The sequence below is a fragment of the Acomys russatus genome, chromosome 31, assembly GCF_903995435.1.
Source record: "Acomys russatus chromosome 31, mAcoRus1.1, whole genome shotgun sequence".
Classification (NCBI taxonomy): Eukaryota; Metazoa; Chordata; class Mammalia; order Rodentia; family Muridae; genus Acomys; species Acomys russatus.
Genome location: NC_067167.1, coordinates 7,132,952 through 7,275,953, shown reverse-complemented (window position 1 = coordinate 7,275,953; position 143,002 = coordinate 7,132,952). Strand labels below are relative to the sequence as shown.

Sequence of the window (143,002 nt, the reverse complement as noted above, 5' to 3'; positions counted from 1 at the left end):
CTTTCCTTATGAGAGGAGTCATTTATATGGCCGCAGAAGACAGATGCCCACCGTGATAGGTCTTACATAGTGTGTATAATGACCTCTCAGCGTTCATTTATTTTATTTTATTTTTTTGGCTAGGGCTGCATTTTATTAAAACCCGCCACCCTATCCATCCTCATCAAGTTAGCGAGGCGGCAGGCTGATTCATTAGTCTTACTGATCCAGTGCAGACGGAAGAGAAATGAGCCACAAAACCCCACGAGCTACAAGAGAAAGGAGAACAAGAAGCAGCCTCGTCACTGAAATATGGGACTTCTTTTTATATAGGGAAAAAAAAATGGATTCCAATCATCAATCAAGCCAGGGAAGAACCTCTTTCTTCCTTCCTTTTTATAATTAGAGTAGTCTATCATTCCATTTTTCACTTACTACTTTAATTAACATACAGAGTAACTGGCTTCATTATGGCATTTCCATACATATTTTTAGTCAATCCCCTCTCCCCTCCTTGTGCCCTTCCACCCCTCTACACTTTCACGTCTCTTTATTCTGTCACCCTCTTCCGAGATGCTTTCTTGCTCTCACACCCCCTCTCTAGTTTTGCGACCCTAACTCACTCCCGCATAAATATACATGTTCCATCTTTATGTCCCTCATGAATCAATCTCTTACTATCAACTCAAAGGTTGAGATCCTCTGTCTAGGGGTCATGTGGTCCAGGATGTCCTCCAAGTCAATATATAGCTGAAGATAACCTTGAATTCCTGATCCTCCTGCCTCTGCCTTCTGGGTTGTGGGATTATAGGTATGTTCCATGCTTGGGAGGGCTATTTTTAAGATTAGTTCATAATACAAGTGTGTGACTGGCACACAGAAACTCTGTTCTGCATTTCTTATGATTAAAAATAATAATAATATAGGGTCTCGTGAATGTCAAGCTAGCCTGGAATTGACCATGTTCCTGAGGGTAACCTTGAACTTCAGAACCTCCTGCCTCCACTTCCCAAGTGCTGCAATTAAAACTGTGCACCACTACATCTAGCTTATATGATGCTGGGTATCAGGCCCAAAGCTCTGTGCATTAAATCACTCTGTAATCTGATTTACATCCCCCGGCCCCTCTTATGTGCTTCTTGAACTAAGGTTCCACAGAAAAACAAACAAGCAACCAAAAAAAACATGAGTTTGTCCCAAGTGTCTAAACGAGTCCCCTCATCAGCGACAGTCTTCCTGCTCGTAGAATGGAGTGCCACTGCGTTAAGACAGTGGGTGACTCAGGCTTTCTTGAAGCACCAGTCAGGGGTGGCAGGTATCTCTCTCTCTCTCTCTCTCTCTCTCTCTCTCTCTCTCTCTCTCTCTCTCTCTCCCCTCTCTCTCTCTCTCTCTCTCCCTCTCTCTCTCTCTCTCTCTCTCTCTCTCCCTCTCTCTCTCAGTTCGGAATGCTATGTTCACGGAAGCTATGCAAGAGGAAAGGCGAGCATCGCTCAGGCCCTGGGCCTGGCAGCCCCTAGTCTGAGCACTAATTACTTCAACCCACTTCCCCAGCAGGTTGGCTCCCCAAAGACCAGCACTGGTTTTCTAAGGCCTCTAGTGAGGACCCCCCCCCCATACACCCGATCCACACACACACACACCAGCACGCTACACTGTGGAGTGTGGGAAGGCATCTGCTCAGCTTGGGGTTGATTGGTGGCACTCCTGACAGCTGCAGTCCCCGGAGCTCAGGAGAATCTTCTGTTTGGAGCTATTACTAAGGGAAGGGAATCTCACTGTGTGAGTGGCAGCCAGGTGTCACACTTCATCTCAGAGGCCACTGGAGCGCAGCCTGCATCCCACGCCTCTGTCAGCTCTGTCAGAGACTCTTCCGTCACTAACACCTCATGGACTGCAGTTTTCATTGTGTGAGGGCCGGGATGTTATCCTCGACTCATTTTTCATGCCCCTATTTGTACGCAGTATCTCAGTCCTGGTGGTAAATTCTGCATTTTCTTTTTTAATTAGTTAATTAATTATATGTATATGTATATGAATGCTCTATCTGCATGTGCACCTACACGCCAGAAGAGAGCATCCGATCTCATTATAGATGGTTGTGAGCCACCATGTGGTTGCTGGGAATTGAACTCAGGACCTCTGGAAGAGCAGCCCCGTGCTCTTAACCTCTGAGCCATCTCTCCAGCCCAAGAATTTTCATTCCCACATCATAGATAGGAAAACAAAGCCAAAAGTAAGTGGTAGACCTGAGTTACAGATGGGAGCTGGCCTGACTGCTCATGCCCTCTTCTCAACCCTGTCCCTTCATTTGGAATGGCTCCTCTGTTATTTTTTCCTTTTCTGTTGGTTTTGTTTTCAAATCTATTATTTGAGAACATCATACACGTATGTAACAAAATATGATACTACCTACCCTCTATGTCTCTCCTTCAACTCCCACCAAGTCTCAGCCCTTTGATCCGTTACGAATTTTCACTGAGTGCTTCCCACTGAAGAAAGTCACTTCTGTGACAGAGACTGAGCAAGGCTGGGCCTATGGGCTTAAACGTAAGTAGTGAGAAGTTTGACAACAGGGACCATTTAGCAAAATAATGAAAATAGATTCTGTTAGCAGAAGCCATGTCGTTTTGTAAACTCCTCCGTTTTTATTAAATTATGATATTTTTAATAAGTATAGTAATTTGGTTTCCAGAAATAAGTTAACTTGGCTTTCTCTCTCTCTCTCTCTCTCTCTCTCTCTCTCTCTCTCTCTCTCTCTCTCTCTCTCTCTCTCTCTCCCCCTCCCTCCCTCCCTCCCCCCCTCTTTCTCTCTCTCTTCCTTGAACTCACAGATCCACCTGCTTTTCTGCCTGCTCAGTGCTGAGACCCAGTTTCTCTATATTTTTGACTCCCCTGCCCTGTGAAGCCCAGCTAATGTCCAGCTAGGAAAGATGTTTATCAACCATCCAGCATTCTTGAACTGACTGCTCCTCAGTGGTTACTCTGATCAATGACCAATCACAGACCAAAAATAAAAATAATAAAGGAACATTCCAACCTCCCTTCCCACCTGCCCCTTTCTGTCCTACTATAACTAGTTGTGCTGGATAGTTTTATGTCAACTTGACACAAAGTTGACACCAGAGAGAAGGGGGCCTCAGCTAAGAAAATGCCTCTGTAAGATTGGAAGCCTCTAAGACCTTTTCCTAATTAGTGATTGATGTGGGAGGGCCCAGCCCCTTGTGGGTGTTGCCATCCCTGGCCTTATGGTCCTGGGTTCTTTAAGAAAGCAGACTGAGCAAGCCATGAAGAGCAAGCTGGTGAGCAAGCCGGTAAGCAGCACCCCTCCACGGCCTCTGTATGAGCTCCTGCCTTTAGGTTCCTGCCCTGCTTGAGTTCCTGTCCTGACTTCCTTTGATGATGAACAGTGTGGAAGTGTGAGCAGGATAGACACTTTACTCCCCAAGCTGCTTTGGTCCTGCTGTTTCATCACAGCAATAGGAACCCTAACTAAGGCGTAGTTTCTAGGTTCTGCTCCTTACAGAGGCCCTTGCTATAGGTTTATTTTACCTCCTCCCTTAAAAAAAAAAAACTGCGTGCTGTGGAGTTTCTCCTTCCCTCATCCTTCCTTTTTTCTCATTCTCCTCTCAGGTTCCATGCTAGGGCCTGTGACTCCCCAGCTGTGGGCTTTTGACTCAGTTTACATGGAGCAAGGCCCAAATCTAATCAGAGCATAGTTGGTTACCCCATGACAGTCATGCCATGATTGCACCAGGGAGCACATCTCGCCTGGCAGGTCAGTGTTGCAGCATGCAGAGTCCAGACATGGAGGACAACCCAGACTTGGAGTGTAGCTTTTAGTCTGTTATTGGGATGAAGGAAGCCACCAAATGCTGACCTACTCCTGGAGCTTTTAGAATTAAATGAACCCACGAAGGGAGGTGGCCTTTCTTCTATTTCTCTGAGGATGGGAATACCATGGCTGTTCCTGTTTGTCAATTTGATGACATCTGGAATTAGCTACAACCAAGGAACTGGGTATGCCTGTGAGGGATTTCTTTTCTTCCTTGCTTCCTTTCTTTCGTTCTTCTTAAGATTTACTTAAAAACAAAATGTATACAGTACTCTATCTGCATGTCCACCTGCAGGCCAGAAGAAGGTATCAGATCACATTATAGATGGTGGTGAGCCACCATGTGGTTGCTGGGAATTGAACTCAGGACCTCTGGAAAAGCACATAGTGCTCTTAACAGCTGAGCCATCTCTCCAGCCCTGGGGTTTCTTTTTTCTTAATTAAATCATTTGTGGGAAAACCCATTTCTAATCTGGATATTTGGGGTGGGAAGATCCGCCTTTACTCTGGGCCACACATTTGACTGGCAGCCTATAGAAAGGACACGGAAGAAGGAAGTGCTCGCTCTTTGCCTGCTCACTCTTGCTCTCGCTGGCAAGCCCATTCCTTCACAGCCGTTATAGACTAGTTCTCCAGGATTCCTGCACATGCTGAAGACCAGCTGAGACCTCCAGCCTCGTGGACTGAACAAATACTGGATTCTTGAACCTTCTGTTGGTAAAGAGCCATTGTTATACCAGCTGGACCACAGCCTGTAAGCCATTCTAATAAACCCCCTAGATAGAAAGATAGATAGATAGATAGATAGATAGATAGATAGATAGATAGATAATGGATAGACAGACAGACAGACAGATTCTCTCAGTTCTGTTCCCCTGGAGAAGCCTAATACAGGAACATGCACAGTGGTGGTTCTTGCAAGCTGACTTCTTCCACAAGAACACAACCAGTTCCTTTGGTTGCCCTTGCCGAGACTACATTAAAAACAAGCTTGAGGACTTGGCAGCTCGCGTGCTTGGAAGGGCTGCACCAGCACAAGGACCTTAGACCCCACATGACAAAGCTGAGTGTAGCAGTGTGCACTTGTAATCCTCACACTGGGGAGACAGCGACAGGAGGGTCCCTGGGACTTGCAGGGCTCCAGCCCAGCCTACTTCCTGAGCTCTAGGCTAATGAGAGACCCTAGCTCAGACCCAAGGTGAGCAGCACCTGAGGAGAGACACCTGAAGTCGTTCTCTGCCACCAGCAGCCTAAGGTCTGGGAACTGCTGAGCATATTGATGGCTGAGACGCGCTGTTGTCTTCCCAGGGGCCCGTGAGCTGTTCCTGTCACTCTGAGGACACCTCAAATGATGCCTGCAAAGACAGCCTCTTTGTATGGCCAGGACTGGGGGAAGGGATGGGAGTGGGAAATGGGAGAAGTGGCCTAAAGTGATTTATGTGTTCATCTGGAATAAGGCGGCGTCTGAAAAGATCCGTGTTCTCTGAGGCAGTTTCCCACAGCTCTGTGGACATTCTTCTACCTGTGACTCTCCCAGGCTGCGGCCATGCGGTGCTTTTCAAGCCCTTGGTGAGTGTTTGTTAAATTAACTTTCCCACCGGATGGATGGCTTTTTTTCCCTGCTGTCTCTCCTGGTGGAGATGTTGTAGAAAAGCTTTAGCATACGACACAGGCACTCAGCCTTTCCAGCCACCTATTTGGACAATGGCATTGTGAATTAGCAAGCATTAAGTTGTAACCACTCCACCTGTGGGCAAGAAGACACAGAGAGTGAAGGGCTTTTTATGAAACCACAAAGATGCGGGGGAAGTGTGCCCACACCATCATGCTCCCAAAGCGGAAACGACGGCTACTAAAGTGTTAAGTGAAAATGAAGATGTGCCTAGGTGACACCAGCTGCTTTTTCCATGCCTGTCAGAGACTGCAAAAATGGACCCCAGGGAGCCTCATGCTGGGGCTGGAGCCAAGGCTGAAGCCTTGATGCCAGTCAGGGGAGGAGGTGGCGGGGGGGGGGGGGGGGGAGCTTGTCTCTCCAAAAAATGTCACACAGAACTGACAGCCTGTCAGAGTACCTTGCGGGAGAGATCATGATGGGCCAGTGATGGGTGAAGACTCCTCAGCTACTGTGGTGCTTAAGTAAGAATTGTCCCTCTTGGGCTCAGGTATTTGAACAGTGGTGCCCAGGTGGAGCTGTTGGCAGGAGGTGTGGAACCTTCAGAAGGTGGGTCCCTGCTGGAAGAAGTCCACCCTGGGCTGGGTTGCTCACAGTCTCCTCCCTCTTCCGCTTCCTCTGCCCTTTGTGTTTGAAGATGAGATGAGCGTTCTCAGCTTCCTGCTCCTGCTGCCACCGCGTTTTCCCTTCATAATGGTCTAGTCCCCTGAAACCATCATAAAAAAAACAAAAACAAACAAACAAACAAAAAACCAAAAACCATAAACAAAAACAAAAACAAAACAACAACAAAAAAAACCTTTCTTCTATAAGTCTTTTTAAAAAGTTTTTTAATTTTTATTTGTTTGTTTGTTTTTGGTCAGGGTATTTTATCCCAGAAACAGAAGGAAAAAAAAATACAGTTATGCATACTTCTTGTCTTGGCGTTAAGGGAGGGACCTCATTATTTCTCCTTCTTCCCAATGTGACCACATTGGGAAAGCCTTTCTCTGCTTTGCACTAGTATTAATTACCTCTTTAACTGACACTAACCACAAGCTTTGCCAGCCAGGGTTGCCAGGGCCTCTGTTCTGATCCTAATAACGCCTATAAACAGGCACACGGCAAAGAGATTTCTGAAAGGCTTGTTCTACAGACTGAATTCCATGTGTGTGCGCCACCTTCTGATCCTGCTGCACTGGAACCAGAAAGTATGCCCTTTGGGGTGTGACCGGCTCTAGAGCTGTGAACCCAGGTGAGCTTAGAGGGCGCCTGTACCCTTCCTGCCCTGTCTGTGAGGGGTGAAGACATGCGTCTAAGAGGCAGAGCTAGGATCCTCACTGGACAGTGAGTCGGCCGCTACCTTGATCTAGAATTTCTTGACTTCTAGAGGACAAATGTTTGTTGCAGCCACATATATGCAGTGGAGTATTTGTTAGAGCAGTTCAGACTAAGACATCTTTAAATTAAAAAGTGTGTGTGTGTGTGTGTGTGTGTGTGTGTGTGTGTGTGTGTGTGTGTGACTCGTGATATGTATGACACCCTAAGGAGTCCAGAAGAAAGAAATGGTCCCCCGGGCCAGGAGTTAACACGTGGTTGTGTGCAGTCCAACATGGGTGCTGGGAACTGAATTCAGGTCTTATGGGAAGGCAGCTAGTGACTCCAGCTGCTGAGCCCACTTTTCCTTCCGATATTAAGATACCTTGAAGGCGAATTGTCAAAGGAACATTGAGCAACAAAAATTGCAGTCAGCAACATCTCCCGCAGGGATGTCCTTTGAAAGTATAAAATAACAAGAAACCATTTTTGTCTCTCTGTGTAGCCTTGTCTATCCTGGATTCACTTTGTAGATGAGGCTGGCCTTGAACTCACAGCGATCCTCCTGCCTCTGCCTCTGCCTCTGCCTCCTGAGTGCTGGGATTAAAAGTGTGTGCCACCACTCCTTTTTTATAGAAATTCCTTTTTATAGAATGTCCTAAATCGCTGATATTTCAGCTCTTAGGTTCTGCCCCAGAGTCCTCATCAAGAACTGTTAGGCACTACACAAACAAGTTCAGCAGAATAGGAAAGAAGTCCCATCCCAAAGAAGCCATGGTCCTGCTGACAATGCAGCATGTCAATTCTCCAGAAACTCTGGGCCGTACCCACCCCTTTACCACTGTACACAACCCATCATCAGGCGTGGCCTTTCCCAGAAAGAGCTCACTGTTATTTGTGCTGCCTCAGCAAGCCGCCTGCCTGTGGTGCGGCTACCTGCATTTGCTCTGGAACACTGGTTCTCTAGATGGGGTTCCCCTCTGTCCATGGGAGCATCTGGCATATGTACCACACAGGGCAGAGGATTAACTGGCCCCCCAACAGTCAGCAGCACCCTCAAAATTCCAGTCTGGGAGGTGGATGTGAGCTCAAATCACTGCAAAGCAGGCTGAGTTGAAGGATGGAAGAGATGGGCTCAGCCCTTTCTCCCCTGCAGTAAAGTGTGTGTGTGTGTGTGTGTGTGTGTGTGAGAGAGAGAGAGAGAGAGAGAGAGAGAGAGAGAGAGAGAGAGAGAGAGAGAGAGGGAGAGCGCTAGGTGTTGCTACACTCCAGAGCCAAGACTAGGTATACTAAGCCACCATGGGACATCTCATGGTGGACGAGGCTGCTTGTTCACCTGTCACACCTGTCCTAGGCTTGCTTTTTTTTTTTTTTTTTTTTTTTTTTTAAACAAGCTCTTACTACATAACTCTGGCTGTCCTGGAACTCATTATGAAGACCAAGCTGTCCTTGAACTCAAAGATCTACCTGCCTCTGCTGCAGCCTCAGCCTCAGCCTCAGCCTCTGCCTCTGCCTCTACCTCTGCCTCTGCCTTTTTGAGTGCTAGGACTAAAGACCTAAGCCACCTTGCCTGACACTTAGTTATACTTCTGTTGATGTGATAAAAACACAAGGACCAGAGTGTGATGGCATACTCTTTTAATCCTAGCACTGGGGAGGCAGAGGCAGGTAAATCTCTGTGAGTTCGAGGCCAGCCTTCCAGGACAGCCAGGACTACAGGAAGACCCTGTCAATAAATAAAAACAAAGAAACACACACAAATAAACAATTAAACTGAGGAGGAAAGGGCTTCTTTTGCCTTATAGCTGGCTGTCCTTTATGAAACAAAATCAGGATATGAACTCAAGGCAGGAACCTAAGGCAAGAACTATAGCAGGGACACCGAGAAACTCTGCTCCACATGGCTTGTCTCAGTTTGCTTTGTTGTTGTTGTTTGTTTGTTTTTGTTTTTTGTTTTGTTTTTGAGACAGGGTCTCTCTGTGTTAGCCTTGGCTGTCCTGGACTCGCTTTGTAGATCAGGCTGTCCTCGAACTCACAGCGATCCACCTGCCTCTGCCTCCCAAGTGCTGGGATTAAAGGCGCGCCCCACCACGCCCGGCTTCAGTTGGCTTTTTTAACATAACGCAGGCTACCTGCCTAGAGGTGGCACTGTCCACACTGACCTGCTTTTCCACATCAATTACCCATCAAAAAATGCTCCATAAGCTTGCCTACAAGTCAATCTGATGGGGGCATTTTTCTCAGTTGATTTTCTCTCAGAGAAAATCTAGTTTGTGTCAAGTTTTAAAAAAACAAAAAACAAAAAACCCTTAATCAACACCCTTTCTCAAGGGAGTTCCGGGATTGGGTCCTCGGAAGGACCTCCGGGAATCCCCGGAGGTTAAGAGAAACCCACATATGTATGGGTGAAGTCTGGGATGTCCAGATAACATTCTAAGTGATGTGGGTGTGGGTGTGCAGAAAATGTTCGACCAGCACTTTGCTATGCTGGTTTGCAGGGAGAAAAACTGGAACTCAGAGAGTTGGCCAAGATCATACACTGCCAGGTGGGTCTACGGGTAGACCTGTGATCCACTCGGAGAGAGCAAAGCTCCAGCGGCCGTACTTTGGACCATTTTGAGGTAGTCTTTAAAATGTGGCACAGTGTAATGCCAACAGCGGAGCCTATCAAAGTCAAGCGGATCAGAGCTCAGACCTTGGACCTGACCGTTATTAGCGCTGAAGCCCTGGGTTTCCTAATTTGATCTAAAACCAGTGTCCTCTGCTGTAACAAAAACATGGGAGGCCCCGCAGAATGTGGAAAGTGGCCTTAGAGACGTGATACGGATCTCATCTCGGACCCAGCTTCCTCCAAATAAGGCAGCGGCAGCGTGTCACCAGCAGCTCTAAGGCAAGTCATCCTAGCTTTTCAACTCTGTTCTCCAACAGTATCTTCTCTCCAATTGCTTATGTTGGCTCTCCAAGTCCCCTGTAGGGCCGTGCTGCCATCCTCAGTGCGTGTGTGAAGCATGAACACGCAGGCGAAGCCCCAGAATTAAACAAGTGTTTTGGGGTCAGGGGAATGTTCAAGGTTCAGGCATAACTCTGAAATGCCCACTAGGTGGCGCCATACCCCTGCATCCAGTAGGAAGAACACGAAACTTGAGAACTTTCTTTTGCTCCTTCGTCTACCCAGTCAGTCACTAAATCTTTGCTAAGTGTGAAAATACATCTGACGGGCATGGAAGCTACAACTGTGTAGACCATACATAAGACCACTTTAAGCTCCGTCACAGGAGCTGGACCAGCCAGAAAACCGTCTTCCAATATAAGCTTACGGCCTCGCCCATTTCGCGCAAATTCCCCGCCCCTTTCCCTGTGGCGCCTGCGAATGACGTCAGGCGGGCGCCCGCGCCTGCGCGTTGCTCCCCCTCGCGGTGCATCCTCTGCCGGCGACCGGCTCTCCAGCTGGAGGCGCGTTCAAGCCCAGGACCATGAACCGCAGCCGCCAAGTGACTTGCGTGGCTTGGGTCAGCCGCGGCGTGGCCAAAGAGACGCCAGACAAGGTGAGGCCTGTTCGTGGAGGAGCTGCCTCCGGGCGCCCACAGAGTCAGCCCCGCCTTGGGGACGCACGCGCCCGGCTGGAGCCGCGCGACGGGACCTGCCTACGTCGGCCGGACTGTAGCCACTCGGGGTGTGGCTCGGTTGCCTGGAGTGAGCAGAGACCGCGTCCTTTCCCTGCTGGGAGCCGGGAGCCGGGAGCCGGGAGCCGGGTCCCACCCCCAGATTCGCGAGCACGTGGACTTTGTGCACTGGAAGGGGGCGGGGTGCTTGCCGTAGGAATTTCTTAGGGTGATCCAGGTAAAACGTCTTGGGGCAGGAAGGACGAAATATCAGTGTGGCACATGAAAAAAATCGTACAAAGGCTAGAGGAGACGGTGGTGAAGGGGGCGGTTACTCAGGTGGTTTCTGCAAACCAGGCGGAGTTCAGAGTCATGGGATATGTTTGAGCGAAAACAGAGCAAAACCCTCCCTTTTTTTTCACTTGACTTTCAGCATGTCATTAAAAGAAGGAAAGTGTTGCTGTGGGTGTAATTGTCTGGGTCAGTGACAGCTCCGTATCTTAATAGATATGGGAGTGCTCTGGACCTGAATTTACACGGCGAGGGATGGAAATACTCCCTATAGGTGTAAATTCCACCAGAGCACAGATAATATTTAGTCATTATTTTCCTTGGTGTTTAACCTATAGCAGGCAGCCAATGTATATTTATAGAATAGGGACAACAAATTGCCTCATTAAAATTTATCCAAAACAAAATGGGTTTCATTTTAAAGGGACATATACAGCTTTTGATGTCTTTAAAAATACCTAGTTCCCATGCCCCAACCCCAAGCAATACAAATACCTTTGTGAGTGAGTGTGTGTGTGTGTGTGTGTGTGTGTGTATATGCATATGCTCATATTTGTGTGTTTGTATACATGTTCGATGTCTGACTGAGCCCAGAGCTAGCCAATTGAGATAGACTGCCTGGCTAATAAGCACCAGAAATCCTGTCTCTGTAATCCCCAGTGCTGAGACTACAAGTGTGCTTGCTACTGTGCCTCACTCTTAGGTGGGTTCTGGGATGAGCTTGGGTCCGTGTAAGCTTGCTTGACAAACACTTTACTGCTGAGCTTCCCGCTTCCCCGGTGTTCTCTAACCTTTAAATTTTTTGGTTTTGTTTTAGAAACCAGGTCTCACTCTGTAGCCCACTGTGCCCTCAGACTTATGGCAATCCTCCTGCTTCAGGCTCCTAAACACTAGAGCTATAGGTATGAGCCACTGAAGAGCTGGAGGTTCTTTAGTAGAAACTGATCAGTTGAGTCACCTTCAATCATACAGCATTGCCGGGCTTAAGTATATAATACCAAACTGCTGTTGGCCTTTACAGGCTTAATCTAGTACTGTTAGGTGGGTTTTGTTGTTTTGTTTGTTTTTTGTTGATTTTTGGGTTTTTTTCTTCTTTCCCTCCCCCTCCCCCCCTCTCTGTGTGTGTGTGTGTGTGTGTGTGTGTGTGTGTGTGTGTAGAGACAGGGTTTCTCTGTGTAGCTCTGGCTGTTCTGAAATTCACTCTGTAGACCAGGCTGGCCTTGAACTCACAGAGATTCACCTGCCTCTGCCTCCCAGGTGCCGAGGTTAAAGGTGTGCGCCACCACTGCCTGGCTGTTAGCTGTCTTATAGACACTGACTCATCATTTAGGTGAGGGATTGCCATTTGTGAAAACAGTGGCCTCAGTTTTGAACTCTTGTTAGACTAAAAGATGGCCAGGTAGGAAATCTTATTGGACGCTGGGAAAATAGAACTAGAATTCAAGATTAGAAAGCGGTGGGAGAGTAGGGGTAGCCAGTTCCCAGAAAGAGTCAGTGTGTGTTTGACAATAATGATACGGGGGAAAAGCAGAGGGCCAATATTATGCGGCTTGTTACTGGATGACCACTGACAAGAGAGGGAGGTGCCCTTGGAGTCTGAGGTAAGCTAGAAGGAAAGTGGTTACCACAGATTCATTTTACAAACCCTAACCTGTTTGGATATTGAGGAAAGTGGAGCGGGGTGAGCATGACTTCTGAACAGTAGTAGGTGGGAGGGGTCTTAAGCATAAGGACCTATACAAGCTCCACTTGGTTAAACATAGAGCCTTGATCAGCGTGCAGGATTTCTTGATGGCACGTGAAGCTGTAGTTTATATTTGCTTGAAGATAGTTCTAAGGCTTCTAATGATTTCCATAAATATGCTCTATTGAAACATTTGCTCCCTTGTAGGTAGAGCTGAGCAAAGAGGAAGTAAAGCGTCTCATCGCTGAAGCAAAAGGAAAATTACAGTAAGTTTTGAAGTGTCGCTGACTGTGGTCATATCCAGGTAAAGTGTGTCACGTGCCTGTTGCTGGGGGGTGACATCCTTTCCCTTTCTGTTTTCACTCAGAGAAGACGGTGGCAGTGAGGAGGAGGGGGAGGAGGAGGCAGGCAGTCCTTCAGAAGATGGCATGCGGGGTGCCCATGCCCAGGCTCGGCCTCGGGAGCCCCTGGAGGATGGTGACCCGCAGGATGACCGTACCCTAGATGACGACGAGCTAGCTGAGTACGACTTGGATAATTATGACGAAGAGGACAACCCAGGTTAGAAGTGGCTCACCTCCACTGTGTCCTGCCCACAGTGCTCGCAGTGCTGCTGTGTTACCCCAAAGCTTTAGTCTGGGGTCAAGTCAGGTAATTTAGCTCCAGTTCTGGACTGGTTTCCTAAACCAGTATAGAAGGAAGCTCTAACCTACTGGTCTAAGGTGTAATGAGATCTAGAGGGACGGTCTGTTTTGTTGCGCGTATCGGGTGTGACTGTGAGTAACTGGCCTGCCAGTTCTCTGCAGCTACAGCACTGTTTTTGGGGGTAATGAAGAGAGGGAGCCTGGGGGAAGTACAGTAGCTGAGAACACTGGGAAAGCTCCTTTCGCAAAGGAAGTACAACAATAAATGTAAAGAACTGGCAGAAGCTCTGTGAGCTTGCTTCGTGGCTTCTGGTGTGGTCCCTGGGTGACATTAACCTGGGGTGTGTGTGTGGGTGTGTTTGTTTTAAGACAGGGTTTCTCTTGTATAGCACTATCTTGAAACTTTGCAGACCAGGCTGGCCTTGAACTCAGAGATCCGCCTGCCTCTGCCTCCCGAGTGCTGGGATTAAAGGCGTGCGCCACCACGCCCAGCTAACTTGTAATCTTAAAGTGAGAAATAGGTGGCAACTTCATCACTCTGAGTAGTTGATAAGCTCTGTAACATGTAAATCCCAGCTACTTCGCTTCTCTGGGACCTAGTGGAATTCTTAGAATCAGCAATTCCCAGTTTACAAAATCAGAAAAACTAATGAGCTGACACATAAAACACTAGCTCAGTATGAAAGTGGTCTGCAGCAAAGTTAAACTCACTGCCACCACCCTGTTCTCAGGCTTTCAGTGGTGGTCTATTCATTTGAGTGATGGTCTATTCATTATGTAAAGGAAAATACATAACCACCAAGGGTGGTGGCTCTTATTCATTTAATGAGTCCTTATTTTGATATCTTTGTACTTTATGGTTGCTGCTGCTCCTGTCCACTTTCCTCATGAGGTCTTAGCCTTGCTCAGCCTTACTGCTCACCACGTGATAGAAGGGAACACAGTGCAGCTCTGCTAGGGAACGCTGTGCAGTAGGGTGCTGTTTCTTTTCGTAAGAGCTTGGATTTACTTTGCCTTCCATTTTGGCCCTCCCACCTGCCCCTCCCACCAGCTGGAAATACTGCTGTCCTGTTATAAACCTATTGGTTAGGTCAGAACTCAGAGGATTGTATCCCTTCCTAGAAGCTTGTCATCTGGCAGCCCATCCCTGACACAAGAGCCTTCAAGGGGTATGTCAGGTCTAAACTGTAACAGTCTCTCTAGGTCAGCTCAGTGCTGCCCCTGCAGAGGTGCTATAATGATTCCACTTCCAGACTTGTGAAGCACATGAGTGTGTAAACCTGAGAGCACTGCCTGCAGAGCAGCCTGGCCAACTGTGAAGCCGGCCATCTTAGTTTTTAACCTAACAACCTTTGTCTGGTTTGTTGATGTCAGTGTTTTAGCACCTTGAATTTTAATTGTATTGAGCAAGCTAGAGAATCTGAACAGAGCTGTAATGTATTCTAAAAGGGTTAAAATCTTGATTTAATTCTTTCATTCAAAGATTATGACTTCTAAGACTTAGGAATACATTCCAGATGTCAAATAGAAAGGACTTTGAAATTTGTACAACTAGTGATAAAATAGACCCAGGCACAAAACTAGACATCTTGGAGAAAAGGGTTTGTCAAGATGATTTTTATTTTTCTATTTTGATAGATGAATTCTTTTTTCTTTCCTTCTTTCTTCTTTTTTTTTTTTTTTTTTCGTGAATTCTAACTACAGACGCTGAGACTGTTGGTGAATCTCTGTTGGGTCTCACAGTCTATGGCAGTAATGATCAAGATCCATATGTCACCCTGAAAGACACGGTAAATGTTTAGCCACATCCGTTTCCAGGTTGCTCCCAAGTGTTGAAAAACCTTATTGAATCTCTGCCTCCAGCCAGTGACTGTTTCCTTCCCTCCAGGAACAATACGAACATGAAGATTTCTTGATCAAGCCTACTGACAACCTCATCGTCTGTGGCCGTGCTGAACAAGAACAATGCAATTTAGAGGTGCATGGTGAGTACAGGAAATGCCCCCATAAAACGCTTCCCACTTGATGTTAAAATACTGCAGTGGCCACTGCCGTGCAACGTTAGAGGCTAGGTCTGCTGCAGCTCATTGAGTTGGTGACACGGATCTGTTCACACCACACCTCCTGTGCTGCTTATCTGTGCTTTAGAAATACGTCCCTTGGGGAAGGAGTTTTTGTTTTTATTTCCTTACTGATTTGTGTATGAGTGTTTTGCCTGAAAGTGACTATGTGTGCCATTCCATGCTTGGTGCCCAAGAAAATCAGAACAGAGTGTTAGTTTGTGAGCTATTACAGACAGGTGGGCGTGGTGGTGGTGCAGGCCTATAATCCAGCATTTGAGAGACTAAGACAAAATAAAATTTTTTTTTTTTTTTTGGATTTTTTGAGACAGTGTTTCTCTGTGTAGCCTTGGCTGTCGTGGACTCACTTTGTAGACCAGACTGGCCTCGAACTCACAGTGATCCGCCTGCCTCTGCCTCCCGAGTTCTGGGATTAAAGGCATGCGCCACCATGCCTGGCTGACAAAAGAAATTTTACTAGTCTTTTTGAGATTGATTTTTGAACATGCACATGTGAGATCATTCTACCATCACCAGTTTAATTTATAATGTATGTTGCAAATTGGTGGTAGCTAACGTTTTGTGGGACCGTACCTTCTCAGGAGAAGCTAATGTGATAGAACTTGACATGAAATTGCCCAATTCCCAGAGTCTGTCCCATAAAATAAGCTAAAGATTTTTTTTTTTTAATTCTCAGATCTCTGATTATGGGACGGACTCTGGGAATTGGACAATTTCCTGTGATTTTGATCCTTAAATCTATGTGAATGTTAAAGCTACTTCTGTGATTTGCTATACTTTGTGTGTTTTGTTTTGTTTTTCGAGACAGAGTTTCTCTGTGTACCCTTAGCTGTCCTGGAACTGAGTTCTGTGGACCGGACTGGCCTCGAACTAACAGAGATTTGCTTACCTCTGCCTCCCTAGTGCTGGGATTAAAGGTGTGTGCCACCACCGCCTGACAAGTTGCCGTATTTGAAAGTATGTCCTTCAAAAGTTTGGACTACATTGTTAGTCTTCATAAAATATTGAAATATTGAAATAATTTTGGTAGGCATTTAAATTTCTAAATACAGTTGTTGTTCTCCAGTGTTATTTTTGTTTGTTCTGACCTTTAGTAGATACTGTTAGTCCTCCTGTAGACTGTGTTTTGTAATGAAGTGACAGAACCATTTATCTGTCGGGCGTGTTCATGGGAAATGCCAGCAGATGAGAATATATTAGATTGGACACACAGACTTTGTCTGGCAGTAGTCCTTTCAATGTCATCAGCTGTCTTGTTTAACAGGAGAGTGTTCTGAGGTATGTGTCATTTCTGAAATCTCTTACTGAAGTCTCTCTTCCCAATCTTTTTAGTCTACAATCAAGAGGAGGAGTCTTTCTATGTACACCATGACATACTGTTGTCTGCATATCCTCTGAGTGTGGAATGGCTGAATTTTGATCCTAGCCCAGATGCGTCTGCTGGTAAGGGAAACTTGTTTGTTCTTCATAGGTCATAACTGTTGCTGATAATTGATGAAATAGTTCCTAGTCTAATGTCACTTAATTGAGGTCTCTGTCCTCCAGACTATAGATACGCTGCCATAGTGTGTGCTGAATGATACTATCTGAAAGCTTTTTTGACTGTGGAACTATCGAGCTCATGAAAGCCCAGTGTAAAGTGGCATCATGTTACCAGCAGGCATTTAGGAACATAACCTGTCTCAGAAAACACTCAGTGAGACAGGTATGGTATATTATCATTTGGAAGCTGGGGCAGAAGAGTCTTGAGTTCCAGGCCAGCCTGGACTACATAGTGAGACCTTGTCTCAAAACATGAAAAAACAGATAAAAGCAAAACACAGACCTTTGTCCCAGGGAACTGTGCTTTTCAGCCACATCTGCACACTCTTGGTTGCCTAACCAGTGTTGCTCGGTAACAGTCAACACTATAATACGACTTCATGGTGTTTGCCAGGCTTATTTGTGCTCACAGTCCCAACTTGATTCCTCATCCTTGCAGTGGTCCATGGAAGGAAGGGCAAGAGTTGTTGCTTACCTGCAGTAAATTCTGTAACTGAGACCAAAGGACTGATCCTTTCCTACTAGAACTACGACTCCCCAGCCAGTAGCTCAGCAGTGGCATGGGAGCTGTCAGAGCTGCAGGGTTCCAGGGCACTGCAGTGGGTTTGAGAAGTGATGCTCAAGCCACTCCACGGTGTGTGTGCTAGGCTGCCATATTTGAAGTCACTCCACGGTGTGTGTGCTAGGCCGCCATATTTGAAGTCACTCCACGGTGTGTGTGCTAGGCCGCCATATTTTAAGCCACTCCACGGTGTGTGTGCTAGGCCGCCATATTTTAAGCCACTCCACGGTGTGTGTGCTAGGCTGCCATATTTGAAGTCACTCCACGGTGTGTGTGCTAGGCCACCATATTTGAAGTCACTCCACGGTGTGTGTGCTAGGCCGCCATATTTGAAGTCACTCCACGGTGTGTGTGCTAGGCCGCCATATTTGAAGCCACTCCACGGTGTGTGTGCTAGGCCGCCATATTTTAAGCCACTCCACGGTGTGTGTGCTAGGCTGCCATATTTGAAGTCACGTCAGTTTTATAATGGAAAGGGCATTGTTTCTTTCCATAGGAAATTACATTGCTGTGGGAAACATGACCCCTGTCATCGAAGTGTGGGACCTGGATATAGTGGACTCTCTAGAGCCAGTCTTCACACTGGGAAGTAAGCTTTCAAAGAAGAAGAAGAAGAAAGGGAAGAAGGTAAAGAGGAGTAATACTTTTCCAATCAGATAGTCTTGGTAGAACAGGACAGGAGTTACAAAGTTAACTTTACTTTTGGTTTTTCCAGGCAGGGTTTCTCTGTGTAGCTCTGGCTGTCCTAAAACTCTTTATAGACCAGGTTGGCCTGGAGCTCAGATCCACATGTCTCCGTGTCCCAAGTGCTGGGATTAAAGGTGTGCACCACCACCACCCAGCTAGTTACCGTGACTTCTAATTTCAGAAAGCCATGTGTCTTCTGGTCTCATGGAACTTGTTGGTATATAATCATCACATGGAACAGGTGATGAGCCTTCGTGTAGAGTATTTAGTATTCTACTAAATGCTAATTTTGAACTTTTAAGTTTCCTGTTGAGCTGCTTATGTGATGAATTCTAAATATATTTTTCTTGTAGTTTTAAAAGTAGGCTTGGGGAGAAGTGAAGGGCAGTGTTAATAGGTCATGAATTTTTGTAATTTCCTTCTGAAAAGAATATTTATGATGATAAAATTACCTAGATAATAAGAAGACAGTTGTGATGGGTGACTTTTAATACAAGCAAATTAAAATATGTTACAGAGTTCCTCAGAAGGGCATACTGATGCTGTCCTTGACCTTTCCTGGAATAAGACAATCAGGTAAGAAGGCGGCGTCGATGATGCGGTGCCTGCCCTGTCCCTCCTGTGCTCCGGCCTTCGCAGCTGTTGTTTCCTTCTTTCCTGTGTATGTGCCACTCGAGGGCAGCAGCTGTGCTACTCAGTTGCATCCCCACCCCCTCTAGCCGGTTTTGCCATAGGTGCCCTTTACAAACCTGGACCCAGGCATCCTCCTCTCCATCACTGGGAACTGTACTGCAGTGCTAGTGATGCCACGAGATACTGTTGCTTCCCAACAACAAACATTATTCTCACTTCATTTAAAATAATTTTCACATATCACCCATTTTCTCTCCTTAAATTATAGTCAGATATTTGCAGTATCAAGTCACCACTTTGACTCCTTTTTTAAGGTCAGCAATTCAGAGCATTGGCGTGTACCTGCCGCCACCACCCATCTTCAGATCTTTTCTGTCTTCCCAGACTGAACCATGTGCAAAAACCCTGTCTCCTCCCCTTCCTCCCAGCCCTGGCAGCCACCATTGCACTTCCTACCAAAATATATTTAGAATGTGGGTTTTGTTTGTTTTACAAAACATGGTCTCACAATGTAGTTCTCACTGTCCTGGAACTCTTTATGTAGACCAGGCTGCTCTAGAACTCAGAGAAATCCGCCTGCCTCTGCCTCCCAAGTGTTGGGATTAAAGGCGTGCACCACCACGCCCGGCGGTTTTTGGTTTTTTTGTGTGTTTGTTTTTTGGGCAGGGTGAGGGGGAGGATGTAGTCTCACTGTGTTGCTCAAGTTGTCTCAAGCTCTGCGCTCAAGCAGCATTCCTGCCTCAGCTCCCAGTGAGCTGGGACTGTATGTGCGTTTCTCAGTGGTTGGTGATGCTGAGCATCAGAGTGCTCACTGACTATTACGTATACCTTCTTTGTGGCAACTGTCTTTTCAAACGTTTCCAAATACTTCTATCATGCTGTAGGTTGTTGTTTCATTTTCTTTTTAAAATCATTTTCATGTTGATGATGTCCCGTTTATTTTTGTTGATGTGTTTGCTGTTACATCCAAGAAACATTCCCTAACCCAGGGCCATCAAGATTTATATTCATGTGTTTTTCTGGGATTTTGAAGTGTTACCTTCCGTACTTTAGTGTGCCGTCCATTTTGAGGTGTGTGAATGCTGAAGTGGGGGCCAAACTTTTTCACAAGCACCGTCCATTGTCCTTGAATCATTGGTTGAAAATGTCATCCCTGCCGTCCCCCCAACTTGTAAAAATAAAAAAATACCAATAACTGAGAAATGCAGACTAAAACAAAGCCACAACCCAGTGGGGCAGCAGACATACAGTTCCAGCTCACTGAGAGCTGAGGCGGAAATACTGCTTGAACACAGGGTTTGAGACAACCTGGGCAGCATGGTGAGACTACATTCTGAACAGAGCAGAACAGGTAGAGGAATGGGGCTAAGAGCACTCAGTGCTCTTGCAGAGGACGGAGTGTGGTTCCCCGCACCCACATGTAGTGGCTCACAACAAAATGTATTTTCTGAGATTTACTTCTGTTTGGTCAGTCTATAGGTCTGTCTATTTCACTGCGATATTCTTTTCTATTAATTTTAAATGGGATCTGTGTGTTTCCCAGTTTTATTCATGGGTTCTGTATAAACATAGAAATCTAAGAAGCAGCTTGCCACTTTCTGCTGAAGTTACGCAAGCTTCTGAGCAGAGAGGGCTGAATCTGTATCAGCCTGTAGGTGCCGCTTCCGTGTCAATATCCTACATCTCCAGTACAAGTAAAGAGGGGTCTCTCATGCCAACATCCATTCATGTACTTTGATAATTTTTGGTAGTTTTTAGGATTGAAGTCTTAAAGTTTGTTTTTTAAATGCCTAATACTTTACTGCTTCGATGTTATAAGTGAACTCTTCATAGTTAATGCTTTTAGTTTTTAAAACAATATCTGTATTTTGTTTCTTCCCTTTCTCAGAAATGTGCTGGCAAGTGCATCAGCAGATAGCACTGTACTTCTGTGGGATATGTCTGTGGGGAAGCAAGCAGCCAGGCTTACTGCACACACAGACAAGGTACGGTGTGGGTAAAGGGCTTCTAAAGAATCTGGCAGATTACTGGCTAAAATAATTCAGACATTTGTATAAGGCTTTCTGTGATTTACAAAGTGCTTTTGGCAGTCATCCCACTGAGGTTCACAGAGCCCTGTGTGATAGATATAATCCTCTGATTTATTAATGCCCTGTGACAAATTCATGGAGGTTCTTAGAGGTGGGGGTCGGGGTTGTCAGTCACAACAGTAGTAAAGAAAGACTGTAGCAGATGTGTAACTGAAGAACACTGCTCAGGTGGCTGAATGCGAACAGTTGGACTTGGAGGCCTGTTCCCTTCTCTTCTGAGGGATCTAAGTGTTCCACCACAGAGTCTGAGGAGTGCTGTGTTAATTCCTGTAAGTGCCTGTAAGTGCTAGCCTTTATTTGAGACAATGGTTTCCCTTTTTGAGTATTTGATAACTTTTCTTGGCTAAGCTTGTGGCACATGCCTTTAATACCTCTGCTCAGGAGGCAGAGGACGTTCAAGGCCATTTGGCCAGCCTGGTCTAAACAAGCAAATTTCAGACACTCTCCAAAAGTCAAACAAACCCTGCAAATAACACACTATTGCAATTTCAAAGAAACATGGAAACACTGCCAGTTGTCTCACCACACCGTAGCCATATTACTGAGAGTGGATAACAATAGATGCCTTCTATTTTTCCTCCCTTTAGGTCCAGACTCTGCAGTTTCATCCATTTGAAGCACAGACTCTGATTTCTGGATCATATGATAAGTAAGAAAGCACTTCTCTTACTGCTATTGCATTATTCTCGACCTAAATGAAAAGTACCTGGCTGTGGATATAGTGCAGAAGCACTATTACCCAGAACGCACAAGACCTTGAATTCTGTCTGCAGCAACACTAAGAGTAGACAGGGTACCATCCGATGCTTGGACAGGCTGTGCTACTGGGGTGCTATGTGTTTAAATTGTTAATGCTAGTTTTCAACCTTCATCCTCATTCTCTCAAAAAATAATGTGGGTTTGTCGTAGTAATCTAACTATAGAAACTAGTAACTTCTCTGGTTTTTAAAAGGTGTATGAATTAACCATTTTTGTGAGATAAGCAATCCCAAAGTCCTACCTGGGGAAAGGAAGTAAGAATTGCCCTGCACTTTTGGAATAGGATTTGTCTCTAAGTCAAGATTTTGACCTGCAGAAGAATTAGGCCCCAGTTAAGAGCCACGGTTCCTTCTAGTGTCAAAACAGAATCCACCTGTAAGTTCAACTGGGCTGGAGAGATGGCTCAGCAGTCAAGAACACATTTTGCTTTTTTCAAAGGATCTTGTTTCAGTTCCCAGCACCCACAACAATCTCTAACTCCAGCTCAGGGGAATCTGATGCCCTCTTTGGCCTATATGGGCAGTGCATACACACATAATGTGCATATATTTATGCAGGCAAAACACTCATAAATAAATCCAAGACAGAAAATGAAGAGTTTAGCAGGCTAGAGAGATGGCTCAGTTGTAAGAGAACTTACTCCTCTTGCAAAGAACCTCAGCTCGTTCTCGGCATCCTCACCAGATGGTTCACAGCCACCTGTAATTCCAACTTTGAACCATATAGGCCCTTGCACATACAACATTAATGGATCTTCCTTTTTTTCCCTTGAAGTTTAGAACCTTAAAACAAGCTTTAAATAACTGAATTGTGAATTCACAATGCTGCTTTTATTTTACTAGAATAAACTTAACCCTAATGTGGCATGTATTGTGTGCAGGTCAGTGGCTTTGTATGACTGCCGAAATCCAAACCAGAACCACCGCCTGTGGAGATTCAGTGGGCAGATTGAGAGAGTGACTTGGAACCACTTCTCACCTTGTCATTTTTTGGTAAGACTATTCACACTATTTTTTCAGGTTTTAAAGAAATTACTTTTTTCTAATTCCTGAATAGTGAGATTATCAGACAAGCATTTTCTCTGCCAGTGTGCCATTCTTCCTGAGTTCCTTACTGCCTCCCGACATGCACCTTTTTTGCTCCTCTGCCTTATTCTGTGCGTTCTTCAGCTCATACCTGCGGCAGCCACACTCACCAACGCTATGGCGCTAGCCCACTGCCCTTCAGTTACCCTCTGCCCCACCCCAAGGTGTTCCCTTCCTGCCTTTGTGCAGACACTGCAACCCTGCTCTCTCCTGCTTTATAATTCATGCTCTATGTCTATTTTACTTTTTAGTAAATTCCAGAGATAAAAAGATTTTAACTGTAATTTATATACTTCTCCATTGCCAAATTTCATTGTCATGTAACATGACCTTGCCTGTCTTTTACTCTGCAGGCTAGTACAGATGATGGCTTTGTATATAATCTGGATGCACGTTCAGATAAGCCAGTTTTTACACTTAATGCCCACAATGATGAAATCTCTGGTGAGCAAGAATGATGTTTCTTTCAAATGTACTAAGTATTAAGTAAATGTACATCTCAGGGAGAAGCTTCTGAGCTAATCTTACCTTCCAGGTCTTGATCTGAGCAGTCAGATCAAAGGCTGCCTTGTGACTGCTTCAGCAGACAAGTATGTGAAGATCTGGGACATCCTAGGAGACAGGCCAAGCCTCATTCATTCTAGAGACATGAAAATGGTGAGCCTCTGCCTGGTGTTTGTGTTGTGCTTCTGACCTCTGTGCTTGTCTTCTCCTGGGGAGCACTGCGTCAGGGCTGTGCTCAGGCTGATTCCGAGCTAGTCGAGTTGGACGGGAGCGTGTAACTTAGGAGAGCTGTAAAGAGATCATTCCCATCTGAACTCCTCTGCAGCTCACACGCTTACTAGTCACGTGATAGGATCAAGAGGAATGGGGAAAGGACATGGGGAAGTGGCCACAGCTAACGTTAACCGACGGCTGCCTCGGGAAATGTTGGGACTTCGTGCAGTAGAGCTTCTGGGGCTCTCCGTTAACTTCTCGTAACTAGCTCTTTACACTGAAGTTGATAATATATGTGTGAGCAAAATATTTAGAATATCTGCGCATGGTGGCACACACCTGTAAATCCCAGTATTTGTGGATCGCTGTGAGTTTGAAGCCAGTCTGGTCTACAGAGTGAGTCCAGGACAACCAAGGCTTCAGAAAAACCCTATCTCGGAAAAAAACAAACAAAAAAATCTATTTAGAATAAGTAGCATTTTAAACAAGTAGCAAGTGCTTACTGTATTGGGTAGTGAGTTACACAAGTAACATTAGCAGCACAGTATAATATCACAGCTGTTAAAACTGTGTGTATTGACTTAGCTTATTGAAAGGCAGGCCATAAAGTTTCTTAGCTCCATCCCAAGCTTATATATAAATTAGTACTTGGTTCAGTACTTAGCCCAGAATAACAAGTTATCTTACTGAGGGATTTTTATATTTTTCTCATTCATACCTTCTTGTAATGTTTATTTCTAGTATTAGGAGTAAAAATGAAAACATTAAAAGTTTACTAGAAATTAAGGGTGCCTAGAGAAATGTCACTTACTGCTAAGCCTGATGACCATGTTGTAAAAGGAGAGAGCCAACCCCTGCAGGTTGTCTTCTGCCTACACACACGCCCATCCCAACACCTAAGAAACATGTAATGTTTGGCAGTGGTTTGAGGGCTGAGGATAGCACTCAGGGGTGGAGCACCTGCCTAGAAATCCCAATCTCCAACCTGTATACATGCAAAGGGACACTTAAGAAAAGACAAATCAAGTTTCTGGCTATATACAGGAAACTAGGTAGGAGATCCCTAGTCAAAGAATGAGACTTGCATAGTGAAACCATGGCCAGCCTCATAGTGCAGCTATAATGCTGGCTTACCTAGCTTTGAGTAATAGACCAACCTGCTCTTAGAGAATAGGGGTAGAGGCCTAGAGGTTAGAACTTTTTGGAAGGATAGAAGTCACTGACTTTCAGTTCTTTTCTCCGTAGGGCGTTCTCTTTTGTTCTTCTTGTTGTCCTGATTTGCCATTTGTTTATGCCTTTGGAGGACAGAAAGAAGGACTTCGGGTTTGGGACATAAGCACTGTCTCTTCAGGTAAGAGCCTCGAAGCTCCTGTTCTCTCTCATAGTGTAAGGACTAAGCACAGCGGGAATGTGTTAAATAGTAACTGTGACTTCCTGTCCTCAGGTTACCTGCTGTCTAGTGCTGTCCTAAGGACAGTATGTCCCCACTAAATTCTCCAATGATGAGGAAGGAGCCTAAGATTTGTCAGAGTTGCTATGATTTGAGTTTATAAATAGGACCTATGTATAGATTACATATGTATGTGTGGTCATGATACAGACAGAAAACATCTGAAGCAGAGCCCTAGTCCAAGCTGGGTTAGAGAACTCTAGGAAAAGTCCAAGAGAAATACAAAAAGATGATTAAAAAAGGATTCATGGGCCTAGAGAAATGGCTCAGTGGTTAAGAGCACTGTCTGCTCTTCCAGAGGTCCTGAATTCAATTCCCAGCAACCACATGGTGGCTCACAACCATCTATAATGAGATCTGATGCCCTCTCTTCTGGCCTGCAGGTGAACATGCAAACACAACATTCATATACATTAAATAAATAAATCTTTAAAGATTCATTCATTCAGCCGGGCGTGGTGGAGCACGCCTTTAATCCTAGCACTCGGGAGGCAGAGGCAAGTGGATCGCTGTGAGTTCGAGGCCAGCCTGGTCTACAAAGTGAGTCCAGGATGGCCAAGGCTACACAGAGAAACCCTGTCTCAAAAAAAAAAAAAAGATTCACTCACTCAGTACATTAATTGGTCACTTCTTCATTTGGTGTTAAATACATTTTTCCTAAGGAGTTACCTCACCACAGACTGTAGTATAGATTCTTACCTCCTTATCTTATGGTTCCTTTTAGTAAACGAAGCATTTGGAAGACGGGAGAGACTGGTTATTGGCAGCACAAAAGGTTTGTCTGTTAGTGGCCCTTGTGGGAGCAGGAGCCCACAGACACCAATGGAGACCTGATGAAGAGCAGTTTCCCAATTTTCTCACCGTAACTCGGGGTTTCAAAAAGCTGGCCTAGTGTACCTATCGACATAATGACGGAAACAGATTGAGCTCACTTCCTGTTGTCATTCCCTTCTGCAGCTTTGATGGCGGTTCACAGCCTGTGTGTCTGCCTTCAGCTGGCCATTGTACAGAGTTCTTGCATTTCTTGAAAATAAAAGGTTTTTAAAAAATAATTCCTTAAACATGCTGTTTGACCTAGAAACTGTAGGCTTACAAAATACTTAGTTATAGATTCTGAGACGGGCCTTGCTGTATTAGGCTGGTGTGACGGTTCATGCTTGTAGTCCTAGCACTAGGGAGGAGGAAGACAGGACTTACTGGCCGGCCAGCCTGGCCTGCTCAGGGATCCACCTGCTCCATCTTCCCAGGCTAGGGTCACCAATATGCATTGTGGACTTTACAACTGAATTCAGAGTTCAAATCCTTTTCTTTTGTGGGAGGAAGGTTCTTGAGACAGTGTCTCTGTGTAGCCTTGGCTGTCCTGGCCTCACTTTGTAGACCAGGCTGACATCGATCTCAGAGATCGGCCTACCTATTCCTCCCTGAATGCTTGGATTTCAGCTGTGTGCCACCATGCTCAGCAATTTAAAATGTGGTTCCTAAAGGTATTTTCACTTTTACATATTAATTATATTTTTGACAAAGCTACTCACCTTTTGGTTATGAACTTACATGTTTTTCAGGAATGTTTTCTTTGTCCCAATATTTTTTTTAATGGGGAGGGGTTAATTCATACAAATTTTCTATGATCAAAGTATTTTACTAAAAGGACAAAAAACAGTCATACAACCTTTTAAGTTTTGGTTCCAGAAGATTCCAGTAAATTCTCCCTCTAGTTACTTCACAATCTCTTCATATCTTTTCAAATGAACTTGAACTTGTCAAGCTCTTAAAGCACTCTGGACTTAGAAGGATAAATTTAAGACTCTTACACTGTTCCACACAGGACAATTGTCCATTTATTTCTTCCGTTAACATCCATTCTTCTTTCAGACTTCGCCAATTGCTAAGCTGATGTTAATACTTAAGTCTACAGGATATTCTTATTTTGAGTACAGTAATGTAGTCTAGTTGTCATTAAAATTCACCTCACATGTGCTTCATTCAGTATTTTCAGAATGCCTTTCTCAAGTCTCATCAGAATTTATTACATGGTCATTATAGAGTTCCAAAATGGGACTAGAACCACCCAAGGTAAATGTGCTCCCCACACAATGACTGCCATGTAGCAACGGGGGAAACACAGTATCTGACTGAAGCCCAATCCTGCACTTAAAAACTACCCTCACCTTTTAAGCTTTTATTGTAAAATAAAATTAACATGTAGTAGGGGCTTAACATCATTTCTTTCTTGGTAATTGCTTTGAGCTTCAAATTAAATTTCCTAGTTTGAGATGCTGACCTGTATTTTACACATAGGACTTGGTTTTCCAGGCCTGGTCTGTTCATTCTCAAAGTCCCCGTCTTGACTGAGCTTATTGTGCACTTCACTCCTTCTCTTCTCAGATAGGACTCCTCACTCCTGTTCCTAGACTGTAACACGTTGTGCATACAGCAACACACTGTCATTGACGGTGGCCCCACAGATTACCATGGGGTTGGAATGAACAAGTTTAACATTCTCTCTAGCACAAAGCACTGCTCATGTGTTTGTGGAATGCTGGTTTTAAACCCACTGCACTGTCCCTGATGTAAAAGTACAGCGCATACAATATTGTGATACCTGGCAACTTGTTACTGTAAACTGCCCAGCCATGTTACACTACAGCCTCCCACGTCAAGTGCTTGCTTGCTTTTTACTACCCTGAGGCCAAGTGAATGATGGTCTGTGCTAGCTGGGTTTACGTAAATACAGCCTGTGCTGTTGCAGAGCAATTAATGCCCGCTGACATGGCCAACAGACCTTGTCCCACTATAAGCAGCACGATCATGACTCACAGACATCGGCACTGCGTTTGCAGGGCTCCTACATACAGCTGCCGCCTGCTTCCGCATCACTGTTGTGGGGAGCCTAACAGGCTGGCGGGCACTGGGGGCTTCATAGTCTTCAGACAATCTAAATGTGAAGCCAGATTTTAGAGGTCCTGAAAAATACCATGTATGAACAAGTTATAGCATACTGCTAATTATTTTCTCATTCTCCCTACAATGTCTCAAAATGCTGGCTCTTTATATGGTTTCTTCTTTGTTTTTGGTATTTTCTTTTTCTCAGGGTAATATTTTTCTGGTAGCAACAGAAGCCACTATATTAGCTGCCTTTCACATTGCTCATGGCTGCTGGCTATTCTGAAAGCTATTTTTCCCACACTCCTTGGAGATATGGATAGACAGTTGCTAGGACACCGGCAGTGTTGTCTAGGGACTAAGTGAAGGAACTTCTTGCCTTACAGGCACCCATCATGTCCCTTCTGTATGAGTCCTTACCTGAACTTAGCTATTCTTAAAAGGGTACCACTGTATAGGGGCCCAACTTGAGGGCCTCATTTTAACTTTGATTAAATGTCCAAATGTGTGCTGGGCAGTCACGGTGGACACCTTTATTCCTAGCACTCAGGAGGCAGAGGCAGGCCGATCTCGGAGTTTGGGGCCAAGCCTGGTCTAGAAAGAGTTCTAGGCCACATTGAGAAACCCCGTCTTAAAAAACAAAAAGAAAAAAACAAAACAAAAAGTCCATACAGACACTGATTGTGTATACGAATAGAGGTCATTCTTCGGTGTTCTTCTAGGAGGCAATTGATGGGGTAATTCAAGTTCATGTAATTGATGGATTGAAAGCAGCTGACATATTTATGCTTCTCTCAAAGCCAGTAAAAGACCACTTACTGCACATTTGTACACAGGTCTAAAACAGTTGGTAGAGACCCAGGCTATGGCATTCTGCTGCCTCTACATCACTCTGAACCTCAGCTCAGCACATATGCAAGATATGAGCAACTCACCTTTTAAGGAACCACCACATAATCAAGGCATTATGGATGTTTCTAGGCTTTAGCCCAGAAATTATTCCAAATTTCCAACCATTAGGACTTCCTGGGTCATCATGTATCCAGTTTATCTCAGGATCTATACTAATGTGAAAAGAAAATTTAAGCAAGTATAAAACACAGTATTATTGGCAATTAAGAGGTACTAAATCGGTTGTGTAATTTGGCTAAGGTTACAAGTATTATCCCAGAGTACTCAGATGAGAACTTGGAGCTGGATTCAGAGCCCACATCTACCATATCCTGCCTGTCAGGACAGCCGCAGACCCGACAGTTAACAGTGGACAGAACCGCCTGTAACTAAGCAGAGATGTTTAAATTCTGCCAAAGGGTAGTTGCTAGTTTCTCCTAATAATTTAAAACGTGCTACTTAAACCCAAGAGGTTAGTCAGGCATGGTGGTGCACGCCTTTAATCCCAGCACTCAGGAGGCAGAGGCAGGCAGATCGCTGTGAGTTCAAGGCCAGCCTGGTCTACAAAGTGAGTCTAGGACAGCCAAGGCTACACAGAGACCCTGTCTCGAAAAATAAAAACAAAACAAACCCAAGTAGAACCAACAATGTAAACGGTAATACCTGCCTTATCCTCATAGCAAGAATTTTTCTGCCCTTACTCCTGCTTTTGTCATTTAGCTTAACCAATTTGAGGAGCATCTCTGCAGGACAATAAAGGAGTTTAGCCCAGTGCGTGTTCCTGAGAAAAGGGAGGCATTACTTTGAGCACTAACGGTGACGAGTGACGCTGCCTTGGTGTTAGCAGCCACCCACAGCACCAGCCTTAACAGTAGACCTGCTAATTTCCAAGAAGACAGTAAAGGCCCGGCCTTAGGAAGAGGGAGGAAGGAGAGGCTATAAATCCAGCAGCATAGTCTAAGCACCATTACATAGAAACAATCAGGATATGATCTCAGAGCTAAAACTGAGAAATGTTTGCTTCTCTTTTAACCTTCCAGTCCTTTCTCCACAAAAGATTGAGAAATCCGTATTTTCATTAGAAAACAATTTTAATTCTTCCTAGAGGAATACAGATTTGAATGAAATACATTCATTCCATAAACACATTAGCAGCAAAACCTTCCCAGCGGCAGAGTCCTCTACTCAAGCTAAGGCTGTGCCTTTGAGCAGGAAGGCATGTTCCATCAACCTTGTCAACTTCAGCATTTGTCTACTTCTTGCCCTGTGTCTGCTCACAGGGACCGTATGGCGACTAGTAAGCCTTCTCTATCTTCCAACTCCTTTGGTATCCTCTGCACCTAGCTGGTAAGGACCTTCAGCAAGGAAGACAACTGGGAAGGCCTAACTGAAATCCACCAATGCACTTGGAACTACTTGTTGCTTGCAGCTAGCAACATTTTAACGGTTTTCATAAAGTAAACCTACATAAAAAGCTCGTTCCCCTCTTTCCTCCTGTAGGCTGAAGTGCCAATCTTGTCAGGTGAGGCCATGCGCACTTGCTGGCAGGCATTATAAAACACTGTTAATTCCAGGTCCTCTCTGAATGACTGAAGGCTTTCTTACAGATAGACATTGCTAGACCACAGAGACATGCATGCACACATAACCAGGTGGTTTCCATCAAAGGTTGTTTTCTGGACCTGTCACTGTCCTCTGAACCTTGACTGCTACTTTACCTCTCGACCCCTGCTGAGACTGGGCAGCAGGATCTAAACTCCAAGTGGCTACAAGTTAGGCAGGTGTTACTTAAATTACAGTCAGCCTAACACTTGCACTGCTGTGACATTTCTCTCTGTGGAATGCATACCTTACAATAATGTGTGATATGTGGTCAGCAGTGGGGATGGATGGGGGGTGGGGACAGGACACAATGTAAGAAAATCTGATTTGTTTGGACAAATGGCCTCTTTGACTCAGAATCTCCCTAATAAAGAACACGTTAAGTAAAGAACAGGTATCAAAAGCTGGCCCTCTCCATGCCACCTATTATTACTTAAAAGTCTCCTAGTCCATCTTGAAGAATCCATTTGACATTCTTCTATAAGTGCTTTAGTTATTCCCACTCAGCCCACTTTCGACTGGGTTGGAAGGATCAGAAAGCATTTCATATCAAAAACCACTGCAGGACAACACACTGACAGGCACTTAGTACTCACCAAGAACACTCAGTGGCATATAACAGGAAGTTGGCAATAGCTCACAAAGCCAGGATACCTCCTCCAGACACTGCACTCAATGCTGCCTTAACCAACCTGTGTGCCCCTGAGATGATCAACTCCAAAACTCTTGGAGGAACTGTGTCACTCCCCATTTGTTGCCTACTTGTAGTTTTAGTGGAACTATATGCAACAAAAACTGTTTTTTACCACGTGTGTGAAGAGGCAGAGAACAAAATTCAGATGGGAATTATATGCCTTGGGCCAACGAGGCCAGAGAAACACCAGCCCTGATGAACACTACATTCAGGGTAGCACTTGGGCTTCTCTACCATTCCATTTGGAAACCTCAACAAGCAGCAACTCAGCAGATCACAAAGCACTTGAATGTAATACACGTTACTTTTCCAAGGGTCAACCCCACCAACCATAGAGCTTGATGCCCAAAACCTTAAGGTAGCTGCAATGTGGCTCATGACACACAACTTAGATACCAAGTTTCTTGCAGCAGTCTTTGAGATGGAGCAGCAGATGACACTGCAAAGGCAAACTGGACAATTGCATCTGGTATCTGCATACGCTGAGATGACATCCAACTTAACAAAACTGTGCGTCACCGATGAAGGCTTCTCTGATGGCTCACTTCTACCAGGAGTTGGCGTAGAGATCCAGGCATTTATACATACCAAGGCTGACCTGAAGGACCCACATGGGGAAAACAAGTTTCTGTATACCAAGGCATTAAAGCTTGTAAGGTCACGAGTGCCTTGGTCCAGCAAACTTTCTGAACTTGTGCAAAGTTGCCAACTCACGCAAGAGGAAACAGACGGCACATTCAAGAACTACGCATCAACCAAGGATGGTCTATCAAGGCTGACAGACTATGAAGTTGAAAGAGAGGAAGGGCAATCAGCGGAGTAACAGATGAAGACATTAATGCTTCAAGGAGCCAGCTTCAAAGTGCATTCTCAGGGAGAGGAGAACAAATTTGTATCGACTCGTTGATTAACATTAATTTGGAATCATAAATAAATTAAAAAAGAAAAACAAAACACTGCAATGGGTTGGTTTTGTGTTTTCCCAATGTATGTTCCATCCAAAGCAGTTGCTCTTTCCTTTTATTTATGTGTGGACAGAGACTCATCTGTTGAGTAAATAGCACTGCTCATCCTACAGTCGTCCGTCCTTAAGGAGTCTGTGAGATCTTCTTCCTCAGAGTCGTCATCTTCTTCCTCCTCCTGGGCCGAGGAACTGGAGGTGGGCCCTTTGCAGGTCTTCAGGTGGCGAGTGAGATGGTACTTGGTCAGATAAGCTTTTGTACATTTTTCACAGACATAATCTCGCTTTCCTTCGTGAGAATTGAGATGCTTCTTCAAGTGGTTTGTTCTCAAGAACAGTTTATCACACTTCGGACACTTGATCTGGCGTTCTCTAAAAGGAACACAAGAACAGTATCTGTCTGCTTTGGGGGTCCAAGCAACAATCAGGCCACACATGCTCCCTAATCTCAGGCCTTTCTAGGAGTTTTTAGAACCAGGCTGCTTTTCCCTTCCCAGAGTACTCTGCAAACAGGACCATCCAGTGTAGGTTTCTTTGAGTATGAAGCCTGGGAAATTCAAGTTGCACCAAGTACCTGTAGTTTGTTCCCTTCCGTTAATATGAAGTATTTATAGTCTAAAAATGGCTTTTTTTGTTCTAAGTGTATGTTCTGGTGGGGGCTTTCAGTTTTATATTTTCACAAGCAAGACTCCATATATTTGAATGTTTTTCTGATTACATATATATATGGGGGGAAGGGAGGATATATACAGGAGAAATATACACTTAGATCAAAAGATTCACCCAATTTCAAGGTCAGAAAATAAGAGCTCTGTTGTTTTCTGCATACTAAGCAAGCAGCCCACCACAGAACTATATCTCTAACTCCTAAACAAACCATAAAATACTGTGTTCACCTCTGGGGGACCAAACTTGAAACTAACCAATAGGACAAGCTTCAAAAACGATAAAAAAAAAGCTCCAAGGAAACATGACAGTAACCACAAGTTACATGAAAAGCTGTTAGTTACAGAACTGTTAGGGCCTGGGATATAACTTAGTGGTGGAGTACTTGCCTAGCATGTGGGAGACCCTGGATTTGATTCATACCACAAACCTTCACCCCTACCAAAAAAGAGAAGTATCAAACCTATGTTTAAACCTTTGCAAAAGACAGGTGTCAGAATGAAAGGACAGACGCTAATAGAGGCTCAACTGGAACAAAACTTCCCCCCAAATTACATTGACTATGTGCTATTCAGAAAGAAATGACATCCCTACCTGCCAGAGACATCTTGAGAATTAGTACATCCCGTGACTGGATCTTTTTATAAACAGCAAGACCTCCAGGGCTCAGGAGTCTGGAGTGTGTACTGCTCTTGCAGAGGGCCTCACTTCAGTTCCCAGTCCCCACCTTGAGCAGCTCTAGGAAATCTGAGGCCCTCCCTCTTCTGACCTCAACATCTGCACTCACATGTACAGACACAAAAACACATAATTTAAAATATAGCTTAAAGAATAACGAGTGTAAATTTAGCCGTGGCGGTGCACTTCTATAACCCCACTTCAAGGCAGTGGGGGAAGAAAAACGTAAGGCTGGGCCTCTAGTCCTGGCCAGTTTCATTAGGATCCTGACATCAGTTGTTCTTAACATTCCCCATGAGTTTATACCAGGCAGTGTTATGGAGTGAGTCTCACCCTACCACCCCTCACGGCCCCAAACTTCTATGCTGAATTCCAAGCCTCCAGGGGAGGTGGGGCTTTCTGGAACTCATAGGTGTAGTAGAGAATATGGAGCCTGGAAATGTCTTAAAATAAGAGAAAAAAACCTGAGCTCTTGTTCTTGTTTACATCCCCCACATTACCTACCTTCCAACGGAAAGACTGGGGGCTTAACAGGGTTATTTCCTCACAGCTAGGCCAGGGAGCTGGCTCACTGCCAAGTACCCAACTTCCAGCTAGGGTGTAACTGCTTCCTCCCACCAGGATGCCGCTGTTTAGTGTTATGAGCATCTGCACTGATTGCAGTACTTAGACGACCCCGGAGATCTTTTGCGCTTTCTAGTTGATAATCAGGGTCAAATTTCTCAAAATTTCACACTATTAATGAAACTAATGAAGACTTTGTTGTAAAAGATCCTTTATAGGCCAACAAGAAGGCTCATCAAGCAAGGCATTTGCCTGAAGCCTAACAACTTGAGTTAAATTCCCAAGACCCACATGCAGAAAGGGGAAACTCCATAAGTTGGCCTCTGACCTCTACATGAGTACCATGGCACACAAGCATCACACAAACAAGCACATACAAATAACCACGTTTTTAAAAGATTCCTTGTGGTGGTACAGCAAATATAGTGGTGCCTACCTGTGACCCCAGCTAATCAGGAGGTTGAGATCAATCTGAGCTAAGTAAGACTCTCTCACCAAAATAAGCACACAAACAAATAAAGTTCTCTTGAGAGTTATATTATAGACCCTGGCTCCTCAGCTGTGACATGTTTCTGGTTATACTGTGATTAGAAAGCAGACAAAAGAGCTGAAACCAAAGGGACTCTTTAGATTATACAGTTTACAGTCAACTCCCCATCTTGCAGCAGCTGCCTACAACCACTACAACCAAAAGCCAGAGAGACCATTCATTTTTCATGCTCAGATCCAGTGAAGCATTCCTAAGCACGCTCCTGCCTGGCCGTCTCCCTCACCTCCATGCCCCTTGGATTACCGTCTGTCCATCTGACACAGTATAGTCTTCACAGAAGTATGTCACCAAATAAGAGAGCCTTTTCCTTAAAGGCCCTCAGCTTACACAACTACATATAGACAACTCATATTGATGAATTGAACTCTTTAATAATGCTAAATTGTTTCTCTATTAACGATAATTTCAACACACATACACCCTCAGCACAGAACTGCCCAAGCAGGCAGTGGGTAGGGGAGCCAGACCTGTTCACAGCTCACCATTATTCTGAGAATGAAATTTAATTTCCTTGTTAGACCATCAACAATGCTGTAGCTCAGTGGAGTGCCTGTCTAGCATCCAGAGCCTGTGCTGGATCCCCAGCCATGCATACATGGTGCATGCCTGTGATCACAGCACCAGTATTATCTTATTAGGTCATCAATAACTACTAGTGAGTTCAAGGCCAGTCAGGGATACATTAGATCTTATCTCAAAAAAAGAGATTGTTTATGGTATAAGATCTGCCTCTCACCACGCTCTCCAAAGTACTCCATTTTCTAACAAAAAGAAACACGTTCCATGTTCTTTACTTTTATGTTTCTGCCTATGATATTTTCATACCCTTGCTGCCATCTAAACTATCCTTCTAATTCCTTACCCTTCCTGATTTTCTTAATTCTAACTGATCTTAGAACCAAGCTCAAACTACTTAGGGAGTATAGTCAGATCCCAGGCTGGCTTATGCGCCCTCTTTAGTAGGGCAGACAGCTGCCCTATTATTTAGCTGTATTGCCAACCCTTTATTTTGCTTTTAAGAATTGTTGTTGTTGTTGTTTGTTTTTCAAGACGGAATTTCTTTGTGTAGTGTAGGCTTGGCTGTCCTAGATCTAGTTCTGTGGACCAGGCTGGCCTTGTACTTACAGAGATCCGCTTGCCTCTGCCTTCTGAGTGTTGGGATTAAAGGTGTGCACCACTGCCACCTGGCGTTTAACATCTGTTGTTATTTTATGTGTGCGGATGTTTTGCCTGCATCTACGTTTGTGCACCACTTGCCAGCCTGGTGCCCAAAGAGGCCAGAAGAGCATGCTGGATGCCCTGGAGTTCTAGACTGCTGAGAACCTTCACATGGGTGCTAAGAATCCAATACAAGGTTTTTGCAAAAGCACTCATCCTCTTAACCACTGGGATACCTCTCCAGAACCCCTTTATTTTTGTTTCGACTGACCTCTTACAATCTGCCTGCCTCAGTCTCCTGAGTGGAAGCAGTCACAGGAGTATATTGCTACGTCAGGCTAAAGTGCTGCTTTTGTATCGTCTTCAGAACCCATGCAACACATCATGCTGTTTACTTACCTGCCACACTTCCCAGACCCAGAGCTCTTTGAAGATGAGGATAGTGTCTTTCACCTCTTTATCTCTATCCTCCAGCACAATGCTGAACATCAAAGAGGTCATTTTAAAAACTTATTGGTACATGAAATGTTTTAAAAACATGGATAAAAATACAAAAATGTATGAAAATAAGAACAGAAAGAGGAAAGTGCTTCCACAATAAAGCTCTGGCACTGCTTGGTTTCTCTGGACACCAGCCTGTACAAAGGGGCAAGCAACGATGCTCACTCAGCACCTCAGCTGCAGGGAGGTGCACACGAAGGCTCACTGCCAGCAGGCACACCGTCGGCACAGGTTACTTACTGTGTGTGGATGAGTACATGCTGCTTGAGGTCCTGTCGCCGCATGAACAGCTTGTCACAGTAATCACACTTGAGATTCTTCTCGCCCGTGTGGATGACCATGTGCGACTCTAGGTGAGCTTTCTGGGTGAAAGACTTGTCACACAAAGTACACCTGTAATTCTTCTGACCTGCAAATTAACACAAGACAGCACACTGAGAATAAGATAACCATATTCTCAGACAAGCAGGCATGTTTAGAGAAGTAGCCCAAACAAGAGCCACGCAGAATGGACGCACGCCTGGCACTTCTCTAAGCCATTCCACTGAAAACCTAAACTAAAGCAAGCAAGGCCAGCAAGTCTGACCTTACTTAAAGTACACGTATGTCTGTAGCTGGCACATGATACAAGCTTTGAAAGGAAAAAAAAAAAAAAAGAATGTTATCAGTACCTACCTAATTTAAAAGAGCTTGGTGTTAGCAATGTAATAGCTGATTGAGTGCTTGCCTAGCATACCTAAAGTCCTAGATTCAATTTCCAGCACCGTATTAGCCAAGTATGGTGGTACTTCAGAACCCAACATTGGGGAAGTGGATACAAGGGGGTCAGAAGTTCAAGGTCATCCTCAACAAGCATGAGGCTAGCCTAAGCTAACGAAACTCACTTCAAAAAAGAAAATAACAACAACTCACAAACTGTAGCACCTAACTACAGGTATATATGCCAGTATTTCCACTGAATAATTTGTATTTTTTCTTTTTTTAAAACACAATATGATCTCACAAAGCAGAAATGAAATCAAATCCTTTCCAAGTGTGTTTTAAGAAAAACTCCAGGTCAAAGGCTAGCAAATTTTGTAAAAATAAAAACAACAAAGGAAGGGGGGGGGGGGTAGAAAAACTTACAGTGGATGTTTAGCTTCTGCAGGACAAATGGTCTCTGCTCCAACTACCCAGTCTTAATAAAATGGGCTGAAGAAGCTTCCTTTTCATGATTTGTAGAACAAATGATTCAACCAGGAAAGTTAAAACTTCACTGGTTATTTTGCAGTGTGTATAGGGATGGGAGGAGAGCTGAGGGGCTGGAGATGGTGATTAAAAGCACTGGCTCACTAGAGGACCTGGGCTTAGTTCTCTGCGCCCTATGGCAGCTCCCAACCATCTGTAACTCGAATTCCAGGGATGGATGCCCTCTTCTGTCCTCCACAGGCACTGCATGCTAATGGTATGCACATAGACAAAATATTCATACACGGAAAATACAAAAAAAGAATTTTTTTTAGAGCTGGCTCACAGAGTGTTTAGAACCTGGAAGTTCAAATATTGAAACTGGGCTCCTTCATACTGCACAGTAGGATTCCTTAAAAGTGAAATGCCTTTTTAAGTGGAGGTGACATCCTTGGGGGCCTTAGGTATCCACCTCACAAAGCTTACCACCCAATGTCATCCCATAGCTATCTGGATACGTTCTATGACGCATTACAACTCTACCTCCATAATTTCTTTCTGTCAAGTCTATGGCTGCAATTTCTAACTACTATAAAAACTCCATGCCAATGGTTCAATACAGCTTACCTGTATGTATTTTGAGGTGTGTCCGTAGGTTGCTTGGATCACTAAAAGCCTTGCTACAAAAATCACACTTGTGAGGCTTCATACCCATATGACCCATAAAGTGAACGTGGAGTTTGGAAGGAGAGATAAAAGCCTGAGGGCACATTGAACACTTCCACTTCCTTTCTTTGCTGTGGCTTGGCCCATGGGTGCTGCTGTGGCCCTGGCTAGGGAGATGGTTATGGATATGGCTGGTCAGATGAGCTTTGAACTCTGAATAGGAATTGCACTCCTTGCCACAGTTACAGAGGTGCACATCTGGGTGTTCAGGAACACCTTTAAAAAATTAAATCAATATCTCCTGTTACTTTAATTTCAAGATTATTCTTGACATTAATAACTGACGATTACAATTTCCACTTCTACCAAAATGTCTATCTTGCTCACTACCAGTCAAATTAAAATGCCTTGTTCAGTGCCATATTCCTATCATTTAAAATAGTGCACCAGGGCACACAAAAATCACTTGGTAAACATAGAGCTGATACCGACTTTTTTCCTGGAGAAGTCATTTACATTTTGTAGTGCACAAAAACTCTTAAACAGACCTGCCAAAGTGACACAGTAGAAAGAGAAAAAAACAAAAACAAAGAAAAAAACAAAAACAAAAACCACACACATTAAATCAAACCCAGGGGACTTTGCTAACTTTTAAGAAGTTCAAAAAGAAGTTTATGGGATTTACAAGTCCCGATTTAAAGTCCTACAACAAAAGAAACATCTGTAGCATCAACCTAGTGAAGAACTACAGAGTTCTGTGGCCTCGCACACAGAGCTAGCAGCTTGCTTTCATAAAGCTGCCCCTGTAAAATCATTAGCAGACTCTCTTCCTGGTCACTGATGGCACTGCACTTGATTCATGATAAAAAGTTTCACAGACTTACCAATCTGTTGAGCATAATCCCGGCTATAATAGAAAAGCAGCTCATTTTCAGGAGGGATGTCTTGTGAGGTACAGAAGTAGATTTTTCCATCATGGGGATAGGCCACCAAATTCTGTTCTTCACGGCTCCTACGCAGTCATATTTAATAGATCGAGTGAGAGAGAAAGGGCCTTATTATGTTGCTCAGGCCGGCTGCAAACTTCTGGCCTCAATTAATTTTCCTCGTTCAGCATCCCAAATAGCTAGGGCTCCAGGTAGGTACACACCTCCACACTTGCTAAGAACACTTTTTACTCAGCACTGTGGATCCAACTAAAGCTTTCCATATACTAGCCCAGCAATCCTATTAATAAGCTGCATCTCCTGCCCCTTGAGTACAGTAATTTTCAGATACATATTTACCATGTCATAACCTCTACAGACACATACTTATCATGTCATAACTTCTACAGCAGAGTCCAGTCTAAAAGCTTAGGCAGAACTGTTTTCTCTATCATTTCTGTAACTCTAGCCTCCCTATCAGGGATCGTGAAGAAACACTTCTTGCTTTAGTACAAAGGTGGCTGGCTATCCCTTCTAGTCAGAAACATCAGTCTGTTACTAGATGTAAAATGAGTAAGTAAGTGCCAAGGCATGGGCAACACACACATGTAAGCCCAGCACCTGAGAGACAGAGACAGGACTGATTACAGGAGGATTGTTCCAAGTTTCAGGCCAGCATGAAGATGAAATCCTACCTCAAAACAAACAAAAGACAAATAAAACAAAGTGTGCCTGTTTATTTTGAGACAGGGTCCCAATCTGTATTCAGACCTAGAACTTGCTATGTAGCCCAGAGCAGCCTAGAATTTGCAGAGATGCTCCTGCCTCATGCTCCCAAGTACTGGGTGCTGAGTATTTTAGGCCTGACAAATATATGAATATAGAATGCTAACAAAAATTAACCCCAATAATAGTCTGAAAAAGACTATCAGTAATGTGATGAGGCATTTACTTGCAAACTCATGGGTGACTATAACATTCCTCACTGGCCAGAAGCCAAATAAAATGTTTATTTAAAAAAGACACTCTGCTTTACAGTCACCACCAGTCAGCTACTACTAGAATGAAAATGCCAAAAAGGCTTGGGCTTTAAGGACGTCGAGGTGCTAGTGGTAACTTGTATTCTTCAGCTCTCTCTTATTTTATGCAGTTTCCTATCTGAATGATTATGGTCCCATTACCTAAAGTACCCTTACCTGGCCTTGCGCACAAACATCATCCAATTACACTCATTTTCATCAGTTGTGATGATGTAGAATTCTAGAACACCATTGTGGTATATCTGCCAACAGAAGGCAAGCATACATGTTAAATAAACTGAAATTGTTTTTCAAATACCACCATTATTTCACCACTCTTCATATTCCCAGAAATACAAAAAGAGCATGAGAGGTCTTTAGGTGCTGCTCAGTGTACAGAACGGCTTCACTCTTAAGTCCTTTTGGCTAAAAAGATAAAATCAGTTTACTTATCTATCCCTCTTTATCACTACCAAGCAGGTACAGTGGGAACGATGTCTCCTATGGACAGAGGACCAACCTACCCATTTTTCCAGTCAGACAAAAAAACTGAAGTCCCCTATGACACACTGCCTCACCATTTCAATCCTGCACCCATTATTCTTTAAGAGTCTATATAAATGTGTTTCTATTATAGCTACTGATGTCAAAACCTTATATTCCCACTAGGACACTAGAGAAATAATTGTTAACTAGTTCTAAACTGTTTCCTAAGCCAAATATTTGCAGAATGTTTAGTTAACTAAAAATAACTTTTAATTCGTAAACAAAGTTCACAGCCTCAGCAGCCGTAAGAAATCAAAATGCATAAAGTGATTCAAATTGGCTGTAGACAGCCTGGTGGTTAAGAGCAGCAGCTACTCTCACAGAGAATTTAGTTCCTAACTCCCACATGGAGGCCCACAACCCTCTATAATGCCAGTTCCAGGGGCTCTGACACCCTCTTCTGGCCTCCATAGGTACTACACACAAGTGGTACACAAACACGTGGGCAAAACACCCAAACATAAAATAAAGATAAATCCAGGAGGCGAAAGAGGAGGACTCAGAGTGTGAAGATAGCTTGGGCTACAGAGAAACAGCAGCAACCGTCTAAAGCCAGAGAAATTTCTTCAACACTCACCTTCCAGACATGGCTAACGGCCTTGTCTGTCCACTCTGCTACTTCCATGGAGTGGCTCTGCTGACCAATTAGAGGCCCAAAGCAAGTCCGCACAGGAATGGTTTCTGCAGTCCATACACCTATCAATGGAAGGACACCAACTACACAATGACTTACATGACTAGTAAGGGTATTGAGACAGAAGCTTAGCCCACACAATCACTTGCTCACTAAAGCTGACATTTTTCCTGTGCCAACAATCCTGAGACAGTTAAGACATGTACAGCCTAGCCTACAGTAACAGACAAGGGTAGTAAAAGCGCTTGTCATGAAACCCTGATGACCTGAGTTCCACCCACAGAATTCCATTCCCAAAGTTGGCATGGCATCTAGGCACCTGTACTCACACATGTGTGTGCTATTACACACACAATAATAAAATTAAATTGAAATGCAGAAGCAAAATCAAATTCCTGCTGTGTACACATAAAACGTATGTCCTTCCAAACATATTTTAGAATAAGCAAAAAAAAAAGAGAGCAAAAAACATTTTATTAAAAAATAGCAATTTCTATAAAATAAGTCAAGCTTCTGAAATCTCATGTGCTTAGTGTACTGCGTGATTATTGTCTAAGCTGTTTAGTGCTTTCAATATTCATGCCCAAGCTGCGGTTCACTAATAAACCAATCTCGTACTTCCAAAAGACTGGCACAGTAAGTCAGCAGCTGTACTAAACTCAGATGTGGGTAAGTGTGCCTGATAACCTTGATTCCTTCCTGAAGAGTGCTACACAGGCACAGTTTCAAAAATCCTGCTTATTGTCATTTTATCTGAGGTAAATTTCCCATGTTTTAGTAGAAAACAAAAACAAGTTTCGAGGAGAATGGTGGTTTGGGAGTTGTGAGTGGATGTGACAGCCAAGAACAGAGGTCGGCAGAGACTCAAGCCAGGATTTGTGCTTCTATTCAGTTCTGACTTTCAGGAGAAACTTCCCACCTAAGTTTTCATGGGCTTTGCTGTTCTCATCATCAGAGAAGTCAACTTTTTCCTAACATTTACAATTTTATTCCCAAATTTTACAATTTTAAGCCACTGAATTTTAGAACAACTAATCACTAAGTACACACATACTTTTACAATTCTGCCCCATATAGGAGACTTGAGGGATTTTGTGGTTTCTTCCAGTATTCTTACCAACTTCTGTTCCCACAATGGACTGGCGGAGGACAAGCTGCTTCGGGAGGGATAGTCTTGCTCTGCTCTCTATTGGTGTGTCAGGAACAAAAGTCACTGGTCCATGTTCAGGGCAGTCTGAGGGGTAGGCTCTGTCACACAGAGTGCACCCTGTACGCAGCACATGTGAAAGACACACATGGGTATAGTTCACATAAGCTAAATTACCACTTGGTACCAAATGCTAATTACTAAACGCAACCAGCCAAAAGGGTCTTAATTATACTTATTATAAATTTGAGACTTTTGGGTGTGTGTATGTTTCAAGACACGGTTTCTCTGGGTAGCCTTGGCTGTCTTAGACTCACTATGTAGACCAGGCTGGCCTCGAATTCACCTGCCTCTGCCACCACACCCAGCTAATGAGACTTTCAAGATTAATACTGAGAGGCTCCTCACTAACCGGACCTTCTTGTTGATTATATTCAGAAGCTAGCCTGTCCCCTGACCAGGTTTCGTCCACTGCTATGGCATGATTCTTGCCTTTGTGCAAGCCCTCCCAAGCTCCACCAGGGCTCTCTACTGAGCACCTCGCATACTGAATCAGTGTCTCAAATGAATTCATCAGTCCCTTCTCCTTTTCAGCATAATGTTTACGTCATCTCTCACGCGAGCTTTCTCCTTAGCACCACCCTTTATCCCACCTTACAAGCACTGTCTGTTCCACAGGTGTTCTGCTTTCTTCATCTTAGTTACTGCTACTATGAGAAATTGTTGGGGGTTGGTCTGGTGCTCTGTATTCGGATGCTAATTACCAGCCTGCAAGATCTAATGGCTGCCCACCTGTCCTTGGTGTGTAAAACTTGCTCTACCAATTAAAGTTGATTGGTTAATAAAAAATGCTGAAGCCTGGGATTTGGCAGAGGAGAGGGAGAGAGGAGACTGACAGGAGGAGGAAGAAAGAAAGAGGTTGTGATGGGCTAGTGTGGAGAGAAGCACACAGCTGGATCAGAATGGATGGAGGGAAGCAGCCCACATGAAGAACATTAGCAAGTATTTTAGGGTTATGGATAGGAAGTAAGCCAGATAGGAATGACCTGGTGGCCTGGGATGGGGGCTGGGAAATGATAGGCATAGTTTAGAGGGTTAATATCTGCCCAGTCCCAGGTAAAATGGGGCTATTCTAAAACACAACTGGTATCTGTGTCTTTATTGATTATGGTAGTGGGCTAGATAATACCACCATAATAATTATAGGCAATTTTTATAATTAACATCATTAGATATTTTTCTTTGTTCTACAACAGGAAATAATGACCTTTCACTTAATTTTCTTCCTACAATAACTGCCTCTAACAAATCTAACAGCTCACAATGCAGCAGAATCCCATACCAAACCTTATTCTTAGCCCCATTTCCCACCACAGCCATCTAAACCACTTACGACTTTGTTCATTCTAGACACTTACAGACGCCAACGGCTGGCTTCCGATCAATTGCCTACCATTTTTCCTGTCCTCAGGCCTAAGCTAGCACCTATGCTGCCCTCTGCGGCTAGTGAGTAGTTCTAGCTCCTTAGGCACTATGAGCTGAACTGCATTATCCGATTTTTACTGTTATTCTGAAGGGCAGCAGCCCACGTTTGGACAGCGCTTCCTCCGTCTGTACTGCCTGGGTAGGCTGCCCTCTCCCTGCATCTGGGCAGAGCACAGCAGACACTGAGCACATGGAAGTTTCTTGCATGGATTAAGCACACAGTGAAACCAACAAATCAACCATTTTTATAGTTTTTTGTTGCTATCCAATAAAAAAAAAAAGCCTTCTACATGCTCAACTGCAGTAATTTATATACTCTTAAGACAAACCACTGAATATCAACCTACATTTTCCCATAGTTATAAGAGTGATCCAGCAATGTTTTCTTCTGGCATATGCTGAAAAAACACAATGAATATCACCAAGATTATCTGTGTTAAGTCTTACTCCTGTAATGTTCTGGTTGGGTTAATACCTTGAATATTCTAGAGCTAAATTTATCGGTAAAACAGAGACATGAGTACAATGCCTGTTTACTCCAGGAGTCACTATAAGAACTAGTAAGCTGTGAATATATTATTTGATGTGAAGACATGACACCAGATAATGTAAGGACAAATGAGGGCAAAGAAAAATTCCAAAGTGAAATTCCTTTCTATATTCCCTTAACCAGCCACAGACTATAACAAACACTAGCCAGGACAACGGCATTTTAAAACCACTATGTGGGATCTGAAGAGATGACTGCAATTAAGAGCACTTGCTACTCTTGCAGAGGATGCACAGTAGATCCCCAGAACCCACCGGATGGTTCACATCACGTGTAACTCCAGTTCCACAAAACCTAATATTGCCCTAGCTTCTGCAAGCACTAGGCACACATGTGGTATATGTACATGCACGCAGGCAAAACCCCCAAATACATACAATTTAAGAAAATGAAAACGACTACTTCCAGAAGAGAACAGTGAAGCACACTTACAAATTGTAAACAAGGTTGCCATGTTTTCCTTGTTTGAATTGGAGTCTTCCATGTGCAGTGAAGGTGGTACAAAAGTCAAGCTATCGGAGGGTACATCTACATGACCTGTCCCCATAGCAACCTCTTGCGTGATGGAAGAGACAGCCACAGGCTCTAGGCTAAGGCCAACTTCATGGAGGGAAACAGATTCTAGGGAGGCAAGGTTGTGTGAGGTAGAGAGTGCCACGCTTACAGAGTTGGTGCTCATGGCCACAGTGTGGATGGAATCACTGAGGGCACTGTCTGACATCCCATTGACCCGATTTGCAATGTGGTCTGTCTCCATGACCACAGGAAGCTCCAGACCATTCCCATGAATGGGTATCACACCACCGTGACCTACAGTGTCTGCTGTAAGATTGTTGCTCACAGAATCCACAGAGAGAGGTTCATGACTTCTGGAGCCATTTGGGATTTGGGAATGTTCTCCTGCAACACCGTCCATGGTAAGCTCTTCTGCCATTCCATCTGTGGAGATTGGGCTGGTGACCCTAGAAACATTCTCCATAGTGATTGTTGTGTCCAATGCCACTTCATGGCCATCATTAGGATGAAGACTTTGGGCACCATGTGCGTTCACAGAGCGAGAGTCTATTGAAACAACGCCTAGTTCTAATCCAACATTTCCATTGGCCTGATAGGGATCTAGTGATGAAGAAGGGTTGTTGGTGATGGATAACGCTGTATTCCCATCAACATTTATAGAGTTGGGGTGGATATACTGAGGAGGCGGTCTGTCAGCTAAGTAAGATAAAATGCCTGAGAAAAGAAGAGATATCAGAGATATTTAGAACATTGTTAAATATAAGAAATTCCAAGTACTAGGAACCATTTTCCTTACAAATATACCTAAGTTAAATGACCTGCTACTTCTTTAATTAATACAAGTAGCACACATGTCATTCTGAGTACCTCTATGAAATTCAAATCCTAAGCACATGAAGCTGAACTGAAGCCAACTAGAAACAACTTAAATAAGACCAACCTCTAACAGTTATGTGGTTGCAATTCATTGGTTCTAAGATGCTAAAAGTCGCTCTACTAAAAAGTATATAAATAAATAATAAATAAGGGTGGGGATCAGATGTGGGGAGAGCAGGGGGAGGCCAGAGGGCTTAAAGAGAAAAGGAAAACTGAGGGAAGAGGAATCTCTGAGACAAGCTGGAGACCTGTGACAGGACAGGCTCCTGAGAAGATATGGGGGTGACTCTAGCTGAGACTCCTAGTAGTGAAGGTCATGGAGACTGAAGAGGCCACCTTCTAGCCAGACAGGACTTCTAGTGGAGGGAGGGGAACATGAACCCACCCACAACACTTTACTCTGCTTACAAGATATGCAGGGATAAAGATAGAGCAGAGACTGAGAGAATGTCCAGCCAATGCCAGGCCCAACCTGAGAGGCACCCATGGAAGAGAGCCAACCCCTGACACTCCGCTGTGCTTATAGATGGGAACCTAGCCTAGCTGTCCTCTAAGAGGCCCCACTGAATAGCGGATCAAAACAAATGCTGAGACTCACAACCAAACATTAGGCAGAGCGCAGGGAACCTAGAGTTAAAGGAAGGATAGAAGGACCTGGAGGGGACAAGAACACCACAGGAAGACCAAAAGATTTAACGAACCTGGGCCCAAGCAAAGATCATGCATGGACTGGATCTAGACCCTCTACAATATGTAGCCGATGGACAGCTTAAGTCTTCATGTGGGTCCCCTAGTAGCACAGGGGCTGTCTCTGACATGGACCCTGCTGCCTGCTTTTCTATCACTTTCTCCTGGCCGGGTTGCCTTCCCAGACTCAGTGGAAGAGGATGCACTCAGTCCTGATTTGACTAGATGTGTGCGGGGTGGGTTGATGGGGGGGTGGGGCTCCCCTTTTCTGAAAACAAGAGGGGGATGTCTTGCATAAAATATTTCTTTTACAACCTTCCCTAAATGCTTAAGTGTATTTTGTAAATATACACAAAGATACCCCTAAGAACATCAGCTACAGTGACAATAAAATCTGGAAAAACCAAGCTGCCCCACAAATATAGGCTCATGTGAACAGCCTTCCAAACGATGAAGCACAGGGGTATGCGATTTTAAAAGACCATTATGGGTGTCAGGCTTGGTGGCACACCTCTTTTAATCCCAGCATTTGGCAGAGGCAGGCAAACTCTGTGAGTTCAAAGCCAGCATGGCCTACATAGTAGTAAGTCCTTAAGGCAAGCCAGGGCAACATAGCCTATTTCAAAAAAGGACAAGAAGGGGGATTAAAAAATCATCCAGTAGGAGAAGAAAATACTAAGTGAAAAAACCACACAACTGAGGAGAGTCTCAATCATGAAAAATTTTAACAACCAATACTCCAAAACAGAAGATAGATGTGGCTTCCCCTTTTCCCTGATAGCTAAATTTTCTGAAAAGAGTATATATAATATTTAAAACAGAATAAAAAGTCAATAAACTTTAAACAGGGCAGATCACTGGTAAACTACAAAAATTAGAGTTCTGAACCACTATTAGTGATCATAATTCACTTTATAAAAAGACTGATCATAGGGAACTAGAAGATGGCTCAGCAGGAAAAGCACTGCTATGTAAGCATAAGGACCTGAGGTTGGATCCACAAAGCCCACACATAAATTTCAGGAATACATGGTGGCCCACTATAATCCCACAGATTACTGAAGCAAGCTAGTTAGATACACTAGTTTATGAATCAGCAAGTCCTGAGTTCAGTGAGAGAGCCTGCTTTGGTATGTAAGGCGGAAAACAACTGAGACATTAACTTCCAGCCTCCATATGAACGCGCATCAACACATACCTGCGCACTCATACGCATGCATGCACACTACACACATTTACAGATACACAAACAAACACAAACAAACAAACAAACAAACTAACGTGAACCAGACATAGTGGAGCTCATCTGTAATCCCAATACTGAGGAAACAGAGGCAAAGAAAACAAATCTAAGTGTGAGGCCCGCCTTGTCTTCATAGCAGGTTCCAGGGCTACAAGCAAGACCCTGTCTCAAACCAGTAACAAAAAAAGCCTCATGGCTGGAACCTAATACTCTGAAGGTGGAAGGCAAGAAGATCAGGAGCAAAGATTTTCTGCTATATAGACAGTCAGTTGCCCAGTCTCAAAATAAAACGGGCTTCAGAGGTAGCTCAGTAGTAAAGTTCCTTAATAGCATGCATGGAACCCTAGATTCAATCCCACCACTTCAAAAAATTAAAACAATTAAAAAAAAAAATCACCTTAATCAAACTGTTTCCTTAATATTGAACTGTATGCATGTTCTAAGCAAAGCACAGAAATAGCAACAAACCCAGAGCTTGCTATCCCCTAACAACAGAGAAAAGTATGCTGATTCTCCTCTCCAGAAGCTCAGGTCTTAAGCTGGTTCCACCCCCATCCCCCCACCTTCCCCCACCACATGTAACTATGAAACTTACCAGGTAGAATGGTTCTGAAGTAACTGCTCTCTAGGTGAGGGTAAGGTGGTGGAGGTAGGGTGTAGTTTCTTTCAGGTAACCCACACATCACTCCTCGGTCTCCAATGCCCATAGGGAGCATCAGAGACAAAGCCGAAGGCAGAGAGCTCAGGGAGGGACCCAGGTTTGGAATGGCCACTGGGAGACCTTAAAAAAGGAATATTTTTCTTAATTATGATTATGTAAAAAACACTGAGAAAATTCTTAGAATTTAGAAAAATAAATCTCTCCCTGGGAGCCTCTGTAACCCAAGACATTACTGGGCAACATCTGAAATATAACCAAGCAGTCCTAGTTCCCAAATTACTTCTGGAAAAAAAAGGTCTATTTGGCCCAGGCTGACCTATGATCCTCCAGAATACTGGGATTACAGCTGTGCATGACCAAACTTGGCCCTTAAATTAGTGTGTAATATGTGCACATCAAGGTTTGTTTGTTTTTGTTTTTTGTTTTTTTTTTTTTGGTTTGTTTGTTTGGGTTTTGGGTTTCGGTTTTTCGAGACAGGGTTTCTCTGTGTAGCCCTGGCTGTCCTGGACTCGCTTTGTAGACCAGGCTGGCTTCGAACTCACAGAGATCCGCCTGCCTCTGCCTCCCGAGTGCTGGGATTAAAGGTGTGCAACACCACACCTGGCCCATCAGGTTATTTTTAAAGTGCTAAACTCATCCTCCAGTTGTGTTTCTCCTAAGTACAAAACAACTAACAATCTAGTTTAAATATCAGATAAGAGAATGAATTATATTAAAAACAAAACCAACAAAACAAGGGTCTGGAAAGATGGCTCAGCAGCTAAGAGCATTTGCTACGCTTACAAGGACCCAGACTCAGCGTCTGAGCACCCACATGGTAGCTCACAACCATCACAAATTCAGTTCCAGGGAGTCCCTATTGTGTCTTCTGTGGGTACCAGGCACACATGTGGTACACAAAAGTGATCCCAACTCTGCTTCATATCATCATAAAGAAGCACCATGTTTTCAACAAGAATCAAACAAAACACACAAACACACATAATAAAGATTAATTTTTAAAAATTTCTTTTGCTGACACTTTAAGGAAAGAGATACTAATTTCAGTTAATCTGATTTAGCGGCTGCATTTTACTAGTTCAGGATATAGTTTTCTACAAAGAACTATTTAAACATCTTTTCTATATTATTTAAAATACTAAACAAAGTCCGATACATTACAATGCTACATATCCTTAAGAATCAATAGCTTACTCATGTCTTATTTCAATAGGAAAAGAAAACAAAACTGGACAGTAAGAGCCAGGCGTGGTGGTGCACACTTTTAATCCCAGCACTCGGGAGCAGAGGCAGGCGGATCATTGTGAGTTCGAGGCCAGCCTGGTCTACAAAGCGAGTCCAGGACAGCCAAAGCTAACACAGAGAGACCCTGTCTTAAAAAACAAAACAAAAAACTGGACAGTAAAAGGGTTTTCAGAACAGGTGTGGTGGCACAGACCTGTAATCCCAGCACATGAGAAGTAGAGCCAGCAGGATCAGGAGGGCAAAGCCATCCAGATTATATTAAGATTGGGGCCAACCCAGGCCACATAAGACGTTCTCAAACAAAAAATTTCCCCACAACATAAAAGAAAGTGTATTAAGGCATGGCATAGGGAAGACCAAGTTTCCCCTCCTGTGTTTGAGGATGCGCATGCTCACAGGGAAGTCCCCATAGGGGCTCCACCTCTGGCACTACCTTCCCCCTTGTGTATTTCTATAGATGTTCAAATGCTTTAGAAACTTATTGAGGAAATCTAACTACTCATCATCTATTAATTAAGGACATGATGTCAAAGTGTCAACCAGATGAGTGTGAGAAGCCCCAGATAAAAAGACAAGTCAATTTCGGCTCTGGATGAAAGAGACTAACCCAGAAGAGACTATCGGGAAAATCCTGCTGCTCTCCACCTACTAGGACGCTGCAACTATACAGCATATTTTGCAACAGGCACTCACTAGTTTCTCTGTACTACCCTCAAACTTATTCAGAACTGAACACAACATTGAAATGCAGTGGTCTCCCTCCCACTCACCTGGGGCAGGGATGGCACTGTGAGAGGGAGAGGCAGCCAAACCCAGGTGACTTCCTGAAACTGGCAGGGCATTGCTCACAGAGGATGAAGACAGCTGCTCCATCCCCACTGGGCTCAAGTTCATGTCATTCATTCTAGGAAAAAGCACACACAACCACTGTAGCCACATGTTAAAAGAGCCAAGAATCCAGGGATGGGGAAATGGGACCTGACCAACTGCCCTTTATGCATATGAATCTGAAACCTCAAGCAACTGTGATTCAAAGTTAACGAATACATGTCAATATTGTACACCGTACACAGGTCTTGAGTTCAGTCTGTCTTGTTCCGAAGCCTACACACAGCATCCAAACACACATGCACATTCGGCAGCACAAGTTGCTGTGGCTTATTTCGTTCTGTTACATAACCCTTTCTTCTCATGGAAGTTTCTGTCTCCATTTGGCTTTCAGCTCAAACCAGCTGTTTTTAGCCATCACCCTTTAATATACTTGAACAGTTGCCCTACCCCTTTTATAGTAAGTGAAAAGTTACGCTGGGGTCTGACTCAGATAGCATAAAGAAGCACCATGTTCTCCCTAAGAATCAGTATTTTCTTAAAAATCTGTATCCATAATTCATTAAACAATAATCTCAATGCCCTCACAGATTGAGGTTCACACAGCTTTGCTAGAACTCTACTAAAAACAATTCTGGATTTCCACACTAATCTTGCAAATTAAGGTAGATGAGGAATTAAGAGTCAAAGACATATGTCTCAAATCACAACGTAGTTGTCAGAGGTGTTCCAACACATCGGCCTCTGGCAGTACACAGACCATTTCAGAAGGCTGAAGAATCAAGCAGTCAGCTTTTCTGTACAGTCCATCCTGCACTGTCACTAATAGACTCTTAGAAGAGCAATATTGATGTGAAAGGGCCATTATCGGCAGCTGTTACTCAAAGGCATTAGTTTTAGCGAGGTGTAGGGGTACAGAAGAGGCAAGAGGACTACCAGAACTTACAAGACTCCCATGGATGGCACAGCAAACTCTACACTACAAAGTCTACACTACACAGAAAGATTTTGCCTCAAAAGTATATAGAGCTGGAGAGATGGCTCACGGGTGAAGAACCCCTGCTGCTCTTCCAGGGGACCTGAGTCCCCAGAATCTGTGTTCAGTTCCCAGCATTCACGTCAGACTACTTCATAAACCTCCTATACTGCAGTCCACACCTCCTATGGCCCCAGAGGGCACTGGCATATACTGCACAGGCACACACACACATAACTAAAAATAAATTTTTCTTTCGTTTTTTTGTTTTGTTTGGTTTTTTGGTTTTTTGGGGGGTTTTGGTTTGGTTTTGGTGTTTTCGAGACCAGGTTTCTCTGTGTAGCCTTGGCTATCCTGGACTCGCTTTGTTTTTTGCGTTTGTTTGTTTGTGACAGGGTTAGGGTTCTCTTATAGTTCTGGCTGTCCACGACATGCTTTGTAGACTCTGGAACTCACAGAGATCCACCTGCCTCTGCCTCCTTGAGTACCGGGATTAAAGGCACGCACCACCACACCTGGTTCAAAAATAAATATTTTTAAATATATACACCTGTGATAGTTTCTAATCAGAATTCAGAGAGCATCCTATTATCATTTACAGAAGCTAGACAGCAGGTTATTCAGAGGAGCTCTCCAATGACCGCTCATCCTCACTGTGCAGTCACTGCAGCATATTCTTCCCGTGAGCCTCGGATATAAGAAACACCGGGAAAGTGATTCACTCCTGCCTCTCCTACACCTCATACTTTGAAGCTGTTAAGACAGTAAATCTTCACTGTCAACCTCAGTGGGCTTAAAATCACATGGGGACACACCTGTGAGCGTGCCTATGAGGGCGTTTCCAGGGAGGTTTTCTTGAAAAGATGTGTACACACTGAGTGTGGTCGGGACACCCACATTCAATGGGGTAGGATCCTGTACAAAATAAAAATGAGAAAACAGGCCTATCACCAGCATTTCCCTTTGCTTCCAGATTACAGGCTGCAATGGGACTAACCTCCTCCATCCCAGTGGATTGTGTCCTCTTAAACTAGAAGTCAAATAAACCATCTTCTCTTAACATGCTTGTCATGTATTTTGTCATGGCAACCAGAGTGATAGCTAACCCAGTCTGTTATGTTTTTTAAAAATTAACATGCATGTACCTGTGTGAAGGGGGCTGAGGATGTGTATGGCGGTCAGGAGGTAGTTTTCAACTTCCAGGCTGTTGAGGCAGGGAGTCTCTGGTTGCTGTGCTACCTTCAGACTAACTGATCTGCCAGCTCCTGGGTGATCTCCTGTGTGCCTCCCATGCCTCCTAGGAGTGCTAGAATTACAGATGTACGGCTTTTTACTTGGATTCCCAGGACCTAACTGGATGTGTCAGCCTCCCTACACAGCTAGTGCTTTTACTCGCTGGGCCATTTCCCCAACCCTGGATCTCAATCCCATTTTAATGATAAGAAAGACTAGATTTTGAGGTTTAAAAACAACCTAAAATCATGTAACTAGTTACAGCTCAGTTTTGAACTCAGACCTTCCTTAAGATTCCCAATCTCTTAGCCCAGTTAACAACCTACAGACAAAACTGTCTTTGATTTTACAGAGTCCTATATGTACATTAGGACCTGGCTGAACTGTGGGGTATAAAGTCCTACACAGACCTGTTTGGATGACACTATAGTATCCATAGGGTAATCACAAAACTATCTTTTGGGCATCAGCTAAGTAAGAAAGACCTTGAAGCAGTGCCCACTCATCACCCTGTCCGCAAAGACCGCTAGACCCACATGACAAATGAAGCATACTCTCTGAAGGACCATACAGCAACAAAAGGACGTCATTTCTCACAGAAGAGTAGAAACTCCTTGTAGCCTAAAGAAGCCACTGGTACCTTAACTCACAAAGTTCCTGGGCCCCAGCTAGTTCAAAGCAGACTTCTCTAGATTCTCCCAACTTCGGCAATATGTAAAACAGCCATCACTGGAACCGCGGAGCTTACAATACAACACACTGATTATGGCAAATTATTAGAGCAGAACCAGTGTGTGGCTTCACCTCCCGTTCTGAAAGCTCCTGAGGGTTAAACTATATAATGGCAGGAAAAAAAAAAAAGGGTATGAAATCCCAGACCCTTTCAAACAAGTTCAAATCAGAATTAATGCCAGAGGCTTAGCAGATTTGTGCTTTGCTGTGAGATCCCAAAATGTGATGACCTCAACAACCATAAACCGAAGGTAAAAAGTACTCAAGAGACAGACAACATGAGGAAGGAAGGCAAACGGTGGTTCTCAAAGGGCAATCCCATTCTACCTAGCTGTCTCACATCATATCCTAAGAAGGCCTAAAGTCAGGATACAGAGTCGTTTTCCTCACTGCTGTCTTTGGCAAATCACTCCTAACCGTTTTTATGTTTCTAGCCGACCTACGGTAAATCATGTGTTAGTTGCGGACCTCGTACTGTTTTCTGGGAATAACATGGCAAGAAACTTAACAGAAACACGGCCACTTTGCAAAGCTGTCATCGACCAGCTCCCATAACTTTGGTCAGTATGTTTTCTCGTCCCTAAACAGCCTTTTAAAAGACTCTGAAAAAGCCGGGCGTGGTGGCACACGCCTTTAATCCCAGACACTCCGGAGGCAGAGGCAGGTGAATTGCTGTGAGTTCGAGGCCAGAGTGGTCTACAAAGTGAGTGCAGGACAGCCAAGGCTACACAGAGAAACCCTGTCTCGAACCACCACCACCACCCCACAAAAACAAAAACACAGCAGCTAAATATAACTCTGTCTTTGGTTTGTTTCTGTGCCGTGCTGGCACCATACCTTCTAATTCGTGAGGCTTGGACAATTAATACATCCCCGGCTACAGTGACCGCAAACTCAAAGGTGAAGGGTGGTGCTACTCCAATAACGGACAGCCCAGATTAAAATAGTAAAAGCTACAATAACTCAGGGAAAAGGTGCCAAGCAGCTACCAATGTGTGGCTACTCGGGCACAATCACTCACACCTGGGCACAACTAGTATTATGGACTTTTTTTTTCTTTTGGTGGGGGAGCGGGGGATTGGGTTCAGGTGTTCAAATCCGTTTACACGCCACAAGTGTATCCCCTGGAAGGCACCCAAACAAAGACCCTGTCCCCCCCCCCCAGGTGTCCGCGCGGCTCTCCCGCCCTCCTCACCTGCGCGTTCAGGGCAGGGGACCGGCGTCCAGTCAAGGAGCGCGCCGAGGCCGGTGTCACGTGCTACCACATCCCGCCGGTGCCCGCGCCTCCCCGGACCGCCCGACGTCTCCGAGGGCCGGCGGCTGCACTCCGCGCCGGGTGCCCGGCATGCTGGGCGGCGCCCGGGGCTGTTTTTCCGGAAGCGCTGGCAGCCGGACGGGACGGCCTGGATAAGGAAGAAAAGCGATCAGTCGTGGCCTTTCCCTGCCCCGGCCGCTCTAGCCCGCCCGGCCGCGTCGCCCACCTGAGGCCTCCTCTGAGGAGCACCGTCCCAGCAGCCTGGTTCTTCATCGGGCCAGAAGCCCGCCCGGGCGCCCTTGCCCTCCCGGGACCCCGAGCCCCGTTTACAGCTCCCTTAACGTTTTCCCGCCCGGCCTCGCCCAGTCAGGCCCACCGCCTTCCTCAAGAGCCTCACCCTCGGGAGAGCGTTTCCGGCTTCTCAGCCACTCGGGACGTGTTTCCGGCTTCTCAGCCACTCGGCGGACGTGCAACCTGTCCACTTGCCTGCGCCCTGACCCTCCCTTCCGTTCCTGCGCACCGACACCTCACCCCCACCCCCCCAACCCCGGGCCCCGCTCTGCGCGTGCGCAGCGCAGAGCTCCGGGAATGGGCAAGCTTCGAGTCGCTTCGCGGAAAGTGTTGCCCCTGGGTTCCTATCCAACCCGGCGACCCGCCGTTGCTAAGAGACCAAAACACGCGCTAGAGGTGTTTTCTGAACTCCAGTGTTCTCCAGACTCTGCTTTTCGGTCCTGATGGCATGTCCTCGAGTAGGGAAGCATGGATCTATAGCACAATAGTATAAAACACAGGACTAGCCCAGACCATGGTCGTGACCTTGAAACTCTCATACCCTATGTGAAGTTTTCCGTGTCATAAAGGATGGTGTCGGGATTTGTGCAGTTTTCCTTCTCCTCCTCTCCATGCCTTTCCGTCCCCTACTGCACAGGCAGGCGCAGTGCTGAGAATTGAAACCACATCACCTGCTCGGTAGCCAACGTTTTACATACACGTGGATGGGTAGCACAAATGTGCATGTGGACGGTAGCGAACAGCTGACAGGCATCTGTTCCTTCCTTCCCACCTGTGGGTCCCAGGGATCAAAGGGCCTTCCTTACCCACTGAGCAACGCTGTCAGTCTATATGTGGCAGCTTCTTAGTTCATTAAGTGGCAGTTCATTAATCCACACTTTAAGTACTTATCCAACACAATATATGTGCGTATATACACATATATACATATGTGTATGTATATATGTACAAAGATTTAAGCACAAATGTCCCTTGCAACTTTGTTAATAATGATCTTTAACTACCCCAATGTGCATCAACCAGTGAATAGTTAAGCCGAATCGCTGTAGTGAACCGCTAGGTAGCAATATAAAAGAACAGGCTATTTGCATGCAGGTGGACCTCCAGCCACTCCTTACACTAAATGAAGAACATCAGACCCAAAAGACTACAAGTCTGTATAAAATTTTAGGAAAAGCCAGACTACACTTACAGCTCTGATGAGTGAAGGGATGAAATTGCCCATAGAGAGAAAGACATGAGGGACTATTTAGGGTAGTGTTTGCATATCTGTATATGTTTATTAAAATTAATCAAATACTAAAGTTAAGACAGGTGAGTTTGCTGTGGTGGTGCATGCCTTTAATCCCAGCACTCAGGAGGCAGAGGCAGCAAGATCTCCTAGTTTGAGGCCAGACTGTTTTACAAAATGAGTTCCAGGACAGCAAGGGTTACATACAAAAACCCTGTCTCAGAATAGAAAGAAAGACAGAGGAAGGAAAGAAAGAAAGATGAGAAAGAAAGAATAATAGCACACACCTTTAACCCCAACTTTTGGGAGGCAGAGGCAGGCAGATCTCTGTGAGTTTCAAGCCAGCCTGTTCTACAGAGCTAGTTCAAGGACAGCCAAGTCTACACAAAGAAACCCTGTCTCAAAAATAAAACAAAAACCAAACAAACAATAAGTGATTGATGAAAGCAACAAAAAAGGACTAGTGAGTTTTGTTATATGTAAAAATACCTTAAAAAGTCAAAAGTTGGGCATAGTGGTGTGCACCAGTAATACCAACACTAAGGGATGCTGAGGGAGAAGGGTCAGAAGTTCAGGGTCATTCTAGTGTTACATAGTAAGTTCTAGGCAAGCCTGGGCTACAAAGGAGTCTGGAACTATGTGGCGCAGCTTGTGAAGATACTTTCTATATAAGCCTAATAACCTGAGTTTGACCCCTAGAGCCCACTCACAGGTGAGAGAAGAGAATCAGCAAAGTTGTCCTTTAACTTCCACATGCCTGCCGTGTGCCCACACAACACATCATGTGATGGCTCAGCAAGCAATGATGCTTGCTTCCAAGCCTGATAACATAACTTCATTTCCCAGAACTCTCATGGTAGATGGAGAGCACCAACTCCTAAGTTGTCCTCGGATCTCCAAATACGTGGCCTGACAAATGTGCATGTACAGGCGTGTGTGCTCATGTACACGCGTGCGCACACACACACACACACACACATGCACACACGCACACACGCACGCATACAAACAGACTAACAGGGGCTGGCAAGATTGCTCAGCGGTTAAGAGAATATAATGCTAGTGCAGAGGACCCAAGCTAGAGTCCTGTAAAATGCAAGGGTTTTTTTTTTTTCCCCTATGCCTGCCCTAGCATGCAAATAATAACACAGAGACCTGCTATTTTTATTATTAGTTTTGGCACTATAGCTGGGCAGACACTGAGCTATTCTAACCCAACTATGCTGGCCTAGCCTGCTTCCTAGCCATGGATTATTACCTGTGATCTTAATCTCACTCTGGCGCCTCCTTGTTCATCTGTGTTCTCATGGTGACTCCTGGGTCCCCACCTGAGACGCTTTCTGTCTCTCTGGCTCTAGAAGTCCTGTTTTAACTCTCCTGCCCAGCTATTGGCTGTTAACTCTTTATTAACCAATCTGGAGGTGATAGAGAACAATTTTTTTAAAGATTTATTTATTATTTATATAGTATGCTGCCCGCATGTACACCTGCATGCCAGAAAAGGGCACCAGATCTCATTATAGATGATTGTGAGCCACCTTGTGGTTGCTGGGAATTGAACTCAGGACCTTTGGAAGAACAGATAGTGCTCTTAACCTCTGAGCCATCTCTCCAGCCTGAGAGAGAGTATTTTTTTTTACACAACATTGAAACAGGAGATGCTTCATAAAAATTACTGTGGCAAAATCTGGACTGCAACCAGATCTCTGGGTATAGAAATCAGCATTTGAATATACAATATACAAAACCATCTTCCAACAGCTAGCTCCCAGTTTTAGTCCAATGAGTCCAAAGAGCCTTTATTCCAAAAGGTGCTTTCTCTTACATTAATAAAGAATAAGGACAATTATGAAAACTATCAGGTAAGAATTACATTCACAATGTCCAGTCTATTTGTATTTGGCAACCCTGGAGAAAGTACTTTACTGTCTATGCTATCTTGGTGAGTTCAAAGTTTTGTACTTAAATCCTTTTCTATCATACCTTGCATTTATCAACCTATAGATATCTTCTTAGACCTTAAAGCATTTTCTTCTTAAATCCTAAACAGCTTAAGCTTAATTGTAAGGATATAGCTATATCGGCCCCGACTTCATCGGAGGCCTGAGAATGATAAATATTACCTGAATAGACAGGAAATGCAGAACAAACAGATTCCAAAACTACAGAAATGGCAGAGACAGATGTCTGCCTGGACCCGTGCTTCCTCTATCACATTGGAGCATCATCTTCAGCCTTTTGAGCCAAAATATCTGACAGATTGTGTGTGTGTGTGTGTGTGTGTGTGTGTGTGTGTGTGTGTGTGTGTGTGTGTGTGTGTGTGTTGCAGGAATTATGAAGTATTTGCTTACCTTGTCCTTACAAAATCTGGCAACTTCTTCTGCATCTAGGCTGTCCAGTTTGGACCACATACTGTCAGCAGCTGAAGCAAGGGCTGTAGACTCAATTTTATTAACAACTTATTGACCGAGCCTACATCAATTATAACCCGATTAACCAAAACAGTAGGAAATGAAGATTAATTGACACAACAACAAAACCTTAAGGATATCAGTCCCGAGGAACGATTCTCCGGTCAGGAGCCGTAGGATTTCTTCCACTGGAACCAGGGGGCAACAGACCCCAGAGCCTTAGCAGGAGTGGTTCTCTCTAGGAGCATCTTGAAGGGCAGCGATGAACAACCAAATCTATCCCAAGTCTCCAATCAGCCCCGCCGCCAGTTCTGGGCTCATTTATATATCTCCTCCCAGAGTCTGTTCACGGGATCTTTTTCATCTGGTAGCAATTAAGCTCCTGCACGAGGTGGTTGCTCTTCTAGTGAATTAACATCACCTGTTCTCTCACTAGAGCATTCCGATCCCACGCTTGGGATCCTAAAGAACAGGTTTCTCTCCTTCAAAGGGCAGCTTCTTGCACAGTGACTAGCTTGTCACATAAGAAGCGAAGTCCATAAAGAGGTTCTTCGATGCCCATCATCTTCTTTGAAGCAGAATAGGGGTGCTGCTAGGAGTTGACACATCTCGTTTTAAAAGGCCTTTTAGTAATAAGACATCTTTAAATGCTATATTCTGTAGATCTCTGAGGTTTATGAAGACCATCTATCTATCTGCAGTATATTTGAATAGGCAATCATTGCTTGTTTCTAGTTATTCATTATCTGTTTAACTTTGAAAAACGTTCAGAGGCAGGCAGATCTCTGTGAGTTCGAGGACAGCCTGGTCTACAAAGTGAGTCCAGGACAGCCAGGACTAGACAGAGAAACCTTGTCTTGAAAAACCAAAAGAAAAAAAAAGAAGAAAAAAGAAAAAGAAAATGTCCACAGGAGGCTAAATAAAGCTTATTTCTGTGATTAAACTAGTACCTAATATGACTATAAGTTTGATTGACTATTAACTTGCATTTCTTAATTATCATAACCATTATGCAGTGGTAGCTTTCAAAAGGACTAGAACTTCACATTGCATTTTTGTTGTTGTTGTTGTTTAGAGACAGGGTTTCTCTTGCCTTTCCTGCACTCACTTTGTTAACCAGGCTGGCCTGGAACTCACAGAGGCCTTCTTGCCTCTGCCTCCCCAAGTGCTGGAATCACAGGCGTGTGCCACTGTGCTCGGCTTCACACGCATTTTTAAATGAACTGCCTAGGTACAATGTCTTGAACAAGAGTCGAAATCGATATATGTTGTAGCCAATTATAATCTTAAATTTGTATCAAAATATAAAAATTCATACCGATGTAAAATATTTCATTTGTTAATGCTCTTCAGTTTAAAAGTAGATTTAATAATCTACCCTTTTATGCTACCATTCCTATATTTCCTTTTTTTTTTTCTTTTGATCTGTTCTCTCCCCTCTTTTCTTTAACACTAGATAGGATAGAAAGACAGATAGAGGAAACAAAAAAAAAAAAAAGAGAGAGAGAGAAAGAGGTCCCTGAATCTAACCTCTTATACTTTGTTTCTGCCCTGAACAAAACCGTTAACAACTTGTGACTGAACCCCCTTTAACAACAACAAATATCCATCATCCACGAATGACCAAAAACCACCTACCCCACTTTTTGGGAATGGGGTGCGGTTCTCTTAAAATTGCTTCGTGCTGTCTGGGGGTGACATTCTTTTTTGAGGACCCTAAGAATATTGGGATAATGGTCAAGCCCTAAGAAAGAAAGCTGCAACATGTGCTGCCTAGTCTCTGTGCGACAGAAAAGTTCAGAGCTTACCTGAAGTCCTGGCTGCAACAGTCTGTGAGGCTGAGTGATCTAGCTGGCTATTTAGAGTTGTTTTGGACTGTAGGATTTTGAAGAAACAGCTATTGATAAAGTCTGTGAGATTGGATCTTCTTTGCTGTTTTGTCTTTTTGCTCTATAAAAAAAACTTTTAAAGGTAATATACATTTCTGCATTAACACATGTATAGAACATGCAGTGTGCACAAATCAACTAAAGACAATTCTCTGTTTTATGTTCAAGCAGGAAAGATATTTGTCTTTCTTTGTAAATCAATTTGGACTGTAAAACCAAACTTTTTTGTTTTTTGTTTTTTTTTGAGACAGGGTTTCTCTGTGTAGCCCTCACTGTCCTGGACTTGCTTTGTAGGCCAGGCTGGCCTCGAACTCACAGAGATCTGCCTGCCTCTGCCTCCCGAGTGCTGGGATTAAAGGCGTGCACCACCACAGCTGGCTGTAAAACCAAACTTAATATAAATTTTTATCCGTGTCTTGTGAAAGGATGGCATAAGTCCAAGAAAACCATCAGCTGAGGCTGAGAGAGAATTTGCTGTGGGAGAAAAAAAGGTACAAGATGCATGTGTAGGATCTCTTAGATCTAAAGCTCAACTGCATTTAGTCATTTCGCCTTCTAGGAAGTCTTTAATTTCTTTCTTTCTTTCTTCCCTGACTCAGTGGTCATTGGGTAGGGAGTTGTTCAGTTTCCTTGAGTTTTAGCCTTCCTGTTTTTGAAGTCCAACTTTAATCCACGGTGGTCTGATAAGATACAAGGAGCTGTTACAATTTTTTTTTGTATCTGTTGAGGCTTGCTTTGTGATCGAGTATATGGCAAATTTTGGAGAAGGTTTCATGAGATGCTGTGAAGAAGGCATATTTTGTGTTTGGGTGAAATGTTCTGTATAGCCATTTAATTCTGTTAGGTCCATTTGATTCATAACATTGGTTAGTTTCATTGTTTCTCTGTTTAGTTTCTGTCTTGATGACCTATCTATTGGTGAGAGTGGGGTATTGAAATCTCCTGCTGTTAATGTGTGGGGTTCAGTGTGTGATTTAGGCTTTAGCAATGTTTCTTTTATGACTGTGGGTGCCTTTGCATTTAGGGCATAGATGTTCAAAATTGAGACATTATCTTGGTGAATTTTTCCTTTGATGAGTATGAAGTGTCCTTTACCATCTTTTTTTTTTTTTTTTTTTTTTTTTTTTTTTTTTTTTTTTTTACTTTTGGTTGAAAGCCTATTTACTAAATGTTTAAGAATGGCTACTCCAGCTTGCTTCTTGGGTCCATTTGCTTGGAAAACTTTTTTCCAGCCCTTTACTCTGAGGTAATGTCTATCTTTGTTGCTGAGGTGTGTTTCTTGTATGCAGCAATATGATGGATCCTGTTTTCACATCCATTCTGTTTGTCTGTGTCTTTTTTATTGGGGAATTGAGTCCATTGATGTTGATAGATATTAACGAGCAATGATTATTAATTCCTGTTATTTTGGTATTGTTGTTGTTGTTGTTGGTGGTGGTGGTGGTGGTGGTGGAGAGAAAGAGAGGTGAGAGAAAAAGAGAGGGGGCGGAGAATTTCCTTCTTTTGTGTTTGCTGGTGTGGAATTATTTATTTCCTGTTTTCCTGTCTTTAGTTAACCTCCTTGGGTTGGAGTTTTCCTTCTAGTATCTTTTGTAGGACTGGATCTGGATTCATGGGTAGATATTATCTCAATTTGTGGTTTATTGTGTAATATCTTTTTTTTTTTCCATCTTGGTGATTAAAAAGTTTTGCTGGGTGTAGTAGTCTAGGCTGACATCTGTGGTCTCTTAGAGTCTGCATCCCAGGCTCTTCGGCCTTTTAGAGTCTCTGTTGAGAAGTTGGGTATATTTTCTGGGCCTTGGAGCTGGGATTCTTCTCCTTCTTCTATTCCTATTATTCTTTGATTCGGTCTTTTCATAGTGTCCGAGATTTCTTAACTTGAGCATGAGAGACCTCAATGCCAGCCCTCACAATGACACACTTCCTTCAACAAGGCCCTGCCTTCTAATATTGCCACTCCCTATGGGCCAAGCATTCAAATACATGAGTCTATGGGGGCCATGCCTACTCAAACCACTACGGTTATCCTTTGTAGAGATGCAGCACAAAGAGATAGATACTTAACTCTTAAGTTGTCTAGAGGAGGGATAATTGAATACACCCGTGTTAGATAATCAATTTGAGGCTGAGTTAATTCTACCTAGGAGAATTCTAGCACGAGATCATAATATATGGATCCTCGTTACCTCTTATGATGCATGATGCAAATTCCAGGCCCGGGGCCAGAAGCACATGTATACCTCTATGCCACAGCCCCAGGAAACCAAAATCTATAATGAGACATGAAATATTTTGCAAGAAAAGCCAACCCAAATCCTCTTCCCCTCTCTTGTTTCAAGCAGGTAGGAGAGAGAGCTGTTGGTGTAGAAATTTTCCTCTTCTCCAGGAATACCTTGAGTCTAATGGGTTTGACCTTGAATGAGTTCCCTTCCCCCTTTGATAAACAGATCCAATTGGGATGACACGACTCCAGTTCCGAGTGTTCTTGGTGCTGTAGCAAATGTGAATCTCCAATTAGCTGGACTTGTGTGAGACTTCTTAGGTTGGAGAGAAACTTTAGGTCAAACAGATGGTACTATTAACATCTGGCTGTGTTTGCTACAGTTTTATATACTGTGTACGCATTGGCCCCTACTTTGTGACTTTCCTGACAAGACCTATGAGAAACATCTACTCACCTCAAATAGAGAAGGAGTGAACAGACAACAGAATGACTCCATGAAACCCAAATTAGAAAAGTTTATTAGTGTTATTTACAGGAGCATGGGCAGCTTGAGTGTCTGTACAACAGAAACATCTTACCACCATCCTTAGACATTTTTTAAGCCTATTTTCTTTGATAGAGGATCCTTTGTAGCCCAGGCTAGCCTTAAAGTTGCTATGGAGCCAAGGTTGGCTTTGAACTCCTGATCCTCCTCTCTCTCCCTAGTGCTGTGCTAACACGTACGTGCTATCATGCCTACCTACCTTTTAACAGCAGCAATGGAATCTAAACAGAGAGTTTTGTGACTCTGCCTCTCCCAGAAGGTGATGTATATTCTTCCCATGACCAAGGCTTCCTGTGGTTACTTCAACCTCCTTGCTTCTTGATGGTGCTGCTCATCTCAAGAGTGCAGGAAACACTCATACCACAGTCCTTAGAAAACGAATTTTAAAGAAAACTCGGTCCAATAACCTTTAATGCTAAAAAAGAAACCTATAGGTCTGGCTCCAGTCAGTGTATCGTTTAAGTGTTGTGTTCATTTCCTCTTATTGTTTTAAACCTCCTTAGATTGAAAACACAAAGCATGTGCTGTTTGTAACAAGTGAACTGGGGAGCGAAGGACGATGTCCACTCTTCCATATACATTGGCATACTTTCTGGGCAGCCAATGACATAAAATTTGTTACGCATCTTCCCACTTTTCTCCTTCTCTACACAAACACATAAAGATATGCATGTCGCCTGTCACAGTGGCACACCTTGGCTATCCCAGCACTCAAGAAGCTGAGGTAGGAGGAGCTTGAACTTGAGGCCAGCCCAGCAAACAAAACAAAACAAAATGTGTAAATCATGTAAAATTGCTTTATGTTTCTATTACAAACCTTAGTTTGAAATTTTCTTCCTTTTTTTTTCCTTAACACCTTTTCCCCCCCTATTTCTGTAAGTACTTACATATATCTTGTTCATGGTTTTTAATAATAACATTAAACTCTGTAAGCCTTTGTCTTTTCCTTATGGAGAAGTATCCAGACTGTCCTGTTTCATCCTCACCCCCAACTCCCTTGGGATAGAACCTAAGGATGGATAACCCTAGACTCCTCTTTACTTTTCCTTTTGAGACACAATCTCACAAGATACCGATTGACTTTGGATTCACTCTGCAGCCCAGGAAGACCATGACCTTTCTTTTCTTTTTAAGATTTATTTTTTTAGATTGTAACTATTTCTTTAGTTTTTAACGTTATAATTATACCGTTTTCTCCTCCCTTTCCCTCCCCGCCAAGCCCTCTCATATACCCCTCCTAGCTCTCTTTCAAATTCATGGCTTCTTTTTTTTTTTCATTGATTGCTGTTACATACATATATGTATATTATAAACATATATTCCGAAATACATAAATAGGTGTCACTAACACAACTGTCTAAACATGAGCTGAACAAGGACAAATGGCAACAGACATGGTCATGTGGACTGGGGAAAGCCCAAGAAGCCTCAGCCATGTGCTGGCAACTAAGGATGCTGATAGCGGGAGAAATAATCTTGCCCAGGGAAAAGCATACCAATTGGCTATCCAATACCACATGGTATTCCTGAAAGCATGCCTTCAAGTAGCATCATGCTGCCAAGCCCCCAAAAGGAGCTGGGATTACAGATATGCAGCCACAGGCACAGTCCTGTTCTCTCTGTTAATTCATCACAAATGCTGTGATCCGTATTGATCTGTGGTTACATATAAACCTGTAGTGATGCATTTATTTCTGTGGGACAAAACTGTCAACATTTCTGGATCAAAGGCAGTGGGATAATAAATACTGTTGATTATAACCAACACTTCAGCTTCCATTCCTCCCCCAAGTCCAGCATATCGCCAGTTGTTAGTCGACCTTTACATGTTTTTATTTTATTTATCTTATTTTTCTTTTAAGACAAGGTCTCACCGCACAGCCTTGGCTGGCTTGGAACTTGTTATGGAAAGCGGGCTCACCTGGAAGCCAGACAGGCCTGCCTGCCTCTGTCTCCCCAGCGCTGGGATAAAAGGTGTGCATCACACACCTTGCTTGCAGTCTTTTTATTTGTTGTCAGTCTGAGAAATAAAAACAGACCTGTGTCACGTTCCTGCTTTCAGTGATCTCATTTTCTCTGATCACTCTTAGCAAGAAGGTCAAAATCTTTGCCCTGGCCCAAAGCAGCTCTTGGTTTCTGAGCTTGCATGCCCTGCAGGAGGCTTATCTGCTAATAATAAGTATAGGCTCTCTCAATTCATGAAAAAGTGATGACATGAGAATTCACAACGCCATATTAAGTTGTTTGTCAGTATAAGTCTATAGGGAACTGGGCCTTTTAAAATGTGACTAACGTATGCCTAAAAGGACTAATTATTTCTATTTTATTTGCCTTGATGCAAATGTTTTTACAGTTGCTTCAGGCTGATCAGGTAGACCCTAAACGTTAGTAAATATGGAAGCAGAGGGCTCCTTTAAAATAAAACATGTTAGGGCAACACCCCAGCTCCCCAAAAAAGGCGGGTCTGGTTGTAAACTTAGGGGGTTTTGCTTCTCTTGTTTTTAAGTTGGACTTTTCAAGTAGAAGATGCCTTTAATGTGTTGGTTTGTAGAACAGGAAGTCTGATTTTTCCATGTGATAACAGTCTTTGACATTAACCAGTATAGTTGGATTTTTAATGACACTTTCATCTTCAAAGCCCTTTACCAGCACAGATGGATTAATTATTCAATTGTGCGTGTGTGTGTGTGTGTGTGTGTGTGTGTGTGTGTGTGTGTGTTGAGTGTTGAGGGGAGTTAGTGTTAAAAAGACAAGTCTTCAAAGTCGTATCCTTTGCCCTTGGAATTGGGGATTTCTGCTTTTCAAATATTGTTTTCCAGTCCTCAAGGGAGGAAATAAAATTAAAGATGAATACAATGGGAAAATACTTTGTGCTACGGGAAGATATCGGTATATCCTGAGTGGGATTAGAAGAGGTTGGGAGACAGGACTAAAGCTGTGTTTACAGTAAGCACCCTGAGAAATAACTGGCTAAAAGTGTTTGTTACTGTTCAGGCTTTTGATGTGTGTGTGTGTGTGTGTGTGTGTGTGTGTGTGTGTGTGTGTGTGTTTTACAGAGCAGCAGAAACGTAAAGGGCCCCGCTTTACACAATATACAGATCCTTATATTTGATGCTAAAGTACATAGATTTTGTTCTTGTTACCTTCAAAAAAGTGTCTAATTTGGTTTTTAAAAGATTTGACTTCGCAGGGAAAAAAAAAAAAAAAAAAAAAAACCAAAAAACCGCGGGCTTCCCCGGAGGTCCAAGGAGGACTTGAAGCATCTTCTAACCACAAGAGAGCAGTCTTCCCTTTGATGAGCGCTTCTTCTTCTCCACCTCCCCAGAAATGAAAGAGCAGGGGTATGTTTGCAAACACCCTGAAAGCTCTTTCCATCAGACCTGTACGCCGGAAACCACACCGGGCAGTCAAGTTTGGATTTTCAAGGAGAAAGCCCGAGTAAACTTTCGCTCTGCCGGCCAGCCCATCTGCACGTGCCCAGGAGGGGTTCTGCTCAATTTCTGAACAGGATCAGGCTCCCCCAGAGCCACACTTGCTGACCGAGGAGTGAATTACAGCAATTGGGCGGCTTTGAAAGATTAATTTGTTTAGGGTGCGATACTCTATTCAGGCTGGGGACCCTTTGTTTAACTCTTGGACTAATATTGGAGGGGACACACACACAGGTACAAGCGTGGATGAGGCACGTCCTGGGTCTTTGCCTCTTCTGCTCTGAAGTTTTATAAAGACCGGAGGCAGGGGTGGGGGCGGCAGTGCAACGAACTCCGGAAATCATGCAAAGTTCCCTCCAAGTGTGTTCAGGTACCTAGCTTCTGGACCTATAAACTTCTCCAAAGACAGACCGGGAAGTCTGGATGGACCAGCATCTCCGGCCACGAAAGCTTCGAGTCTCGTCTTCCTGCTGAGAGAGTCATCTCTGGGGTGATCTGAGCGCTTTTCAGCGGAAGATGGAAAAACGCAAAGCCGCGGGCATGCTGGCCCTACGTCCCGCGCCGCCGCCGCTAGATGCGCTGCCCCGGCGGGAGCCCTGCAGGGTCTCCGCGCTTCAGGACGTCCGGGACTGCGCACGGAGTCGGCCGTGCCCGTCCCTGCCGCTGGGGGGCGTCGGCGAGCCCGCCTTTCTGCGCCAACGCAACGAGCGCGAGCGGCAGCGCGTGCGCTGCGTGAACGAGGGCTACGCGCGCCTCCGCCAGCACCTGCCTCGCGAGCTGGCCGGCCAGCGCCTCAGCAAAGTGGAGACCCTACGTGCCGCCATCAGGTACATCAAGCACCTGCAGGAGCTGCTGGAGCGCCACAGGCCGGACTGCAACAGCGATGGCGAGTCCAAAGCATCCTCCGGGGCCTCGCCCTGCAGCGAGCCAGAGGAGCGTGGCTAGCAGCGCCCTTGCCCACCAGGCTTTCATGGTAACTGTTTTTTGATTTTTGTTTTTAAACTCTGGGCTCAAAAGAAGAATTTAAGTGCTTCTGGATGGGGGAAAGAAAGGTGTTGTAAAGTTTGGAGGTTTTGGGGTTTTGGTATTTACCCCCCACCTCCACCTTCACTGGTTCTGACCTTGCAACATACAAATGCTTAAAGCAACCCGTTTCTTGTGCACACAAGGACCGTCTTAAATCTATGCGGTGATTTTAAAAACACAAAGGACTGTGACAAACCGTAGCCAAAGAAGAAAGCCACACTTACGGACACACACACACACACACACACACACACACACACACACACACAGTCCTTCAAGCGAGAGGGACATTCTCACTCCTTCCTTCCCTTTTGGGAAATGGACTGGAAATCTCATCAACACTGCGCTGTGAGTGGAGGTGGCCGAGCAGACATTCTATTTACACATCTGTGGAGCATCTGCTGGACCCGAACACAGGCCTGAATCGCCACGCTAAAAGGACAATGCTGCACGCATACTGCTTTGTCGGCAAGAGGTCTCTCGGAAACTTTAGCAGGTAATAAATAATTGGTCTTTAGCGATGTCAGTGATCTCTTTGTAAGAGAGCTGGACGTCTACCGTCCCTCCCAGTTTCTGCCTGCTGTTTCGAGTGTCCTTTTTCTTATATGTACCTCATGTACATTTCTCACCCCGTCTAACTTTTGGTTGGGAAAAAAAAAAAAAAAAGAAGAAGAAGAAGAAGAAGGAAGCAAATATACTTGGTACCTTTTGGTGGTTGACACTGACTTGAAAAATAAAAAGCAAATATGCGCAGTGCCTTTTGGTGTCTGAGAACAACAGGGCGGGACGTGGACGATGGGGGCTGAACTGAACTTGTCACGTGTCCGTGTCCAAGCCTGTTTGTCCTTGAAGGCTTGCCAGCGGGCTGAATGTGTACCTCTGGTCATTCATTCCCTCTGCCTCACCACAGGGTTATGAATGATAGAAAAATCGAGACGTTTGTTGACATCCGAGGGTAAACTACTATTCTCAAGCCCCTGGCTCCGCTCGGCCATGCCTTCTGTGGTGCCGGGAATTGAACCTAGGGCTTTGTGCTTGCTAGACAAGCGCTTTGCCTCTGGTCTACACCCATCCTTGCGCTCCTTCTCATATCGTGAGTGAGTTACCCTTTCTTTAGAAACAGCTTGGGCAAAGGACGGTGGAGCTGAGGAGGAAAACGATCCTTGGTGAGCGCTGCCCAGGCACCATGTCATCATGCGGGCCCTTCCTGCTTTGCCCGTTAGCCAGCAGCTAACCTTTCCTTGCTAGAACCTTGGCTGCTGATTTTTTTTTTTCCAGTTCTGTCTTATTTAATTTTCAGATATTTGTGGCGTGGGTATTACGCATATACGGTGCTTTAAAAAAAAAGGGTCCCCATGTGACCTTGCTATTGATCCCCAGGGCACGGTGGCACACACCTGTAATCCCAGCACTTGGGAGGTAGAGGCAGGAGGATCTGTCTGAAGTTCAAGGCTAGACAGGTCTACATAACCAGCTCCACACCAGCCACATTACGTGACGAAACTCTGTCTAAATAAAAACCTAATTTTAAGAAGTGGCGGGGGGCGGGTGGTGGTAGGGAGGGTGGGCTAGAGAGATAGATGGCTTGGCAGTTAAGAGCTCCTGCTGCTCTGGAAAAGGACCTGCGTTTGGTTCCCAGCACCCCCCGTGGTAGCTCACAGCCATCAGGTAACTCTGGTTCCATAAGATTTGCTGTTCCCTTACGGACTCCACGGACACTGCGCACACACGATGCCCTTCTGTAGTACCAGCAAGGCGCTTACATAAAATAAAAATAGAGCCAGGCATGGTGGTGCACGCCTTTAATCCCAGCACTCGGAAGGCAGAGGCAGGCGGATCGCTGTGAGTTCGAGGCCAGCCTGATCTACAAAGTGAGTTCAGGATAGCCAAGGCTACACAGAGAAACCCTGTCTCGAAAAACAAAAACAAATAAAATAAAAATAAATCTAAAAAAAAAAAAAGAAGAAGAAGAAGTGAAGGAGATTATAGGCCTTGAGCCAGTCAGGGTGGCCAGGACTGCCTGAGCTGCATCTTTCGTCTCCTGGCTCCCAGGCCCAGGGCAGCTTTCTCCAGTCGTGTGCTCCCTTGCTTTGCTGTTTGCTAGCCAAGTGCCCCAACAATGCAGTTTATCTTCTCTCTTACTATTTCACAGGAGGTGTGGAGGTGTAGGGCTAAGTGGTCTGTGAGGTTCAAACAATAAGTCAGTGGTGGTTTTTTGGAGAAAATCTTGTACTGTTTCTTTTTTGTTGTTGTTGTTTTGTTTTGTTTTTCAAGACAGGGTTTCTCTGTGTAGCCTTGGCTGTCTTGGACTCTTTGTAGATCAGTCTGGCCTCGAACTCACAGCGATCCGCCTGCCTCTGCCTCCCGAGTGCTGGGATTAAAGATGTGCACCACCACACCTGGCTCTTGTACTATTTTTTGAATGGTGTGTAAAGCCAGAGGTTCCCCCTGTGTGGAGGTGATACAGCAGCTTGAGTGTGTCTTAAGGGTACCTTCTAGTCTAGAGGACAGGACTTGATCCCTAGTATGTTGGATCAGTCTTTGTTGTTGTTGTTGTTTGTTTTTGTTTTTGTTTGTAGCCTTGGCTGTCCTGGACTCACTTTGTAGACCAGGCTAGCCTCGGGCTCACAAAGAGAGATCCACAAGCCTCTGCCTCCTGAGTGCTGGGATTAAGGTGTGCACCACCATGCCTAGTTGGTTGGATCCATCTTAAAACATGTAACTGCTAATATTTATAATAATTTATAACCTGGTGCTCCTGTTTCAGGCTGGGTAGAAACACACTGTGGGATGAGTCACAACCCAACTATTCCTTTTTCTTAAGAGCTGGGGCCAAGCAAGGGGTGGTAGTGGATGCTTATGATTCCCAATATCAGGAAGATTGTATGCCTGATTGAGAACAATTTGGGCTACATAGTGGGACCCTGTCCCAAACAAACAAAAATTAACCATTCCTGGGGCCTTTAGGGTTGATTTAGCTTTTTTTGTTTTTGTTTTTCTGAGACAGGGTTTCTCTGTGTAGCCTTGGATGTCCTAGACTCCCTTTGTAGACCAGGCTGGACTCGAACTCACAGCGATCCGCCTGCCTCTGCCTCCCAAGTGCTGGGATTAAAGGCATGCGCCACCACACCCAGCCTCTATTTTACAGGGCCACAATGACCAAAACGGTTTCCAGCCCTTTGATTCTCCTCCCTGAGTTGTGTATGTGTTTTCCTTGTGGGCTCTCTGGGTGGCGAGGCTGGCGTTTAATCTCCCAGCTATTTGGTTGTGCCCTTTGCTTGAAGACTTGTCAGCCATCCTTTCATGTTGGCTTACTCACTGTCATTAACTGCAGCCAGAATGAAACCACAGGTGCTGCAGAAAGGTGTCCATCCAGACAGCAGAACTCTCCAAACTGGTTTTTGCTTCCAGAGTGGGCCTAGAGGGGGCCACTCCTGGAGGTGGTTTCCTTTCCCTGACTCTGGAAACTAGTCAAAGAAGTCTTTTATGTCAGCTATAGGCAGGGACTTTGGAGATGTTCTGATCCAGTTCCAAGAGGTTTAAACAAGTGAGGATTGAACAATGCAGGGCACATATGTATCTTAAAGCACACCTTTCTTTTTTTTTTTTAAACACCATTGAAGGCAGATCATTCCATTTGCTAGCAGTACCTGAGGTTTTACAATACAGCGGCCTAGCCCTTCTATGCACTGTTCTCGGCTGATTTTTCACAACGGTGTAAAAGGATGGCTGTATCACGTCCATTCTAAAGACAGGGAACCTGAGGCTTAGGGAGACCGACTGTCCTAGTCACTTTGCTCTCTGCTTCAAGAAAACACCCAAGAGAGAAAGCTTAAGGAAGACAGGGTTCCTTGGAGCTCATGGTTGGAGACGGCGGTCCATGGGGAAGGCGCAGGAGCCCATGCCTCCAAGGTGATGGGAGTTTGGCTTCACCCTGCCCGCTCACATTTCTGTGAACCATAAAGCAGAGAACAAGACTGGAAGTGATGCCAGGCTATAAATCGTAAGGCTTGACCCTGACCCCTAGAGATCTGCTTCCTCCATTGATTCCCCCACTTCACAAAAGTTGCACAGCCTCTCAAAGTCACATCAGCTAATGCTTAGCGGTCAACACATGCCCTGTAGGGGACATTGTACATCCAAGCCATAGCATTCTGTTTAGGCCTACAGCTGTCTTCTTATGGAAAATATACTAAATTCAGTTTCAGAAGTCTCCATAGTCCAACACTTTCATCGCTGTTAAAAAGCCATGTGTCTTCCGCATCTCAAGGCTCTCTTAACTAGGAGCCCTTATAAAATAAGGTTTTTTTGATTAGTTGGTTTTGACTTTTCAAAGCAGGGTTTCTTTACATGGCCTTGGCTATCCTGGAACTTAAACTCACCGGGATCCTCCTGCCTCTGTCTCCCAAGTGTTGAGATTAAAGGTGTATGCCACTACCACCCAGCTAAACTAAGATTTTGTTTAAAAGTATATATTTCTAACATATAACAGGGACAAACCAGACCAAAGCAAGACTGAAACCCAGCAGAGCAAACACCAAATTCTTCAACCCCTTGGGTAGCATCTAGGTGGCATCATGACATTATCTGAGCTTCAAAAAGTTTGCTAGTGCTGCCTTCCAGCTCTGCTGCCCGCAACACATTTGGGCTTTCTTGGACCAGCTCCACTCGGAGCCTGCAGCTCTTATTGTGGACTGTTTACCATTTTCTGGAATCTCCAGGATCTTGGAGTTTCCACTGCAACCAAGGCTCCACCTCCACAGCTTCAAGCATATCCCCCTCGGAAAATCCATGTAGGTCATGTGACTAATACTGCGCTGCATGGCTTCAGTGGTTTTCTGGAACCTTTTGTAAATTACTGTGATGCCCTAAGTCTTCCTCTTGTTGATGTTGTTTTGGTTTGTAGAGACAAGATTTCTTGGCTGTGTAGCCTTGGCTGTTCTGGACCTGCTTCATAGACCAGGCCTGGAACAGGGTTTCTCTTGTAGTCTAGACTGTCCTGGACTCACTTTGTAGACCAGGCTGCCCTCGAACTCACAGCAATCCTTCCGTGTGCTAGGACTAAAGGCATGCGCCACCACACCCAGCTAAAACAAGCATCTTTAAAGTGCCTGGTTTCAACCAATTATGAATGCCTATCCTGGAAGCCCCCCAACACACTCCCCAGGGGGTAATGTAGCCTTTGTCCTCCCTGATTAAAGTTGAAGTATCTCCTGAAGTGGTTTCTGGAGTGTTCCATCTCCATCGTGTTTACAGCCTTCCAGGTCCTGCGTCTCGTCTTCTGCTCCCTTGCCTCGGTGGGCTGGTGGCCAGCAGCCCCCAGGGAAGAGGAGAACCACGGCTTCAGTTAAGTCAGGCCTGTCTAGGAGCTACCCGCTTAGCCTCCACCTCCTCGAATAGACTAAAGCAGCACACAACGTATATCCATATATATAACCCCCGGCATCCAGAATAAATGGAAAGGATGCTCTTTATAACAATCTCCTCTCACCTACTTAACTGTAAGTTAGGTGGAGTAGGGAGCAGGGACGATTTTCCGTATGTTCTATAAATGAATCTGAGGCACAGAGAATTAAATAAAGCAGTGTACTAACACGGCGGCTGTTACAATCCAACTAGAAGCACACAGTGCACCTGTATGAGGGTGCAGTAGCCTGAGTTTTTATTCCTGTAACAAAATACTTGTGATACTCAAGAAACCATTTTTTTTGTTTTTCTTTTGTTTTGTTTTTTGAGAGAGAGACAGAGGGTCTCTTGTAGCCAAGGCTGACCTCAAACTTGCAATGCAGTCAAGGATGGCCTTGAACTCCTGACCCTCCTGCCTCCACTTTTCAATCACTGGGATTACAGATATGCATTATTAGGCCTACTTTAGAAGAAAAGGTAAACTTGGCCGTTAAGCCCTCTGCTTTTGGGATTGTGGGAAGCAGTACATCATGGTGGAAACACAAGAGAGAGGAAGCTGCATGGAAGCCAGGGAGCACAAAGAATGAGAAAGGTGCTGGCAGTGCCATTCTCCCCAGGGAAGGCACACTTTTGAGGATGAAAGATATCCCACTAGCTACGGCCCCTTGTTTGTGTGTGTATATGACTGCTTGCATAAATGTGTGGCACCACATGTGTACAGTAGCCATGGAGGTCAGGTGTCAGACCCTTGGGACTGGAGTTGTAATTGTAGCCGTGTGGGTGGGTCCTCTGGAAGAGCAAGTAATCTTATCTGTTTAGTCCTTGGTACCAGCTCTTAAGTTTCTTGTTCCCAATGGCAGCAAGCTGAGGACTAAGCCCCTTTTTGAGGCACTTCAGCAGCAAACCATAGAAACACTTTCAAACTCAACTTGTACCCTTCTCCCATGACTTTGAGCATGACTTGACATTGCTGAGTGAGTTCCCTCATCTGTGGCCCAAGAACACTAGTTCACAAAGGTCTCCTACTTAGTGCTGAGAATGTTGGTGCTGATCTCACTGGTAGTTAGAGAAAATAATGAAAATGTCAGGTTCAGGGAGGAGAGAGATAGGAATGGGTGTCCTTAATCTAGAGGCTTCTCTGACTGACATTTTGCCTGTTGCTGCATCTGTAAAGTAGAGCCATCAGATGAGTCACTGGTCATCGCATAAAACCTTTGTAACCCAGAGAGCTGGATTTGGTCCACCGGGAAAGTTCTGAGATATGCCTAATAAAGAAGGGTTCAGCGATCCGTCTATGCCTCAGATGGGCTGGCACACACTGGAAGTCCAGGCCTTTCCCGATTCCTGGCACAGGTGACGCCAAGGGATCACATGTCATGCACCCAGATCCTCTTCCCTTCAGCTCCACTCCCCTGGATGTGGGCTCAGGTTGTTGTCTCTTAACAGGTATGAACCCTTATATGACCCTGCAACTCTGCGGGGAGACAGCACCTCTCTCTTGATCCAGAGAACTTCCAGGATCTCTTATTTAATTATCCCGTGTCACTTCCTCAGTCGGGAACTGGAAGTGCTGATCTGGGTGTTCTGGTCTGAGCTTGCATGTGGTTAGCTCACCCATGCAAGCTGAGAGTGGGCATAGGGGTGTGGGTTCTGAGAAGCAGGAGTTCGGTTATCAGAGGAAAAAAGATGCAGGTGGCTGCACATTTTGAGAGCTGGTAAGTATCTAAACGGGACAGGGATCGAAGTGAAGAGGGGGAGGACTAGCGATGCTCAGGAATAGGACTGGCAAGACTTGGGTGAAGGCGAGAGAGGCGGCAATCAGTGACTCTAGGGCTTACTACATGCCTTATGGGTAAAGGCACTTGTTGCCAAGCCTGAAAACCTGAGTTTGATTCCCAGAACCCATATACGAAGATGGACTTCTGCAAGTTGACCTTTGACCTCCCAACTACGTATATCCACCAAAGTGCCTGATTGAAAATGCACAGCCTTCACATCTGTGACCATTAGCATAGCCAACTTGATAGGTTCTAGAACTATCTAGGAGACACCTCTTGCGTATGTCCATGAGGGAGTTTCTAGATTGGGGTGAGACGGGAAGACCCACCCTGAATGTGGATGGCCCCATTCCAGGTGCTGGGGGCTGAATACAAAGGAGAACACGAGCTGGGTACCAGAATTCATCTCTGCTTTGTAAATGAAGTGCAATGTGACCAGTTGACTTCCTTGCCATAGTGGCATGCTTCTTTAAGATGTCTCCAAGACAAAGCAACTGTTAATATCACCAGCTGTGATCATGTAATGTCTTTGTAACAGTTAAATATGTGGCTGGGCATGGTGGTGCACACCTTTAATCCCTGCATTTGGGAGGTAGAGGCAGTTGGATCTCTGTGAGTTCAAGGCCAGCCTGGTCTATAAAGGGAGTCTAGGACAGCCAAGGCTACACAGAGAAACCCTGTCTCGAAAAACAAAACAAACTATAAGTGTGGTATCCCATGGGTGCTTTTTGTCATCCCTGTGCAAAGCATTACTCAAAGCTGGCTAGGTCAGCCTCATTAGTGTGTCACCAGCCGACGCCACACTACATGTACTCTGCCCTGTATTTAGGGTAAGAAAGACAGAAAGGGTATGGAATGTTATTTTCTCTTTGGCCCCTATTCTTTGCACACCGTATGTCCTCCTCAACATACCCGACTATGCCTTTTGATTAACATGCACTAGTGTTTTGATGAAAACACCTCAGGTACCTGGTGCTCTCCATGAGAGAAGTGAATCTGAAAGCTTGCTTTGTGTAGAGGTCCACAGGTGAGTGGGCAAAACTGACACAGTAAGAAGAAAGGAAGCATTCAAAACCTATATTTAATAGAACATTTTTCATGATCCCTACTGGGCTACAGACAAAGCTTGGTGTGTAAAGAAGTCCACTCTGGTGACTACAGACCTATATGACCGAGTAGGGCAATTTCTTGATCACTCCCCGTACCCCAATAGATATCTGCAAAAACCTGTGCGACAAAGGAAAAAGAGGCACATTTGCCCTGCTCCAAATGGAGACCTCACGTCTCCTGGAAAGCTGTTTTACAAGCTTGCGACAGCAGCCTCTCCACCAGCCACTGTGGCATGCACAGCTACAGCTGTCCACGTTGGATCCTGTCAGGCTTTGAGTCTGATGTCTTAAGAGTTTCAGTCCATGGGCACTTCAGAGACTCTCACGGTCTTGGATCTATCCTTTAATAACAGCAATTGGTCGCAGTTTAATGGCCTTCTTGCTGATCCCAGCATCATGGCAGGTGTTCACGACATCTGTCACATTCTTATAGGACTCTGGAGCCTAAAGGGAAGGAATTGAACACTGTAAAATCCACCAACAGGAAATATTTCAAAATATTAAGCTTCACTTGAAATTGTAAGAAATATTCAGGGACCAATTTTGCCCATTAAATTAGCAAAGGTTGAAAACATGAGCAAACTCAGAGCTGGTAAGGGGTATGAGATAAATACTTGGCCTTATATTTTCTTCTGCATTTTCTAATTTCTCCAAAAACATATATTATTTGTGTAATTAGAAGCAGGGGCCAGTTAGGTGGCTCAGTGGGGAATGTGCAAGCTGGTGACCAGACTTTGACGCCTGGAGCCCATGTACGTAGGAGAGACCTGACTCCACTAAGTCATCTTCTGGCCCTCACACATGCCTTGGCACACTCATACACACACACTACATACACTAATTAAAAAGAAAAACAGCGTGGTAAACACACTGCAAGTGTAAATACCAATCTCCCTGAAATGAAATGCTTCAAATGATATGCTAGTGACATAGCAAAATGACTTCTCTATTTTAGTAGCTATTCAAGTTGCTGAATGTGCACTGGCAACTTTCTCTTCACAACAGCTTTGTATCTATCTAAACAACTGCAAGTGCGGCTGTGCATGTACACAAACTCCCTGCCCTACACAGACCCACTGTCTTAGAGCCACTGCTAATTCCTGACCTGCTTCATCTCTATGCTTGCTAACACAGGGGCAGGCTGCCCAGACCTCACCGTGCTGCCCGCTCTTCTACCACAGCTCCCACTTCCATTTCTGAACCATTCCCACTGTGGCCAGAGGACCACTTCTTGTCACTCTCTGTGAACCCTTCTTTGTTCACTTCCTTCACCTTGCTGCTATGGACCCCACATCTTCTCTAATGCAGTTTTTGTCTCTAACTCTCTGAAGCAGATTTTTTTTTCCTCTTAAACTGGGTCATGTGACTAGGCCTAGAATGGAACCGGAGCCCCCCTTGATATTCATGGGTATTTCTACTCTTTCTCCCCCTCCCCAGGAACTACCAGTTTTAAGCCTTGCAGTCATATCAGACCACGTCCAAGCTGTCATCTCAGTTTCTACATGTGACTCATGCCCCAGTCTGACGTGGGAGACAGCCGTCTGGCTTCTGAGTCACTCGCTCTCTTGCAATGATTCTAGTGATGCCATTACCCAGTGCAGACTCTTCTTTCGCAAGCTCCTTCATTCCACGCTCAGCACCAACGGCCATGGCTCTGCATACCTCTCCCACTCCCGGCAGGCTGCAGCCCAGAGCGTGTTGTGACCAGAGACTACAACTCTTCTACAAGCGCACTTTTGGGCTCCTGGTCCTTCCTGTTCCCCATGGCAATATCCCCTTAACCAACCTATCACGCTCTACCATCCCTGCCAGTGGATCACTCTTTTAAAAGAAGGATCTCTTCCACTGTGCAATACTTTCAGGACAGTGCCAGCATTGTGCACCCCTACACAGCCAGATGCTTCCAATGGAAACACACCATCATTGAAGTTCACTTTCATCTCAAAGACACTGAGCTCTAGTAGGTAACCCATCTCTCTCTTTTGTCCTCCTCAGTTCCTCTCTTCTCATCAGCAGTCACACTAGTCAGATCATACCATTCTTCATTCAGAATCCTCCACTGTCTTCCCACTCACTATAAGTAAAGCTAGAGTCCTTCTGCAAAGCAGAAGCTAGCTAGGGGTGGTGGAGGGGTACACAGCCCAAAGGATCTGGTGCCCCTCCAGGTCTGACTTCATCCTTTTCTTGCTTGTGCTAGACCCAGGTTCTTCTGTACATCTCAGGAGTTTTACATCTATGTCCCCTTGGCCCACACTCAAGTGTCACACCAAAGCCTTTCCTGGCCATCCTACTGAAACCTCATCTCTCCCAGGCATTCCTTACATCCTTTCTTTCCCTGTTTGCTCTTTAGATAGCAGTCACACCATTATTAGTGATTTTCCTGTCTGTTAAATTCCATAGGAAGGGATTACATTCGTTTGTCCACGGTGTCATCCTTGACACCAAGAGCAAACATCTAATAAGAAAGAGCTGCAGGGATGAACGAAGCCATAAGGCAAGAAAGGCAGAGAAGCAGCCTCGGCAGGGCCGTCTTGGGCTGGCTGAATCCTGGTGCCTTTTTTCTTAAGTGTTTTCCACTTCTTTTAAATTAATCACTTATTACTTTTATTTTATGTGTAGGAGTGTTTTGTATGTTTTAGTCCTCTGCTTGGTGCCTGCAGTGGCCAGAAGAGGGCAGAGATAATTAAACTGAAGATACAAATGGATATAAAAAACCATATGAGTGCTGGAAATGGAACCCAGCTCCTCTGAAAGAACAGTAAGTGCTCGCTCTTAACCGCTGAGCCATGGCTCCAGCCCCCATCCCCTCTTTAGAACAAGTGAAAGTTTAAGTTACAACAACAACAATTAAAGCCTTGACTCAGTATTCTACTTGAGACTTTTAATCATCAAAAGCTTTAAGAATGAATATACCGATCAAGAATTAATTTACAGCAGTAAAAAGGGCGAAGCTTATAAACGATGACCAGAAGCTAAGTTACTCATGTGGTAGCACTGAGTAGAGAGTGACACCAAGAGCTTTATAAGGAGCTGCATCGTTAAAAGGACAAATAAAGTTCAATAACTTTAGCTTCAAAACAGCCATCAGGAAAGCACGGTGGTAAGTGCTCTGCAAGAAGGGAGGGGCTGGGTAACTAACTGGCTTTTGCTTCGGTTCATGCAGATCATTTAAATACATTTTTTCTTCTTCTTTGTGAATTAAACACAAATTGTCTCTAAACATGTCTCTCCTTTTTCAAATTTTCAAACTGAAATGTAAGCATACAACTGCAAAATCAAGGTTACAATCATCTTAAACTGCTTTTATTTATTACGTTTAAATGTTTAACAGTTCCGGGTGGTGAAGGCACACGCTTTTAATCCCAGCTCTTAGAAGGCAGAGGGACGCATAACTCTGAGTTTGAGGTCAGCCTGATCTACAGAAAGTATGGACAGGGCTACACAGAGAAGTCCAGCCTCAAAAAACCAAAAAGAAAAAAACAATATGTATATATAATTTTAACAGTTAAACTCTATCACCCGTGTGTGTGCACATGTGGTGGTTGGAGACAATTTGAAGGAACAAATTCAACCATATGGCATCTGAGGATTAAACTCGGTCACCATGCTGGCCCTCATAACCTACCTTTAAACATTATAATGTAGATAGAAACTACATGAACAGTAAAAATTCATTTTTATAGACTTAGCTTGCAATTAGTCTCCAAACAAAGGACAATATAAAATCAAAGCGAGATAAACCACAGTTGAAGCCAGGAGCAGTAGCTCACATCTGTAATCCTTGCATATTGGAGGCTGGGGACTGGTTCAAGTTTAAGGGCACAGAGTAGGCTAGAGTGGGCTACTCTGGGCTACCGGGTGGGAGTGGTGAGTGGTGGGGGTGTAGTAAGGAGGAACTGCAGGGGGAGGGGGAGTGCTGGGGGTGTAGTAAGGAGGAACTGCAGGGGGAGGGGGAGTGGGCATTGTAAAAACACATTACATTAGTGGATGGTATTCTCAAAACAGAAAAAGTGGGGAAAAAAAAAAAAAAAACCCAAACACCCAAACTAAAGCCCAAGTCATTTCTGTAAATAACACCGAGAACCCCCATCTCTGCCCACTGGCATAAGTCCTAAGGGGCTTTATGCTAAATACATATCAGAACTTCACTCACCTCTTCCATAACCAGTTTGGGTGAAGCAACACGAATTGCAATTCCCATATCTGCCAGTTTGTCTAAGACATCTTGGAAATCTAAATTACGGCGTGATTTTGCTCGGGACAGCGCACGACCCTAGGATGAGAAAGGACCAAGGACAGGAGTAAACTTCAGTTTATGAATTTTGAACTAAAACTTTGTTTTGACTCTAGTAATTACTTAAGCCTATAGAATTACATGCTTTTTCCTTATTTAAGATCTTACCATTTTCACACCCTACTATGTACACATTCATTTTCCCTTCTTTTTCTGTTTTCCTGTTTACTTTTTATTCATAATCATACTTAACTCTGCAATCCAGCTAAACTTGGAAGGGAATGAGGAAAAGATGGGACCCTAGGAACTTCAGTGAGAGCAGATTACAGGGTACTGCGAGCAGGTGGGGTGGGGGCGCTCTCCTGAGCTACAGGAGGAATGGTCTGATGGATAAGATGCCCACAAGTCAAAAGAATTAGAGTTGTCCACAGTTGGAAATGGTCATCTTCCTTCCTGCTGGTCTCGCCATCCCTGGACCCAAAGCGCTCCATGGCTCCCATGATGCTCATGCCTTCTTCCAGCCGTCCAGCCACTCAGTCTTGATAAGTTTAGGAGTTGGCAAACTACAGTTTGTATTTTAAGTACATTTTTTCTGAAGCACAGCAGAGCCCTTTGGCTCCTCTCGCTCTATAATGGCATAGCTGAACTGTGGCAGGAAGAATGGATAGCCCCCAAAGCCTAAAATACCTCAAGTACCTGGCTCTCTACAGACAGTTCACTGATAAGGTGGCTAACAAGATGGGAGGCAACACACAGAAACAGACAGGCTCTGACTTGCAAAGAGTGCATATCCCCCAAATCTGGAGTGGACTGTCCAAGAGAAGGGAAGAAATCAAGCAAATGAGTAGGTCCAATGGGCTGATGAAAAGAGCCCTGAGCTCACTGTGGCACATCAGTTAGTTATGCCACTTATTAGCCAGTGGCAATAAACTCAGCTACACTGCTAACTGTCCAGTTTGGATTTTCTGGACTTACTGATGAGGAGATACCTAGTCCTACAGCCAGTGCACTGAACAGTATATTATGGGGAATAATTTGCAAGAAATAGTCATGGCACACTCAAACCTCAATTTTGCTAAAGTTAATCAGGTATTTACCTGTCAAAATGCAAAACAGCTAAACTGAAGGGATGATATCTAATCAAGTTTTCATTTTCCTTACCGCTCCATGACAGGTTGTTCCAAAGGTCTCAGTCATGCCTTGTTCAGTGCCAGTCAGAACATAACTACAGGTCCCCATGGTGCCACCAATAAGCACTGGTTGTCCAGTGAGCTGCGGGTACACAAAATTTTAGAAAATTTTAGAAAGGCACATGCTTTTTAACATCTGAAATTTCTTGTGTTATAGAATTATAGAAGAAACCTAAGCTTCTAAACTCAGGCTCTTACAACTATATTGAGGCATTTCTTTGGTTTTTTAGCTCCTTGGAAAAAGAAAGAAAAAGATTTAAGGGCCTACAGCAGACTGAATATAGTACAGAAAACTCTCAAATTGGAGGGAAATATCTAGGATTTTCATCCATTCAAGGCACCTGCCCTCTCTGGACTGAGTGAGGGAAAGACTAGTAAAGCTGTCCTCTGAGGGGAGCCACCCAGCAATAGACCAAAGCACATGCTGAGACTCAAGCCAAACGTTGGGCGGGGTGCAGGGAGCCGTGTGGAAGGGTGGAGGGAAGACAGAAGGACCCAGAGGGGACAGAGCTGTACAAGAAGATCAAAAGTCAACTAACCTAGGCCTAGGGAGGCTTGTAGAGACTGCAGCACCAACTAAAGACCATGCATGGACTGGACCTAGGCCTCCTACACAGATGTACCCAATGGGTAGTTTGGTCCTCATGTGGGTCCCCTAGTGAGGAGTGCAGGGACTATCTCTGTCATGAACTCTGTCTGATGCATGCTTCTCAATCACTTCCCCATGGTGGGGCTGCCTTGCCAGGACAACATGGAAGAGGATGTGCTCAGTTCTGATGCAACTTGATGTGTTGAGGTGGGTTAGTGGTTTGTGTGTGGGGCGCTCCCCTTGCCTGAGGGGTGGGGGAGGGGGATAGGGGAAGATGGAGGGAGGGTGGGACCAGGAGGAGAGCAGGGAGGGGGCCATGATTGGAATATCAAGTGAATAACTAACTAAATAAATAAACAGGGGGGAAAAAAAGAATAAGGGAAAGAAACACTGTCGTTTAACCTTTGTCCTGCCTTCCAATAACTTCCAGGCCATATCCAGCTCAGGGGAGTGAAACACACCCAATAGAGCACTAAGATAAATAACTGGTGCAGACTGGGAGCCACCGTTGTCGTAAGTGACAGCTTAACTGAACCTCCCTCCACCTAGAATTCTCTAGATCGTGACCTCAAACACAGATGCAGGCTTCCATACCTGGTAATCAACAGCTATGAGCGGGTGGTGAGGAGGGAAAGCGCGGGTGGACCCCTTCCTGTGCACCAGCAGCGTCCGCTCCTTCCCGTCTACCACGTGCTGCTCCACTTTGGCGATATTGTGAGAAACATCGTAAATCACATGCAGGTCCAGATCGTCAGGGGTTGTGTTGAAGACTTTGGCAAAAGCCTAGGGGGAAAGCTTCCGTTACAAGCAGTCAGTCTAGCTCTTGAGAAACTGTTTCCTGCTTTCAGCTGGTCAACTCCTGAAATGAGTGGGGGACTTGAGAGGTCTACAACAGCACTCACTGGTCTTCACAAGAAGGAAGCACAGAAACTGCCCTTTAGACCCACACTGCTTGCTACAAACTCTACATCAGGCAGAGGCTGCTTTGCGGCTCTGGATCTTGTTCTGCAGAGACACTTATTCTTCCCCACCCTTCTCAATCACAGAGAATGGCATTTCCACTCTTGCTGAGGCCCCAGGCAAATCTGTGGGTCATTCTGGCTCTATTCTCCTGCCCAAGACCTTACGACACTTCCCTAGCGAGCATCCAGAACACACATTTCCAAAACCAAACATGCTTAACTTCCCGACTAACTCAAGAGAGCATTTACTTTACCTGACGGGTTAAGAAGGTCATAGAGGAGCGGTTAACCCAGGCGTAGTTCCCAGCCGCAGCCATTCCCTTTAAGTAGTCTTGCCCCTCTGGGGATGCGATCCGAGCACACGCCAACTGCCTGTCATTGACTATAATCTTGTCTCGCTTCATGGCCTTTTCCATAGCTACCAGCGCATCTGCAACAGAGCCAAAGGTCAAACCAGGTAGGCGTCTCTTAAATAAACCATTCAGATTTACTGTAGAGAGGCAGTGAACATTCAAATTAAAAGCAAAATCCTAACTTTGCTTCTGAGTTCATCCATTTAGTCAGAGAGGATGTATTTGGAGCTGCAAAGATGGCTCAGCAGTTAAGAATACCAGATGCTCTTGCCGAAGACCAGCGTTCAGTTCCCAGCACCCAGACGGTGGCTCACAACTGTCTGTTAACTGCAGTTCTAGAGCACGATCACATCCATCATAGAGTGAGATCAAGTACCTATTTTAGAACCCAACCCACCAAAATCCCTAAGCTTGCTGAGTGAGCAGCTACGTAACTCCACAGTCTGTGTACTATCAAGACGGCTAGCACTAACCCCCAATAGAGAACGCAGTGCTAAACACAGCTAGCATTAGCAAGTGCTTCCTGAGTGCCACACAGTTACATGCATTGGATACGTTATTTCACTAACCTTCCATGACAATACCAGATGAAGTAATGATACCCATTTTTTCAGATGAGAAAGATCTGATGATTATTAGTTTGTTCAGGGTCACAATGAAGAGAACAAGTTAAAAACACATGCAATGTATTTCTGTGGCTCAATTAATTCTCTTGTCTTGTTCCCCACAAAACACATTTAGTTCAAGTGAAAAATTAGGTCTAGAATATACCTGTAGCTACTTGGTGGCCCAAGCCTCTGCTTCCACTGTGGATCATCACACACACCTGTCCCTTATGGTCGATGCCCATTTTCTTAGCAGCATACTCATTGAAAATCTCATCTACAACCTGGATTTCTGCATAGTGGTTTCCTGCTCCCAGGGTCCCCAACTGTAAATATAAGAATGTCTGATTAAACACATTCTGTCCTAGTCAAAAAACAAACAAACATACATTTAAAAAGCAAACAGGCAACACCAAACCAATAACAAAATAACCATACAAAGTGACTCATGTAACAAAAAAATTCTAAGCCTTAGAAAGTCTTATTACTACATGTTTCTGGAGGACTAGAATACCACATGCTCTAAGTACTCACATAAGCCAAAATCCCAAGGGCCAAATTCTAGGAAGAATGCTGGTTGTCAGGTAAGCCCCAGGGTGAAATGACTAGATACATTACTTTTCATGTTAGGTACCAGGAAACACTCACCAAATCAAAGAGACTGTTTTATTACTACTGTTGTGTGCACGGTGTGTGTGGGCACGTGCACCGCAGCATTCAGGCAGAGGCCAGGAGACAGCATTTTGGAGTTAGTTCTCTCTGTCCACGTTTACGGGAGTTCTGGAGATGGAGCTCAGGTTATGAGGCTTGTGCCTCCATCCACCAAGTCATTCTCACTGCCTTCCATTCTTTTCAATTTTTTAAAGAAATCTAAAATATGTCTTACTTTGTAAACCTCATAATGGCATCCCACTTTTCTCTTATTCACTTATAACTCAGAATCTTATTTGAAAGCTCTGCATAATTTTTCAGAAAAATAATTCATAAGCAAACATTTTTTATATAAGCAAACATTTTTGTGTTCTTTTTGATGTACTGTTAAAACAAATATCTCCAAGAATCTACTTGTTGTTAAATAGAAGGTATAGATTTCTTCCCTTGATAAAAGCTAAATTAGCACATTGACCCTGCAAAGTGAGTTACCTGAGGAAGACCCCTTTTTTTGGCCCTGGGTGAGACCTTATTGGGGTCAGCTTGCAGCATCCTTCCATACTCCTCACAGTGCTCCTTGTCTTCAGCCCAGGCGTAGCCTTCTCTCAGGGACCAGTCCACACCCATCTCCAGTGCTTCCTCTAAGTCTCTGGGGGTGAGCAGGAAATGCAAGTCATTTCACAGCAAAGGACAATAAAACTTAGGAAGAGACTCATCTCAAAGAGTACAGGAATATGGGACAATTACTACGCTCCCTAGCTTTTCTTTCTTTACTTCTTTCTAAGGAAAGTAGTCAAATAAATGGTCATCATTTAAAATGGTGATAGTGGGTTGGAGAGATGGCTCACTGGTTAAGAATACTGACTGCTCTTCCAGAGGACCAGGGTTCAATTCCCAGCACCAACATGGCAGCTCACAGCTCTGTAACTCAAGATCTGACACCCTCACATAGATATACATGCAGCTAAACACCAATGCATATGATTACAGTTCCACTTGGCATTTACATAGTCTACTGTACTTAACATACAGACAGAACAAAGCAGGTTCTCATGTAGTTCGGGCTGGCCTTGAACTCACTGTGGCCAAGGATGATCTCAACTTCAGGTACTCCTGCCTCTCTCCCCCAGGTGTGGACACAACAGGTACTACCATGCTCAGTTTCTGTGCACACTACGTAAGTGTTTTACCAACTGATCTTACCACCAGCCCGTGATGTATTTTTCAATTGTTATTACTTTCTTTTATATTACATCTGCCTAAATAGCCAAATAAAAGCTGTAATCTTAATTAGATACTACCATCTACCTATTTTATTATACCTTTATCAATAATTTATGAAAAAATTAGCCAAATAATGAAGATATCTGAATTTCTTTAAGTAACACAGGTTCCATTTTAAGGTTTATTTTCACCAAAACACTGTATAGCTTTACTGAACCTGCACTCTAAAGCTGAAAGGCACAAAATTAAATGCTCAGAGAGAGGGCGCCTTCACCTTCACCCAAGATCCAGGATTCTCAAACACAGCCAGAAGAGATTACAGTTTTTAATACTCCCTTTTCCACTTCCCTAGATGACAATCCTTAAGGAGCAGCTGAATTAAGATAAAATTTCTACCTGAAATATTTGTAAAGTTGCTTCATGTCAAGCATCATTAGTGTAACGGCGAAGGCATCCTCTCTGAGCATTTAATTTTGTGCCTTAACAGCATTTCTGCATTAGTATATGCATATAAACTTAAAATGCAAAGTTCTGTAGAAATTGTCAAAGGAACATCTTTGACTTATACCTGATAAGCACACAATTCAATCCAGGCATTGTGGTATACACACATAATCCTAGTATTTGGGAGGCTGAGGCACAGGAACCATGTGTTCCAGGACAGCCTGGCTACACAGTACACAGAGAGTGTGAGGGCAGCGAGGCCTGCCAAGTGTAAGGTGCACGGTGTGTATGAGCAATGCAGCACTGTAACAGGTGCCCAACAGACAGTAGCACTGTAGCCTTGTGCCACTGCCCCGCTTGGCTAAATAAAGCACATGCTCAGTACCAGCATTCGAAAGGAAGACTGCAGATGAATGGGTCCATTAAGTGGTGCTCAGAACACAACCTGTCTGAAGGGCAGTCTTTGGTCTGAACCCCAACTTAACAAGCTTAGTTTACTATTTATTCTTTCACTTTGCTTTCTTAAGCAGTGGTCATTATGTGGATGATATATCAGGCACAGGGCCTTATGCTTAGGAAGTGTTATTATCCTAAAAATATTCTATATCAAGGGTGGCATTTTTCTTAATTTTTAATTAAGTAATTTTTATGTATATGGGAGTTTTGCCTGAACATTTACCTGTGCACCGTGTACATGTAGCACCCACAGAGGGAGAACGGGGTTACAGATGGCTGTGGGCTGGACCTCTGAAAGAGCAGCCAGTATCTTAACGACTCCATTGATCATCTTTCTAGCTGCACACTTTTTCTTAAGTCTTACATGTTGCCCAGGTTGGCTTTGAATGCCTGGCCTAAAATGATCCTACCATGTCAGCCTCTCGAAAGGCCAGGACTGCAGGTGTATCCCACCAGGTCTAGCTCATGAACACGGACCGGGACAGATGCTTTAAGAAGCAACTACCCTGCACTTGCTAAGACGTGACTGAGCAAACGTCTAAACTGGAAACAAAGCTGCATCATGCGGTCTCCTCCTCCCTTCGCATTTACCAGAACTGTGCGCTTACTTGGCATTCATTGGGATGACGCCTTTTGATCCCACCCCGACGGGAATGTGGTCAAACATAGCTTGGGCAAGTTGCTCTTTCACAGGCTGCACATCGCTCTCATCTAAATTGGTTCTTAGCAAGCGGACACCACAGTTAATGTCAAATCCGACACCACCTGCAACATATGGACAGTAAGTCAAAGATTAGCAAGATGAGACAGTCAGAGCATTACTTGAAGTTCTTTGCTATTAATATAGAGCTAAAAGGATACTCTGTTTCAAAGTACAACAAAGACAAGCATGTTGTAATGTAGCCTTCAAAGTGGCTCTCTGCTGAGTCAAGTCTATCAACATTGAAATCATATAAGCAGCACAGGTTCTAAGGTAGTTCCCCAACAGTGGGGAATATGGCAGACAGATGAAAAGGAGTCTGCCTCCCTGTATCTTCCTCTTCCTCACATCAGGCAGGCATTGATGAATTCTGTTAGTCATTTTTTCCCCCTAATGATTTCCTTTTTTTTTTTTTTTTTTTTGCCTTTCACTAGTCTAAATTATTGTCCTTTCTCCAACTTTGAAAAATATTCCAGGAGGCTGAAAAGATGGCTCAGTGGTTAAGACACTGGCTGTTCTTCCAGAGGATCCTGGCTTGATTCTCAACACCCACAAGGTAGCTCACAACCTCCCTGTCGTGAAGGATCTGTTATGCCCTCTTCGGCCTTCCCAGGTAACTAACACACACACGGTGCACAGACATACAGGCAGGCAAAACACCCATACACATTAAATACGATTTTTTAAAAAGAGAAGATATTTCAGGACTCTTTCTTTCCTAATTTTTGCATATAAGGCTATAGTATGTTTACATCAAAAAATGGGATTAACAATAATCGATAAACTTTAGAGCTATGTATTTCTGAGAAACAATGTCTCTCAGCTTTACTGAGACGACTGACAAGGAACAACTTGTATATGAAGTGTCTGTGTGCACACCCTGAGATGATGACTACAGTTAAGCTGGTTAACACCCCCACCACTCACACAACTACTCCCCTTTTCCCTGAGGAGAGAGCTCAAGACCGGATGTCTCAGCAGATCTCAGCACAGTGTGTTCCTGCTTCTGTATCCAGCATAATGCACATTAGTACCCAGGACTATAGTTCATCTCACACTGTAATCTGAGATGCCATCCTCTTCCAAATCAGCATCTCCACCCTCTCTCTACTCTGGCAACCGCTATTCCCTCCATGTGAGCAGTCCGTGGAATTTGTCCTCCCTTGTGTAGATTATTTTGCTCATGGGTTCACCCATGCTGTACCAACCAGGCAGGATCTCCTTTCTTCACGCTGAATAATATTCCACTCTCATTGCCTCTATTTAATCATCTCTCAACCAACATTTGGGTTGTTTCTTGTGAACTAATGCTACAGTAAACACACAAATGAAGATACCATTTTGAATAATGATTTCAGTTTGTTTATATACCCAGAAAAGGCCTGAGTGACTCATTGAAGTTTTATTTTTTAAAAGAATTTCCATGAACTATACTCTATAATGGCTTCATCAATCCAGTGTTACTAACGGTATGCATGTTCTTTTCTCAACATCCTCTTGTTTGTGGTATAAACACTGGTGTACATTCACTGGTGCTGAAGATGTGAACTTCTGTTCTTATATTTGTGCAGCAAGTACTCTGCCCAGATAATGGTGAGATTGCACCTTACATATTAAAATGGCTACCATCAAGGAAACGACAACAAATGCTGGTGACAGTGTGAGGAAAGAGCCACCTTTATTCACCACAGGCGAGAATATAATATAAACTTGTGTTTATATCATAGAATAGAATATTCCATGTCACCATTATAGAAGACAGTATGGAAGTGCCTGAAAATAGAACTACAATATGACCCAGCCCTAGCACTCTCGGGTTTGCACCTGAAAGACTCCAGATGAATGTACCCAGAGATACTTGCACATCCACAGCTGTAGCTGTACTAGTCACAGCAGCCAGGAAGTGGAACAGCCTAGATGGCCATCAACAGACCCATGTCTACAAAAAAATTATAGTAAATGTACAATAATTTCATTCAGCCATAAAAAATATTTGCAAGAAAATGGATGCAAGTGGACATTATTGCTAAGTGGAATAAGCCAGACTCAGAAAGACAAACACTCAATGTTTTCTTTCATATGTGAAATCTAAATTTAAAACGATGCATACCAGAGTATTACACAGGCATCTGTGGGTTATGAGGCTAGCCAGGGCATCATGAGAGGAAGAAGAGATTTTAAGGGAGATGGGAAACAGGACACATGCAGTAGGGAAGCAGGCTGAGGGACGAGTGGCCTAAGCTGTGGGAGAAAGGGAAGCAGCTGGAGGGGTGACGGAGGGCAGCTGGGAAGGGGAGTGATGGAAACAATGGAGAATGGCTGTAAGCATACGATGAAGCCAGCACTCTTACACTTTAACCTAAAAGTTAATGAAAAGTACTGTGTTTGAGGAAAGATGGCATGAGGAACTGCTGCCTCTAACTGAATTCATTCACTCCTCCCAGTAACGCTCCGTGGTGACATCAGACACATTTGCCTATGCCGTAACTGAGTCACCAAGAGAAATTTTGTCAGAGAAGTATTTCTTTTGTGGCGAACATCTAATATTGCTTGGCATCTGATAAAGTCCCCAACGTTTTCAATAAGTGGTTGGACTGGTATTTTAATATCCCAACTGTCCATAACCAACTTTAATGTAGGAAAAAAGACATCATAGAATATGAGACTGAGAAATGCACACAAAGTTACTGTCTCAGAAAGGCCACACAAGAGAGAGAAGCCACGCTGTAACAGCGAAGGGGACAGGGGCCTTACCTGGGGACACCACTGCTTCAGGGTCATTCATATCAAAGGCAGCCATGTTCCCTATGGCAAACCCATAGCCCGAATGCACATCAGGAAGCCCAATAGACCGCTGGAAGAGAATGAGGCATGAGGCACGGCTGTTCCACTCTACGGCTGGCTGCCTGAGGGGCCTGCCCTTGACTCAATCTGCTGGTGGGACATTCATCTGCGGACTCCTAGTCACAAAGCTGAGTACAGCCAAGGACATCTTTTCATGAAGTCTGACCACCAACAGAAAAGACTCAGAGAAACAGGCCATAGGAGAACCATACATTAAGTACACGGTGCTGTTACTCTTTGAAATCGTCTTAAGACACTGCTAAACCATGGTTGTACCAGGGTTTATACAGGTCACAAGGAACTTCACAAATGAAATCTGATAACATTAAGACAGCATATTCTATACATCTGGGGGTGAGTGAGGGGTGCTGTGCCAAATGGGAAAGAAGTCAAATATGGTGGGGACATGGAGACAACTAGAAATACAGGGGTTTGGTTTTGTTTTGTTTTTCTTCTTCCTTTTTGGTTTTTTAGAGACAAGGTTTCTCTGTGTAGCCTTGGCTGTCCTGGACTTGCTTTGTAGACCAGGCTGGGCTGAAACCCAGAGATCTGCCTGCCTCTGCCTCCCTGAGTGCTGGGATTACAGGTGTGCACCACTGCACCAGGCTTGAAATATGGGTTCTTAAACATACAAGCCACCATCACCCCCACCCCCAAGTGCACAGCACTGTAACTAGCGTTAAGAGGCCTCATTAAAGTCTGGTAATGGTCCCACTCTCAACTCTGAAGGTGAAATTTGAATGCTAAGCTAGTGGCTGCCCGTTTATAGCATTCAGCTCCACCTGTCTACTGTAATTGCTCCAATAGTGCAAGACAGCTGGCTAGGCAGTCCTCTCCTACTCTGTTCAGTTCTACTTACTCTCTCTTCTTTTCCTCTTCAAGTATCCTTAGACAGAGACACAGTAAGACCTAGAATGGTGCACTGGTGGAGGAATAATGACGCACAATGGCAAGATTTATATATCTCCATATAAACTGCTCCAAAGGTTTGCAAATGCTTAGATTCCAGAGACCAAGAGGCCATCCATCCAGACTCAGTTCTTAGCTCTAGGGGTTACTGCTGTGGTCAAAGGTCACAGTCTAAATGACACCAGTTTATTGGGTGGAGCCCTTCATTTGTTCCACAAACTTTGGCCAATATAAATGGCTATGGTTCCTACTCACGTGAACAATGCCAGGCAGCGCCGCCACATTGCCAATCTGCTTCATGGCTGGCAGGAAGCCACCAACACCTGAAAACAAAGTAAGTCTTAGAAAGATGACACGTTTGATTTTCCCCCATTAGTTACATACATGAAGGGGCAGTGGTCATAGTTACAGAGCTTAGAAGGACAGTGGAAAGTGGGGAGGGCACCTCAAGAAGAAAGTACAATTCACAGGAAGGACAGGACAAGCAGGCACGCGTGCCAGCGTTCTGTGCACACAAGAAGCTAGCTGGCTTACAAGTGCGGCAGGGACAGGAAACATTAACTATTAGCCTCTGTGTTGCCAGCATAAATGTGCTCTCTCAACCACACACTAGATACTACAACTACTAACAGGGGGGCTGGAGAGACCGCAACAACACACTAGACACTACAACTGCTAACAGTGGGGCTGGAGAGACTGCTCAATGGTTAAGAGTACTGGCTGCTCTTGCAGAGGATCCAGGTTCAAGTCTCAGCACCCATGTGGCAGCTCGCAACCATCTCTAACCATCTGGATCTCCAGCTTCAGGGGATCAAGACTTTCAAAACAAAAAAGTGACACCAAATCAGCAGTAATGTTAATCTAAGTGACAAAGAAGGACAATGGGGAAGAGCAGGGAAACCAACAATGGCTTGAGAGTCAGGACAGATGGAGGACAAGGACAGCTTCTCAACTGCTTACAGGCCTTTTGTTTTGTTTTGTTTTGTTTTTAATGTGTACTTGAATGTATGAGGCCACAGGTCAACATTAAGTGTTTTCCTTGGGACTCTCCACGTCATTTTAAATTTTTTATCCACTCACTGTATGATATGTGTACATGCTCAGGGAGGTCAGAGGGCAGCTTTGTAGAGTCAGTTCTCCTGTCTTTACATGGGTCCTAGGAACTGAACCCAGGTCCTGAGGCTTGTGTAACAAGTACCCTGTCCAACGAGTCCTCTCTCTAGCTCTCCACCTTATTTTTTGAGACAGGGTCCCTCCCTGAATCTGGACCTCAACTAATGGTTAGACTGACTGACCTGCAAGCTCTGGAGATCTGCCTGGCCTCCCTTCCCCACCAAGTGGTGAGATTACAGAGGCGCTCTTGTCCTGGCTTCGATGTGGGTGCTAGGGATGCCAACTCAGGTCTGCATGTTTGTACAGCTGGCACCTCACTCACTGAGCCAGAGCAAGCCTCTAGCCGTGCCACTTAACACAAGTGGGCATATTCCAGCGAGGGAGGAAGGGATGTAAACTGCTGATCTAGAGAGTGGAAAGGGCTGGAAGATGCTTCTTTCAGGACCACTTCAGAGAACCATGTCAGAGCACTGCAGCTTTTGCTCTGGCCCACGCTGCAGCCATGAGAGACAGGCGGCAGTCCTGACGTTCACAAAAGCTAGTGCACCAGGTACAAGTGCTGGTTTTGCTTTTGCACAGTCTGTTGTGGAAGCTGGTGTGGCCTGTGCCCGTGGTCCTGCTGAGGTGCCTCAAAGCCTGGTTAAGAATGTCTGGGTCCCCATGAAACCCTCCTATGCCCAGGTTTACCAGGAATTTGAGGTAAAAATGGGGTTAATGACCTTCATCCGTTATAAAATCAGGAGTGCTGATAAAAGAAGTAAAGCTTTGAAAGGCTCTGGCCCATGGCCACCATTAACCATTTTGATTCCGTTCAAGACGAATCGTGTTGGATGGAGACATGGAACACGGCTGTAGACTTATCGAAGTGCCATTTACAATGTGACATTAGTAAATGCATCTGAAAAGCAGCACCCACCCCCAAAGAAAAAAGCACTAGTTTTAAAATCAGGTTGAGATTTGAATTCTGGCTCTGTCACCATGAAGTTGTGACAAGTTAAAAATCGCTTAAACTCAGTGCATTTTGAAGTTCTGCAAAAGATATACCATCTTCCTTTTTAGTTATTACAAACATGTCCTGGACAATCAACATAAAGTATCTGATGCCGTGCCTGGCGCACAGTGGGTGAAGGGTAAACCGTAGCCCTGGCCATTACTTTGTGAGGTTTTCTGAGAACGAACTAGCCTGGACCTCCAAATCCTTTTACACAGCAGCCATGTGCCAACACGTGATCACAAACAAACAGGTGCTTTGATCCAAGCCGTGATCGCTCCTTGAACGTATTTTACACCGGCTGAGTTCTTCTCTATCCTGTGAACGAACAGAGAAGGCTCTACATGTCCCATCCAAGAATCTCTCCGGTACTTACCACCACCTCGACAGGCATTCCTTAATTCCTCAAACATGAGTTTTTCCAGAGCATCGTTCACATAAAACACTCCTTCAACCTGATAGCAAAAGAAAAGCAGAAAAGCATTGTCTCAACCCAAGCTCATCAAGTACAGGCCCACTGGGGAGACCGTGTGTACTGTACGTAGTGTCTACACTGCCTGACTCTGCATGAAGCCACACTACTTTTCATAAGTGAAAACCTTCCAATCATAAACTACAAAGATTTTTAGGACATTTCACATCTGGGTTTAAATTAGGAATGTTCAACCACTAACATCTAAGCAACAATCTCCAAATCGGGGAAAAAAAAAACTGCTCACAAATTTCTAAGGTTATGTCTACCATGAGTTTGCTATTGTGCAAGTCACACATTTTTAAAAAACAAAACAAAGGGTGTCCTAAATAACGTACAATTTTCATGTGTCAATTAAACAAATTGGCAAGCGAATCTACTAAGAAACTACTCAGTTTCTTCCACAAAACAAACACAAAGTAACATTGCTTTATTGCTGTGGCCTTTTTCTCCCCAGCTTGCAAAGTGGTGTAAAGGAACGGCTAAAAGGAAATTCTGTGGTTTTCTGACAAGGTCTTATTTAAAGTAGCTCTGGCTGGCCTCCTACATATCCCAGACTGTCCTATTAACATTGTAGTATTAGGGATCTTCCATCTTCGGCCTCTAGGGATACAGGCCCGAGTCACCAAGAAAGGCCTATTGGGAACTTCTTTTTTTTTTACTGAGACAAAGGACTGCAAACCTATATTGCATTCCCATGGCATTTGAGGGACTGAGTCAGTTAACACGTGTGCCAAAACCTCACAAGTGTTTTCATCCACTCCTTTAGTGAAACCCATGAGCGCAAACGACCACGGAGACAAACAGTCCTGGGGTTTCAGCCCCTGGTCTCCGGCTCCCAAGTGTTCAGTTGAAACACATCACCCAAGTAGAGAAAAAGAAGTGGGCTGGGCATTAAATCAGTGCTGTCTTCCTAGATGGGTACAGCTGGGTCACCAACTGATCTTCGGGGGGGGGGGGGGGGTCCTTCGCGAAGAGTATATTAAATGCCTAAATCTTGCCGCTTGTCGCTACATGAGAAGCCAATTAAGTTTGGGGAATCCCATCAGTTAAACGTTAACTACATAACTGCCATGACTCAAGAGGAACGGAGTTCCTTCCAGGCTAGCAGTGCCAGCTTGGGAAAATCTCGGGAAGACCAGAAACAAAACGCGCCTTCGCGGTGCGTGAGCCAAACACGCGTGAGCCGGCCCGCCGCGCCTGTCCTCGCGTGCGTGGACCTGTCGCGCGGGGACCGTGGGTCCCGAGCTGGGGAGGGAGAGGCGGAAGCCTGCAGGGGCCGACCGGGCTAGCCGTGGACCGAGACGGCCGGTTCCCGGCTTTTAGCGCGGCCTGCAGCCCCGGAGGCCGCTGCCTGTCCCCACTCACCTGCATGTTGGGCACAAAGCCCTTCTTGATCCTCCAGCAGTTTTTATTGATCTTGTCCAAGAACTGCAGCTCATCGTTGTAGCTGCGACTCATGGTGGCGGCAAAAGCGGCGACAGCTCCGCGCTACGCCGTAGGAAGAGAAACCGCCGCGCTGTCCACCAGCTTCTCACGGCGCCGCCTCTCAGGGCGCAGGCGCGACCGGATGGCTCCTCCCCCCCCACAGGAGGGGAGACGGCGAGCGCTGAGGCTCAAAACTGGTCGCTCAAGTCCTCTTCATCTCGTTACAATGCCTTCCATGGGCGGCAGCTAAATCAAATATTTTTTTTTTTTACTGAAATATAGCTAAACTATCCTTCTCAGTTTTGTTTTGTTTTGTTTTGTTTTGTTTTGTTTTGAAGGTAAAGCCATGCTATTTAACCTTTGTGAGCCTGGGACTAATTGAAGACATGCTTGGCAGTGTTTTCGAGCAGCTCCCAACAACCTTTGAATTTGGATCATGTTCTAGAGGATAGATAGTTCGGAGTTCCCAGCCCCGCTAGTTAAGCAGCTGAGCAAGACAAAATTGTGGACATACAACAATTTCTGTTACCAAAAGAGCATCTTCAAGGAAGCATATCTAACAAATGCTTATGAAGGCGTCTGCTATGGCCAGCGATGTCATGCATGCAAAGATGAATAAATTGCACTTGTAGATCTTTGAGGTTTCTTAGCCCAGGTTGGAGTAAGCCCTCTGTCAATATGTGTTTAAAGGCAATTGACTCTTTTTTTTTTTTTTTTTAAAGAATTTTGTTTTCTTTTTTAAATGACTATTTGTGTGTGTGTGTGTGTGTGTGTATTGGTGTCTTGCCTGCATGTACGTCTGGATTTCCTGGAACTGGAGTTAGAGACGGTTGTGAGCTGTCATGTGGGTACTGGGAATCGAACCCAGGTCCTCTGTAAAAACAGCCAGTGCTCTTACCCGCTGAGCCACCTCTCCATCTCTCACAGTTGACTCTTGCTCTTAGGAATAAGAGAGCTTGCAGCGATGTGTTTCTAGTCCCATTCTGGGAAGAGCAGCACAGTAGCGATCGGGAAGGCTTGGGCTCAGCTTCCACCAATGCCATACCACCTCTGTGTGATGAGCTCCTCTCAGCCTCTGTTTTCTCGTTGATGAAATGGGTAGGGTGACTGTGAAGGTCACAGGAATGAAACCGGAAGAGAAACCAGAGCTGCTCTCGTCTTTCCCCCCAATTGCGTAAGCAGCGTATAGACAGGGTGTGGCTTCTGCTCATCTCTAGATGGCCATCCCTGATGTCCACCCTCCTGTTCTCCGGTCCAGTGTCACCCAGATGATTAATAACGCGGATGTCAGCTGTGCGCTGCCTAGGTTTAGTAAGCTGCTCCGCCATTTCGTCCAGTCCATGAACGAACGACACAGGACAACCACAAGAAGACTTAAGAGGCTCTCGGCCCCCTTTTAATATTGGTATTTCTTAGAGCGTTAGTCTTTGCCAAAGTTAAAAATAAAAAATTAAGCCTGTTCCATTTTCTGTCGTTTTAATAAATTAAATTCAGGACAGGTGCTGTCACACACAGAAACTGATATTGATAGAAAACAATTTTAATTAACCACAGGACAGTGACAGTAAACATAAAACACAAAGTCCAACTAAAGGAGAGAGTCTCTAAAGAGCAGATATGGTACACACACACACACACACACACACACACACACACAGGCACGCCACATGCTCATACATATACTCTCATACATAGACCCGGCTCCCACTGCCTTGTCCCTGTTCAGCCCTTTAACTCAGCCGGCCTTGCTCTAGGTCTCCCCAGGGCTCCACAACGAGACAGTTTTCCCAAGGACTTTACTATCGAGGATGTGTGGCCTTTTCATCTTCCAGGTGTACAGTTTCTGTGGCACTGAAAGGTTGCCAACTTCCTGGGGGTGGCTTGTGGACAGGCGATCAGTGGTTTGGCTGTTCTCTCCACGGTCCATTTGCCAGGTTCAGACCCCCCCAGACGTGGCGATTTGGCTGTTGTTTGGCGGATGTTTCATACGCCAGGTCAGTAGAAACCAGAAGGAAACCCTGAAAAAGGGCGCAGAAGGGAGAGGATTTTAAATTAAGGGCAGATCTGAGTGTGCCTGAAGGGAGGAAAGATGCTTTGCCAGCCCCTAAGGCAGCAAGCCTTTCCCAGCCCCTGCACCCTATGTGAAGGCGCCCCGCTCCCCCCCCCCCCCAATGCAGGAAGAGGCCATTTCAGATCACTATCCCTATGTATGACGTAGGCAGTGGGGAGTGCAGAAGAGGGAGGGTGAGCAGTGAGGGCAAGTGTGGACTGGTTTGTAGGTGGGAGATGCTTCCTGGAATGTATTTCTACTTTCCCAAACTGAAACGAGGTGAGGGGGCGGGGCTCGGTATTGTGAAGTTAGTTAATAATCTCCCAGGAAACAGCTTTCCATAGGGCCAGTCCTGAGGATGGTCTTTGGGGCAAAGTTTACTGTCTGGAGGTATCATTTTTTTTTTTTTTTTTTTTAAGAGACAGAGTTTCTCTGTGTAGCCTTGGCTGTCCTGGACTCGCTTTGTAGACCAGGCTGTCCTCGAACTCACAGAGCTCTGCCTGCCTCTGCCTCCCAAGTGCTGGGATTAAAGCATGCACCACCACCACCCAGGCTTATCAGTTGGGCTCTTAGCTATCATTTCAATGCAAAATATCCCTCCTGTGTTTGCAAACTTGGTCCCCAGCTCGTGAAGCTGCTTTGAAAGGGTTTGGAACCTAGGAGGTGAGCTCTTGCTGAGGGAAGTGGGTCACTGGGGTGTTAAAGTTTTTAGGGCTTGGTCTATTTCCTGTACCCTGCTTCCTGGCTTCTAAAAAATGTGATCAGGTACCTCATGTTTCTATTGCCAGGCCTTTCCCTGCTGAAGTGGGCTGTATCCTTTTGCACTATAAGCCAAAAAGAAATTCTTTCTCTTTTAAGTTGTATCCCGTCAGGCATTAATCACAGCAACAAGCGAAGTAACTAACACACCCTGCGTCTTCCTTTCTACCTAACAGACTGCACTTCTTTGGGTCTACTTTCCTCCTTCATAAAATGGGATTCATAGTCTCAGCCTTACAGCTTTTCTGGTGAAATAAAAATACTTCAAAAAAAAAAAAATCATTTCCTCGTACTGCGGAGGGATTAAGTGTGACCTCACCGTGAAATTAGACTCAGTCTGAGTTTTAAACTTCTCATTGTTAATTATGAGCTTTACTAGCTGGGTGCTTCGTTTATTAAACTCCCCGGGGAGGCGAAAGTCAGAGGAGAAGCAAGATGCAACATAATGGGGGCGGCGGGGGGGACGGAGGAGAGCCGGCTCCGCGTAAGAGATCTGATGGGGCACCCGTGTGAATGTGGCACACCTATGCACACTCACGCTCACACATGGCCACACGAAATACAATAAATGAATCTTTAAAAAAACAAACAAACAAACAAGCAGTGAACAAAGCAGGAAGCCTGTTCTGCTGTGGAAATAGTGACGAGGTGCTTCTTACCTCAAGAACTTTGATGTCTGAATTGACGAATGAGATATTGTAGGGGTTGGGAAGCGGAAATCCTTGCTGCAGTCTTGCTACAATGTTGGGGGAAAAAAAGGGGGGGTGTTAGGAAATTAATTGGCCACGGGCACAGACTTTTTGGGCAGATGTTTTAGAAAGAGCGGAACTAGAAGTTTTTTTTAATAGTTTGGCTTATCATTGTCCCTGGTCTTGTTTTAATCCGCACTAATACGTCCTTAGCATTTTGCTGGATGAATTAGTAATTAATTTACATTCAATAAAAGTGTACCTCTAGTTATGTATATTTGGATACTAAAACAATACAAAACACTTTCCATTTTTTCCCATTTAAGTACCAACCATGCTTTTATTTTCTACATATCATATATATATATGTAGTGAGTAGGGGTGTGTTTTGTGTGTGTGAGTGTGTGAGTATGCACGTGTGTGTGGAGGTCAGAGGTAGCCTCAGTGTCATTCCTCACTTCCATCATTCTCTTGGTTTGCTGCTGTGGCTTTTGAGATGGGTTCTCCCATTGACCTGGACCTCCCAAGTATGCTAGGCTGGCCAGTGAGCCCCAGGGATCCCCCATCTCTGCGTCCATCAGCACTGAGATTGTTTGCATGTACCAACATGCCCAGCATCAAATGGGTTCTGGGGATTGAATTCTGGACTTTGTGCTTTCAAGGCAAAAATTTTGCCAACTTAACTATCAATCAGAGCCCCTATTTATGTTTTTGAAATTTCCTAATTAGTTGGCCTAAGAACATTTTGTGCCTAATATAAAAATATTTTAAATTGGAAGAATAATATTATTTCTACGTGATCCAAGAGGACTTTACTAAAGACAGACATTTAACTCAAGCTTTTCTTGCTGAATTTGTAAATATCGCTGCTAACAAGCCTAAATCTGTTAACCGGTTTCTTCAGGTCTTAATGGCGTACACGGCAAATTCCTGGGTCTGACCAGCACTCATGACAACATTGTAAACATACAGGCATCAGGGTAGAAAGTTCTAAGCAAAACCGAAAGTGTAACCGATACCACACCCCCATAGTTTTCAAAGAGTCCTTACTGTTGGCCAGTGGGAGGACTCCAAAATGAAGGATAGAAGACAGGATATTCTCAAATCTCACGACCTAAAATGAAAAAGGAGACTCTATCAGTTGTCAAATCAAGGCTCCCTGAAAGCAGCATGCCTGGTGCTGGTGCGGGTGTGCAAGTCCCCAGAACCCAGCTGGCCAGAAAGCCACAACCTTCCCTACTGGGACATAGACGCTTTGTGGAAAGCCACACCGCACAGGTTTTCTCCCTGGAGGGAGGAACTTCTGTTTCCTTCTACACTGCTGATAATGAACAGAGATCCAGGACAGTAGCAAATCTGTAGCTTACACACAGACCAGGTTAAAAAAAAAAAAACCTATGGGGCCCCAAGAGCTTTCCCAGTTATCAGTCTTCCCTGTGTTTACTGCCAACCTCAGGTGCAGGCCCTCCCTTGGCTTTACGTCATACTCCGAACAACGGTGTCACCGGAACAACACATTGTCTTCAATAATCTCTGGTATTCAGATATACTAGGCACATATTGCCCATGCAGAGGACAGGTGTCCAGCTCCTATTGCCCATATCAGGTAGCTCACAGCTGCCTGCAGTAGCATCTCCAGGGAATCTGATCTGATTTCCTCTTCTGGACTTTGTGGGCACACACACACACACACACACACACACACACACACACACACACACACACAAACACACACACACACAAATAAAAATAAGTCTTGAAAAAGTAAATGGACCTAGATGAACAGCAGCTCATTTAGTGAATACTTTTTGATTTCTTTGCTGGGATAGGGTCTCACTATTACCCAGACTTCCTTGGGAGTCCTTATGTAGCCTAAGTTGGCCCTGAATTCACGTTCTTATTGATTTAGCCTTCCCTAATGCTGGGATTGCAGGTGTTTGCCACCACACCTGAATCAGTGAAAAATTTCTGGGCATTTTGAAGACAGTCCGTCTAGGCTTCTCTCTCTTGTTTTATTTTTCCCCAGTTATTTTATGATATTGGAAGAGTCATCCAATCTCCCAGTGCCTCAGTTTTATCAACTTATAAGATGAAGACAATAGGGCTGGAGAGATGGCTCAGAAGTTAAGAGCACTGCCTGCTCCTCCAAAGGTCTTGAGTTCGATTCCCAGCAACCACATGGTGGCTCACAACCATTTATATTGAGATCTGGTGCCCTCTTCTGGCCTGCAGGGGGACATGCAGGTGGAACACTCTACACATGATAAACAAATCTTTAAAAAAAAAAGATGGAGACAATAGTTGTACAATATCATCATCATCATCATCATCATCTTCACCACCACCACCACCGCCATCATCATCAGAAGTAGGCAGGTTAGTACTATGCAAATGCTAGGCGTAAACCATCAGCATTTTCCTGAAATGCCAAGGCCAGCGCATCGTCTTGTCAACACCAGGCATCTTCCTGGGATTACCGGAGTGCATCACCACACTCAGCCTTGATACTGGTACTCCAGACCTCAGAAGGATGCATGGCACTACCTCATGAGAGGCTAAGTGACCTGTCTAAGAACCAGTAGGCGGGCCTCAGAGTTAATGTATGAAACTATTGTGCTTATTATCCATTGACAGACGAATCAGTTATCGTAAGCGTAGGAACAATGGCCATCTTACCACCTCCCACCTACCGTGCTGCCGATATGTTGAATAACTTTGGCTTCAGCAGATTCTCTCACCAACCCCGAGTGATTACCTAGCTCTGTTCCTGCTCCACTTGACTATTCGGTTTTTTTCCCCCTGTGTTAGTTTCACTCCATGCGCTGTATATTTGTCCACTATTTGCACCCTCAACTGGTTGCAAAAGCACACACATACTCTCACATATCCTAAGACTGGGTTTCCAAATAGTTGCTCTACTGATATTTTGGGATGGGTGTTTAGCTGCTGTGCTCTGGGAAAGCTTAGGAGCATTTCAGACACCTGTGCCTGTATCCTCCTCCTCCCCATCTAGGTAATGATAGCAGAGGGCCCCGAAGGACTCAGTGGATCCCAGTGGAGAATCACCACGGAGGATGTTAATGCCACAAGGGGAACATTTGTCTTGAACATTGACTGCTATGCTCAGAAACAAGTTGTAATTGACAGAATGACATTAAGAACGAGAGTTCACGTACAAGCATGCGCTAGGCAGAGTTCTACCCAGGAATCCTGACATCAAAACCCATGTACTTACACCCTCCATGATAGCACACCATTTGTGAACAAAGAAAGTCGTGAACTTGGTTGAGTTTTTTTTGATGCCTAGGAGTATGGACATTCCAAGTTACTTGTTGGGGTGTGCAGGGATTTGAATGAGAAATGTCCCCCACAGGCGCATGTGTTTGAACACTTGGTTACCAGTTGGTGGCACTGTTTGGGGGAGGTTACGGACTCCTTTGAGCCTTGCTAGAGGAAGTATGTCACTGGGGGCGGGCTTTGAGCGTTTATCGCTGCACCCTACTTCCTGTTTATTCACTCTGCCTCTTGTGTGTGTATGGACATGTGAACAGCTGCTTCATGCCCCTGCTACCACACAATGGCATCCCTGCCAGCTGCCATTGTAGGACCTCCCTCAGCAACCATAAGCCGAAACAATCCTTTCTTCTCTAAGTTGCTTTTGGCCATGGTTGTTTTTATCACAGCAACAGAAAAGTAGCTAAGACATGGTGTCTGGTCCCAAGCAGGATGTGGGCTCGACGCCCTTGAAGAATGAACTGAATTATGACATTTGGAAGCTTACATTCAACTCAAGAGGGTCATTTTATCTAGGAAACGAACCGGCCCATGAGGATGCCCATTTTTGTAGCATCACATACAGTCTTTCCAATTCTCTTCAAAGCCCTGTCACACGAGTAAAAGCATGCCACCAAGCTAATGGGCGTGATAAATGAACAACATGAAGACCCCAGGTTCAATCCCCTGTACTGCAAAGATCAACCAAACAAATGAGCAATAAAAAGTTTCAAAGCTAAAACTTAGAATTATGGAGAGATGATAGAAAACAACACACACCGACGACAACACAACCAAATTCTGTTTCTTGTGCCTTTCTCAGGGGACCCTGAGGGCTTGCATCCCTACCTTGGCATCTCTCTGGCTGTTCTCTGGCAAAGAGAGGCTGAATCTGAAAGGAAACAGAAAGAGGTTAAAGGAAGGTAGATTTGTAGGGGTTGAGGTTCAGTAGTTAAGAGTTAAGAGCAGTTGTTGTGGGCCAGCACATAGCTTCCTTGCTATTCCTCGTCAAATATCAAGACAGCTGGCTATCTCTCTTCCAGTTTTGCTAAGGGCTTTTCCCAAGTTACAGGCTTCCCTTTTTTATCCAATTATGAGGGTAATATTAAAAAAATAGTAATTAGTGGGGAAGACCCTTCAGATGGAAAAGTTGAAGTCAAAAGAGAATATATGGCGGACTTGGAACAAGAACCAATACCACTCTCCCCCATCCCCCTACCCGCCAAACCGCGTACAAAAAAAAAAAAAAAAAAAAAAAAATCCTGAAAAAAAAAACAAACATATTCACATAACGTTATGGCCACTGGTCACTGTAATTTAACACCATTCATAGTCAGATGTATTTTATATTAGCTGCAATTGAATATATGTAACTTTGGGCTGGAGTCTTCAAACATAAGAGGGGTTGAGGAAGATCTTATACCTGAGAGATATTTCTTTTCCCTACACATTTCACGATGTTTTGGGATTCTCTGTCTTCACTCAGGATGTTTCCTGTCTTACAAATGGGCCATGCAGAAGATGTTTCTTGAGCACCTAACACGTGTCAGTTCAGGGTCAGGTGCTGGAGATGACCACGGCCATAATCGGACCCAGAGGGAGTATTTGGAGGTTGGAGGTCAGCTTTCAGGAGCTGGCTCTCTTGTTCCCCTATGGGTTTCAGGGTTTGAACTCATGACATCAGGCTTGCACAGCAAGCACCTCTCCCCACCTAACCCTATCACCGGCCTGATAAACTCCTTTGAATATCTTCTGTGCTACCTCTTCTGAGAATCTTTCTGTGACTGCGTTTAAAACGCAGATTCTCAAGGAGGTATCAACTGATTATTAGGTATTACCATGTAAATAGACATTAGGTTTGAGATGGCTTCAAACTCATAAGTAATACCGAAAACCTCAAGTCTGGTACAGATCAGAGATTTTTGTCCCTGACACGGATCCTGGGGGATCCACCTGGCATTTCCAAAGGCTCGGCTGAGGAGGTGGGGGTGAGTGTGGCGCCTCCCCTTGGCTGCACTGTGTCTTAGAATACGCACACCTATTTTGGTGTTGAAATCATGTGGGAACACAGTTGTTAAGTCTTCTTTCTTTTCTGACCAGCCAGAGCCTCAGGAGCACCTGCTATGAGAGTGCCTGGCCGGAAGCACTTGAACTTTTCTCCTAGGGCCGCCTTAACTTCCTCTCACATGCTAGCAGCTTTTTTTTTACTAGGGGATTTTTGTCTTTGGCTTTAGGTGAGACAAAATCACTGGTGAGACAAAATCACGTCCTGGCTCTGAAAAAGACAATCCCAACCCAGACCACAAGGTGGCGCCTGCCTTCGGTCTTTGAACTATCTTCTACTGGGCTAGCTAGCTCATCTGGTATTTAAAGCGCTGCTACTTAAAACACACTCTTTCGTCAGGATCATAGAGTTGTTGGGAAGGAAGCAAGATCAAAGGCCCCTCCTTGAAGACAAATATTATTTTTTCCGGGGTTAAGGGTGAGGCATAGTGACAGAGCCCACTTAGCATGCCTGTGGCACTGGGCTCCATCCCTAACAACACAGAAACATGCAGGTGCGCAGAGAATATTGCCCATTTAAAACGTTTTAGAGAAAGCTTATTGCCTGGATTGAAACCAGAGTAAAACTGCAGACTCTTAAGCATAGTGAAAGGCCATTCGGGACCTTGGTCGATATAGTCAAGTTGGTATAACAAAAGGCACGAGGCAAGGTCAAGCACAGAGGTCCCAACAAGGTCACGTCTCCCAATGGTGTTCCATGGGGGACAAGGAAAATCAGCCTTACCACACAACGCCCTGTGTCCTCCTGTTTCTGTTTCAGTCTGAGACCATGAACTTCTGGAGGGGTGAGATCCAGTCTGAACGATTGTATCTCGGCGTTGGGGACGTATCTCAGCACTAGGCATGGCTTTATTGGCCATGCAGAAGATGTTTCTTGAGCACCTAACATGTGTCAGTTCAGGGGCAGGTGGTGGAGATGACCACGGCCACAATTGGACCCAGCTGGAGTTCTCAAGGAGCTCACAGCCTGCTGGGAGGTGGGGGCATTATCAGAGAACCCCAACCATTAAAGTTTAATTGCAAATTGAGATAAATGCTCTGAAGGGAAGAAACAAGTCATTGAGTCATGTGACAGAGGTACTTGACCTGGCTTGGTAGATGCGGGGAGGTTCCCAAAGGCGGGGTGGGGGGGGGGGGAGGGTGTTGGGGGACGGTTGTGCACGCCTTTAATCCCAGCACTAGGGAGGCAGAGGCAGGTAGATCTCTGTGAGTATGAGTTCAGGACAGCCAGGACCACAAAAGAAATGCTGTCTCAAAAAACAAAACAAAAATCAAAAAAGAAAGAAAAAGAAAAGAAAGACTCCTTGAGCTGAGACAGGAAGGATGAATAGAGTTTAAAAGAAAAACTGGAAGGAAAAGATCCCGTGAGGGAACAGAGCCACAGAGAGGGCACAGCAGAATGGTGCTAGAGGCGCAGGCGAGGCTGCCCACACTAGGTGACCCCACCATGTGGATTTGGTCTTCCGTCTAGAAGCAAAGAATCCGTGGAAGGTTCTGAGGATGAAAGATGAAGGCTGCCGCATGGGAGAGGTGACTGATGAGCCAAGAGCTTCCCCGAGCTCATTCAGTGTTCAGCCATGTGCTAGGTCACATGAAGAATTTAATTTAAAATTGTAGAGGATGATACAAAGCAGTGTAGACTCCAGTGTTTTGTTTTTGTTTGTTTGTTTGGTTGGTTAGTTTTTTTGTTTTTTGAGACAGGGCTCCTCTGTGTAGCTATGGCTGTCCTGGAACTCTGTACAGCAGGCTGGCCTGAAACTCACAGAAACCCACCTGACTCTGCCTCCCAAGTGCTGGGATCAAACGTGTGTACCACCACCGCCTTGCTGACTCAGGAAATTTTTTTTTTAGATGAGGACTTTATTAAATAAGCATGGGGAGAGAAGGAGCGGTGTGGTGATGGAGGGGTACCCCGGGGGGGGGGGGGAGAAAGAAAGAGGTAAGAGCAACCCAGGAATTCTTAAACTGTGTGAAAAAGGGGAGGAGTCAGTGTGGGCTAGAAGGATGTCTGTGTGCAAGAGAGAATCGGGTCGGGGGAAGACAGTCTTGGGGCAAAACAAGCTGTCCCTCGAGGAAAGCCCTCCATATGCTCCTCTAGAAGGGCACCCACTAATTGCTTGTTCCTCTCCCAGGCTAGGGAGGGACCACTGTTCTCTCTGTTCTTTGGACCAAGAATGGTACAAAGCACAAAACAGGTGCTCAAGAAAGCCTTGCTGTCCTGCTCAAACTATGGCACCAGCCAAGGGCAATACGTACAGTAAACTTTGAACCTCTACCCAGATCTAGCCAATGGACAGGACATTCTCCACAGTTGAGTGGAGAGTGGGGACTGACTTTCACACGAACTCTGGCGCCGCATATTTGACCACGTCCTCTGGATGGGGAGACCTGGTGGCACTCAGAGGAAGGATAGCAGGCTACCAATAAGAGACTTGATACCCTATGAGCATATTCAGGGGGAGGAGGTCCCCCTCAGGCACAGTCATAGGGGAGGGGAGTAAGGGGGAAGTGGGAGGGAGGGAGGAATGGGAGGATACAAAGGATGGGATAACAATTGAGATATAATATGGATAAATTAATAAAATATATTTTAAAATAAATAAATAAAAAAGAAAGCCTTGCTGAAGAGAGAGGAGAGAGAGAGAGAGAGAGAGGCAGGCAGAGAGAAGAGTAGGAAGCACTAGCTGGAATTGGGGTCCCCTTTGCAGTTGAGGACATTCTACTAAAGCAAAGTTTTAGGAAGCTGGGCTGGGGCTGGGGATGTTGGAAACTAGGACCAGCAATTGAAGAACTTTAAAATGCGAGAATGTGGTGATGCCCCTCAGCTTTGGGCTTCCCCACTTGCCTCTGAACCCTCCTTCCCCTGTTGCCCTGCTTCTGTGGGCTGACCTCCTAGCAGAGGTTGGACAGCTTGGCTTTTCCATGCCCTCCTTGAGAGAGCTGTGTACAGCTTGCCTCCTCCAGGGCCTTCTTTTAAACGTTAACGCAACTGCCCTAGAGCTTAAAGGGAAACCAAACCCAAAAAACCCAGCAGGCTGTGTAGGCTTAACCTCTAGTTAAAGGTTTTGCAAGCAGAAATATTCACTAAACAGGTTAGTATTCCCCAGTGTTTTAACCTCGGCTCCTCCCACAGCCTGGAAAGTCTCCCGAGAAGGATCCATTTAGAGTTTCCTCCTTCACCAGAGTCCACAGCATCCTTACAATGGACACTGCAGACGCATTCTATCTAGACATGTGTTCCTAGTTCAGATGGCTCATGTCATGTTGGGAAATAGTTACCTGCCCAACATGGGAGGAGAGTTACTAATTTGTATTTTCTGAAATATGTTGCTTGGGAGGAGTTGTAGGGTGTGCTTCTTTGTGTGCTTGCATGTGTGTGTGTGTGTGTGCGCGCGCGCGCGCGTGTGTGTGTGTGATGATGATGATGATGATGATAGGGAATTTGGGAATGTCCAGAGTTTTCATCATAGAAAAGTCAAAAAATAGTTCCACAGTTTTAAGTGAATCAACAGTAATGTACATTTGATTGCTGCAAGGTGTCTTTGCGTATGTGTGTACACATTCCTGTATGTATGCGTATGTGTGTGTGCACATGCGCTCACATGTGAAGGCAGGGGTCAGTGGCCTGCCTCTGCCTCAATCACTCTTCCCCTTATTTTTCTTTTGAGACAGTATCACTGACCCTGGCGCTCCCTGACTTGGCTAGGCTGGCTGACCAGGGAGCTGCCCATGTGTCTTCTCCGCTCTGGGGTGACAGACATTCGTCAGGACACCCAACCAACTTTCTCTGTGGGCTCTGGGCCTCCAGACTCAGATCCTCTCATTCGTGTGGCAAGTGCTTTACTTACTGAGCCATCTCTCCAGGCCCGATTGGAGAGTTTTGCAAGTGATTTAAGGTTAGCAATTAAGTTATCTGCCTGAAGACCAACTAAGAGGGAGTGTATCATTTAACTTGGCCTGTGGATCTACGAAACACATACTATGGACTAGAGAGGCCTCCAAACACAATTCCATTTGCCTCAAGGGGCTCCATGACAGCACAGTAGGATTCTGACTTATGATGTGGAGGGCCCAATGCTACAGCTTTTAAGGGCGTTCTGACTTGTTGTGCCTCTGGGGAGCAGTTTTTCCATTTTAGGTGCTCAAAATTGGATGCTGGAATGGGAAGAGAGAATGAAGTGGCAGGACTAGAACCCGTGGCTAGGCTTGGCGCCAGCATCTTCCTACCCATCATCCCATTCACTCTTTGTTTGTTTGTTTTTCAAAACAGGGTTTCTCTGTATAATAGCCCCACTTGGCATGGAACTCACTTTGTAGACCAGGCTGGCCTCGAACTCACAGAGATCCACTTGCCGCTGCCTCCCGAGTGCTGGGATTAAAGGCGTGTGCCACCATGCCCAGCCTCAGTGGTTAAGAGCGCTGCCTGCTCTTCCAGAGGTCCTGAGTTCAATTCCCAGTAACCACAGGGTGGCTTGCAACCATCTATAATGAGATCTGGTGCCCTCTTCTGGTGTGCAGGCATACATGTAGTCAAAACACTGTATACATAATAAATAAATCTTTAAAAAAAAAAAAAAAACACATCCCATTCACTCTTATCTCAGCCTGTACCAAGGTGAGAGTGTGATGTTTGTCTGATGAGGGAACTGAGCAGTTTGCTTCAGCTCACACAGCTACCACGTCCCAGACAGAACCCAAGTACAGATACACCTGATTCTGGACACCGAGCTTCCGACTAGACATTACCAGAGAGGTCAAGTTTATTCTTGGCTGTCAATTTCTTGTGCCCTTTCCTCTACTTGATTCCAGCAACGGGAGGGCTGTGTGCCTTTTCCACCCAAGACACTGTGTTCTATGTCCTCTCTTTTGCCTTCCAAAGTTTAGTAGTGGGAAGTGACTCATTGTCTTTTTCCATTTTACGTGACACCAGGTTCCTTCGTGTCCTGAGTCAGACAACTGTGTTTATTTCCGAAGCGCCCCCCGCCCCCCTGCAGGCCTAAGTGCTGATCTATGTCTTAGTTCTTTCCTACGCTAAAAGCAAGATAACGCTGTAGATTAACACCCATGGCTTTGAAATAGGTTCAAGTTCCGATCCAGCCACTGGGAGCTCTGTGAACTTGAGAGTCAGCTGTCTAAGCTCTGGGACCACCAAGTCACCTCCTGGTGCTCACTTAGCCTGCAGATACTTTCTGAGCATGGTTGCCAGGTCATGAAACAGCTGTAAGATTTAACTGAACTTGTGTTTGGTTCTATCCTGAGTCTCCCTGCTGAACTGCCCCTGGTCTGGTCATCCAGGCAGTGTCAGGCATGGGCTCCCTCTCAAGGTTTTTTTCCTACAACTGGGCTGCCTAGTCCAGCCTTGATATGAGGGGTTGCGCCTAGTATTTTGTTTGGTTTTGGGTTTGGTTTTGGTTTTTCGAGACAGGGTCCTTGGCTGTCCTGGACTCACTTTGTAGAGATCCGCCTGCCTCTGCCTCCCAAGTGCTGGGATTAAAGGTGTGCGCCACCATGCCCAGCTTGTGCCTAGTCTTATTGTAACCTGTTAGGCCACGCTGGGTGGATACCCCTGGGAGGCCTGCAGTCTCTCTCTCTCTCTCTCTCTCTCTCTCTCTCTCTCTCTCTCTCTCTCTCTCTCTCAGAAAGAATAAATCTGAGAGCAAAGGGAGTGGGGAGGAAGTAGAAGGAAAGAGAGGAAACTGAAGTTGGGATTTAATGTATGAGCAAAGAATAAAAGAAAAAAAAAAAGATTTAAGTGGAGTAAAATGGAGGCCATGCCAGGTGATGGACCTGGGAGATTTTGTTTGTTTGTTTTGTTTTTGTTTTCTGAGACAGAGTTTCCCTGTGTAGCCTTGGCTGTCCTGGACTCACTTTGTAGACCAGGCTGGCTTCGAACTCACAGAGATCCACCTGCCTCTGCCTCCTGAGTGCTGGGAGATTTTAAAACTCAACAATAAAGAAGAGTAGAGGATGGTGCTTCCCACAGCCTCCGCCATGTGCGAGACAGAGGAGAGGGTCTCTCAATAGGGAGACTCATGAAATGCCCTTGTAGGGGCTAAGTGGGTAGTTGAGTATTCGAACACTTGTTTAACATGCAAAGCCTTGAGTTTAATCCATAGCAGAGGTAGGGGGGGTGGGGAGAAAGAGAGAGGCAGAGAGACAGAGAGGCAGAGAGACAAGAGAAGAGAGTGCAAGCTTGTGTAATTGGATATCTCCTCTTTGTTTGCTTAGGCTAAACAGAAATGTCGAGGAATAGTTACAACCAGCATTCTGTGAGCACCAATGTGCACTGTACATAGATGGACCCAGAATGTCACAACCAGCTGGAGCAGGTATCACAGAGCATCATTTTATGGAGAAGGAGATAGAGATCCGGAGAGGTTAAGTGACTTATGTGAGACTACACAGCTGAGTAATGGCAGTGCTGGACCCTAAACCCAGCTAAGCATGCTCTCTAACCCATCATAGTAATCCCACTCCATCGGGGTTGCCTTCAATTTCTACATCTCATCCATACAGCCAATGCCAGACAGCTCAGTCAGGGGTTGCTCATTGCCTGGTTCTTCTCCTTTGATGTCTGTCTCATGGATCCGCACCCATGTCCCCTCCTTTCCTGATGACTCTCTGTGACATCAGACAAAGAGCAAACCAGCTGAGCCTGAAAGGCCGCCATGAGAGCCCTAATGTAGAGGAGCTGGCTGGGCAGTGCTGTGGGAGGTGGGGCTGCTGCTCCCACCCCTGAGGACAAGACTGCCTTTCAGCCCAGCCTGGGCAACCTTGCTAAGTCCGGTCTGTTCTCTGGCTCTTTGCCCAAGGGAGGCATGACCCACAAACCATGCCCAAAGCTGGCTCAGTGCCAGAATTTAATACAGCATCGCCGGCAGGATCCACCTTAGATTCCTTCAGTTTCTACTCTGACATTGCTCTTGATGTTTTAAACCTTGTGAGAAAGAGAGAGAGAGAGAGAGAGAGAGAGAGAGAGAGAGAGAGAGAGAGAGAGAGAGAGAGAGACATGCTCATCTGTGGTGTGTACCTGTGAAGGCCACAGATCCATGGGAGGTATCTTTATCTATCTATCTATCTATCTATCTATCTATCTATCTATCTATCTATCTATGTGTTTGTTTATTTACTTGAGACAATGTCTCCCATTAACCTTGGAGCTCACTTAATCAGCTATTCTGGCTGTCCAGCAGGTCCCCAGGATCTGTGCGTTTCTGCCCCTTAGCACTAAGGTTAAGCTGTGCACCACCATCCTCACACAGGTGTCGGGGATTCGAACTCACGTCCTTGTGCTTATTCAGTTAACACTTTACTCACTGAGACATCTGAAGTAGGAGAGCTGCATTTTCCTTTAGCAGCAAGGCCCCTAAATAATGTTAGTATTTTTACTCAGATGTAACTAAGACATCAGGGTGGGGGAAACTCTCCCAATCCATTAATGCCAAGGAGACCTACAGCAACGAACAGCAAGGCAGGGACCCTAATTTCAAGGTTCATCACCGTGAGGTCAGAGAAATCTGAGGACTGCAGGAAGCCAGAAAATGGGATAATGGTGTGAATTTGGTGGGTTAAAAATCCATCTTAAAAATGATTTCCTTAATAACCACAGCACTGACTGATGCAGCGATTGGTTGCTAGAAGAGATGTCAGAGAGGCCAGGATCTTTTAAGCAGAGCAGCAATCCCACCCCACCCCCCACCCCCAAGCTTGAAATACTACTGTTATCAAATCCTTCCTTTAGATTCTGCCAGGACCGTGGACACGCATCAGACCTAGGCATCCTCTACCTTATCTTGGGCCCCACTGCCACAACCAGCCGTCTCATCTGCTCCTGCCATGAGTCCAGGTCCCAGCCTCGCTTTCCTGCCCGCCCCTTCCTTTCCGTCCCGTCACCTAAGTTCTCAACCTGTACCCCACAGTCCCGCGCTGAAGCAGTTCAGTCTAACATTTTCTCCCTCCTGCCTTTTGGCCCACTCGCATGCTGAAGAACCTTTACCACCTCATGCACCTGCCCCGGTGCTTTGTATCCACTTGCTTCTCAGAGCTGCCACCTCGAATGTCACCCATTATGGCTCTGAGTCTTATTTGCCTGACCACCCTAGAAATAGGGCCATGTTGGGGGTCTCCAGACAATTGAGAGTTTTGTGTTCGGGGGCCCTTGTTCCATAATAATTGTTTTTGAAATGATAAATAATCATTTTGAAATTACTGGTGGTATAAACCAAGTATAATAAACTCTTTAGGATGTTATCTTAAGATCCTTGAATGCATTGTCCTTGGTCCCCAAGTCTGGTAAACTCTAGGTATGGTATCTCTGGATCCTTCCAAGAAGCCAGCAGTGCTCAGAGGGTAAGTTTGAGTAAAGTTTCAAGAAGCCTTTTCTCCTACTCTACAGATACCCTTTACAACTGGATTCCTCTTGTAAAAATGGCACAGCATAGTGAATATTTTTTTTTATGAAAATCTTTAATTTTCCAGCCTCATAATCTTGGATTCTATTTTTTTTTTTTTTTTTTTTTTTTTTTTTTTTGAGAGGGTGATGGCTGATCTAGTTTCCTGGCTAGGTATGAAGCTTTTCATTGTACAGTTGGTTATTGTATATATGCAGTTTTGTATTCTTTTCTACTTAACTTGATTTTATTGAAGGTGTTTCCCACGTTACTACAGTCCTGTGCTAGCCATCAGGTGAACGCAGGGAGGTGGGCCAACTTTCTCCTATCGGGTTCTCAGTTCTTTCCTGGCTGGTTTTATATTGCCTCGTCTTCTTCCACGAGTTTGGCTTGGGCCAGCTAATTTTTTTTTTTTTCATAAACCCTCCCCTTAGGTTGTCGGGTTCATGACTTCAGTGATCGTGGACTTTGAAGACGGTGTTCAGTGGCCTGTATGTAGGAGCTGTTCATGTCCCTTCACATCTTATCACCTCCTGTGAGACTACCTAGGTCATGGTCCAAGATCTTGTTAAATTCTCTGTTCCAGTTGTAGGACCCAGTGTCAGAGTCTGAGGGGTACTGGGTCAGTCCAATGCTACCATATTATACATAAAGAAAATGAGACACGAACTGGAATTAGTTAACAGACTTGTACTAGCTAGTTTTTTCTTATTCATTTATTATGTATACAGCATTTTGCCTGCATGTACACCTGCATGTCACAAGAGGGCACCAGATCTCATTATAGATGGTTGCGAGCCACCATGCGGTTGCTGGGAATTGAACTCAGGACCTCTGGAAGATCAACCAGTACTCTTAACTTCTGAGCCACCTTTCCATCCCCATGCTGGCTAGTTTTAAGTCAACTTTGGGAGGAGGGGACCTCAACTGAGAAAATGTTTCTGTAAGATCCGGCTGTCGGCATGCCTATATAGAGTGTGATGAATGTAGTGATTGATTAAGAAGGGTCATGACCATTTTTGGTGATACCACCCTGGCTGGTGGTCCTGGGTTCTGTAAGAAAGCAGGCTGAGCAAGCCAGAGGAAAATGCCAGTAAGCAGCACTCCTCCATGGTTTCTGCATTAGCTTCTGTCTCTCAGTTCCTGCCCAATTTGAGTCCCTGCTTTGGCTTCCCTCAGTGGACTGTGACTTAGGATATGTAATCCAAATGAACTCTTTCCTATCCAAATTGCTTTTGGTCATGGTGGGTTTTCTGTTTGTTTGTTTTGCTTGTTTGTTTTGTTTTGTTTAATCACAGCAATACTAACACTAAGAAAAGACTTCACCGATGAGAAGGGATTTGAAACCTGGTCCCTTAATCTCTATAAAGATGTTTACTGCACCTGAATATTTCCATGTACCCCACTTCTTGCAATATCCTTCCCCATTCAGCATATTTCTCCCCAAGTCACCAAGAGGAACTTTAGCTGTCACTGGAATGGGGGCTGATAGAATTATCTTCACAGTACAACTTTCTTTTACTTGGTCTAAGTAAAAGTCATCTGTTCTGTTAGAGGCAGAGTCCTGAGCTGACTCACAGTCCCACAGTGGTAAAGCATTTGTTTGCTCAAGGGTCACCTTGTCTTTGGGGAATGGTCTCTAGTTAGTTACTGAGGTTTCCAACAGTCAAATCAATTGTTCTTACCTGTTCAGGGATAAGGAGCAGATCAGTTTCTGTCCCAAAATAGCCAGGCCAACACTGGTACTAGCAACCTGAAGATGAGAAAGCCATCGTTACTGAGATGAGTGGCTGTCCACATAGACCACAAGTATAATACCCTCTAGTGGAGACATCACAAGCCCAAAGTTCCCTCTTATTCAAAAGAGAACTGTGTCTACATCTGGGCAGGGCAGCATATGAGTGTAAATAGCATTTAGAAGGGTGAGGAAGGAGGAAGAAGATTTCAACACCAGCCTGGGCTACATGGGGGGAAATCCTGTATCAAAACCAAACAAATAAGTGGCTCTAAAAATACTGTCTTGCAGCCAGGCATGGTGGCGCACACCTTTAAACCCAGCACTCGGGAAGCAGAGGCAGGCGGGTCTCTGTGTGTTCAAGACCAGCTTGGTCTACAAAGCAAGTCCAGGACAGCCAGGGCTACACAGAGAAACCCTGTCTCAAACAAAACAAAACAAAACAAACAAACGAAAAATAGTGTCTTGAAGGGAAAGAAGCTAAATGTAAAGGTTTATTCTTTGAAGTTTTTTTTTTTAATTAGTTTTTGGGAGTGCTTTAGATTAAACCCAGGGTGTTACACATGCCAGGCAAGTAGTCTACCGCTGAGCGATGTCCCCAGCCACCACCACTTCAGTTTGCTTTCTCCTAACAGCGGCTCTCCTCTTTGTTCATGTGAGTGATTTCATTTTGCTTCATTGTACTATTTTTTAAACTTTAATTGGCTGGGGAAGCTTCGCTTGATTACAGCTCTCTAATGTAAATGGAAGAGTACATGGGAAGCAGAGATTGGTGAGATTGTTTACACACAGGTTCCTGAGCTCCTCTGTCTCACAACGTGCTCACTTCCAGGTATGGGCGGGAGGGTCTGTTTTTAGACGGCCCCACTATCTACTCTATCCTCGCGCTTAGTTTAGGAACCAACCTTCACTCCACACATTGAGAGGCTGCTGGCCAGTGGTTCGCCGCAGGAACAGGCTTGGTGCCCAGAGGCTGCCCTCCTGTATCCCCAAACTCACAAAGTCCATGGAGACGATGGGCTCGATGGTGGAGTTCTCCAGCTCAGTGAGCATGACGACGGAAGCAGGGAACTCCAGGCTGAAATTGTTGGGGTGTAAGTTGATCTCAGGAGGCCCTGTGGCCATGATCTGCAGCATGAACGGCTGGGATAAGATGTAGATCTCTGCAATCTGTCCCGTTCAGGGAGAGAAACAGAGATCGAGAGTCAGGAGTTGATGAGAGGAAACCACAAACCTGGGGTGGCTAGTGCTAACTAAATCTTATATCGTGCAGTTAGGACAGGAAAAACCTCTTTACTAGGAATAGCAATGCAAAAAACACAGCTATCACAGCAGTCGGCCTTTGTTGAATACATCCTTCGTGTCAGTTACAACATCAGGGATTCTTATCATCTCTTATCTATGCTTCATAAAACTCCAAGGCAGTGGTGCTTTATTATTTTTATTTTTATCTATCTATCTATCTATCTATCTATCTATCTATCATCTTCTATTATTATGTTTTTTTTTCAAGACAGTGTTTATCTGTGTAGCTCTGGCTGTCCTGGAACTCACTCTGCAGTCCAGGCTGGCCTCGATCACAGGGCACCACCTGCCTCTGCCTCCCAAGTGCTAGGATTAAGGTGTGCACCACTGCCACTGGGCAGTAATGCTGTTTTATAATGGAATATGAGTTGTGGATAGGCTAAGTGCTTTTCCCACAGTTCTCACAGAATAGACTGTAGAACTGAAATTCAAGCCAACATCTATCTGCCTTGAATGCCTTTCTCTGAAGCATCTTGGCCTGTTACGGTAAACTTGAGCTTGTGGGTGCATTATAAATGATACCTAGGATGCTATGAAGGGGTAACATTAACAGTTGTTTATTAAAGTCACATTTAAGCCCAGTACTTTGAATGCTGAAACAGGAGGATCAATAATTAAAGAGCAGCCTGCGTTAGATATTGAGTTCCAGACCAGCCTTGATTACATAGTGAGACCTTGTCTATAAATAAATAAATAAGTAAATAAAGTAATGTAGCAATCAAATCCTTTATTTAAACCAGTAACATATATTTAAGTGAGTTATTTTGAGTGTGGTGGAATTTTGTGGATTGGTTATTTTATGAATTTACAATACTTTTAGTTGTACTTTAACAGAGGTTTAGTTAGCAAATATTTCCAGATATTTTTGATCAGGAAGAAAAATTCTTGTAGGATAAACAATTCTTTCAATGGACAAGAGTGGTGATATACACCTATAATCCCAGTATATGGGAGGCTGAGGCAGGAGCATTGTACACTTATTTACCTGGGTTACATATTGAGACACTGTCAAGAAATGAAGGAGGAGGAGGAGGAAGGGAGAGGATAAGGAGGAAGAGAAGGGAAGAAAGAAAAGGGAAAAAAAACATGGATGACTTCTGCTTGGATCAAAAGACAATCCCAGCATCTCCTGGAAGTGACTGACCTCAGTGACAACTACCACTGAGGAGTGAAATGTGAGCACTCACCTTGGAGAGCACGCTGCCAACTCCTTGAGTGTTTTGGTTGAAATATTTTGAAATCTAGGATAGAGAAAAAGTACTGCATCACTGCAAGATTTTATCTGAGCTGCTTCTTTGGGTAAAAGGTAGAATTCTCTCTCCTGTGAGCTGTGAAGAGGCAGAGGAGGTGGAGTAGTCACAGAATGTTTAGTCAACCTCATTTTATCGCCCAAGAAAAAAATTTGAGGATATCTGAGGCCCAGAAAAGGCAAGAGACTTGCTCAAAGTCAGATCCCTTTCGAGAAGCCGTATTCACTGGAGAACACTGTATCGTATATGCACAATCCGTACACAACATTCTGCAGTCATTAGCTGTAAGTCTCAAGCCGTTGTTTTCATTTTCAGAGATTCCCCAAAAATGTAAGTTGTTTAAGTAACGTATACGGTGAGCATTATTTTCAAGGCTAAAAGCAGCTGGTGCTGCTGTCCTCACCACACTGAATGAAAGGCTTACAGTAATGTGTACAATTATGATGCTCAGAAAGTGAAGATTTAAAAATGAGTGGGTGTTGTTGGTGGTGACTAGCGGAAGAGGGTATTTTTGTGATAATAGAGGCTCACATCGCAGAGAGAATCAGTCTCATTACTGCTTGTTGGTATAAATCGGTAGTAATTACCAATAGGAGAAATCCTTTTACAGGAGAATGCAAGGAATGCTGCTGCTGCTGCAGCTGATGGTGGTGATGGTGATGGTGATGATGATGATGATGATGATGATGATGATGATGATGATGATGTAACCCAGAAGCAACAGTTGCAGAGCACTTAGTTTGTACTGAGATCGTTCTGGAAGCTTTATATGTTTAAATCCCTTCATGACCATTATGACCCTAAGAGTGTGGGACTCTCAGCTTCCTTTCTAGATGAGGAAACCAACACGCAGAGGTAGGATGAACTGACCAAAGGGCACAGATGGTAAGTGGTGGGAGAGATGTCTCTGTATTAGTTAAGATTATTCTAGGAAAGTGGCTAGCCATCATGAGGAAGAACTGGAAACCCTACAACCCTCTCCCCCAAATAATAAGAGCACCCCTATAATCCTTCACTCATTATCGTTTCTAGGAATGATGGTGTAAACAAAGCCCAGAAATCAAAACTGTGGCAAAAAGTCCATAACGGGACACATATTAAAAAAAAAAAAAAAAAGTTAAAGACAGTGGCCATAGCCACCATGCCAAGGCTTTACTTACCTCCTTGGTGGACAGTATGGTACCAAGAGCTCCAGATACATAGTGTGAAAAGGACGCAGATTTAAAGAAGTACTCGGAGATGCCAATGTAAAGCATAGAGTTCCTGTTGTCTGGGAGCTCGAAGGGAGCTGGTAGAAAGGGTGGGTCAACGAGGCTTTCCAGTGGGTAGAATGCACCCTGGGGGAAGCGGAAAGGAAGACCGATTACCGCGTGAAGATGCAAAGGCATCAGACATAGAAGCTGGGACCTCTCAAGTCGGGATAAAGAAGATCCCAGAAGCTTCTTGATAAAGGATGAGAACATGATTGATATTTAGGCTCCTTGGCTAGCGGCTATGTTTCAAAGCTCTGAGCTTAAAAAAAAAAAAAAAAAAGATTTATTTTAAATTATATGTATTGTGTGGGTAAGTGCACATGCGTGCAGTTACCCTAAAGGTCAGGGACGTTAGATCTCCTGGAACTGGAGTCGAGGGCAGCTGTGAGTCACCTGATGTGGGTGCTGGGTACAGAACTCAAGTCCCCTGGAAAAGCAGTGTGAGTGGTCAACAGCTGAGCCATCTCTCCAGCCCCAGAACTCTGGAGATTGTTGACATATCTATGTGGATCTGTTTGCTCTCAGGGGCCACTCCTGGAGGAGCTCCTAGCTGGGATGTTTCTTAGACAAAGAGGGCAGGTGCTGTGAGCTAAGGTGCACCTCTGAATAGCTCACGAACCAGTCTTCCAGATGCCCAGCCCTGGGGAACCACTGAAGTACTTAGGAGGGACAGGGACTCCAAATGGCTTAATGAAGCAAATTTGTGATATGCTCAATCTTGGTCTTATTAAGGATTGGGCATTACCTAAATATACTGCCTTGAACAGCATTTAACTGGTTTGAAAGACTGTGAATGAAGGAAACACAAACTAACTTTTATTTAAAAACAAACAAACAAACAAACAAACAAAAAACAAAACCCTATAATATGTCAAGGGTCGTGTGGCACATGCCTTTAAGCCCGGCATTTGGGAGGCAGAGACAGACAGATCTCTGTGAATGTGAGGCCAGCCTGGTCTACACAGTGACTTCCAGGACAGCCAGAGGTACACAGTCAGACCCTGTCTCAGAATAAAAGACAGGGATGTTAGTTTGGATAAGACGAAACCTAAGTAAAATGCTGCTTTTCCAGGGTCAGTAACCACCAGTTCCATATACTTTCGATTTCTGTAGAGGTCAGCGGCCTCAGTGGAACCTGCTGCTCTGTACAAACAATTGATGTGCTAAATTCCTCATGCATGCGTGAGTATGTGCTGTGTTCATATGCGTGTGTGGGTACATGTGTGTGTGCGAGTATGCATGTGTGCTTGTGTAGCTCAGAGTTTGATGTTGAATATTTTCTTTAATCACTCCTCATATTATCATTATTATTATTATTGTTATTATTTTATTTTTATTATTATTATTATTATTATTATTATTATTATTATTATTATTATTATTATTATTATTATTATTATTTTGAGTCAGCATCTCTCACTGAACCGAGAACTTGAGGATTCACCTGACTGGCTGGATTGCAAGCCCAGCGATTGTCCTATCTCTGCCTCCCCATGCATCCCACCATGGTCTTTAGGAGACTGAGCCTAGGTCCTCATGTTTGTGTAGTAAGTATTTTCCCCAACTGAGTCATCGCTTCAGCACCTCCTGGTGTGTTAGGTTCTAATGAATGCGGGTCATTCTACTTGAATCTTTCCCAGGAGCGAAGGGGCAAAATGTCTTGCTATTCTCACCAAGGAGCAGTGCAAGGACCACAATCATTTGGTCACCAAGAAAGGATTCAGGAGTCTTTTAAAAAGGAGCAAACACCCAAGAAGTGCAATGCCCCCAAATTCACCTGTAAGCCCCACCTGCCTAGGAACCAGGTAACTGGAATGCTGGGAATTGTAGTTGTTGAACAATAACAAGCCTCATGGGAAAGTATGGTGGTGGCCCTTAGAATGGTCCTGACCAAAGTCCATCTCTTGGACAGTCTCTACCATTTAATAAACCTTGATTTAGATTTTTTGCCCAAAATGGGGGAGTTGATTTTTCTGGCGAATTTCAGGATTAACAGCAGGTGGTATAGAAAACGAAAATGCTCGAAGAGCACACATGTGCCTTTTCTTCTGTACACAATCTACCCTCCAAATATTCATCATAGCCAGGTGGGTGTTCTAAACAATCATTACCTTCAAATTCAAGTCAAGGTGGTTCTCAGTGGTTTCTGGAGGACTGATCAAAGAGCAATCCAGCACAGTGTAGTTGTCAATCTTGGTTAAAACTAAATGACCAGGAAGGAAAAAGAAAATTTGTGTTCATTAAAAGCCTAGCCTATGAATAATGTTTGAAACACCGTTTCTCCCTTTTTGCAAGAAACACGTTTACAACTGAAAACTCAGAAAGAGATAAGGCAAAAGAAAAAAGTATTTTTCTCAACTATCAGAGATACATTAGCAAAAATTCGGCACACCTTTTTATGTATGTGTCCACATAGCATTCACACACATAATGCAGGTGTGATCCTTTCTTTGAATTGTTAAAACTTTATTATTAGTGTGTGTGTGTGTGTGTGTGTGTGTGTGTGTGTGTGTGTGTGTGTGAGAGAGAGAGAGAGAGAGAGAGAGAGAGAGAGAGAGAGAGAGAGAGAGAGAGGTGTGGCTGTGGGTGCACATATGTTACTGTGCTTGTGTGGAGTCAGAGGACAGCTTTTAGGATTGATTCTCTCCCTTCCTATTTAAAAGTTTTAACATGAATTAATCAATTGTGTACATACAACTAATTTACATTAATTTGATACACACATATAATTAATTAACTGTTTACATATAGTTAATTGTGTACATATAAATGTGTGTGGTGATCAGAGGACAACTTGTATGAACTGACTCTTTTTCCATCACATGGGTCCCAAGGAAATCTGTCAGGTGGCGTTAGGCAACCATACTCCCTGAATCATCTCACAGGCCAAATGCTTCTATTTTTAAGAAGAGATTAACAAACAAGTAGGCTGAAAGAGGATACACATGTCTCATTTTGTTTCTCCAGATCCACTCCCCACCCCCCACACCCAACTCTTCAGCAGCAAACCTGCTGCGGTCTCTCTTTCTCTCTAATGTTACCCCAGTGGATCACAACGATCTTTCCCAACTTTCCTTCCCCCAACTCATCCCAGTGTCCCAGTCTCCAACACCAGCAGGAATTCACTTGGGGAAACAGTAAGCCAACTGAAGTCCTTCACCACTGCCTCTTCCCCTACAAAGCCGACCCCTTGGTCTCCGAAACACAACACCAGTTGCAGCCTACCTTCTCCCATGACAACAACTCTGGTGGATCCCACAGAACACCCCCTCTTAAAGCCTCCACTCTTTGTTTTATCCCGGACCCCAACTTCAGCAGGCACCCCCTGCTAACCCACCCACCATGCCTGCCAGAAAACCAGGTAGGCTGTAGGCTGCCTACAGATCTTCTCCTCTCCCCTCTCTTCCCCCAGATCTAATTCCTCAGGCTCATGGCCCGAATACCGCAGAACACCTGTGGCAGCCTTTCCTGTTCCCCTCCTCCATTTCCTGTCCTGGCCCCCAGCCCCAGCAGGCACCCCCTACTAACCCTAAGACTGCTTGCTGCATCTACTGTTGATGGAGATTAGTATTGCCCCAAAAGAACCCAATTGACCCTAAACAGTTGGGAGAAGTAAAGGGATCTGCAACCTTCCTTCTCCACTAACCTTTCTCTCTTACTCAGAGTTAAGAGGTTGGTGGAAGGGAGGTAGAGGCCTCAATTCTCCAAATAAAATAGAGTTTAAAAAAGAAGTGTTGCTGGGCGTGGTGGCACACACCTTTAATCCCAGCACTTGGGAGGCAGAGGCTGGTGGATCGCTGTGAGTTTGAGGCCAGCCTGGTCTACAAAGTGAGTCCAGGACAGCTAAGGCTACACAGAGAAACCGAGTCACTATGACAGCTTAAATCATACATTGACTCTCATACACTAATAGTAGGAGATTTCAATACCCTGCTCTCACAAATGGGTAGGTCACCCCCCAAAAAAACTAAACAGAGAAATGCTGGAGCTAACAAACATTATAATTCAAATGGACCTAAAAGATATATGCAGAATATTTCACTCAAACACAAAAGAATATACCTAATTCTCAGTATCTCATGATGCATTCTCCAGAACTGACCACATAGTTTGACATACACACAAGTCTCAGTTGAGACAAAAAAAAAAAAAAAAAAAAGAAAGAAAATAACTTCCTGCATCCTATCAGACTCCCATGGATTAAAGCTGGATATCAACAACAACTTACAAACTCATGGAAACTAAACAACTCTCTATTGAATGAAAATGGGTGAAGACAGAAATAAAGAAAGCAATTGAACACTTTCAAGAATTCAATGAAAATGAATACACAGCATATTCAACATTATGGGACACAATTAAAGCAATTGTAAGAGGTAAGTTCATAGCCCTAAGTGCCTATATTAAAAAAACAAAACAACAAAACAAAACAAAAATGAAAGAGATCTTGTACTAGTAAGCTAACAGCATATCTGAAGGCTCTAGAACAAAAAGAAGTAAGAACATCCCAAAATAGTAGATGGCAAGAAATAATCGAACTAGAGGCTGAAATCAATAAGATAGAAACAAAGAGAACAATACAAAAAACTAAATGAAACAAGGAGTTTGTTCTTTAAGAAAATCAACAAGATACACAAACCCTTATCCACAAACCCTAACTAAAAGACAAAGAGAGGATATCCAAATTAATAAAACCAGAAACAGAAAGGGAGATATAACAACAGACATAGAAGAAATCCAGAGTATCATAAAGACATACCATAAAATCCTGTACTTCATTAAATTGGAAAAATCTAAAATAAGTGGATAAGTTTCTCAATAGATACCACTTACCAAGGTTAAATCATGTACAATAGACCTAGAACAGCTAAGGAAATAGAAGTAGTCATTAAGTGTCTTCTAGTCCACCCCCTCCTATCCCAAATAAAGGGGGGGGGGAAGCATAGGTTAGACTGTTTTAGCACAGAATTCTACCAGACTTTCAAAGATGAGCTAATGTCAATACTCCTCAAATTATTCCACAAAATATAAACAGAAGGAACACTGCCTAACTTATTTTATCAGGCCTCAATTACCCTGATACCCAACTCATGTAAAGACTCAACAAAGAAAGAGAATTACAGACCAATGTCCCTTATGAACATAGATGCAAAAACATTCAACAAAAAGCTTGCAAACTGAATCTAAGAACACATCAAAGACATCACTCGTCATGATCAAGTAAGCTTCATCCTAGACATGCAAGAAGGATTTAATACAGGAAAATCAATAAATTTAAGTCATCATATAACAATCTGAAAGTAAAAAACAAAACAAAACAAAACACATGATAATCTCATTAGATGAAGAAAAGGACTGTGACAAAATCTAACACCCCTTTACGCTTTTCATGGTAAAAGTCCTGAAGGGATTTGGGATATAAGGTACATACCTAAGCATAATAAAGGCAATTTACAGCAAGCCTGTATCCAACATTAAATTGAATGTAGAGGATCTCAAAGCACTTCCATTAAAATCAGGCACAAGACAAGGCTGTCCACTGTCTCCATATCTAGTCAACGTTGTACTTGCCAGAGCAAAGAAGAATAATGAAGGAGGTCAATGGGCTACAAATTAGAAATGAAGGAGGTCAAAGCATTGTTATTTGTAGATGATATGATAGTATACATAAGTGACTCCTCCAAAAATTCTACCAGGGAACTCCTATAGCTTATAAACGCTTTCAGCCAAGTGGCTGGATACACGGTAAACAAACAAAAAATTAGTAGTCCTCCTATATATAAATTACAAATAAACCGAGAAAGAAATCATGGAAGTAACACCCTTCACAATGGCCTCAAATAATATAAACTATCACGGGGAAACTCTAACCAAGCAAATGAAAGACTTGGATGATAAAAACTTCAAATCTTTGAAGAAAGAAATTGAAGAAGATATCAAAAGATGGAAAGCTCTCTCATCCTCATGGATCAGTGAAATCAACATAGCAAAACTGGCCGTCCTACCAAAAGCAATCTACAGACTCAATGCAATTCCCATCAAAATTCAAACACAATTCTTTACAGGCCTTGAAAGGACAATTATCAACTTTATGTAGAAAAACAGAAATCCAGGATAGCTAAAACAATCCTGAAAAACAAAAGAACTGCTGAAGGTCTCACAATCCTTGATTTCAAGTTGTACTGCAGAACTATAGTAATAACAAGCATGTGGTACTGGCATAAAAACAGATAACTTGATCAATGGAATTGAATTGAAGACCTGGATATAAATCCACACACCTATGGACACCCAATTTTTGATAAAGAAGTCAGAAATACATACTGGAAGAAAAGCTTCTTCAACTGGTGCTGGTTAAGGTGGATATCTGCATGTAGAAGAACGCAAAATAGATACATAGTTATCACAAACCCTGCACAAAACTTAAGACCAAGTGGATCAAAGACATCAACATAAAACCAGATACACTGAACCTGATAGAAGAGGAAGTGGGGAATAGCCTAGAACACATTGGCACAGGAAATGGTGTTCTGAACAGAACACCAATAGCCCAGCCACTAAGATCAACAATTGATAAATGGGGCCTAGTGAAACTGAAAATCTTCTGCAAGACAAAGGACACTGTCAGTAGGACAAAACGGCAGCCTCCAGAATCAAAAAAGATGTGCACCAACCCTACATCCAACAGAGGACTAATATCAAAATATATAAAGAACTCAAGAAACTACATATCACAAAATCAAATAATCTAATTAAAGATGGGGAACAGGTAGCAGGGCATTATGGGTCATGTCTTTAATCCCAGCACTTAGCAGGCAAAGGCAGGTGGATCTCTGAGTTCAAAGACATCCTAGTCTACAAATGAAGTTACGGACAGCCAGGGTTACATGTGTCTTCCCCATCCCCCCACAAAGGGGAAGAATACAGATAGAAAAAGAGAGTTCTTAATAGAGGAATTTCAAATAGTTGAAAAACAAATGTTCAACATCCTTAGCCATCAGGGAAATGCAAATCAAATCTACTTTGAGATTCCATTTTATATCTGTCAGAATGCCTAAGATCAATAACACAAGTGACAGCTCACGCAGGAGAGGATGTGGAGCAAAGGGAGCACTCCTCTATTGCTGATAGGAGTGCAAACTTGTACAGCTACTAAATCAATTTGGTTGTTCCTCAGTAAATTGAGACTTGATTTACCTCAAGACCCAGATATACAACTCTTGAGCATATATTGAAAGAATGTTCCATTCTATCACAAGGACACTTTCTCAACCATGTTTATTGCGTTTTTTCATAATATCCAGAAACTGAGAACAACCTAGATGCCCCTTCACAGAAGAATGGATAAACAAAAATGTGGTACACATTTTTATACAATGTTTACGCAATGAAGCATTTACTCATCTATTAAAATGTCATCATGAAATTTTCAGGCAATGGATGAAACTAGAAAAAAAAAATCATCCCAAGTGAGGTAAACCAGACTAAGATAAATATGATACATATTTTCGTATAAGTGGATATTAGCTGTTACATATAAAAAAAAAAACTAAGCTACAGTCAGTAGACCATGTCTAGAAGAAGGTTTAGGGCAGGCACATGGACCTCCTGGGAGGGAGAAATACAGTAGATATTTATGAATAAACTAGAGAAAGGTGGGGGTGGGAACAGGAGTGTGTGGTGGACAGCCAGAGGGACAATGAGGTAGAGAGAGAGAGAGAATTCAGAGAGAGAGAGACAGAGAGAGACAGAGAGGAGAGAGGGAGGGAGGGAGGGAGGGAGGGAGAGAGAGGAGACATCATTGAGGGGTATTTGAGGGATACTATTGAAACTAGTCCATTGGAAACTTCCTAAACCATATGAAGATGATCTTAATGAGGTCTCCTAATAATGGGGATATGGATTCATAAGTGGCCATTTCATCACTAAATGAGACCTCTAGTAGTGGGCCTGGGTTGCATTCAGTTGAGTTGTTGGCCAAAGGGGGTCCTGTTAGCATAATGCTATTGTGCATTGTGTAAAGTTGACCCTTGTTCATTCAAATGCCAATTCTCTATCATACTACCGGGTTTCAATCTGGACATGGGATTGTAATGATTATTCTAAATATCTCCTGTCTCACATTTGTGCAAACATGGTCACCATCTGGTCTCTGTTTTACCAATAAATGCTGACCGGTCAGTGCTGAGCAATAGAGAGAATACGATGTAACATTGGAAGAAAAAGAGAGAAGTGGGGCTTGAGGCACAAGGAGAGGTCCAGGACACTTCAGAAAAAGAGACATGGAGCCAGGCAAGGAAAGGACAAAAACTGTAAGTATGGTGGAGACTTTGGCTGGGAGGAAGGGAGACTAACTTGGAAGTTTAGGATGGAGAAATAATTGCTCAGTATTGTGCTCAAGGCTAATTAAATAAAACATAGCCTCTCTGTGTTATTTGGATAACTAGCCGGCTAAAGATAAACTTCTATCTTACTGAGTTTTGCGCACTTATATCTCTATTAATAATCATTTTACAGGGATCTATTGAAATTCCCAGACAACGCGGGCTGTTCCTAAGACAATGCTGGGTTGCTCTCCAAAAACTGACGACCTAGTCCCACTGCTGAGGACAATACCCACACAACTCATTGAACATGGAGAAACTGAGCTGGTGCCTACATGGAGCCTTTAGATCTATGTTTTAATGTTTATGGTGTAGGAAGGTCCTCTGCATGCTACCAGAAGGGTAACATAAAGACCGACCTAGCCACGAAACCTTTGGCCTATAATTTGTCTGGCTTACAAATTATGCTAGGGCAATGGAGGCATAGATCTTGTGGGAGTAGCCAACCAATGTCTGATTTGACTTAAGGCCCACTTAAGGAGTTGGAACCCATACTTGACATTGCGTGGGTAACTAAGAACCAGAGATTAGATAGCCCAGAGACCTAGGGTGAAACCAAACACTACTGGTCTAAAAAAAAATAGTAGCAATAAAATGACTCTTAATGATTTTGGATATATTCATAGACCAGTGCCTTATCCAGTGATCACCAGAGAATCTTCTCCTGGCATTGGATGGGCAACAGTGAGCAGGCTCCCTGGGGGGAAAGATGTCATGCCTGAGATGAGCTCAGTGCAGCACTTGGGTTCTGATTTGGCGTGGGAGAGCTGCTTTGCTGACTACTCTGTACTCTGGTCTGAAGGCTTCTTCTTCCAGTTTCTAGAGGAAAGTACCCAAGGGTCACCAGAATATCATGAAAGAATACTTTCTTAAATATCATGTTTGGTTTGTACCTCAGATGGGGACGAGAAGCAGGAAGAGATGAAGTGGCTATGCTTAAGTTAATAAAAGCATAGTGTCATCATATGTCACTATGGCTTTGAAATTTTTTTTTTACAAATTTCCAGGCATGGTGGCACACACCTGTTATCCCAGCACTCAAGAAGGCAGAGGCAGGCAGATCTCTGTGAGTCTGTGGCCAGCCTGGTCTACAAAGTGAGTCCAGGACAGCCAAGGCTACACAGAGAAACCCTGTCTTGGAAAAACAAAAATAAAATTACAATTTATTCTTATTTCTGTGAATGGGAGTGCCTGCTTGTCTGTATGTGTACCGCATGTGTGCAGGTGGCCATGGAGGCCAGATGAGGGTATCAGAATTCCTGGGACTGGACTTACAGTTGGTTCTGTGCCAACAGCTGTAGATGCGGAGAAAGAAACCTGAATCCTTTTCAAAGAGCAACCAGTGCTCTTAGCTGCTGGGCCATGCTTCCAGTCTTAGGTATAGCTTCTTTGTTTGTTTGTTTGTTTGTTTGTTTTTTCGAGACAGGGTTTCTCTGTGTAGCCTTGGCTGTCCTAGACTCACTCTGTAGACCAGGCTGGCCTTGAACTCACAGCAGGATCCACCTGCCTCTGCCTCCCAAGTGCTGGGATTAAAGGTGTGCGCCAGCACGCCTGGCCAGGTGTAGCTTTTTAAATACTCTTAAAGTGCTCAACCTAAATATATCCTGAGAGTGTGAGGACAGGGATTCCTTACAGGGAAGTCCCTGAGGCCTGGGGATGCAGACGCTAGCTCCAGGTACACAGCCCAGTTCTTCCCTCTTTGCATCCTTTCCTTTCCTTCCTTCTAATCCACTCACTTCCTCTCTATGCACTCATCCATCTTCCGTCCCACTGCCCAAGTCTTTTTATCCCTTCATCAATTTAGTTTTTATTGGCCCATGCCTGCTGTTAGAGCGAAACTCCTGTCCCCAATGAACTCAGAGTCTGGAGGAGGAGAGGAGACACATGACCAGGAAATTATTACCCAGTACAGGAAGAACATTCCTGAAGCTGATCTGATGATCTGACCACAAAGTTTTCTTCTGGCTCAGGATGAAAACCTGAGGTCACCCCCCACCTGAATACTCTGCTAACTCATATTTGACCTGTTGGCCCTTAGTGTTGTCTACTTGTAAGGTATGTTCAGAATAGGAACAGGTCCTCTCTCTCTGTCACTCCACCAGGCTAGCTGCAATCCTTGCTTATATGGGTCACTGCTCTACTCTGCTAAACAGTCTCCCTGATGCCACCTCTTTCCTCCTTCCTATTATATCCTGGGGCACCAGAGTGACTGTTTCAGACTAAGAGACAGACTCTTCAGTGTCTGACAAGTCTAGACACCCTCTCCCCTATCTGCAAACTCACTTCTTAAACTCCCCTCAAACGTGCCTTTCTTCTTGTCCTAGAAGGTCTCATAGTCCCACCAATCCACTCAGTATATTCCTGCCTCGGGGTCTTTGAGCATGTGACCTATTCTACCTGACTGTTCTTCATGCAAGCTATGATTTGAACACCCCTCTAAAACTCACACTTAAATTTAATTACCAATATGATGGGTATTGGGAAGTGGTACTTTAAGAGGTGACTGGGCCATGGGGCAGTGCCCTCTGGAATAGTCCATGACTATGAGAGTGAGGTCATTACTATTTGACTTGATTTCTTCTCTGTCTCATGAGCACTCACTTACCATTCTGCCATGTTGTGACTCAGCATGGAAACCCTCACCGGGTATAATTCCTTAATCTTGGCCTTTTCAGTCTTTAGACCCATGGATCAAAACCTTTCTGTTGTTTATAATTCACTTAGATTCTGGTATTCTATCACAGCCACAGGAAAAGGACCAAGACAATCTAGATTGAGAACAGCTCACTTCCAAGTCCCTTCAGGCTCTTCCTTTAATGTCACCTGCTCAGCGGTGCGTTTCCTAGTCATACCGTCTAAAACAGAAGCTCCTCTTCAGCCCCGCCCTTTTTCCCTTATCGCTCTTAATTTCCCTAATACGGGTTTTACTTGCTTGTTTACTGCTCCCTTCGTGTAGTCCCATGAAAGTGGGAGTTCTGTCTCCTAGGTTTCGTGTGTCTCCAGCACCAAGATCAACACTGCGTACACCCTCAGAGAGAAAACGGATGGGATGCGAAGCAGACTTGTGTAAAGTGGCAAACAAGAGGGTGGGCTGTGGAAGGGAGGGTCTCTTCAAAAAGGTGGGAGAAGGGAAGTAGAAGCAGTTTGGGGCTGGAGAGATGGCTCAGTGGTTAAGAGCACCTACTGCTCTTCCAGAGGTCCTGAGTTCAATTCCCAGCAACCACACGGTGGCTCACAACCATCTATAATATGATCTGCTGAGCACTGTATATATAATAATAATTAAAAAAAAAGATTAAAAAATTAAAAATAATTTAAAAGAAGCAGTTTGACTGCTAGAGAAGGAACAGGCAAGAGATGAAGTGGAGAGAGGTAGAGATGGGCCAAGTACCGACGTGTGGGCCCGATAATACCGAAGGCAACCCCTGAAGGGGTTAGCGAAGGCTAGGCAGATAACCTGGTCAGGAAGATGATTTAGTGGCCATCTTGGATTAGAGCCAGGGAAAGGTTTTTCTTCCTAGCTCCCCTGTTTATTCTCCTGAGCCACCTCCCTGCGCCAATAACAGAGCTGGTTAGTAGCCATGGAGTATGTGTGCTATGACAGGGCTTGTCCAGTATATATAGAATTCTCAGACTTTCATTTTCAGGCAGAAAAAAAAAAAAAAAGCAGAGTGATAAATGTGTAGTCTATTGCCAAAATAACCAAATATCCAAAGCAAAGCAAAGCAAAGCAAAAACCTTGGTAAGGTTTGAGGCTGATCGAGACCCATCCAGAAGACAGTTCCAAGACTCACCCTCCAGTGCACTAAGGTTGACATTGAGCATTTCCATCTCACTGATGGCAATGGGACAGAGCTGGACCGAAAGAAAATGTGAAAAGCCATGTTACCGTATTGAAAAAAGCCTTCTGCTTATGAGACATTACCCCTGTGGCCATGGCAATGCCCCTTTAAGTTAGCTGATGCCCTTGGTCTTCAGCCTCCACAGGTATGGGCAGTGTGTCACTGAGTGCTTGGTTGAGCTTCATAACAACTGAAACCACACCCGATTAGCCCCATAAAAGAGCTTTACTTTTCTCTCTGGACATGTTAAGGCATGTGCTCTGGCCGTGCTGTTGGCGTCACACCCGAGGAACCTGCTCCCAAAGCAGCTGTGTCATTCCTGCCCGGGTGCCCCTGCCTCCCATTGCATCAGCCCTAAGTCCTGCCTGGAGTCTCTTCGGTTGAAATCTTCACTTTCACCTGGGCTAATTGAAGAAGGCGTGAGATTAGCAATCTACTTAGGACTCTATTGCTCCCTCTCCTTCTCCTTTCCCTGGGACATGGCCACATGTAACTCTTGTTGACCTTTGGATTTGCTATGTAGTCTGACATGACCACAAATGCATGATGCTTCTGCTAAGCTGACCTTGAACTTATGATACAGCCGTGCCTCACTACATCCAGTTTATGCATGCATTTCGGAAAGGGGTGGATGCCAGTGAAGCAGATTCCAGAGAGAAACCGTCAAGTTCAAATACGGATGTGTCAGCCACGTGCTCATCAATGTTCATGCAACATGGCGGTTTTAGCAGAGGCTAGGCAGCCAGGCCCCTGGAGTGGAAACCGCTGGCCACTTACTTTCACTCTCTGAACTCAGTTCCCTCATCTGCAACACGGGGGTGATTATGACATGTACCTCGTCGACTTGGGAGGAGAAACTGAAATAGTCTATAGAATGCTGCCGAGCGCAGTCTCTGTATTTGGTGAGCCCATTGCTGCCTTTGTTGAGATAAGACCTCATGTAGCCCAGGCTAGTTTCAAACTTACTATGCTACAAGCTGTGTAAACAGCCTTGAAGTTCTGATCCTCCTCTTTCCACCTCCCCTGACTGGGGACCAAACCCATGGCTTTGTGCATGCTACAAACTGAGCACTCTACCAACTGAGCCATAGTCCAAACCCCTAACCCATATTCACTGACCTGCTATAAGGGGCCAAATGACCACATTCTGTTTCCATCACTATTTGCAAGTTCCTTTTCAGGGTCTACATTCCCTTGCAGATGGCCATAGAAGAAGGCCATATCGCTTGAGTGTGCCTTGCCCAGCTCTACAGTCCGCCTGGGCATGCTGTTCCCTGCTTTGGTGTGCATGCTGACTTCCTCACGGACCACCATTAAACACCTGCTGTCTATCAGGCACAGAGCTAAGCACTGGGATCATGATGGCACCAAGCTCTCTCCTTGTCTTTCTTTTCCACTTCTTTTCTTCACCCCCCATCCTTAGCTCCTCCAGAAAATAAGAAAGGTGTTCAGGATGGGTAGGGTGAGAATAGAGAGAGCATGGCCAGTTCCTCCCATCCCTCCTTCAAGCCCCAGCTTCTGGAATCAGGACACTTAATGTTTTAGAAGGCCACCTAACTTATTCTGCCTTTAGAATGTTCCTACCCAAATATTATTTATATTTCAAGGCCTGGCTCCCTAAAGAACATTTCTGTCTCTCAGGAATTTTTCCTGTTCTCTACATTCCCTCAGCTCAGTCATGGGACCGTGTAGTAAATTCAAGCCCTGGTTTGGTTATTGCTTCCCAAGCCTAAGTTTGTTTGTTTTGTTTTTTTTCCCCAAATCGACTAATACTTGTTTCTTTCATTTGATCTCTGCAGTCCCTAGTTTAGCCGGGCCATCATTAGGAACAAAATACTTGTCGATCCTATGATGGCAAACTCTAAGAAAGGAATATAGCTTTATTTATTCATCTCTGTGTCTCCTGCCACAATGCTTGAGCCATGAGAAACTCTTAAATTCCATACAAGAGCATAAATTAAAGTCTTGGGTGGTGCTTAGCTTAGAGTTAGGGCTCAATAACTGTTTATGATAAAATATTTATTAAGGTACGATAGGCCTGCTGATACCAGCTGACAGCGGCTTTCTAACCTCTGAACACTCACCATTTCGTTTAAATTCTTCAAAATGGGTTTCTCCATGGGCTCAGCAAAGGAGTTATACAGAACACTAGGGGGATGAAAAGAAAAAGGGAGCTTATCAGGGACCAGGAGACACCGGTGGGAAACTTCTCTGAGTGGCAGCCCAAAGCTCTGGCTCAGTGCTAGGCCTCTCTACTATGACGTTGTCGCTCACCTGAGGCCTCCAGAAAATGAGACGTGGGCATGGCTCACTTGGGCATGGCAGTCTTGGAGTTCCAGGGCTGGATGACCGAGGTCATTCCGGGTGGGGACAATGATACCAGTAAAGTAGATTCCAGAGAGATACAGATCGGCAGCTCCCATGTCGTGGCTGTACGGAGAGAAAGGGAGAAGTTAGCCAAGTCTGGGCACACATAGAGATGTGTTTGCTAAGCTCTTTGGGGACAAGGACCTTATTGTGCTTGTACCTGGGTCCCGGATGCCTGTCTGCAACACTCTCAGGAGCCCCCTATGTGCTAAATGAGTGCTTACTGAGCAAAGGAGGTGGTGAGTACTTACTTGGTGCCCCAGTGCTCGGTGCTGCTGTGGCAGAGCAAAGGCCTAGCACCCTTTACATTGAATATTCATTTCGAGAGGGAACCCCAGGGCCAGACACCTTACTTAGGTGGAGTGGACATGGGGGAGTGATGCTTAGCATGTGGGGAAGCCTTGAGGCAGTGGATCATGTGTTACTTAAGATTTTGCCCAGGGCCCTACCCAGAATTATTCCCCTGACACATGGCTGCTAAACCACCAAAGAAGCGAGGAAGGACACAGATCTGCGCTGTCTTTGGTGGCACATGCTATTTATCTGCAATCTTTTACACTGGGAGAATGGTACACAGACACTCAGTAAATGGTTGTAGAGTAAGCAGCCTTGTGAGTGGTTGAATGTGTTACTTTGAGGTGTCAACCAGGACAGACCAAACTGTTACACTGGGTCAATGACATGTCATTAGAGGTTGGTTTGTAAATATATCTTGAGTTCAACTTCTCCTCTCTCTTTCTGTATCTCTGTCTCTGTCTGTCTCTCTCACCCCCCCCCCCCTTTTCCTTTCTCCTTCTTTCTTCTTTCTTTTTATTTATTTATTCCAACCATGTGCATGCAGGTGGCTCAGAAGGCCACACGAAGGCACAGGAACTCTGGAACGGGAGTTACAGGCAGTTGTCACCCATCCAATGTGGGCGCTGGGAATTGAACCTCAGGCTCTCTGCAAGAACAGCTGGTATTCTTACCCACGGATCCACCTCTCCCAGCTAGCCTCTTTCTGTTCTTCTTCCCTTCCTTCCCTTCCTCCCTATCCTCTCCTCCTTTCTCTTTTTATCCTCTTTCAAACACGATCTCATTCTGTAACCCAGGTGGCCAAGAACTCACTGCATAGCCAAAGCTGGCCTCAAATTAGCAGCAGTCTCCTTGCCTCAGTCTCTCAAGTATTTGAATTACAGGGGTTGACCTGGCTTCAAGTTTTTTTTTTTTTTTTTGTCTTCTGTCTGTCTGAGGGCACAGGGACCTTTTGATTGGTGAAGAGTGGGAGCTCAAGCTAAATATGATCCTCCAACCTCCGTGTGAGACAGGAAGCTTCGTTTCCCATCAATTGAACTTGCAGATAGGGAAATGCTCTAGACTTCTGGTTCAGGTCAGTGACCATATGGGGATTTCTCTCCCAGTCAGGTCTCCAGTTCTTAGGCGGTTTGCTTGCTTGCTCGCTTGCTTGCTTGCTTGTTTGTTTACTTTCTAGTGATTTAAAAACCCAGTCTCACTGTGTAGCCCAGGGTGTCCTAACTTTGAAGACCAGGCTAGCCTGAAACTCATAGAGCCCACCTCCCTAGCGTTGGGACTAATGGTGTGTGCCACGATGCAGGCTTTTAGGAAAATTTAAATGCTCCTTTGCTCTGCTCTTCTGGGAGTGTGCCTTTCCTCCACCTCTCTTCTAAACAGGGGTTTCCTGAGTCAGCTCTCTCTGGAGTAAGTATGCAGAGGAAAAGAAGCCTAAGTTGAAAACGGCAGCGGATTTGTCTCCATTTCCCCCAGAACAGTGCTGGGATGCGTGGGATACTCACAAAAGTGGAGCCCTGACTTCCCAGTTGGTGCTGATGTTGGCCGTGGCGTGGTTGCTCAGTGCTCGGATTCCTACCCCAGGCACAAAGGCCAGCGAGGCATTCGGCAATGAGAAGGCATTGATTTTTATGCTGTGAAACAAGAACCAGGAAAGTGAGGGCAACCCTTCTGGACATGGCTAAGGCGAGCAGAATTAGGAATGAGGGGCCTGCCCTGAGATTGCAAATTTCTGCGGAGAAGGAACTCTCCCAGGTCTCTAGTCCGGGATCTGGGCCCAGCCTCCTAAACCCTCTTAACTTAGCAAGAAGCCCTTGAGATCTAGCTGAGAGAGGACATAATCAAGTTTAGAACTAAATTTGTAAATATTCAAATAATCTATTTCTCAAATTTCTTTTTTGTTTTGGTGTGTGTGTGTGTGTGTGTTATGCATGCACATGCATGTATGCACACTGAGGCCAGAGGAAGACTCAGATGGTCTCTCCTGCCATTTTCCATCTTACTCCCTGGGAGTTGGAGGTAGGCTGGTGGCCAGCAAAGCCCAGTAATTCTCCTGTCTCTGGTGCCTGCCATGTTTGGGTAACAGATCTATAAAACCCAGCCCACTTTTTATGTGGATGCTTGAAATTTGAATCAGGCCCCTCACACTTTTGTAGCAAGTACTCTTGCCCACTGAGGCATCTCCTCAGCCCTTTGGGTTTCTCTAAAAACAAAAACAGTACAACACTGCCATTATTATTATTTTTTTTAATACCAGTTTCAGCGTTCCTTAAAGGGGATGACATCAGTTATTTTGATGAAACATCTGTTCACCCCTGAGGGGACTGTCATATACACTACCACGCCTTTGACATATTTGTCAGCTGTGTCCCCCACTTCCCTCATGGGGACAATAAAAATATGCCTTCCTCTTTCTGTTTCCAGGTGCCCCATATGGCAAGTACTTTCCCTTGCTAAGCAGCTGAAGAGCTGGCTTCCTGTAAGATTCCCTGAACCGTCAAATAGGTCGTCCCAGGAACCTGTAAGGCGGTGGGTTTGCCTGTAGTCCACGAAGATAGAGCATACGTGCACAAGGACAATCATTGTGGGAAAGAATAGGCCTTGTCACAGGTGGGAGCAGTCTTGGCGGGCTTTACCCTTGGGGCGTGCACAAGGACAATCATCGTGGGAAAGAATAGGCCTTGTCACAGGTGGGAGCAGTCTTGGCGGGCTTTACCCTTGGGGCTCCCCATGAATACCTTGTGACAGACTGAGTGGAGCCATCCTGGGTCTGGAATTCAGGAAGCAGACCTGGGAACCCCACCTGGACTATTATCTTTCTAATGGACCCTCACCGGGAGAAGGAGCCGGTCCTTCCCACGTGACTCAGGCAGTTGGGGAAGAGAAAATAACAAAGTCGGCTGCAGGGAGAGCGTGCGGGAGAGCAGCGGACCAGCTGGACCAGCACGCGGGTCAGAGAGACACCTAAGGACCCGTCCCGTGGAACGGCTACCGGAAGGAGGTTCACTCTTCTGTCCCTTTAACCTTTTTCCTTCTTGCATAAGCTAGTTGGGTTGTATAATAAAGTTTAGTTGCTAAAAAAACAGAGTCAACAAATCATTGTTGTTTAAGTGATTCCCAAGCGCTTGGTGTGTGTGTGTGTGTGTGTGTGTGTGTGTGTGTGTGTGTGTGTGTGTGTGTGTGTGTTTCTGTGTGTAAGCTCCAGTTCAGGGATGAGAAGATAAGAAAAGCCTATGAAGTTATACATAAGCGGGTGATAGAACCAGATCTAATACACTCTGTCAATCTGACTTCAGACTCCTCCTAATCCCTGAGCCCACGCCACTCCGTGTACCATATAATGAGCACGTGGCCTGGACTCGAGCTACCAGCTGTACAACCTCAATCAAGCAAGATACTGACCCTCTTTCAGTCAATGGCTCTTTGATCGAAGTGCTACCCACGGGGAGGCTGGGGGGGAAAAGGACGTTGAGTTCACCCATGGCTAGTTGCTGCACAAGAGCAAGGCGCTGCTCTGAACGGAGACTGGGAAAAGTCTAGAACCTACATGTGCTAGCTGGTAAATGAGGCTGCTGTTTCCTTTCCTGTTGTTCATGTCTCCTATCTGTCCTCTGTCAGGCATCCCAGGTTCACTTTAAGAAGGGAATAGCAGAGATTCATTTAATGTGTTTTGGAAATATGACCAGTTGACACCTTTAGGTTTACCTCTCTCTCTCTCTCTCCCTCTCTCTCTCTCTCTCACACACACACACACACACACACACACACACACACACACACACACACACACACACACAGATTCTCTCTATGTAGCCTGGCTGTCCTGGAACTTACTATGTAGACAAGGCTGGACTTGAACTCCCAGAGATCTGCCTGCCTCTGCTTCCTGAGTGCTGAGATTAGAGATGTGAGTCACAACACTTAGCTAATCTATTCTTTGTAATTACTACAGAATACTCCCAAACCCTCTCTACACTGTTTCCGTCATATAAGCAGTGGCACAGGGAAACGCCCATGTACACGTTACCTGTGGATTGTACTTTCTCAGGAAGGAGGCTAAGAAGTAGAATCCATACTGTGGTGGTTAATGCTGCTTTTCAGTTTGCTGAGATCTAGACTCGTCTGGGAGGCAAACCTCTGGCTGTGCCTCTTAGAAAGTTTCTGGACTAGGTTGGCTAAGGTGGGAAGAGCCATGCTCAGTGTGGACTGTTACATGTTCTCCCAGATAATCAGCAACGCTGAAGCTGTCTACCCATTTATTTCCCAGTCTTTTGTTGGTCTTAGTTTTTGTCCCTGACTTTGACACATAGCTAAGGATGACCTTGAACTCCCGTTCTTCCTGCCTCCATCTCCCAAGTGCAGGCGTGTGCCAGCACACCCGGTTTATGTAGTACTGCAATTATAAGCGTGTACCACTATGGTTGGCTATGAGCCAGGTTTTTTTTATTAAGTAAAACTAAGTGAGTAAAAGTGTAGTTTCTGTGTTACACAAGTCATTTCAGATACTCACTAGTCATGAATGACCAGTGTCTGTGGTTTGGAGAGCAGAGGGTTGAAACTATATCGATCCATCTACTCGTACCAGCATACGAGCCCCAGTATCCCCTCATCTTCACAGCACTCGTTACTATATAGCTCTCCATGTACTTCTATGCTGTGTCATTACCATTGTAGCTAAATGGCTATCCTTACAAATGCAATGCCCGTCTCTTCCACAAAACATTAAGGGTGAGGGCAGACACCTGCATTCACTAGAACGGGGTCTAGAACAAAGCCCTGTGTGAAGCAACTGTTTAATAAACACTTGCCCAACAGCTGGCTTTCTGCAGGCGAGGGAATTTACAGGAACATTTCCTGGTACCATCTCCTCTGCAACAGAGATACCTTCTGATTTTTTTTGTTTTGTTTTGTTTTTGTTTTTTGAGATAGGGTTTCTCTGTGTAGCCTTGGCTGTCCTGGACTCCCTTTGTAGACCAGGCTGGCCTCGAACTCACAGTGATCCACCTGCCTCTGCCTCCCGGGTGCTGGGATTAAAGGCGTGCACCACCACCACCACCACCACCCGGCCAACTACCTTCTTATTTTATAAAAGGTTATTATTGATATCAGGGAGATTCTTCCTGAAAGGGTGAGAGCAAAAGGCAAATGAAAAAGCACTGGGTGCAAGTGGTGACTCATGACGTTATATAACTCTACAGGAAAGCTCCCCTTTTAGATGGATCTCAAGTTCAGCAAACACATCCTTCTCCCTTCTTTTCTGATCTTATTGGATCCCAGTTGTCATCAGAACATCCATTTCGCCTTCCCTAAACATCTCTGGACATGTGACTATTGCTGTCTAGATGGAATGTTGGTTAGGTAGAGCCTCAGACAAAACCTTGGACATGTTAAAATGAACTGAGAGACTCTCCCCATTTCAGCTTTACGGAATACATATCAGATGGCTGGAACCACACTTGCTCTGTGGGGCCATGAGGCACACTTGAGAATGGAAGTCAGAACTCAGAAGTCAGAAGCAGACAAAAAGGCCAAGGAGATAGGTGCTGCCGTGAATGTCTCTGCTGGTTTTGAGCCCCTTTGGGATGTAAGACAACGCACTCCACTCCCTTACTTTGAGAAGTTGTACTTTACGTAGTCAATCTTGAGAAACTCGAGAGACTCAGAGCCTTTCACATCCGGGATGACAATATCCTTTGCCATTTGCTTCATCATCTTCACCCCAATCTGAAGACCTGTGATGGAACCAGGAAGTGCTTGTTGATCACAAGGAAGATGAGAGTGACATAATACCTCTGATCCTACAGAGGCAAGCACTGAGTCAGAGCTGATGTGGGCTAAGAAGACGGAAGCCCTACGAAAGGGGGGTGTTGTCTCTGCTTCACACAGGGAAACTCTAGTCTTGAGAGAGGTGAGACCACAGGGCTAACATGAGGAGAAGTTTTCATTACATGGCCAGGGCTGTGATGGCAACACCGAAAGGTATTCTTCAAAGGGTGCTACACTTGTTGCCAGGTACATCTTGCAGATATGAGCACTGTTACTCGTTGCCTAAGAAAGTGTGGGTTCTGGGGAGCTAGGTGCCAACTTTGAGCAACTTGGCTCCAGAAATCTGACCAATTTCACAAAGTAAATTTTCCTTTCTTTCTTTTCAGATTCTTTGAAACTCAGATGTTTTGGTGAAAGTTTCATGGGGCTTAGGGAACTACTGAACAGCTGAGATTCTAATAAAAGATGGTGAGCGGGTGTGTACCTACAGTATTTCATTTGTTAGTGGAAAGGAGTCACAGATTCTCCAAAGGACCCCCCCATACTGGGATGGGGTGACCAAGCACTGCTTCCATTTTGTTCAGGAGCAGCCAGCTAATTGATTTGCATGGAAGAATCCAGGAAACACATGTCTCTGGTCTTGTGAGGGGCAAAAAGAGCTTGATATAAGTAACTTCCAGGGCTGGCTAAGTGGCTCAGCAGGTAAAGAGGTCTGCTATCAAATCTTCTGAGATGAGTTCAACCCCCAGAATCCACACAAAAAAACAAATTGTCCTCTGACCTCCTCATGTGCACCATGGCACATGTACCTACGCACATGTGTGTATGTGCATGCACAATAAATAATAAATGTAATACAAATTTAAATTAAATGAATGCAACCTTGCCTTACTCCCTTACTTTGCTTTAAAGTTCGTCCCCCTGAACCCAACCCCCCCCCCCCGGAGAGGAGGAATCCTATAAATGCTGTGGATACTGCTGTAGTGTGGGGATGTAAAGACAGAATATGAGGGAAGTGAGGATAAGAACCAAAGGCAGTCTTGAAGATCTCAGGCATGAGCCCTGACACCCTCATTTATTAGCTTGTGTGACTCGGCCCCACTTTCCTCACCTGTGACTTGGGATTAGGAGTCACCAGAAAGGGATCTACTCACACATATGAAAGGGACAGTCAATAATTTTTACTAGGCATGTTGTCACTAGGTGCCGTTCTCAGGGCTTCATACATGTGAATTAACTCACGTCGTACCACAGCCGAGAGAGGTGGGTACCACTGTCGCTACCTCCTCTTGGATCAACATCCCGCAGAGACGCTAACCATGAGCACAACAAATCATGCTCTGTAAAAATATGGAGGCATTATGTGTTAGCTGTTATAGCGGGGTCATGCTGTTCGGGTTAGTGGTGTTTTGTAGTGCATTTTGAAGTTTGGTGTTATGGTGCTTGTAATCTTTTATTTTAATCTTGTTGCTTAGTTGGCTTTGATGGTGGTTTTGTTTAAAAAAAATATGGAGGCATATAACTGATGAGGTTAAACTAATAAAAGTTCATTCGAATGGGATGCCTGTATGTGTCAAGACTGTCCACACTCTGCATAAGTTCTTTTCTTCAAGTCTCAAAACAATTTGGTGATATAGGCATTGTCCCAGCTCCACAAGGGAGGCAGCCTAGGCTCAGAGACAGTTAGTGACTTGCCCACGGGCCAGTGAATGTCATCAGGCAGGGCTTGAGGCACTAGGAGCAGAAATGTCAACATATGTTGTAGGGTGAGATGGACCTTGCCCGTTTGGAAATATTTCTCCATGTTCGGTCAGGGAGGTCACCCAAGTTCTTCAAAAACCATGCAGGCTATTGTTATTTCTCATAAGTGCTCACAGAACCAGATAGTGAGACCTTATTGCTGAAGACACTGTGTGCTTTGGTCGGGACATAGAAAAACCAAGTGAGAACTTGGCTGGAAACTTTCTCCCAGCTGGCTAGCTCTCATAGTGCCAGAAGGTACTCTATCTATAGACAGCTGGGGTGAATTTCCAACAGTTGTACCCAACTGTGAACCCTGTGTGAAACAATACCAACCAGTCAGGCAAGATGATCCCATTGATGCGGTGGTGACAAGTCTGTTGAAGGGTAACTAACCACTCTCTGATTGGATTTCCTCCCCTCGTCCATAGGGAGGAGTTCATATGACATACTGTAAACCTGACCAAAAGCCCATGGCTGGGAAGGTCATAAGTCCTAGTGAGAGAGTTGTTTTGCTAAATGGAATAAGAGACGACTGAATGCCCAGCCATAAATGGGATATCTGTATTATCTCTTTGCAATGCTCAAGAGCATCACAAAAGGAAGAATGTGAGAGTTAGAGAAAGACCCTAGAAATGGTGTGAAGCTCTGACTTCCGGGCATGAAGTAGCTTGTATATTCTTGAACTTGCAGCAGCTGTAATCACCTGACATTGTGGAGTCTCTTTCTGTGAAATGGCATCAGCTTCTTCCTAGAGCTCTCAGTTGGAAACCTTTATACATAAGGCCCATGAAGCATATTGGTAGCCTGGCATGGTAGATGCTGAGGCCATTCTGACTCCAGGGCCTTCTGAAATCCACGGCTCCATCCTGCATTTCCATAGGTAAGCTCACTTGGTTCTCCTGCCGTTAAAGGTGTAGGGACCAACTACTCACCACCTCTTTTTCCAGGTGAGAAAACCTACTTGCCCAAGGCCGTGCCCGGAGGAAAAGGGTAGAACTGACACCACACCCATGGCGGTGAACTTCAAATCTGTTAAGTGCTGTGACTGACTTACAAGGTGGAATGGCCACTTTAAGACTATTACAAGATACCTATTTCTGACATGCACTTTCTACACACAGAGACATATCAACACAGTAACTAGATGCTTACACGAAGGCACAGTCCTATTCCTAGTTCCTCTTTATATTTATAATATTGTTCATACAACAATTACACATCATGGGTTAACTTCAGGCTTTCTGTGCCCCATGAACTACTGGAGAAAAGAGAAGGTGTTGCCCAAACCAGCTCATCTTTCTCTTCCTTTCCTCTTCCCCCCTTCATTCTGATTATTTCTCTTCTGATATCGCACGAGAGTCATTCTTGGTTAGATGTAGAGGTGTTCTGGTTAAACCGATAGTGCTCGGATTGGCTGCTTATGTTCAAAGAGGTTCTGAACTTGTCCTTTACTAAGCACATTCATTGTGTACTGTAGCTTATGGCCTACTCATCTGCCTCTAAAGGCCTAAGCGATCTGTTGTGTATTACTTTAAGGATACCTTCTTGCCCTGTTTCTTTTTAAACATTTTTAAAGAGGATATCAACTTGGGAGAGTGTGTGTAGGTATGTGTGTGTGTCGGGGGGTGAGGTGTGAGAGAAGAAAGCTAGGAAGGCCTGGAGCAAGGAAAGGGAAAATGATGCAATTTGATTTCAATTAAATATATTAAAAAAAAAAAAAAAAAGAATTGGTAGAGACCTGGTGAGCTACATTCAGATAATTTGAGGCGAAATGTGACAGGAGTAAAAGAGGTCTATATTCTTTGATTTTGCAGCCAAGATCCTCTGCACCTTGCCTTAGATTAGATCAATAAAATCACATTCTGACATTTTTGTGTTTCATGTCTTACAAAGGCCCTCTAAAAGTAGTGTCCATTATTCTCTCGGTCTAATATCCCTTTGAACATCTAATAAATATGATGAATCCCCTTAAGAATGAATCACAATGACCCACAATAAACTTGGTATATGATTTAGAGGACCCCAGGCTCCTTCCTGTTTTTGAGGCAGGCTCTTACTATGTAGTCTTGCCTAGCCTAGACATTGCTATGTAGACCAGGCTGTTCTCAAAGACACAGAAATCCTCTCCTTCCTCTGCCTCTGGTGTGTTGGGACTAAAGGAGTGGACCATGACATCCTTTCTAATGCATTTTTAGGTAGAGCCCTGATATATGTGGGAGAGAGAGAGAGAGAGAGAGAGAGAGAGAGAGAGAGAGAGAGAGAGAGAGGAGAGAGAGAACATCTTTAGGCTTGAATATGTCTTCCACTAGGGTGTCTCTTTGTTAGTAACACTTTTTTCCCCAGTTGTTTGGGACATCTTCATAAAGAGTTATTAGATGATCCCACTGAGAGTTTATTTCAGACCCAGTTACACACAAACCACTGGTTTGGACCACAGGCCACATCTTGGGCATGTATAGTCTGACTTCTGAATGTACCCAACTCACCATAGTCTAGTGCACGCTGAGTGATCCTCGCCTGGATTCCAGGGTAAACCACCTGGGAGGAGGCGATGTAGAGATTCCACAGGAGGAAGCATGCCCAGAGGACTGGGACCTGCTTTGTTTGCATCTGCAGTGTATCAACAATTAGAGTTTATTATTATTTTTACTTCCTCAACTGTCAATTCTACCTAGTGTTTCTAGGCTTTCCAGTGTTCATTGATAACTTCCCAAATTTCACCCATCTTCAAAATTCACCCATCCATCCACCCGTCCATCCATCCATGCCTTTACCCATTTACTGACCCACCCATGCATCCATTCAGGAGTCATGTACTGAATGTAGCAAAATATGCTGTGGATGTAAAGATGACCCATGTATGGCCCCTTATCTTTGATGTATGAACACACACACACACACACACACACACACACACACACACACACACAGTAATAACACAATGCAATAAAATAGCCTTGATAATAGATGCATACCCTGCTTAAAGACCATGGGTAGCTCCCTTTATCTACAGGACTGGATGTAAGCACTTAGCCCAGCAGTCAAGATCTCATTTAAGCCAAGCATGGTGGTGCACACATGTAATCCCAGCATTTAGGAGGCTAAAACAAAAGGTCAGGAGTTGGAGGCCAGCACTAGCCCCTTAGGAAGTTCTTGAGACTCTGTCTTAACACAAATCAAAACAAAAAAGCAA

General features: G+C 44.6%; 5 protein-coding genes across 5 annotated transcripts; 2 read left to right on the top strand and 3 right to left on the bottom strand.

Moving 5' to 3' along the window:
* Nucleotides 1–10,173: 10,173 nt before the first annotated feature.
* Pwp1 (PWP1 homolog, endonuclein) lies at nt 10,174–25,658 on the top strand. The gene is made up of 15 exons (XM_051139596.1): nt 10,174–10,324; nt 12,564–12,622; nt 12,724–12,917; nt 14,705–14,790; nt 14,889–14,985; nt 16,414–16,524; nt 17,682–17,812; nt 18,390–18,448; nt 20,394–20,490; nt 21,183–21,244; nt 22,235–22,346; nt 22,793–22,883; nt 22,975–23,096; nt 24,402–24,507; nt 25,331–25,658. Exons 1-15 carry the CDS (start codon nt 10,253–10,255, stop codon nt 25,438–25,440), a joined length of 1,509 nt encoding a protein of 502 aa, XP_050995553.1. The 5' UTR covers nt 10,174–10,252; the 3' UTR covers nt 25,441–25,658.
* Nucleotides 25,659–31,498: 5,840 nt separating this feature from the next.
* Prdm4 (PR/SET domain 4) lies at nt 31,499–54,521 on the bottom strand. Its single transcript, XM_051172807.1, has 12 exons — nt 54,373–54,521; nt 54,087–54,294; nt 49,893–50,026; nt 47,812–47,997; nt 44,327–45,124; nt 41,830–41,979; nt 40,656–40,774; nt 39,710–39,795; nt 38,472–38,599; nt 37,549–37,863; nt 35,995–36,163; nt 31,499–32,009 (listed from the first exon to the last, which is right to left on the bottom strand). Exons 3-12 carry the CDS (start codon nt 50,023–50,025, stop codon nt 31,697–31,699), a joined length of 2,397 nt encoding a protein of 798 aa, XP_051028764.1. The 5' UTR covers nt 50,026; nt 54,087–54,294; nt 54,373–54,521; the 3' UTR covers nt 31,499–31,696.
* A 12,162-nt stretch (nt 54,522–66,683) lies between these two features.
* Ascl4 (achaete-scute family bHLH transcription factor 4) lies at nt 66,684–67,134 on the top strand. The gene has a single exon (XM_051172768.1). The coding sequence runs from the start codon at nt 66,684–66,686 to the stop codon at nt 67,110–67,112; it is 429 nt and encodes a 142-aa protein (XP_051028725.1). The 3' UTR covers nt 67,113–67,134.
* An 8,453-nt stretch (nt 67,135–75,587) lies between these two features.
* Nucleotides 75,588–94,785, bottom strand: Rtcb (RNA 2',3'-cyclic phosphate and 5'-OH ligase). Its single transcript, XM_051172951.1, has 12 exons — nt 94,592–94,785; nt 93,128–93,206; nt 90,903–90,970; nt 89,649–89,748; nt 86,803–86,959; nt 84,563–84,719; nt 83,586–83,745; nt 82,716–82,891; nt 82,094–82,282; nt 80,882–80,992; nt 79,640–79,759; nt 75,588–75,930 (listed from the first exon to the last, which is right to left on the bottom strand). Exons 1-12 carry the CDS (start codon nt 94,682–94,684, stop codon nt 75,823–75,825), a joined length of 1,518 nt encoding a protein of 505 aa, XP_051028908.1. The 5' UTR covers nt 94,685–94,785; the 3' UTR covers nt 75,588–75,822.
* A 1,761-nt stretch (nt 94,786–96,546) lies between these two features.
* Bpifc (BPI fold containing family C) lies at nt 96,547–142,422 on the bottom strand. Its single transcript, XM_051139865.1, has 15 exons — nt 142,296–142,422; nt 137,912–138,032; nt 133,806–133,934; nt 131,920–132,075; nt 131,730–131,793; nt 129,598–129,658; nt 119,531–119,622; nt 117,327–117,503; nt 116,104–116,157; nt 114,611–114,781; nt 113,562–113,629; nt 102,272–102,314; nt 99,200–99,263; nt 98,120–98,196; nt 96,547–96,669 (listed from the first exon to the last, which is right to left on the bottom strand). Exons 1-15 carry the CDS (start codon nt 142,417–142,419, stop codon nt 96,547–96,549), a joined length of 1,524 nt encoding a protein of 507 aa, XP_050995822.1. The 5' UTR covers nt 142,420–142,422.
* Nucleotides 142,423–143,002: the final 580 nt, after the last annotated feature.

What these genes read in the sequence shown, in the direction of transcription:
- Pwp1 (XM_051139596.1), top strand. Translation starts at nt 10,253, where the DNA reads ATGAACCGCAGCCGCCAAGTGACTTGCGTGGCTTGGGTCAGCCGCGGC. An exon ending in TTACTGCACACACAGACAAG is followed by an intron (nt 20,491 to 21,182) that starts GTACGGTGTGGG and finishes TCCTCCCTTTAG; the next exon opens with GTCCAGACTCTGCAGTTTCA. An exon ending in ATTCTAGAGACATGAAAATG is followed by an intron (nt 23,097 to 24,401) that starts GTGAGCCTCTGC and finishes TTTTCTCCGTAG; the next exon opens with GGCGTTCTCTTTTGTTCTTC.
- Rtcb (XM_051172951.1), bottom strand. Translation starts at nt 94,684, where the DNA reads ATGAGTCGCAGCTACAACGATGAGCTGCAGTTCTTGGACAAGATCAAT. An exon ending in AAAAAAGGGGTCTTCCTCAG is followed by an intron (nt 83,746 to 84,562) that starts GTAACTCACTTT and finishes TTATATTTACAG; the next exon opens with TTGGGGACCCTGGGAGCAGG. An exon ending in GGGCCACCAAGTAGCTACAG is followed by an intron (nt 82,892 to 83,585) that starts GTATATTCTAGA and finishes GCTCTGTTGCAG; the next exon opens with ATGCGCTGGTAGCTATGGAA.
- Ascl4 (XM_051172768.1), top strand. Translation starts at nt 66,684, where the DNA reads ATGGAAAAACGCAAAGCCGCGGGCATGCTGGCCCTACGTCCCGCGCCG.
- Prdm4 (XM_051172807.1), bottom strand. Translation starts at nt 50,025, where the DNA reads ATGAATGACATGAACTTGAGCCCAGTGGGGATGGAGCAGCTGTCTTCA. An exon ending in GGCAACCTTGTTTACAATTT is followed by an intron (nt 41,980 to 44,326) that starts GTAAGTGTGCTT and finishes TGCTGCGTACAG; the next exon opens with GGTGCACTCTGTGTGACAGA. An exon ending in CCGTTAGCCATGTCTGGAAG is followed by an intron (nt 39,796 to 40,655) that starts GTGAGTGTTGAA and finishes TTCTGTTGGCAG; the next exon opens with ATATACCACAATGGTGTTCT.
- Bpifc (XM_051139865.1), bottom strand. Translation starts at nt 142,419, where the DNA reads ATGCAAACAAAGCAGGTCCCAGTCCTCTGGGCATGCTTCCTCCTGTGG. An exon ending in TCAGCGTGCACTAGACTATG is followed by an intron (nt 138,033 to 142,295) that starts GTGAGTTGGGTA and finishes GTTCCATCACAG; the next exon opens with GTCTTCAGATTGGGGTGAAG. An exon ending in TGCTCCTTATCCCTGAACAG is followed by an intron (nt 102,315 to 113,561) that starts GTAAGAACAATT and finishes GTTTCCTTTCAG; the next exon opens with ATTCAGCCTCTCTTTGCCAG.